Below are 144,179 nucleotides of genomic sequence, written 5' to 3'. Positions count from 1 at the left end.
GAAAAAATGAGAGAGAGTGAAAGAATGAGAAAGAGAGAGAAAGAATGAGAGAGAGATAGCCTGATGGGTTTTTGATACTTCAAGCCTCAGTGGCCAATATCCTCAGAAAATTACAAGCTGATAAGGAATTAGTTGAAGAACAATACCTTTTGCGTCATTTTCAACCTTCTGTATCTCCATGGAATACCCCATTTTTTTTATCAGAAAGATGCATTTTCAATTAAAAGTACCTTCCTTGAAATTTTGATCTCATTTTTGGTACAAAGGACTCATAATCTAATTTTTTAAAAGAATCATATTTCCAAGTGGTGGTGGCAAACACCTTTAACCCCAGCACTCGAAAAGCAGAGACAGGTGAATTTCTAAGTTCGAGGCCAACCTGGTCTACAGGGTGATTTCCAGAACAACATGGCTACACAGAGAAACACTGTCTTGAAAACTCAAAGAGAGAGAGAGAGAGAGAGAGAGAGAGAGAGAGAGAGAGAGAGAGAGAGAGAGAGAGAGAGAGTTTCTATACAGAGAAAAAATATGAAAGGTTTTCAAACTGACTTTCATTTTCCAAGTATGGGAAGAACCCTAGAGTTAGTAACAAAGAACACAGAACACAACACATAGCAGACAAAAGTACAAAGCACACTCAAATAGAAAGAATGGCATCAAAATAGTGAATGTGAGTACCTTTTTAATGGAGCACAAACACTCTCCCATTCTCCATGAGAACCCAATAAAATCCCTGTTGTCTCCAAAGACTTTGAGTAGGAATTCATCCAGTATCCTTTCTCTTCTATTTCGTTAGAGCTGACTCAAACCTGCAAGGTCCAGGACAGAAAAAATAGACTCCCTTATCTAATTTGGTATGTGTGTTTCCAGGTAGTGTTACAGATCCTAACATGCTTAGACCACTAAAATAGAGCACATCTATTCTACGACAGTTACGGAAGGCAACATTGTAAAAATCAAGGGGCTGGCTAGTTTTCCTAGTTGCTGGCACTGTGGTTGCCAACCTGTAGGTTGCTAGTCCTTGTGACAAATTTCACAGGAGTTGTCTAAGACTATCTGTATGTCAGAAATGTATGTTACAATTCATATCAGTAGGACATTTCAGTTATGAAGCAGCAAAAAATAGTTTTACGGTTGGGGCACCACACAGCATAAGGAAGTATATATATGAAGGAACCGCAGTATTAAAAAGGTGGAGAACCACTCTATTGAACTTTGAAAACCGAAGCATGGTGTGCCTCCCAGACTGTCTTTGACATGAGTTTGAGATATACTTCTGACTCTGATCTTCTTGTTACCTTTTGTTTCTTGTGATCATATGGGGTTAACCTAGAAAGTATATTCAAATGCACTATGTGAGAGCATGTTCAGAATTCATTTTGTGAAGCAATGTGCTCTAGTATATTTAGGACAGAGCTGTCTTTGGGACCAGTCCTCTTCTGTATGCCTGTGTGTCATTCATTTTCTCTTTATTTGTTTATTGTTTTTTGTTTTTTCGAGGCAGGGATTCTCTGTTTAGCCCTGGTTGTCATGGAATTCAATCTGGAGATCAGGCTGGCCTTGAACTCATAAATTTGCCTGCCCCTGCCTCTGCCTACCAAGAGCAGGGATAAAAGGTATGCACCACTACACTGTCTTATTTATTATTCTGCTATTAACGTATTGTGTCTAGGTGGTTGTTTTCAATCTATTTTGTTTTATTTTATTTTATTTTATGAGGCATTTTCTTTATTTTCATTTCAAATGTTATCCCCTTCCCTGGTTTCCCCTCTGAAAACCCACTATGCCATCCCTCCTCTCAGTAATCAACAAAATACCCACTCCTACTTCCTAGTCCTGACATTCCCTTACACTGGGGTATAGAGCCTTCTCTTGAACAGGAGCTTCACCTCTCACTGGTGTCCAAATAGGCCATTCTCTGCTACATATGAAGCTGCAGCCATGGGCCCCGCCCTATGTACTCTTTGGTTGGTCTTTTTTTAATTGTATATTTTCTTTATATACATTTCAAATGATGTCCGTTTTCAGTTTCCCACCCTTCCAGAAACCCTCTATCCCATCCCCTCCACACTGTTTCATGAGGGTCTTCCTCCATCTGGATACCCATTCCCACATCGCATTGTGGTGGCTAGCAAGGTTACCTCTCTGTCTCCTCATCATTCTACAGCATATTGGTGATCCTGTGGATGATGGGGAAAAGAACACTGGATTCTGACCATTGCAGAGTACCATCCAGTACATCAATCTCAAGCCACACGTGGGTACATCTTCCTCAAAAGTATCTTGTCATGTTCATAGCAGCTAGTTGGCTATTTGTGTACCTGGGCCAAGATTGAGGTGTCTGCTACCTGCACAAGCACTTCCCACTACACTTTGGGGATCATCTGTGCCAGGAAGTCAGGGTTGAACTCCACAGGGTTTTTGAGGATTTAAGTGGCCTGCAGGCTCAGACAGAACACTTGCATGCCCACACCCCACACATGTGAGTTTAGCAGGTTGTAGATTAGCAGTTTCACACTGTCACATTGGAGTTCTTGACAGGACTTATTTTTTTCATCATTAATTTAGTTATCTATTTACAATTTAAATGATAACTTCCTTCACAGTTTCCCATCAACAAATCCCCATTCCAATCCCCCTCTCCTCCCTTCTCTTTTGAAAAAGATTAGTTTGTGTGATTCTTCCACATCACACTCCATCACTGAGTGAAATCAGGGCAGGAACCCATGTAGGATTATAGGCAGGGTACATGGAGCAAGGCTGCTTATTGGCTTGTTTCTCAACACAGTTTTCTCAGCTTTTCTACTTACAAAATTTAAAAATGCCTTTTAACTTTTATTTTAATAACATATATGTATATATAAAAATGTTTTGTTTGCGTGAATGTCTGTGGGCCTTTTTTGTCCAGGGTTCACAGAGTCCATAAGAGGGAGCTTGGTCCCTTGATATTGGAGCTTCATGAGGCTGTGAGCTGCCACCTGAGTTCTGTGATTCAAATCCTGACCTTCTAAGAGAGCAGCCAGTTCTCTTAAACACTGACTCATTTTTCAAACACTACCCTCATGTTGCTTTCTTATATATTTTATCACCATCTTTGCAGAGATAGCACCACTCACTGAGTACTGGATCCTCTCCCATCAACTGTTAATCAGCTGTCTCATGTGAGACTATGCCAGGGCCTAGCAAACACAGACGTGGATACTCACAGTCAGCTATTATAAGGATCACAGGGCTCCCAATGGAGGACTAGAGAAAGTACACAAGAAGCTAAAGGATTCTGCAACCCTACAGATGGAACCACATTATTAAATTATCAGTACCACGGAGCTCTGGACTCTAGCTACATTTGTATCAAAAGGTGACCTAGTCAGCCATCACTGAAAGAGAGGCCCATTGGACAACCAAACTTTATATGCCCCAGTACAGGGCAACGCCAGAGCCAAAAAATAAATTGGAATTGGTGGGTAGGGAACTGGGGAGGAGGGTATGGGGAACTTTTGGTGTAGCATTGGAAATGTAATTGAGGAAAATACGTAATAAAAATATTTTTTTAAAAAAGAAGGATTGAAGTATCAAAAAAAAAAAAAAAACAAAAACAAAAACAAAACAAAAAAAACAAAAAAACAAAAAAAGGGAAAATATCCAACAGTCAAATCACACCCAGAACGACACAAATGGAATGTTTTCACCTATGTATGGAGTTAGCTTGTAAGGTTTATATATGTTTGTTTTTCATTTAGGGTAACAGAGATGAGCTATCTAGTAAGGAACCATAAAGAAGGAGGAGCTCTTCCAAGGAAGGGGAAGTAGAATATAGTGGTATAAAGGAATGAAGAAGACACTAAAATAGGAGGGTTAAATGTGGAGGGAAATATCAGGCCAAGCATCTGAGACTAGAAAGGTCATAAAACACTAAGTGAAAATCTGCCATCATAAATTTTGTTAAATAACCACAGCAGTAAAATGACTTCTCATGAATCCTAATGGCTCCACCCATATGTTAGTATATATGCCTCAGCCTTCATCAGAGGTGAGTTTCCTACAAAACTGGTAATAATCACAGAAAGACACAACTGGACAATGCACAGAGAGTGAGAGACTCAGAGAATTAAAGATTAAAGAGGATGCCTTTATCGAGCTCTCTCCTTCAAGAATCAGGAATCTATATAAAGAAAAATCAGAAAAATAATCCTGACCATAGGTAGAGATAATGGATAGTATCAATGAATTGTATCATGGGTATTCCATGTTTTTTTTTTGCCTAATATACACTTAAGAATGAGTGCATATTATGTGTGTTCTTGTTTTTGGGTGATGTTCTATAGGTATCTGTTAAATTCATTTGGCCCATAACTTCTGTTAGTTTCACTGTGTCTCTGAGTTCGATGGTAGGAGGATAAACAGGGAGATGGATACTTTCAGGTCACATAAGATGGAAAATTTAAAGAAAAATTTCTAAGAAAACAAATAAACATGGCTATAGCCTCATCTAATGTAGACAGATCCAATTTGAGGTTCCCTCTTCCCAGGTGACTTTAGCTTCATGTTAAGAAGGCAAACACTTACTAGCACACACAGGTTAACATAAAAGCATTTACAGCCATGTATAAAAACATCACACAAATGAACTAAGATATTATGTGGACGTTCCATGGCATAAATTTCAGAAAGACATAATTTTTTTACAGTTTATCTCAGCTTTAAAGTGTAAATCCTCAAAGGAGGGCCATGGTCCAGTGCTGTTCTCAATAGACAGCTCCTGATTTTCTAGACTCACCTCTTATATTAATCTGTGAAGTCACCTCACAATTTCACATTTCTTCTGCACAGCATTAGAGATGCCAATTAAAACTAGACTTTGGAAGTATATTAATAAGTTGGCCTTATCTTCATATTCCCTGCCCTTAATCATGGGAAACTCGCCCAGACTAGATGTCTCAGCCATTCTCACTGACAGTTTTCCTGATAAATAGGTGTTTGAGAGAAAGAAATTATTTTAAGACCCAACCAGTTTAGTTTATCAGGATATTTGAAATGAAGCTGGCATCATTTGGCACAAAAAATAAAGAGAGTCTCCTGTTTTGTGGAGAACTGAGAGAGAATTAGGGACTGGGGCCAGGAGGGTAAGTGACTATCCTTAAGGAGAGTCAGTCCAGACCTGGAGGCTGGGTCTGACAGCATGCAGAGGAGTGCAGTTCAATTCCCAGCAGCTTCCTGGAAGGAGCACTGTTTCTCTTCAAAATGTGACAGGGATGGCACCCACAAGGGGGCAGAATGCAGTGGTGTTCTAGACTTCTTTTGAGCCATCATGGTACTGATTACCACTCTTTCACTTGCTATTACAGATGAGCAAACTCAATAGGGTGACAAGTAAGATCTGCTGACACCAGAATCTCTAATTGCAAAACCCTTACAGGGAATGCCAGCTTCCCTCCATGCTTGGAATAAAAAGAAAGGATTGAGCTCACAGGACTAAGCATCCTCTGACTAGCTTTTAGAGAAGAGGCTGCACTGAAGTCCAAAATTGAGACTTTGGTGTTTACTGAGAGTTTAAAAGCTAAGAACCTGTAACATTTGCTCTGTGGTACTGAAAAATATTGTTATGAAAAGTGTAGGAGAAAATAAAGATGAACATGTAGCTTAAGGAGCACCATTACCCTGATAGAACATCAGGCACCTGACATTCATTTAATACACTGAAATACCCTCCAAATCCCAAAAAAACCCTCCTCAAGTGTACATTACAAGTTTCTGCTCCGGCTCATAAGATACAAGTCTTCAAGAAAACACAATATGGCACTAGTCAGAAAAAAAAAGTCATTTATTGATCAACTTGCCTTATTGACAAAAAATATCAGCAATGGGTTGACGTTGCTTAGCACCTACATAAATTTGGAGTAAATAGAAATAAAATTTCAGTAACAGATCAGGAGTACAATAAAAACATTATAATGTTACAGTAATATGGAGAGAAATAACTAGTGTTAAAGAATTCAAAACCCTGTCTAAGCTAGAGATGTGACTCGATGGTAGTGTTTGATTTACATACATGCTAAACCCACCACCAGAAAAGAAAAACAAAACAGACACCAAAAAAAAGATACTCACAATTCAGTTTATCTGTTTGTTGTGAGTAAATCCACAGCAAATATGAATGGTTAACAACACAGGAAGGTATTAATCACAGGAAGTCACACACACTCACCCTCATGCACACACACACACACACACACACACAAGGAAAAAGAACACAGAAGAAAAAAGAACAGTCCAGTCAGGAAGCTATTGAAGAGAGTCCTTTAAAACTTATGATAAAGAAGATAAAGTGTATTTCTTCACAATTGGTGGTTTCTGGTGGACAGTAATTAAGGATTCATTTTTATAGTTGGTGTTTGATATTTTCTAGGATCTTCTTTTTATAACCCCTAACGCTAGATAGAACAGAAATAAGGGTATATTAGAGAGAGGAATTAGAAAATCTCTGAATTTAATTTTTTTCCTTGTTCTTCTCCTTTAATTATGGCTACTAACAAACCACAACCAACTTGTGTAACCAACCACCAACCACCAGACTAAAAGTACAAGTTTTGACAATTAATCTTGTGCAAAGTTAATGCAGCAGGAGTTCTTCACTAATGGATGTTGTGAGTATGTAAATATAGTATTCCACCAAAGACTTACTAACTCTGATTTCTATACTTCTTGCATTCAGCTGTTTACTATTTTAATATTAGTCATACCTGTTCTATGCAGTGCCATGTGTGTTGATGAAAATAATTTTCATCTCGGGAACACAAATGAAATGCAAATATTGTGTGTAAATCTCTGTTAGTGTTGCTTCATGAACATGATTTATCCATGGAGTTACAGTACTAATGCTCTGTGCATTCAGTATACTGTGTCTGTGATGATAAAGAGTCTCACCGTCGATAACACACACACACACAGGTCACACTCAGATCCTTCTGCAGCATAGCTTTAATCCATCTCAAGAGAAAGATGATTAGCTTTTGGGCGAGGAGGCTTAGAACACAGGAAACTCGGTCCTTAAATAGACCACAAGAAGTGTTAGAGACATATTTCACCCTAAGGGCTGCTCACTATCAGCCCATATGACGCCACAGAACAGGAAGGGCACAAAGAATGGAAAAATACCCCAGCACATACATAGACTATTTCTTTACCAGTTAGAACAACGGATGTCAGCGCCATCTTGTAATGGAGATTGAAAGGGCAGCTCCTCACAGTATACATTCAGTGTACATAGCTAGATATTCCTATTTAGTATTTTATGATATACTATACATAACATACAGTGTATACTTAGAAGATGAATCCAGTACAGGATTTTTAAAAAGTTGTGTGAGAACTTTGTGATAATATATATATATATATATATATATATATATATATATCTTAATAGACTTGGCTGAGTTTCTGGAGCCATTTATGTGTTCTTTTCCAATGAATCATAATTTCCTTTTATTCTGTGACTGGGAGAGACAGACTTATTATAAGAAAGAAAACCATTAGCCTGGGATCTCTCCTATTATAAGTATTCCTTGGGTCTGGGTGGCCAATCAGACAGAAACCATGTCTTGGTATACTGGTTGTAATCTGAGAAATTTGTTGCAACCAATCACTCCATCTCTCAGGACACTTGAGTTAATGTAACTTCCTAAAATGTCTAAAAATTAGAAAGACACACACTAGGTACATGCACACCACACATTCTGACTCTGTCTCTGATTCTGAATCTCCCTTTGACTGTCCCTGTGACTCTGCCTGTTCTTCCTTTTCTCCTTCTTCATTCTCTATCTCAGCCTGTTTCTCAACCTCTGCATCTGTGTCTGCCTGTGTTTCTTCCTTTTCCTCTTCTTTTGCTTGTGCAGCTGCCTATTCATTAGTGCTGAGATATCATGCAGAATAATGTAGTTTTAGAACTGATCTACTGTGGAATTTGTTTTACCTCAACACTAGGTGCCTGTCTACCTACTACTAAAACCATTTAATTGAATTTGAATCTTCAATATAATCAGAGATGTATCCAAATTCATAGGGCAACAATTGCTATGTAACTGTCTGATGCTCATCGGTCACTGCACTGTTTTGAACAAAGAGTTTTTTAGTCAGAAGTTTAAGCACAGGCAGATAACATTATTGCAAGCATACAGTCTTGTCTTGATTTCAATGAGGTAAAAATTGGGACCCAAATCTACCAAATGATGTAATGGATTCTTTCTGTTTTCAACTTTCAGGTTTTAAACTGTGTTATCTATGGAAGTCTGGACAACACCTTAATCAGAGCTGGTAAGTGGAGACAGGAACTGAAGCAAAGACTATGGAAGAACTCTGGCTTACTCTCCTCCAGGTCATTGGGATGTGGGGTCCTAGGTGGTGTAAAACAGAAAAGAAAGAAAAAATAAGTATCAAATATATCAAAATTTTTGACCTACATCCACATTTTGAGGTCCTCTCCTAATAGTATGTGTGATCATTTGGAAATCAAGTTTTATATGGCAATTGGTAAACTGTAGAATTTTCATTATTTCTATTTTATGAATGTTTTACCTGAAGGGGTGTGTCTGCTGCCTGTGCACTAAACTGGACCGTGTAGAGATCAGAAGTTAGATAGTATTAGATCCCCTGAAACAGCACTTACCTGTGGCTGTGACAAACAAGATGGGCCCTGGTAATTGAATCCTGGAACCTGTGCACAGGGGCCAATGATCTTATACTCTAAGCCATGAGCGAAAAATGGTGTAGGAATACAATCTTTCTCAAAAGTTCCAAATTCATCTAAGAGTAAATTAATTCTTATAAGGCTCTCTTAAAAAATCACCACCACTACAGCAAGAAAAAAATAGATAAAGAGAGAGAAATCTGAATAGGATGTTTGTGATCTGTGGTGAATTCTGACCAAGAGTAAGCTAATACACTATATAAAGCTGTACTGAGAAGCATTAAGAAGGCAGGTATCTCACTCTGAACAGGGCTAAGGTTGTTTCGACTTTATTGGCTTTATTCTTCTGGAGATTCTTGTCAGGAATTGCGAGCATTTACCAGACCACAACAGGAAACCTTCCATATGTCTCCTTTGGTGTCTGGGCATAGGATATGTGAGATGCATCAAGACTGATTAAAGGTCATGTTCCCTAGATGTGAAACTGTTTCCAGGAATACGATGATATACAAAAGGTCAGCTCCAGAATACATAGCATCAGGTCTTTCTTGGCCAATTAAAATTGGAGCCAAAATCTCAAGAGACAATGTATGTATTGGACAGACTTGCTGCTATCACACAGGTCGTGGCTTCAATTTCTAGCAATTACATTGTGACTGTTTCTCTGTCTCTCTATCTGTCTCTCTGTCTCTCTGTCTCTCTGCCTCTCTCTCTTTCCTTCTAACTTTCCCACTCTCTGTATTGCTATCTCTCTGTATCTCAGTCTCAGTCTGTGTTTCTCTCTTTCCCTCTCACTCCCTGCCCCCCCCCTTTCTTTCTCATCCTCCCTGTAATTCCAGCAGCATATGCTGCTGTATCCTCTTCTGTCCTCTGATGTATTACATATATGAAGTGTCCATGCAAACTGTAATGTTAGCAAACAACCATATCTGCCTTCGCAGATTGAAAAAATAAATAAAAAAATAATGTCTAGATTAGGAGTCTCAATCATCTGTGAAAGATAGGAGAGAGTGATCACTGCGTGTCACCTCATTTAGAAACAGAGTACCCAAGGAATAGAGCCTACTCCCCACACCCATGGAATGAACACCACATGCAAGAGGAGGGATTTTGGAAGAGGAACTCATTCCTGGTCTTTCCAAGAGGAGTGTTTTGGTGGGTGAGCACATCAACAGAACAGAGTTCTCACAGCATGTAATTGCCCCCTCCCACCAGAAACCAAAGTCACCTTGGTGGGACCAGGAGCAGTTCACCTGCCTCTTCAGGTTGCTTTTGTTTAACTGCCTTTGGAGACAACAGTTGGAGCTGCTGCTACCTGCTGGAAAGTTGGCTTCTAATGGGACAATTCATTGGTCTGTAGAATTCAAACAATTTTGGACCCTATGAAAGTAATGGATTGTCCAAATGCTCCCGGACTGAGAATCTTAGGGAAGCTCTAGGTTTTTTCTTAATCTGTAATGTCATTTAGATATTAGAGCAAGCCGAGATGATTTGCTCCTTCTCTTAGGCAATCAGATTTTATTCTGGAAGACAACCGTTGTGAGCCTTGAGAGGGTTTGCTGGAGGAGAAGGGATATTGACAGTGCTCTACCCAACCTGCAAGGAACACAGCTAGACCTTGTTCCCTCTGATGCATAGAAGTGTCTGATGGTATTAGATGGGATTCTTGATGAGGACAGAATCTGAGGAAAGGTTCCTGGTAGAGAAATGAAGTGCAGTTATACAACCTAGAAAGTATATACCATTGATCATTGTGAGCCTGAAACAGAAAGCACCCAAGCATTGGACCTAATGTATGATTGGTGAAACAGATTGAAGAGATTTTGTTTGTTTTGAATTCTCTGTATAGGTATGGATACATTGTCTCATGGGAAGGGGGAGTGTGGATTCCCTGAGGTTACTAAAATAGAAGAAGTTGTAAACAGCCAATGGAAATGTGGCAAGTCCAAGTGTATGCTGTGCATGAGCTGCCAGTGTTCAGAAATGCTGAGCCATCACTTCAGATTCAATAAGATATTTAAAGAAGAAAACCAGAAGAAAAAACTTAAGGGGACTGTTGTGAATTTTAATGAGACATTTTTAATTATTTTTACTGATTTATATAACATATGCCAAATGGTGTGTCCAGTCTTTTAAACATGGCTTGATTGTCCCTTTCAAAGTATCTTGATTATTACTCCCAGAGACAGGATTTACAATCTGTACATTCAAATTCTTATTTGTACTTTCCAATTCCTCCCTGTTTCTTTTTTTTTTTTTTCCTCTGGAACTGGATATTTCTGTATAGTCCTAGATTTCTGTGCTTTCCTGTGCAGATCAGCAGAGAATTCATCTCTACCTGGTTTTGATTCCCATATCCTGAGATTAAAGTCCTTTCTAAGCAGATCTCAACACCTTTTTTTTAAATTTTCTGTCTCACAGTTCTTGAAGAATAGATGGGGGAGCAGAGAAAATTTCACCCCAAAAAATTGGCAATTAGTGGCTGCAGGTGTGAGGGCCAGTTTTCTTCATAGATTTGGCTCCTCAGAGGCTGCCCATGTTCCAGTGGATGTGTTTCCCTAACCCCACATATGTAGTCAGCACTAAATTCACTCAGTGGTCTTTATTAAAATGTGCATGGAATTAAAGCTAAAAGTGATACAGGAGAAATGGAGAGCAATTCAAGGAGGAGAAGATGGGGATGGATTTACTCAAACTCATTATGTTTATGTACAAAGTTCTTCAGCAAAACATTTAAAACTAAGTAAGTAAGTAAATAAGTAAATAAGTAAGTAATAAGCAAGCAAGCAAGTAAGTAAAAAATAAATATATGAGTAAATAAACAAATATATTTTTATGCAATATCACGTGCAATAGGCATGAAAGTGTGTGTGTGTGTGTGTGTGTGTCTTTGTGTGTGTGTGCAGACATGCATACAGGAGTGTTTGCAGGTATGTAGCAGTTTGATGATTAGAATATCCTTGGCCCATGGGAAGTGGCACTATTAGCAGATGTGGCCTTGATCATTGTGTAGGCTGGCTTTTATCTAGTGCTCAAACTCTGCCCAGTGATGAAGAGAGATGCTTTTCCTTGCTGCTTTGGCCACAAGCTTCCTCCTGTATGCTTTCAGATTAAGATATAGAAAACTTCTTTCCTTCTACATCACCCCTTCTACCTGGATGTTGCCATGCTTCCCACCATGATAATAATGTACTGACCTGACCCTCTAAAACTGTAAAACAACCTCTATTAAATTTTCCTTTATAAGAGTTGCCTGAGTCATGGTGTCTCTTCACAGCAATGAAACCCTATCAAACATAGGCAGAATCTTAGCCTGATTTTTAATGTTTTCAAGATGATTACAGCCAACATGCAAGCTCAAAGTAAAGATGATGAAGGAGTCTTATTTTCACATTGTTTCTTTATGTTTGAATGAAAGCTGGGGATTGGAAGAATTGGAGAGTGATGGAAAGGAGAAAGTAAGAATGCAAAGACCTGTTGGGCTCCTGCCACTTGCTTTTGCATTCAATATTTCAAATTTTAAAACAACAACCAACAACAATAACAAACAATGACAGGACGCCCATATAACTGACTGAGAGAGAAGAAACCAAAGGACATGACCTACTTGTACCTCACTTTCCAGCTAATGTCTGGTGTATTGAGCCGATGGATTTTGCTGTCAAACCCTGATGATTAATTCCTAGATTGGGTCCACTAACACAATGATGAATGAAACTGTGGCCAATACGGACAGACTATTGTTTTTTTATCCTGTACAATCAAACCAGTAGGAAAATAACAAGCACAACTCACATATATGTATATTTGTTTTTTCACACTTACAATTGGAATTGTTACTATATATCCCGGTTCTTTGCATTTTATCTCCATTAGTGTGTTGTTTTCACTCTTTACTTGCTGCATAGAAAACTGCTTCGTTTACACTATGTTTCATTTAGGGTGCACAATGGAAGCTAAAGACTAACTCCATCCATTACAAAGCAGGGCTCTCTGTCCTTTTTCCTGAATTGAAATGAAACTATTTTCAAAAAGTATTTTACACATGCCTGGTTCAGTTTCATTAAGATTGGGTGTGAAATTTTCCCACAGTCTCAGGTGTCTCAAACTAGTGGAACAGTCTAGCAAGTTTGTGGAACATTTGGGACTGTTCCCTAGCAGAAATAGGTTACTTTGGCATAATTGAGGGCGCTGGCTATTTCTGACCTAACTCTTGGCTGCTTATTCCACAAAAGTGTAAGAAGGCCCCATGCTGGCCCTCAATGAAACAGATCAACATTTTGTTTCCTGCCATGCTGTCCCAGTCATGACAGTTTGTCCCCGGTGAGTGTGTGCTCTAAATATCTCTTCTTGGACATTGATTGTATCAGGAGTTTTGACCCCTTGATATAAAAATAATTATTGTAATTGTAATCTCTGCTTGTGTGTTTTGTGACATATAGAAGGCTGTCAATTTTGCCTACATGAATTTTTAATGTGTGTTTTTTTCTTTCATATTTAAAATTGTTCTCAATTTTCATAAGAGTTTCAGCACAACCTTCACATTTAGGGACACAATCTTCCAAATGGCTACTCCTCTGGATCTCAGTAAATGAGAATATTCCATAGCTTCATGGCCTGAGTGAGAATTGTCAATTGTTTCTATTTCCATTTTTAGATTATGGATGGTTTTGTTCTGCTCCTTCACCTGTTTGATTGTGTTTTCCTGAATCTATTTAACAGATTTTTGTGTATCCTCTTTAAGGACTTCTGCATGTTTATCTGTGTTCTCCTGCATTTCGTTAAGAGAGTTACTAATGTCCTTCTTAAAGTCCTTCATCATCACTATGAGAAGTGACTTTAGATCCATGTCTTACTTTTAGGGTGTGTTGGGGTTCCACTTGATATGGTGCAAGTGTTGGGTGCTGATTATTCCAAATAACTTTGGTTTCTCTTGCTTATTAACTTATCCTTGCCTCTCACCATCTGGATATCTCAAGTGCTACATGCCCTGGCTACATCAGACTGTCCTTCCTGTGATATTGGTTGTGTCATAACTCTTCAAAGTCTAGCTGTCTCTGTGATCCTGTTATTACGGTATACTGTGATTATGAGATGTTGGGTGTGTCTGACATCCTGGGAGTCAAGCTGCCCTTGGAACCTTGAGATCCTGGTGTGACTAAGCTCCTAGGATCCTGGGATCCTCTGACCCTGGCCATATTAGATCTTCAGGTAGTGGAGCTTCCTCTGGGTGTTATGGGGCTGGCTGCTGAGTTTGCATCCAAGGACTGCTCAGGGCCCTGTCCCAAACAGAATGGATGCAATCCATACCACTGGTCTGGTGGAGTTCCTGCATGCCTGTGTCTTTCTGGTACCCTCTACTCCAGGTGTTGGGGAATGATGTTGTGTCTTCCTCTTGTCTGATCATCGGATCCTATGAATGTTAGATGATTGGCAGTGGAGTTGCCTCCGGGTGTTATAAGGCTAGCTACAGAGTTTGCATGCAAGGTCTACTCAAGGTTTTGGCTCCAGAAATAAAATATTTTTTAAATGATGTTTCTTGTAAACTTACCTGTCTCCAAAAGTACCTGAAATATTTTTACAGGGATTGATTTAATCTCATAAATTGATTAAGGAAAAATGACATCTTGATGATTTTGATATATCCTAACAGGAAAAAAATAATGGACATCTCCCACTAAGTAAAAAATATTTCGGAAGCCAGGTGGTGGTGGCACACACCTTTTATCTCAGTTTTTGGAAGGCAGAGGTAGGCAAATCTCAGTTTGAGGACATTCTAGTCTACAAAGTAAGTTTCAGAATTGCCATATATATTAATAATAATAATAAAATAAATGAAAAACACAGTATTGAAAAGGAATGATAATTTTAAATTATGTACATATGTGCCACATGTCCCTGTGTACATATGTGAATACACTTAAGTTGTTTTTTTCAATTAGATGTTTTCTTCATTTAGATTTCATATGCTATCCCAAAATTCCCCTGTATGTTCCCCCAACCCTTCCCCTTACCCACTCACTCTCATGTCGTAGGCCTGGCATTCCCCTGTTCGAGAGCATCAATAATAATGGGAACATAGAGAAGCGGCTGAGCCTGGAAACCAGAGAGGGGGCTAATCATGGCACTCAGTTTGCAGTTTAGTTTGTTTCAAGAAACAAATATACTTTCTATCAATGAGGTTTGTAAATGAACAGGAAATATTTTCATCTCTCAGACTGGAAGATGTTTATTTTATAGTGTTTATAGATATTTTGGGACTATTTTATTATAAGCAATTAAAGCCAGGTAAGTTTTTACATACCTGTAATGGTACTAGCATGGAATGCTGAACCTCAACACTCTAGACCTTCCTGGAGAATACAAAACATACTAACTGCCTATCTCAAAAATCAAATGAAATGAAATAAAATTAAACCAATGTACCTTTGGTATTTGTATATCATCCCTTTGGAAACTAATAAGATAATGAATCAAAAAAATAAACTTCAATTATTTTATTAGTCATAAACATAATTAGAAATGATAAGAAGGTTAAAAAATCAATACAGATAGGGGAAGGGAGAGACCTGGGTGGGAAATGGGACAAGAAGGAGAATAGAGGAATTTTATCAGGTACTGTGGTTGTGGGAAACAGGACTGAATTGATGAAGACCAGCGAAAAGAATGGAAACAGGCAACTTTGTGAAGGAGGAAATGAGAAAACGGTCTAGAGTATACCAGAGACCTGGGATGTGAGAGACTCTCAGGAATTAAAAAAAAAAAAAAAAAAAAAAAAAAAAAAAAAACATTAGATGAAATGCCCTCCAGTGGGGAGAGTGGAATTGTAGAGTTCTCCTCCCAGCAATCCTCTCCTGTATGTGTGTTGGAGGCCTCATATCATCAGGTGCATTCTGTCTCTTTGTTGGGCCACAATTTCAGACATCTTGGGGGAACACTTCAATTGAGACAGGTATCCTACCACAGGGATGCCCTCTTCTTTAATATCTTTGACCTCATTAATTCAACAACAGGGGTCAGATGCTTCAATCCATTGATTGGGTGAAAATATCTGCATCTGAATCATAAAGCTGCTATTTGGGTCACTAGGAATATTTCTTAAACTTGTTGCAGTGGGTATAATAGCTAATAAATAAAAAAAAATCTCTAAAAATATATATTGTATATTGTAACAGAAATAAAATGTTGGTTCTAAGGCCCCTGTTTGCATTCAGTTCAAGATACAGGCATTAATCTGTGTTTCTCTGTGTTTCTTATAATGATTCTGGGTAACTGAAATAAGCAAAGCTAAACCAAACCAAACCAAAAGAAACAACCGTGTCTATACATTGTCTTTTCTTCTACTGATTCACAAGTTGTTAAAGTCCATGCTCTTGGATGTAACTACAGTTTGGAATTGTCCTCCCCCTACTCTGACTCAGAATAACAGTTTGCATGAGCTCAGATACCTTACTTTGTAATCTGAGTGCATGTGTGATTTAGATATTAGTTGATTGCTAAGAGAAAGCACAAACTGTGTAGGAAAGTGAATGAATGTTGCAGATGACATGCCAATATCATCCCCTTTGTAGGAGAGAATATTAGAGAATCTTTATTCATACTAAGTGTTAGAGGAATATATATATTGAGAGAGAGAGAGAGAAAGAGAGAGAGAGAGATATTTCATCACATAGAATAGAATATTGTAGAGCACTGATATCAATTTTAGTACTTATATTATATATTGCTTTTGCAGAAGACCTGCTTGCAGTACACAGCCTCTGTATGTTTCTGAATTCAGATACTTGTAATATTAATGCTAGGATGACTGTACTTATGAAGAAATAATGAGCAGGTGAAACAGTGAGATGCAGATGTATGCAAACAACCAATGGACAGAATCTGCAGAACCATTGGTTTAATTTGAGAAAGACTGAAGGAGGCTGACAGGACCAGTTGTCTCAAATACTATGGACCTAGAATTCTCCCAAATGCTAGACAACCAAACAGGCAGCATATATGAACTATCAGAAGGTCTCTAAAACATACACAGAAAAAAATCTGCTTGATCTCTATTCAATCAGAAATGATGTACCAAATTCTCAACAAACTAGAGACATCAAGGTGTTTAGAGATCCGGTAGGATGGGGACTTGCCCTTGGAGACAGGGGATGGGCAGTAGATATGGGATGTGGAACAGTAGGAAGGTGGACAATGAATGAACTAATTAATAAAAAATAATAGTGCCACATAATCAGGTCCCCTATACTCTAATTCTGCAATCGGAATCCAAGAAAACTCACATGTTCCCATAATAACATACTCAAAATAATTAAATATATATAACTGAAATGTCATGATTTTCAACGTTATTTTACAAAGAAATTCACTGGAACAAAGATTTTCTTTGGTTGAACTCATTTACATGCATTTGCTCTCCTAGTGTACCGAAAATATAGGTTATTCTCCATATAAATGGCCAAAAATATACTAACATAGCTTTCATCTGGATACACTCCAAATTTATCTTTCATTAGAATGTAATCTGGATTCATTTGGACATAAATTAAATTTATATTTAAAATTCATTTAGTTGGTGTAAGGTGGAGGTAAGGTAAAATATCAGGGTCATGTTGGTTTTCATTTATCTACTGATATGATCATTGATTTCAATAAACAATACCCTGCTGGGGGCTGAGAAGATGGCTCAGTGGAGTTCATGTATTCTCAGCACCTCTGTAAAATTCCAGGCATGTCTATTCATATCTGCAACACTGTGGGGTGGAGACAGGTAGATATCCCAATAGTGTATTGGACAGTCAAACTAGTCAAAATGGTGAGAGGGTTTCACTCTAAGAGAGCAAGTGTTGAAGATATTCTACTCATTACTGAACATATGTGTATGTGTGACATCAGACTTGGGAACAGACACTGCACTCATATACAGACACTAATCACCCTACCATACCACCCATAAAACCTTGAGTTCTGCAGATCTATAACCCATGTGTCTCTAAGTATGAAATACGAAGTTTTATATTCTCATTGTCTTGTTAATTCTGTTTTCTGTCAAATGCTAGAAGCTAAACCAATGTATTCTCAGACTCTGGATGGTACGTCATAACTTTTGGTCTTTCTGGAATAGCAACCAACTATCAGCAGAGACACTTTTCAATTTACCCTGGCTTACAGGTTCAGAAATTCAGTCCATTATCATCAAGGTAGGAATATGGCAGGATCCTGGCAGGCACGTGCATTTGGAGCTGAGAGTTCTACATCTTCATCTGAAGGGTGCTAGGAAATGATTAGCTTTCAGGCAGCTAGGCAGAGGGCATTAAAGTCCATGTTCACAAAGATAAATTTCTTTCAACAAGGCCAAACTTACTTCAACAAGGTTATTAGCTCCCAGTAGTGCCACTCCCTAGGCCAAGAATAGTCAAAATATCAAATGTGTTTTTGAATGTTTGTGTTTGTGTTAGTTTGGGTTTTATTGCCATGAAGAGTCTCCAGGATCACAGTAACTCTTGAACACTTTGTAACTTGTTTTCAGAGGTTTACTCCATTATTATCATGACTGGAAATATGGAAGCATTCTGACAGACACAATGCTAGAGAAGGAGCTGAGAGTTTTACATCTTGATACACAGGTAGAAGATGGAGACTGTGTGTCACACTGGGGACAGCTTAAGCATAACGGACCTCAAAGTCCACAAGCACAGTATTACATTTCCTCCAAAAAGGCCACATCTACTCCAACAGGGTCACACATACTTCAACAAGGCCACACCTCCTAACAGTGCCACTCCTACTGGCACTATTTGTTCAGGATCTTTAAAAGTATTCTTAAAACTTTTCAATGGACAAAAGGTAACTTTAATGAAATAAACACAGAACGATTGAAAAAATTAACTGGAATATGGATGGTTACTGTTCTAATGATGTGAGACATCATGACCACACCAAATTATAAGATGAAATATTTAATTGTGGTCTTACAGTTTCAGAAGGCGACTCCAGGACATCATGGTAAACACCATGGCAACACGCAGGCACACATGTGTAGAGCAGTAGCTGAGAGCTCACAAGCAATACTACAGACAACAAACAGAGACAGAGAAAGACAGAGAATGAAAGAGAGAGAGAGAGCGACAGAGATAGAGACAGAGACAGAGACAAAGAGACAGAGACAGAGAGAATGAGGAGAGAGTAAGAATGAGAGAGAGAGAGCCTGATGGATTTTTGATATTTCAAAGAATAGTGACAAATCTCCTTTAATAAAAATACAAATCCTAATTCTTTCTTAACATCTCACCACCTGGAAAACTAACACCTTTGAATATTTGAGCTTCTGTGGGCCACAATTTTTCAAACAACTAAAGTATGTAAAGGAAAATGAAATCTAGTAATAAGTGTCCATGTCACTTTGTAGTATATCTTATATCATTACTTGTCTTTTCTCAGAGGTAAGGGTTATTTGAATAACAAGAGACTAATCAGTCATCACTATCACATAAGCCAAACGCATCCTAACCCTGCCAGATTTCTACTTGAATAATCACATTGACATTACTTATTTGTACGGAAACATAGCCCTTCTCCCTGATTTAGTTAAAAGTGTGGGACCTGTTGATGTGCAATTAATTTTGTTCACAATGGGACAAAACAGAAGCCTACAGCATTGACTGTATTGTTCCTGAGAGCTGAAGATTTCACTTCCATTTAATACAATGTTATAAATATGATTTTAACACAAGCCTAAAATCTCAAAAAAGCTTTGTTTTCATATTTTCATTATTTACAGATCATTCTATGCTATATAAAGGAACATAGAGGAGGAAATCTGTTTGGAGTCACTGACACACACACTTAACTGAGGTTTCCTTTGCACAGTAAGAAGATATACCCATCATCTATATCTTGGGAGTTTGCTCCAGGAACTATAATGATATAAAGTCCTCAGGTTTCTAGTCTAAAACAACATTGCTTTTGAATATAAGCTATGCAAAATAACCTCTTGCATATTTTAATCATATTTATGTGAGTCTGCATAGAGAACTGTACAGGTAAGTTCAGAGGCTAGGGAAGGGTATAGTGTGATCTACTCTTTTCCTACATAACTTATCCCCTTGTGACTGGGTTTCTTGCTGAGCTGGCTTTCAGGAAGCCACAGTCATCTTCCTATCTCTGCCCCTCCCAAAATCATAAGCACAGGTGTTGTAGGTGAATGTTTGAACACACACATGGCATTGTCTCTGGGCCATATCCCCTGATCCTTCTTTATTTTAAATAATCTCTGAATTACTTTTGCACTTAATGTAATGTAAGTGCTATAAAATGAGTTGCTATTTAGGAGATTGAAATATAAGTGGTCTGTATATGTTCAGTAAAGACATTGTATATTAAGAACTACATTAATTAATTCCTTGAGAACTTCATACAATTTTTTTGATGGAATTCACTTTCCAATTCTCTTGATAACTCCTCCCAGACTAAAACCAGACCCATTCCCACCTTAATCCTCCTCCCAAGTTCAAGTCTACTTTTCTCCCCTTTGATACAACCCAATTCAAATCAATTGTGTTGCCCCTGAACTCTTGGACATGCGGAAACCAGTAGAGCATGGCAAAACTATCACATACAAAAGCCTTACCTTTGATGAAAACTGATTCTCCATCCTTCATCAATAGTCCATATATTCGCAGATGGGGATGATGGATAGTGATACCATACCACTTAGGGATGCAAGGCAGACTGGCCTGATTTTGTGCAGATAGAGACATACAGTGTCTCAGTGACCTCTCTGCCTTACAAGATTTCTACCATCTCTTCCGTGAGAGTTCCTAAGACAAAGCTCCTCTACTGCTTGCCTCTTTCTGTGAGTATGTGTGTATGTACAAATATGTCTATATTATACATGTCTCATTTTACATGCAAGTCAACACATAGTGTTGTTTGCAATCAACTACTGGCACTATTTAACACTAGGCAATATGCCTTGAGGCAGATATGGTGGACTCCGTAACAGACAGAACGTAGAGATGGCTAGAAATCATCCCAATTTGTTGTAGTATAGGTGCAATTTACACTTTTGACCTACATTTCTGTGTTCACCCTATGGTTTTAAGATGCAGAGATGGGGGACAAAGACCCTTAAATTGCATTGCAATTTCGCTCTTCTTGAACTCACATTTATAAAAGCTCCTGGAGGTGCTGATGCTGTTTACCTGGACATTTTCCTTTTGGAACTGCTTGATAGAGATACCCTTAAAGAGACAGATAGATCCTATCACTTTGTGTAGCATAAAGAATGCTGTGGTGAAATGGGTTTGAAATGTCTGTCCTGGGTCTTTGATGAAGGTTTTGGTCCGAAGTACAATGTTCATAGGTAGAACTATATACTCAATCTGAAAAGTGATTGGACCCTGAGGCCTTTAATCTATGCGTTGATTAATGGGTGTGAATGGAAGGGGTGAGAAACTTGTAAAGGAACATGGTCATTGGGAACATGTCTTGGAAGGTGTTTATTGTATTTGGTTGCTTCCTGTGTTGATGTTTACTGTCTGCCAATAAGTTGGACAATTGTGTTCATTCATGCCCCTTTCATACTCTTGTGACCATGGACCTGTTTTCCTTGTTGCTAGGCATCTTGTAACAGTGATGAAAATGATTGACATGAATATGACTCATTAGTGATACTAAACTCTCTGGTCCAGAGGAACCATGGCTTAATTCTTTAAGTTTTTTTTTTCTAGAAATTTCATGCTAACAGTAGACCCAAAGTTACCAAAAAGTTGTATCTGGAATATTCAGACAGTGTATCTGTTGTTTTAGAATTAAAGAACTTTGCAGCTTCCCACACTGATCCTCCCTCTGCCTTCAGTACTGTATTTTAATAGATTGCAATATCATATGAAGAAGCAGAAAATGAGGGGAAAATGGAATGGAAGTGAAAATGTGTTAGAATCATTAAATTATACACTTAAAGAAATCAATTGACTTTTTAGTATACAAAGGAAACTTCAAAAAAGCACTGAAAAGGCTTGGCCAACTGTGCAGCTGCTCATGGGAGTTGGTATTTGTCATATCTCCTGTGATGTATTTATTAATAGTAGTGGTTTTATTACAGATGAATAAGACACCAATATATGCATGAAGGGATAACACTGAGTTGCCCCAGGAGAAAGAAATCAGGTAAAATTCATTGGATCTATTGATGAGGAGATTTTTTTTTCTCATAGCTGAGTTGGCAGAAAATTGGACAGATTGGGTTGTACCCCAGTAAGTGTAACACACAGTAGAATGTGGGGGGTTGTGTGGCTATAGGACATATTCACATCATTTCACCTATTATTGAGTATCAATGCTGATGAAAGAAGTTATCCTTCACTTATGCCATGCATGGAAGTGGGTCTATGAAGGGGCAGAGAGGAGGAAATGCTGTTCAGTAATGTTTGGGTAGGTTGTGGAGTCAGTAAAATATTCCTGTGATGGGACTTTATTTTTTCCCAATCTTGACAATCAACGGATACCTGATCAGAGAGAGCAATTGAAGATCTGTCTCTATTCACTTGGTTATTAGGTAAGTCTATAGGATATTTTCTTGGGTAATGATTGATGTGGGAGGGCCCCCCACTGTGGCTAAGCTCAACAGTAGTCATTTTAATTGGGAGCCTTTTAGACTGTACTAAAATAATAAAAGCTGATCAAGCCATAGAAAATTGGTAGTTTGAATAAGAAAGTTCTCTATAGACACATATATATGAATACTTAGTCACTGGGAAGTGGCAGTGAGTTTAAAGATTAGAAGGAATAAGAGAATGTGTGTCTTTATTGGAGGAAGTGGGTGTGTCAACAAGGATGGGTTTGAGTTTTCAAGAAGCCAAAGCAATGGCAGAATCTCTCTCTTTGCTTAAGGATCAATAGTTCTCTATTGCTCCAGTGTTGGGGTCCCTCCCTTGGTGAATGACCAAACTTCTGAATATGTAAGCAAGCCTCTAGTTAAATGTTTTGTTTTCTAATAGTTGCCTTATCCATGGTATCTCTTCACATCAATAAAAGAGTGACTAAGACATTGGCAAGCCAATAAGCAGTTTTTTGCTGTTACTGATACAACTTCCTGTTTTGTCTTCCTCGGTGATAGACTATAACCCTTCTATTTCCAAGTAATTTTTGATTGTAGTATTCTACATAGTGAGAAAGAAGCAAACTAGAACATTTACATCTCAGGTAGGTACACGAGTATATCTTACCTTTAAATAAAATAAAATGTCTACACATTATTATTTGTGGTATTAAGATAAGTGGCATTGGCACTGTTAGACATTTTTCTGATGAATGTCTTACTATGTTTATTGTTGTAAGGATCCACCATGTCCAAAGAGCAAATTCCATAGCAAAGGTTTTATTCAGCTTATACTTCCACATTGTTGTTAATTATCAAAGAAGTTGGGAAAGAAACTGAAACAACAAAGGATCCTGGAGCCAGGAGCTTATTCAGAGGCTATGGTGTGGTGATGCTTATTGTCTTGCTCCTCTAGTCTTGCTTAGCTTGCTTTCTTAAAGAACCCAGGACTACTAATACAAGGATGTCAACACCCACAATGGAGTGGGTGCTCTCCCACCAATTATGAAATTTCCTAACAGCTGGATCTTGTGGAGGCATCTTCTCAACTGAGGCTCCTCCTCTTTGAAGAACCTAGATCTTGTCAATTGTTATGAAACCAGTGTGGCATTCTAAATGTATTATGTCTATGAGGAGGTGTGGCCTTGTAGGAATAGGTCGGGCCTTGCTGGAGGAAGCATATCATTTTGGGGCTTTAAAGCTCTACCAGTGTGGAAGAGACCCTCCCTGCATACAGAATACATAGTTTTTCCTGGAAGCATTTGGATGAAGATGCATAATTCTAAACTTCCTCTCCACCACCATGTCTGCCTAGACAGTGCCATATTTTCTGCCTTGATGATCGTGGAGTAAATCTCTGAACGTGTAATGAAATGTAGAAAAGCCCTAATGAAATGTTGTCTCTTATGAGTGGCCTTTGACATGGTGTCTTTTCACAGCAACTAATCCCTAAGAGAATCAGTTACTGCAGAAACTATCCCAGATATTAAAATTAATCAACAATAGAGATTATTATCAAATGCTGAAGCATACAAACTTATTCTAGAGAGGAAAATTGTAATGACTGAGTCCATGGCATTCCTGCCTCAAAAAAGAAAAAAAAAAAAAAAACAAAACCTCTCAGAGTATAGATGGAACCCAGGCAGACCTCCATGAAGTACACGGGCTCCTCAGGAAGTGACCCACACAGTGGGCAAACTCATAACATTTGAAACCCATGTCAACTGGCGTACAAAAGAGATAAGCATATATGCATTGGTTACACTTTCAGTGTTTTCTGAGAATGAGGTCACATATAAGTAAAAGACTAGAATTTCCAGGCTATAGACAGGCTGAAGTTATACATAGGTATGTAGGGGGTCATGTGTTTAGAGGAGAGCTAGGTGGAACAGGCCACTGTGGGGCTTTTTATGGTTATCTGGGGATCTCATTGGAGACCTGCAAAAGATCACAGGATTCATCACAGGGAAAGAGTGCTCACGGAAGGAACTCAGGATCCATTCCAACCCAAAATTATCTCACAGCATATTCATTTTCTGTTTTACTTTACTTTTGGAACTGATTACACAAAATCAAGGTTTCTGTGATGATTTAGGGAGTCTCATAAATATAAACATTCACTAGTCTAGATTGCCTGTGTAAAAATGGAAACACACACACACTCACAAACGCACACACACACACACACACACACACACACACACACACACACACACACACCCATCTGTAATGACAGGCTGGCTATTTGTTAAGAAAACAAAGAAGCCAATGTGGATATGGCCCATGTTTGACTATTTCCTTAAAATTTCTCTTCTTTCTGTGTCTCCAGCTTAACATTTTGAGAACTCCAACTTAGAATTCATTTGTCTCTCAGTGTCCTCTACTCTTTGTGTGTCCCTTATTACTTTTAATGGTCACCATCAATTAGAACTTTCTTATCTTCAATCTGGTCTGTTTTATGCATGTGAATTTTGGATTTCTTAAAAAAGATATCTTTGTGGGATTAGAGAGATGAATCAATGGTAGCAAGCACTTTTGCACCACAAGAAAAATGGATTTGGTTTCTTGATTTCATATCCAATGGCAAATAATCACCTTTAATGGCAGCTCCAGAGGACCTGACAACGCATGTCTCTGTGTTCACCTGTACTCAAAAGCACATGCCATATCCCCACCCACATAAGTAAAGATAATAAATCTTAAAATGTGAGACAGGTTTCTTTAAGTGTCATTATTCAAAGAAAACCTGATTTTCTCTGATTTCTGAGTCTATTTCAATCAGTTTTCTGGGTTTCACCTTGTGCAACAAGGCCACATTTCTTTTAAATTTCCCACTTTCCCAAAATTTTTGTTTCTCCTTCAGTCTTTACATCAGAGGTTCTACCTATGTCCTGTCCTTCTCCCCTACTTCCTAAACATCCATCTTTTTCTGCCATCCCTGCTCCTCCAAGTTCCATCTCCATTTCCTTATTCTTCATGCAGACCAGAGAAGCTGTTCATTTTAGCATGTATGATTTTAGGTGTATGTACTGTTCACCGCCTGAAATGAAACTTTCATCTTCATTTGATGGTCCTTCCACTGTAGGCCATCTCTTCCAGCAAATTGTTCACTCACAGCATGTCATGTCACACATTTACATTTTTAGAACAAAATACATTTTATTGGCAAAGATACTGGGATTGTCAAAGACCCTTATATAGCTAACACAGGAAAAAAAAAACTTTTTTTTTCTTCCAGTCCTATATGTTTACATTTCTGTACTTTATGATTTTTCAACTTCAAGAATCTTTGGCACCATAGTATAGACATAGATATGGATGTCACCATGAAACTTGATAAAGAACACGGAAGGATTGTCTAGAACTTGGTAAACAACCTTTCCGAACTTTATAGAACCATCTTTTCTGGTGTACTGCACCCAGTTACCTATCAACACATCACTGTCACCTCCTGATCTCTCCTCAGCCGAAGGAGTGTCTGGAATCATGTGGAGGTTACCTTCCTTGTAGTCATCCAGGAGCTGATAAGCATAGAGAGCTGGATCCTTCTTGTAGGTAATGTAAAACAAATCCTTCATGATTGGCACCTGGGCTAGCACCACCCCCCTCCAGTTGACCTCAGAGCCATCTTTCCCCTCAAATTTTTGTTGTACCGCTCTGCCAACCAGGGCTCTGGCAAGGTGGGCATCCCTCACCTGAGGAAATACTACTATGGGAGGCAAAGCCTTAAGGTTTAAAATCCTGTCATCACTGTAGAGCTCCTGTCCATAGATGCTGTCAATTCCATCATACTTCACCAAGTAAAGAGAAGGGTTTGTTGGCAGTTGACCTAGAACTATGGCCTTCCATTGGGTGACAGGCTCATTACCTTCCTTCCAACAATGAGAAATTCTGCAGCCGACAATATTCCTCAGGGTGTTGGAAGAAGACTTCCTCCTCCTCTTCTTCATGACGGAGGACATGCTAAGCCTCTTCAAAGGTATTTTCTTCTACATGGCTGTAGCCTTGCTGTTGTATACCATACCAAACCCAGGCAGATGTCTTGTGGCTATCATTCTGTGTTCAAATATACTTGCCCATTGCCTTGGATTGAAGATATTGCCTGTTTAAACCAGACACAATGCTGTTGCTACTGTCATATATATGAGTTACTAAAAGGCAATGGGTGTAGGGTTGGAGAGAATGCTGGACCAAGGCTCTTCTCTAATGGAAATTTTGAGCAGGTCAAGAAGGCTATGATAAACATGTTTGGGCTTCTAAACTTAATTTGATCAAAATAAGTAGATCATAATCTAGCTATGGTGGCACACTCATTTAATCCCAGCTTTTAGAAGGCAGGGTCAGGCAGATTTCTGACTTAGAGACCAGCCTGGTCTACAAAGTGAGTTCCAGGGCAGCCAGTGGTAGACAAAGGAAAAATGTCTGCAAATCAGCTACAACATTAACAACTAAAACAAAAAACCAACAAAAACAAAACAAAACAAACAAAAAACAAAAAAGAAAAACAAACAAAACAAAACAAAACAAACAATCAAATCAGAAGTTAATAGGAGATGGCAGTAACCCAAGTCTTTAATCCTAGTACTCAAGAGGCAGAGGGAGGCAAAACTTAGTGAGATAAAGGCTAGTCTATTCTACAAAGTGATTTTCCTAACAGTCAAAGCTACACACAAACACACTCAAAGTAAAATTAAACACCCATCCAAAGAAAAAACAAACAAACAAAACAACAACAACAACAACAACAAACAAATAAATAAGGGAAACAAGGAAATTATCAAAGGGAAATTAACAAGTAATTCTCCACAGCTCAGAATAACATACTCAGATGAATATGTCTTCAGCCCTGAGCTAATTTGCCTCTTCTGAGGAACATCTCCTTGCATGTCTATGTCAATGTGGAAGTTGGTATGCCTTTTACCCAAAATGATCAAGGAGAGAACAGAATAAAGAAAATGAGCCAGAGTTGTTACCTACCCTCTCTTGTACCTGCAAGCTGTCAAATAGGTGGCAATATTCACAAATATCCCAGGGACACAGCACAACACTGGCCTTCTGTATTGTGTTACCTGACCCAGACTCAGGATTATTTGGTGATTATATGCCACTGCAACTCCGGCCTCAACAAGTCCAGGCAATATCAGCCATTTTTTTTTTAAGATTTCTTTTATTATTGTATCTAAATACACTGTAGCTGTCCTCAGACATTCCAGAAGAGGGTTTCAGATCTCATTAGTATGGTTGTGAGCCACCATGTGGTTGCTGGGATTTGAACTCATGACCTCTGGAAGAGCAGTCAGTGCTCCTAACTGCTGAGCCATCGCTCCAGGCCCAATATCAGCCATTTAGAAGTAACATTTTCTAAAATACATACGGACAAAGAAGAGCTTTGGCATTTTGATGGAATTTTGAAGGAGATATCGTTAGCAAGGATAATAAATTCAGGAGATCAACTAAACTGGATCAGCCATGCCCCTGGCCCCAAACATGGGAGAATTTAGAATGTACAGTTACTCAGTGTGGGAGGGAAAACTTTCAGCTTTCTATAGCTATGATGGTCCCAGTTACTTCATAAATGTACTTACCCAAAGAAAATGACTTAGTCGTCAAGATTCTGTCTATTGATACAGACCAGGGCACAAAAGCTTGAGGAACAAGTTGGGGTTCAGGAGCGGGCCTGCCTTTCACACACCACTGGGAAAATAGTGGACACACCTTCTAGGGATTCTAGTGTCTCTAAGTGGAATAGATGTGCAATCTATGACCAGTGCTCTGTGACATCACCTAGTTCAGCTTGCATCATAGACCCCACTCATGCTGGTTCCTTCCCTAATTACACTCAGAAACATTAACCATCTAGGCTTTACCTTTTCATATGGCCTCCTTGAAATCCAAAATGAAATCCCTGCAGAAATGTCCTGATGACCTGAGTCACATTCTGCCCAAGTAAATCACTCTTGTATTGTTTTTATTTTTTTGGTGGTTGGGTTTCTGTTTATTTGTTTGTTGATTGCTTTGTTTTGCTTTTGTTATTATTTTCCTCCTGTGAAAGCCTTCAGTTTCTGATTCACCAACATCCTTGGTGGTTATTTTCCCTGTTCCAAACTTTCCCTGGTTATCTTTCAACTGTTCTTAGTGTCAGAAATGGTGCCAGACTCTTTGAGGCAGCACACTGGATAGCACATCAAAACTCTGTTTATGAAAACCAAAGTTAGAGCAATTACTATTTTATTCAAACAAAGCAGAAATTTTACAGTGTTAAGTACCTTGTATTGAAGCCAGTTGCAACCTTGAATCATGGATTCTTTGTAAAATGAGAAGACAATCTAGCTCTTGGTCCTGCCTTCAAAGTTGTGATAAAGTTAAACAAACCCAATATCAACAAGTCATGTTTTAAAGGCCTTTAAATTTTTTCAGTATTTCTGGTTACAAGTAATTTCATAGATTAAATGCAGTAAAACAGGGTGAAATATATTTGATAATTTTACTTTTGAAATATGGGTAGACAAAATATTGAACGCTGGTAAGTATGGAATTTACTTACAAATTAGCGGGCACTTTAATTTTTCATGCCATATAGATCTTCAGTTCTTCCAGAAACATCAATTTCTGGCCCTTCCACGGTCACCACCACGCTTTGTATATCCTTTTCATAGATGATGACACTACCCATAGTGGGCTAGACCCTTCAACAACAGCCATCCAAGAAAGATCCTTCCTTAAAGGTGTGGCAACTGGCCAATGTGATGGAGGCAGTTCTTTATCTGAGGTTCTATATTCCCAGGTTGAGTTAACTAAAAAAAAAAAAAAAAAACAAGAAAGACCATTTCACATCCATATCATAAATGTTGATTGCCTTACTCTGTATAATTAACACGCAATGGATTAATACTAGATGTCAACCACTTGATGAATGGCTTAAAACATGAGAGAGACTGAGAGAGAGTGACAGAGAGAGAGAGAGAAAGAGAGAGAAAAATAGAGAGAGAAAGAGAGAGAGAGAGAGAATGAGAGAGAGTTTTTGATATTTCAATGGTTGTTTGATATTTCAAGCCCAGTGCCAAATCACTTTTAATGAAAACACAAATCCTAATTCTTTCTAAACGTCCCACCACCTGGAATACTAACTCCTTTGAATATTTGATCTTCTGTGAGCCACAATTATTCAAACTAATAAAGTATGTAAAAGAAATTGTAATCAAGTAATAATTTTCCATGCCACTTCTTGGAATATTTTATATCATTACTTTTCTTTTCTTAGAGGTTAGGGTTATTTGCATAACAAGAGACTAATCAGTCATCATTGTCACATCAGCCAAAGGCATCCTAACCCTGCCACATTTCTACTTGATTAATCACTTTGGCATTACTTATTTGTATGGAAACATATCCCTTCATCCTGATTTAGTTAAAAGTGTGGGAACTGTCGATTTGCAATTAATTTTTTTCATAATGGGACAAAACAGAAGCCTACAGGATTCACTGTATTTCTCCTGGGAGCTGAAGATTTCTGTTCCATTCAATAAAATGTTATAAATATTATTTTAACACAAGCCTAAATTCGTGAAAAAGTTTTGTTTTCATATTTTAATTATTTACAGGTCGTTCTGTGCCATATAAAGGAAGGTAGAGAAGGAAAGGTGTTTTGGAGTCACTGACACACACATTTAACTGAGGTCTCTTTGCATAGTAACAAGATATACCCATCCACTATATCTGGGGAGTTTGCTTCAGGAACTCTAATGATATAAAGTCCTCAGGACTCTAGGCTAAGATAACAAAACACTGCATATAAGCTATGCAAGATAAGCTCTTGTATATTTTAATTATATTCATGTGTTTCTGCACACAGATCTGTACAGGTAAGTTCAGAGGCTAGGGAAGGGCATAGTATGATTTGCTCCTTCACTCCCTAATTTATCTGCTTTTGATAGGGTTTCCTGCTGAGCTAATAGTGAGGCTGGCTTTCAGGAAGTCATATTCATCTTCCTGTCTCTGCCCCTCTAAAAATCCTAAGCACTGGTGTTGTAAGTAAATGAACACACACATGAATTTGCCCCTGGGCCATCACCTCTGATCCTTCTTTATTTTAAATAATCTCTGGATTACTTTTGCCCTTAATGTAATGAAACTGCTATACAAGGGTTTGTTATTTAGGAGATGGAAATATAAGTCGTCTGTATAGGTTCAGTACAGATATTGTATATTAAGAACTACATTCATTAATAACTTGAGAAATTCATATAATATATTTTGATGGAATTTACTTTCCAGTTCTCTTAATAACTCCTCCCGAACCAAAACCAGATCCATTTCCACCTAAATCCTCTTTCCAAATTCATGTCTCCTTTTCTCCCTTTTGATAAAACCCATTCAAATCAATTGTGTTGCCCATAAAATCTTGGATATGGGGCTACCAGTAGTGCCTGGCCAACCTATAACCTTCAAAGGGCATACCTTTGATGAAAACTGACTCTCCATCTTTCATTAACTGTCCATACCTTCTCAAATGGGGATGATGGATAGTGAGAACCTACAACTCATTGATGGAAGGCAGACTGGCCTGATTTTGTGCAGATAGAGACATACAGTTTCTCAATGAAATCTCTGCCTTACAAGATTTCCACTATCTCTTCATTGAGGGATCCTAAGACTCAGCTCCTCTACTTCTTGCCTCTTTCTGTGAGTATGTGTACGTGTACAAGTGTATCTATATTATAGATGTCTCATTTTACATGCAAGTCAACACATAGTGGTTTTTGCAATAAACAGCTGGCATTATTTCACATTAGGCAATATGCCTTGATGTAGATGGTGGGACTAAATACCACACTGAAACTGGAGATGGCTAGAAATCATCACAGTTGTTTGTAGTATAGGTGAAATTTACACTTTTGACCTAAACTTCTGGGTCCACCCTATGGCTTTAAGATGGATGGATAGGGGATCAAGACCCTTAACTTGCATTGCATTTTCCTTCTTCTTGAACGCATATTAAAAAAAAAAAAAAAAAGCTCATGGTGGTGATGATTCTGTTGGCCTGGACGTTCTGCTTTTGTAACTGCTAGACAGAGATACCCTTAAAGAGACTGATAGATCCTATCACATTTTGTAACATAAAGAATTCTGTGGTGAAATGGGTTTGCAATGTCAGTCGTGGGTCTTTGATGAAGATTTTGTTCCGAAGTACAATGTTCAAAGGTAGAACAATATATACAATCTGAAAAGTGATTGGACCCTGAGGGCTTTAATCAATGAGTTAATTGATTGATGGGTGTGCATGGAAGGGGTGAGGCACTTGTAAAGGAACATGGTCATTGGGAACATGTCTTGGAAGGTATTTATTGTCTTTGGTCGCTTCCTGTGTTGATGCTTACTGGCTGCTAATAAGTTGGACAACTGTGCTCCTTGATGCCTCTTTCATACTCTTGTGACCATGGACCTGTTTTCCTTGCTGCTAAGGCACATTGTAACAGTGATGAAAATGATTTACATGAATGTTTTTCACTAGTGATACTGACTTGTCTGGTCCAGAGTAACCATGGTTTAATTCTTTAAGCTTTTTTCTGGAAGAATCATGCTAACATTAGACACAAAGTTACCAAGCAGTTGTACCTGGAAGATTCTGGCAGTGTATCTGTTGTCTGAGAAATAAAGAAATTTGCTGCTTCACACACTGGTCCTTTCACTGTATTCACTACTATATTTTAATAGATTGCAATATCATATGAAGTAGCAGAAAATGATGGGAAAATGGAACGGAGGTGAAAATGTGTTAAAATCATTAAATTACACACTTAAAAATAAAGGAATCAATGGATTTTTTAGTATAGAAAGGATACTTCAAAAAAGCTGCTGAAAAGGCTTGGCCAACTCATGGGAGATGGTATTTGTCATACCTCCTGTGATGTAGCTGTTAATAGTAGTGGGTTTATTACAGATGAATCAGACACTAATATAAGCATTAAGGGATAACTCTCAGTTGCCTCAGGAGAAAGAAATCAGGTAAAATTCATTGGATTTCCTGATGAGGATTTTTTTTGTCATAGCTTTGGTGGCAGGATATTGGACAGATTAGCAAGTCCCCCAATAAGTGTAACACACAGTAGAATGTGGGGGTTGTGAGGCTATAGGAAATATTCAGTTCATGTCACATATTATTGAGTATCCTTGCTGATGGAGGTAGTCACCCTTCACTTATGTCATAAATGGAAGTGTGTCTATGCAGGGGCAGAATGCAATAGATGGTGTTGAGTAATGTTTGTGTAGGTTATGGAGTAAGTTAAACATTACTGTGATGGAACATTATTTTTTTCCCATCTTGACAATCTACAGTTACCTGAGAAGAGAGAACAATTGAACATCTGTCTCCAATCACTTAGTCATTAGGTAAGTCTATGGGTTATTTTCTAGTCTAATGATTGATGTGGGAGGGCCCATCACTGTGGCTAAGCTCATAAGTAGTCCTTAATAAATGGGAGCCCTTTAGGTTATATTTAAAAAAAAATAGCTGATCGAGCAATGGGAAAAGTGGTGGTTTGAATAATAAATCCCCTATAGACACATATATATGAATATTTCATTACCAGGAAGTGGCAGTGAGTTTAAAGATTAGAAGGAATACGAGAAGGTGTGGCTTCATTGGAGGATAGGTGTGTCAACAAGGATGAGTTTGAGTTTTCAAGAAGCCAATACAATGGCGGAATCTCTCTCTTTGCCTAAGGATCAATAGTTATCTATTGCTCCAGTGATGGGGTACCTCCCGTGATGATTGACCAATCTTCTGAAAATGTAACAAAGCCTCCAATTAAATGCTTTGTTTTCTAATAGTTGCCATAACGATGGTCAGGTGATTATGTTAGCCTCTATCATCAGACTTCGGAGACTAGTTTTCTCCTGAGTTTGAGTGTTCAGAGTACTCTCTGCAGGCAAGATCTCCTCTTGCAGAGAAGGGTCCCAGATATCTGGTGTTCGAACCTTCCTCCTGGCAGATGTTGTAATCCACTCACTAGAGGTACTAAGATCCCATGGAGAGTCCTGTGGGGACCTTTGGGGTGTCCACAGACTCTGCCCCCAAGGTGCCCAGTGCTGTAATGGATTGGAAGGGACTTGTGACCCTGGTCAGGCCGGTTTATCTGCTTCCCTAATGAATGCAGTCTCAGGTCCTGCATGATAGGATTGGAGCAGAAGTGGTTTTCCATTCACAAAGGTCTTAAGATCTCGTGGATGTTTCTGTGAGGACCTTGGGGCTGTCCTCAGACTCCTTCCAACAAGTTGGCCAGGTGCTGGCACAGACCAGAGGGACTTGTGACCATTGTCAGGCCAGTTTTTCTGCTTCCCTAATTAATGCAGTCTCAGAACCTGTGAGATTGGATTGGAGCAGAGGATGTGTTCCGTTCACCAGAGGTCTTATGATCCCATTTAGTGTTTTTTGGGGACCTTAAGCGTGTCTGCAGACTCAGAGCACAATATACCCTGGTGCTGACTTGTCACTCTCTCTCTTATGGTACACTTTCTCTGACTCCTTAAACAGATGTTGTAAAGATAATGTTTTCGGACTCTCTAGACGCTGTAACCTTTTCCTAATGTCAGAAGAATACTGCCCAATGGAAGCCATGACACCTGTCACCTGCTGGCACGCCGAAGTAGGGTCAAAGGTAGTGTAACACTTCTATACCTTTCAGAGGTATTCTAAAAACACTGCTGGGGGCTCCTTTTTTTCTTGTAGGATCTCTCTTACCTTGGCCAAATTGGTGGGGCACCTGCCAGCTCCTTTCAGTTCTATTATCAGAGCCCAGCTGAAAATTGTCAATTGCTCCATATGGTCAGTCCTGTCAGGACATGTCAGAGGGAAGGCTGCATCCATTTCATTCAGAAGTTTTATTGGTAGTCAATTGGCCCCCAGCATGCTCTTTCTTTCCTCTCAGAATCCTCTCCTTCTCCTCTGTGGTGAAAGAATCAGTAGCTGCTGACAGTCATCCCAAGTAGGCTGAAGAGAGAATATGAGAGATTCCATTAGATTAGCAGGCTAGAGGGGTTTTCAAAGAAGGGAGGTGTGATTAGCCTTCCAGTTATAGAGTTCAGAGGAGGAAAAGGGCCATTACTGAAGGGTCAGCAGTTGTCTGGGGCCTGCTGGAGGAGGGTCATAAGTACATAAAGGCAGTGCAATGGTTGAATCTGGTCACTCTGGGCTTCGAGCTCGCTGGCCTTGGGCTTTAGCAACTGGTCCCTCCCCAAATATCTAGTGGCACCCTGTTGAGAGTTCTTGGAGGGAACCAGTTGGGAATATGGGGGTGGGGTGCTATGCCATTTTTGAGGTTCTTCTAACTCTGGATAGATCTTGGGAGAAACCGAGGGCTGCAGTTTAACCTGTGCCAGTTTTAACTTTTTTTTTTCACCTCTGGGTGGCAGAGGGCCAGGACTGGGGAGCCTGGATTATTCTTTTTAACCCAAGGCTTTAAACAGGATGGGAGAGGGGGGATCCTGTGCTAAATTTTTCTAGATGAGAATGTATGGCACGTAATCTGGCTGAGACCCTGGTCCCCTCTGTAAAACAACTTTAAGAGCTGAAAACAGAACCAAACAAAGAGTGCCCTCTAGTGGCCAACTATCATCAAAGCTGGCCATTCTGTAGATCAGAAAGTTCTCTAAAATCGATTTCAGACATCCACAGAGAGAATGTGAGTGTTAGTCTTAATTTCAGTCGAGTGATCAAGGGTCAGTCCAAGGGGCATGATAATAGTCGGTCCCATCATCAGAGTCACATACATGGAAAAAAAAACATATACACAAAAAAGATTACAATAACCAAGACCAGGCCCCAATAAGATGGCCAAGAAAGCACACACTCACTTGGCACCCAGTAACAGAAACAGACAGCCGAGTGAGCACACTCTCACTTGGCACACTGATAGGAGATCTCCAGGTATCCCTAGAACTCCCTCAGAACTCCAGGGATGTCCCAAAGGGTGGCAGCCGGTTTCTCCTGACATGTCTGTCAGTAACCCTTTTCCATCTGAAAAAGGGAGTTCGTTGCTCTCACGAGCATTTACAACTGCAAACGGAGAATAGTGAATTCAAACAGAGCTGGCACAAATAAATAGAGACAAAGATAGAGGAAAGTTATAGAAAAAGATAGAGACAAAGATACAGACAAAGATAGAATCCTACCTCCAAGCAGGGTCTCTGAGAATTGGGGTAGGCCACAAATCATGGTGGAGAAGCCCCCAAATGTAAGACCTCAGAAGCTGGGCCTCCTCTCAAGTCCTGGGATGAGCTGGCCAGCACCCCAATGACCCAAGAGAAAACCACAACTGATGCAAACTGCAAGAGTTTTTACTATTAGCTGGCTGAGGACAAAGTCACTCTGCCTAGCAGGGCAGGGGAGTTTGACACCGAGCTGTGACAGTAAGGGGCTTTTAGCAGCTAGCTGGGGAATTGGGAGGAGTTGGGAGGAGAGTTGGGTGGAGTTGGGAAATGTGGGCAAGGGAGTTCTTCTCTTCCTGATGTTCTTGGTGAAATTTACAAGGCAGGAGTGGGGCGTGAGTCCTTTCTAAATTTTTATCTCCTTGTCCTTGGCACAGGAAGGCAGGCATCTCTGGTTGAAAAGTATAGAAACAAAAAGCCTTTTTGCTGGCTATAGAGAACAAAGAGCTTCTTCCTAGCTGTATTTTCAGAGATCAGGGAAAACAAGCTTGGAAACGTCTAGGGGATTTACCTTCCTGCGAGATACACTTTAAGTTGGAGTCTCACCATAGGACATTTTTTCTACCACACAAAAAACTTTACACAGAAAATTATTTTAATTATTTTTAATGAATATATAATATTTGACTTGAACCATATGTCATAACCATATAAAATACATGGTAGAATTCCAAAAAAAACTTGTAATATTTACTTTAAACAATTCATACATTTACACCTCACAGCACTTCTTCATAACTGTACTACCATTGCTGAGATCCTTCTTCTTCCCAAATGGTCCTTCTATTATTTTTATAATGGTTCTCCTTTTCTTTGTGTGTATATCTGGGAACATCCATGCAGGTGGTTGTATTGTACTAGTTGCTATGTTTTTGTGATCACAAGGTCTAAAGGACCACAATCTGGTCTTGAACTACACATATAAGAGCATCTGACCCTGAATTACTCTTTTTCCTGAATCTACTTCTCCAGTCAAGGGATCACAAACACCACTTTTGAAGTACTCTATTGAAATGGGAAAAAATTGAAAATATTACACCGTATCTTCATCTGTTTCTACCTGAGGTGATATATTCTCATCTTTGTCAAATGCTGGTCTCTGTACTATATGGGCAACAGAAAATGGAAACATAATATGCTATATTAGTAAAAGGGAATAAAGTATTAATGATTTGAATTTCTCAGGAAATACTGCCCAGGTGAATTTTTGAAACAGCTTTTAGAAATGACATAATTACGTACATGAAATCCAGTATAGGCATAGATAAGAAGTAAGGTTTCCAAATTATAGGGCTAGTGAATATTTTTACCAATATTATAGAAAAAAAATCCCTAACTTAAAGAAAGATATGCTCATGAATAAACAAGGAGACTACAGAACGCCAAATTATTTGGACCGGAAAAAAATAATTTCTGCCATCATATAATAGTCAAAACACCAAATGCACAAAACAAAGAAAGAATATTAAAAGCAGTAAGGGAAAATGGTCAAGTAATATATAAAGCAAGATCTATCAGGATTACACATAACTTCTCCCCTGAGACTATGAAAGGAGAAAATCTAGGGCTGAAGTCATACAGAATGTAAGAGAGCAGAAATGCCAGCCAAGACATGAAGCAAAACTCTTTTAACATAGCTTGGGAAAACAAGGTATTCTGTGACAAAACAATATTTACACAATATCTTCCAATGCATCCAGCACATCAAACGATAATAAAGGGAAAATTTCAATATAAAGAGGGAAATTACACTCGAGAAAAAAGAAGAAATTAAAGGTGAAGGAAACCTAAAAGAAGATAGCTACATGAACAAAATTCCAACTCTAATAACAAAAATAACAGGAAGCAACAAGGACTTTTCTTAGGATCTCTTAATATCAGTGGACTCAGTTCACCAGTAAAAAGGCATAGAATAAAAAAATGGATGTGTAAGCAATATTCAGCATACCAAAAACAAACACCAAGGACAAAGTCAGAAATTACCTCAGACTAAAAGGCTGGAAAAGAACTTTCCAAGCAAATGATCCGAAGAAATAAGGTGGAGCAGCCATTCTAATATCAAATAAAATTGACTTTCAACCAAAAGTTATTAAAATAGGCAAGGCGGGAAACGTCATATTCATTAAAGTTAATATTTACCAAGATGGACTCCCAAATCTAAACATATATACTCAAATGCAATGACATCCACATTCATAAAAGAAACTTTAGTAAAGCTCAAAACTCACATTGTACCACACACAATAATATTGGAAGACTTCAACACCCCTCCCTCATTAATGGACAGATCCTGGAAACTAAAACTAAAAAGATACATGGTGAAACTTGCAGAATTTAAGAAGCAAATACGTTTAGGTGATATCTATAGAACATTTTATCCTAAAACAAACGAATGTCCCTTCTTCTCAGGACTTCACGATGCCTTCTCCAAAATTGACCATACACTCAGTCACATAACATGCCTCAACAGATATAAAATTATTGAAATAATTTTCTGCTTCCTATCAGATCACCACAGACTAACTTCAACAATAATATAAATAATTGAAAACGCACATACACGTGGAATGTGTACAACAATCTAGTCAGTGACAAAACAGTCAAGGAAGAAATATAGAACTAAATTAAAGACTTTTCAGAGTTTAATGAAAATGTAGCTACAACATACTGCAAGTTATGGAACACAATGAAAATAGCCCTAAGAGGAACACTCATAGCTCTCTCTGAATGCCTCTAAAAAAAAACCGGAGAGAGGATATAGGAGTAGGTTGACATCACACCTTAACACTATAGAACAAAAAGAAGCAAATTCACCCAAAAGGAGTTGAAGTCAGGAAATAATCAAACTCAGTGCTAAAATCAACCAAGTGGAAACAAAGGAACAATACAAAAATAATCAAACAAACTGGGAGCTTTTTCTTTGAAAAAATCAACAAGATAGATAAACCATTAGACAGACTAAATAAAGAACACAAGGACAGCATCCAATTTAGCAAAATCAGAAATGAAAAGGGAGAAATAACACCAGAAATTTAGTAAATTTTAAATATCATCAGATCCTACTATTCAAGGCTGTACTCAACAAAACTTGAAAGTCTGGATAAAATGGACACTTATCTAGACAGATATCAGGTACCAAATTCAAATCAGGATCAGAGAAACCCTGCAATTACTTCTACCACTGTGAGGAGCCGCCCTCACGGTCACCAATACAAGATGGTGCTGACAACACCATTGTCAACATTGCTCATGGTGAGTACGCTCAGGTGTCAGGGTATCGTTCCATTACCTGAGCCCTGCCACTCCAATGGCGTCATCAGGCTGATGGTGGGCAGACAATTCCGGTGATTCACGTCTCCAACCGTATTTCTAACCATACTTTGCAACCTATATAAGGGAGGGGTTTTCTGCTCTCTGGGTCTCCTGTCTTGAAGCTGTTCATCTATCTCTGGAGATGTATTAAAGCTTTACTGCAGAAAGATCTGAGTGTCCTGCATGTGTTCTTGCTGGCGAGATGGTAGCGCAGGTCATCCGGTGCCATAAAGCCAGGATCAACATCGCTGGCATTGAGGAGAACCCCTGGAAATGGGGTGGATTCAGAACTGCAGGGAAAAGGTAAGTTTGGAGAGGTATGTCTCATCGGGACCCTCTTATCCCTATTGATTTCGGTCTTAATCTAGATGCACCCTAGGAAGGGGCAGTAGAAGCTCTAGTCTTGGTTGCCCTGGCCCTCATTCTGTTTCTTATTCTGTCCATCGAGGCTGGTGCTGAAATTTGAGGTCCATCGAGGCTGGTGCTGAAAAATGAGGTGTTTTCAGTCCGACGTAGATAAGTGGCAGCACTGAGGTATCTTCTAAGCCTTCTGTAGACAAGGGAACAGAGCACTGTGTTTACTTTCGCTTTGCTTAAGGAGTACTATAAATGGGGTGTAGATCGGAGCAGGGACTCACTCTATCATGGCCTCCTCACAGTCAGTGATCACTGCATTACAGGCAGGTTGCCTCCAGTACACTGCAGAACTTTGTTAAGGAAGTGGATCGCATTTCTCCCTGGTATTCTTGTTCGGGGTCTCTAGCTGTAGCCTTATGTAGTAAGCTAGGAAGTGACCTTGACCTTAAGCATGAAGAGGGAGACTTACGCCTGGGCACCAAGGCATTTGCAAGCTGATATAAAACTGTCTAGAGGATGAAACCTGCCAAACAGCCAATGTGGAGGGACAGGGAATACTAGAAGAGGTTCAGGACAGTATGTCAGAAACCTAACAGAATGAGAGAATGGGAGCTCGAAAAAAGAAAGACATGTCTAAGAAAAAGGGCCCTCCCAGGGATTCAGAAGGAAGGGGAGAGAGAAAAGAGGGCAGTAACACTGATCCTCTACTAAGAAAAAGCCACACATGTAATTCAACTTTGCCTTGAAGCTTGGAGTACTTGGGGACAAACCAAATTTCTTAGAACAGATAATGGACTGGCCTACACCTCTCAAAATTTTCAACAATTCTGTCTACAGAGGAATGTAACTTATTTAACTGGTTTGCCATACAGGGACAAGACATTGTGGAACGTTCCCACCACACTGTTAAAACTTACCTTATCAAAAAGAAAGGGTGAGTCGATGAGGCTCTTACCCTTAACACTTAGAGTGGACATCTCCATGGTACTCTTTACTCTTAATTTTTTGAATATTGATGAGCAAGGCCACACTGCAACTGATCGTCACTGTTCAGAACCAAACAGATCTAGAGAAATTATCAAATGGAAAGTTGTCTTAACTGGAAAATGTAGAGGCCTGCATCCTATTTTAATAAGATCCAAAGGAGTTATTTGTGTCTTTCCACAGGAAGAAGACAATCCCCTTTGGGTTCCAGAATGCCTCATCTGAAGGATCTCCCTTTCAGAAGATGTGGACAAAAGAGGGAATTCTGGAAACAACGATGGATAATGACCCTTCTACTGGAGATCATGGTTCCTAGTATATCGGGGGAATTGTGTTGGGGTATTATGTCTAGCATTCTGTTCATGCCTGTCATGCTCAGTGCACAAGTTTTTCCACATTTCTTTACTACTAATAGGGAGCTGGGACTTGCCTTTTTACCATTAGATGGACAAATTCAGGTTCTGATGGAAAACAGAACTTCTCCCTCAAAGGAAGCCTGTGCTTTGTAATGATCTCTGAATTGAAAGACCAACACCAGTGTATATCCTTCTAAAGTCAATCAGTGGCCTGGTTGAAAGCAGCTGCTTGGGGAACCCACTCTGAAATATTAGCCAATGCCTTGATAATCCAAGGCTGGAGGCCTAGTCATAAATCCAGGAAAGCACTGCCCCAGCAACCCAGAATGGCACCCTTTTGTAAAGGAAGATCCTCGGAGGACTCCATGCTTCCTTGGACTGGGTGCCAGGCCAGAAAAACCTTTTGGGTGGTTGAAGGATTTTTTTTTCCTTTTCCCCACATGTAAGTGTAGAGATTAATGAAATCCTTGCTGGACATGATTTTAACTTCATGGATTCTGATCGGGCAGATGCTAACCCTTTTGATCAATGGTTACTTTGGGGGGTTAATGAGAGCTGTACCGATCTTTCACCTATGGCCATGATTGAAGGTGGATATAGTGAAAAGGGCCAAATGGGTTTTGAGTGGTAGGGCACTTTGAGTGCTGGTTTGGGGTCATTCGATCACTCCTCCTCTAATACTAAATATAAAGCATTTAAAAGGGTGAATTATACTGTCACCCCGGTTTGTGTTTGGCCCCCTTTCTGTGGGTGGTAAGTAATAAAAGTTTAAATAATAATCAATTAGAGTTAGATTGCTTGCTTAATTAAAGTTTCTATACCCTGTGTTGGGATGCTACTAAGTATCCCTTTGCTTTGGTTACTCATGTGCCTAGATTTGTTCCAGTTCCTGTGGAAGCCTCTAGAATTTAAGCTTTTTTAGAGAAAAGAGTGATTTTGGAATCTCTGCTATTATAGTTGGCTTGGTAGGAATAGCAGCAATAGCTGCCTCTGTCACTGTTTCGGCCCTTGCCTTGTCTGCTACGGTTCAGACAACGCAAACTATAAAATGACCTTTCGGCAAGAGTGACATTGGCCCTGAACAGCCAGACCATGGCCAACTCCCAGATACAGAGAGGCCTCATGTTGGTAAACCAACGGATCGATCTGGTCCAAGAGCAGGTGTATATTCTTTGGCAAATGCCTCAGCTGGGTTGCAAACATAAGCTGCCTAGCGTCTGTATCACCTTACTACAATTTCAGAATTTTACAAGAGCAGCTAACCTGTAAAAGGCTTTGTCTTGTTATTTGTTACAGAATTGGACCATAGAATTTGAACAGACACTCCGGGAGCTGAGGATCACCATCTTATAAGTCGATTCGACATGTCTTGACCTGTAATTGATGGAAGGATTTTCTACCTGGATTTCTGCAGCATTCTCCTACTTCAAGCAATGGGTGGGGGTGGTTTGTTTGGAGTGGCTGTGTACAGTGGAGTACTGCTCCTACTATGGATGATCTGCAAACTTAAATCCCAAACAAGGAGGGACAGGATGGTAGTAACCCAGGCACTTGTTGCTTTGGAGCAGGGTGTTTCCCCCAATATATGAATATCGATGATGCTCAAGCAATAAGGTTGCTGGACATCCAGCTCCACAAAACCCTGAGGTGAGTCTTGCTGCATGGGTTGGAGCGGGTGTGCTTTAACAGCCCAGGAGAGTTTTGGGGCTAAGCACTGCACTGGAATGGCGTTGTGGTGTAATTTGAGCTTCTTTCTGGGAGATATGTCATCTTTCAAGAAGGTTGAGTGTCCTAGTGTCCTTCCCCCAGGAAAAACGACAGGGGAGCTGACCAAGACCCCTCTGGGTGACGAGCCTGGGAGGAGGTTTTGTGTAAGGCCCCTATGCTTGCACACTCGGAATTTGACCTCTATCTCCACTCTCCATACTGTGTGGCCTGTTGCTTCTAACATAAAAAAAAGGGTGAGATGTGAGGAGCCGTCCTCACGGCCACCATTACAAGATGGTGCTCACAACACCATTGTCACTATTGCTCGTGGTGAGTGTGCACAGGCATCGGGGTATCTTTCCATTACCTGAGCCCTGTCTCTCCAATGGCATCATCAGTCTGATGGTGGGCAGACAATTCCGGTGGTGCACGTCTCCATCCATACTTCTAACTGTCTTCACAGCCTATATAAGGGAGGGGTTTTCTGCTCTCTGGGTCTCTTGTCCTGAAGCTGATCATCTATCTCTCGAGATGCCTTAAAGCTTTACTGCAGAAGGATCCGAGTGTCCTGTGGGCATTCTTTCTGGCAAGACTGTAGTGTGGGTCATAACACCCCTAAAGAATTAGAAGCAATCGTTAATAGTCTCCCAACCAAAAATAAGCCCAGGGTCTGATGGGTTTAGTTCAGAATTCTATCAGATATTCATGGAGACCTAATACCAATACTCCTCAAACTATTATGCAAAATTAAAAGAGAAGGAACACTATTTAATATGTTCTATGAAGCAAGATTACAACTATACAAAACCTAATGGAGAAAGGAAACTTTATTCCAATTTCCATTATGAATATCGATGCAAAAATACTAAATAAAATCCTTTCAAAACGCGTCCGAGAATACATCAAAAGGATAAACCATCATGACCTAGTTGGCCTCCTTCTTATGATTCAGGGAGAGTTTAATATCGAAAATCCATCAATTAAATCCATTATAGAAAACAAAAACAAAAACAAAAACAAAACAAAAAAACTCAAGTACAAAAACCCCATGATTATTCGATTAGATGCTGAGCAAATAGTTGGATAAATACAATGGCCATTCATAATAAGTCCAGGAAAGACCAGGAATTCAAGGCATACACCTAAAAAAAAAATAAAAAGAAGGAGAAGAAAAGAAAAGAAAAGAAAAGAAAAGAAAAGAAAAGAAGGCCCAGGATTTAACTTTAATCTAAATGGTCAGAAACCAGAAGGAATCCCACTAAAATCTGGGACTGGACAAGGCTGCCCACTTTCTCCCTACCTATTTAATAGAGTACTTGAAATACTAGCCAGAGCAATTACACAAAAAAACAAAACAAAACAAAACAAAACAAAACAACAACAACAACAAAAAAAACAAAACAAAACAAAACGAAAACAGATGAATACAAATTGGAAAGGAAGAAGTCAAAATTTCTCTATTTCCAGAAGTTATGATAGCATGTATCTATGACCCCAAAAATTACAACAGAGAAAACCTAATCCTGATACACATTTTCAGCTTAGGAGCTGAATTTAGAATAAATTTAAACATAACAGTGGAATTTCTCTGCAGAAAAGACACATAGTATGAGAAAGAAATTAGGAAAAAACGTGCTTCATAGTAGTCACAAATAATATAAAATTCCTTGGTGTGACTCTGAGAAAGTGAAATATATGTATGATAAACACTTCAAGATTCTTCAAGAAAGAAATCAAAGAAGATCTCTGAAGATGGTAAAATCTCCCATGCTAATGATTTGGCAGGATTAATATAGTAAAAATGGCTATCTTTCAAAAAGCAATCTGATATGCATTGCAATCACCATCAAAACTCCAACTCATTTCTTCACTGAGTTAGAAAGGGCAATTTGCAAATTCATCTTGAAAAAAAAAAAAACCTACTATATCCAAAACTATACTCAACAATAGAAGAATGTCTTTTGTAATCACCATGCCTGACCTCAAGCTGTACTACAGAGCAATTATGATAAAAACTTCATGGTACAGGAATAGTGTTAGACAGGTAGATAAATGGAACAGAACTGAAGACAGAGAAATGAACCCAAACTCATGTGGTCACATGATCTTTTACAAAGGAGATAAAACCACCCAGTGGAAAGAAAATGGCATTTTCAAAAAATGGTGCTGGCTCAACTGGCAGTTAGCATATTGAGGAAAGCAAATTGATCTGTTCTCATCTCCTTGTACAATGCTCAAGTCTAATTGGATCAAGGAACTGCACATAAAACCAGAGACACTGAAACTTATAGAGGAGAAAGTGTGGAAGAGCCTCGAAGACAAGGTTAAATGGGGAATATTCCTGAACAAAACAGCAATGGCTGTTATTATAAGATTAAAAATAGACAAATGGGACCTCAAAAATTGCAAAACTTCTGTAAGGCAAGGGGCACTATCATTAGAACAAATCGGGGAAAAAGTCTTTATCAATGCTAAATCAGATAAGGGACTAATATTCAATATATACAAAGAACTCAAGAAGCTGGATTCCAGAAAATCAGATAACACTATTTTAAAAAATGGGGACGGTTCTAAACAAAGAATTCTAAATTAAGAAAAACTGAATGGCTGAGAAGCACCTCATAAATGTTCAAAATCCTTAATCATCAGGGAACAGAAAGTCAAAATAACCCTAAGATTCCACCTCACAGAGTCAGAATGGCTAAGATCTAAAACTCAGATGACAATAGTTGCTGGTGGGTATGTGATGAAGTAGGAACACTCCTCCATTGCTTGTGGAATTGCAAGTTGGTACTACCACTCTGGAAAGCAGATGGGGTTTCCTCAGAAAAGTGGTAATAGTTCTACTGAAGATCCAGCAATAGTCCTCCTTGGCATATATCCAGAAGATATTCCAACTTGTAATAAGGATACATGCATCACTATGTTCATAGCATCCTTATTTATAATAGCAAGAAGCTGAAAATAAACCTGATGCCTGTCTTCAGAGGAATGAATACAGAAAATATAGTACATTTACATAATGAAATACTACATCACTATTAAAATCAATGAATTCATGAAATTCTTAGACAAATGGATGGATCTGGATGATATGTTCCTAAGTGAGATAACTCAATCACAAAAGAAAGCACATGATATATACTCACTGATAAGTGGATATTATCCTTGAAGCTCAGAAAAAAACAAGGTAAAATTTGCAAAACCCATGAAACTCAACAAGAAGGAAGACCAACGTGTGGATATGTCGTTCCTTCTCAGAATTGGGAACAAAAGATCCATGGAAAGAGTTACAGAGAAAAAGTTTGGAACTAAGACTGAAGGAATCCAGACACTGCTTCATTCTGTGATCCATACCATAAACAACTACCAAACCCAGATACTGTTGAACAGCCAAACAAGAGCTTAGGGACAGGAGACTGATATAGTTGTCTCCTGAGATGATCTGCCATTTCCTGACAAATACAGAAGTGGATGCTCAAAGAAATCCATTGGACTGAGCACAGGGTCCCTAATTATGGAGCTAGAGAAAGTACACAAGGAACATTCTATGAGGAAAAACAACTAACAAGTACTCCCAGAGTTCCCTGAGATTAAATCTCCAATCAAAGTAAACATAAGTTGTGACTTATGCCTACAGCTGCATATGTAGCAGAGGATGGACTAGTATGTCATCAATGGGAGGAGAGACACTTGTTCTTGTAAAGTTCCTATGACCAAGTTTTGGGAATGCCTGGGCCAGGAATTGGGAGTAAGTGTGTTGGAAAGCAGGGATAGAGGGGAGAGGACTGGGATTTTTGGAGGGGAAAACAGAAAAGGGAATAACATTTGAAATGTAAAAAAAAGAAAAAAAGAAAATAAATAATAAAAAAAAGAATGAAATAAATTATTTGTAATGTTCTTGAAATAAATTCAAGTTTTGCAAACATATTATTGGAACAATTTTCAGGTATTTTCCGGTGGCAAAATCATAAAAAGTTATTTTTTATCAACATATTGTGACTACAATGTCAAGAGTAGTTATATGTGTTGCTAAAACTCGGGTATAGGAATATATAGATATAGATAGATAGGTAAAATTTCAAATGAACTATATAAAATCTCTGAGAAAAGACTTCTTCCATTTCAGGTGACTAGGTAAAAGTCTAGTGAACTGCACAACACACAATTAATACCCAACACTGAATATGCAGTAACCTTCCGAAAGAGACTCCTCCGAAATATTTATGTCATCTTCTTCATCATCAAAGTCCAAAAGTAATAAGTAATCTTCCTTTGGAATCACCATTATTTTCTTAAGAGCCATTCTTCTCTTAAAAACTATAATGTCTTCTTAGTTAAAAAAAAAGGAAAAATAAATAAATATGATCTTCCTCCTTCATTTAACCCTCAGAAGCCGTAGGAAATGCAGATCGGGAGGTTTTTCCTCACATAGTGGCCTCTTGCGAATGAGATTTCCTTCCAGTCACACATCCTTTAACAGTCCAATAACCCTAATCAGAGCTGGTTATCTCTTCCAGGTCATTCAGAAGTGAACTCCTTCACAACCGCACCTTTCCTTGCTTGTCTGCTCAATGGGAAAAACAAACAAACACACAAACAAACAAACAAACAAACAAAAACAAAAACAAAAACAAAAACAAAAAACAAAACAAAAATAAAACAAATAAAAAACAAAACAATAACAAAAATAAAAAACAAAACAAAATCAAACAAACAAACAAATAAATAAATAAATAAAACGTTATCAGGAGAGACCCACATGTCTCTGAGGACCCTTTGTGATGCCAGATGGAGAAAACAGGTCTTATCCAGGGATTTCACCCTTTGGCTGAATATACCCTGTGTATGCTGTCATGGAGTACCAGGCACCATTGATTAGAAGGGAGGTCTCAGGAGGTGGAAATGAGCTACCATCTTTAAGACAAATGATTTCCAGTTTCTAGGTTGATAAGCATTTGCAGACTTGAAAAAACATGAACAAATGTGTAACATGAAAGTACTGGAAATGGCACTACTAATTTCAACTGTAATATTTTTTGTTATTTATTTATGTGCATAAAAATTAAAATGTGTGTACTTTTTCTGTATGTACATACCCACAACAGAACAGTCCATGCTGTCCTAATAGATCAGAAGAGAACATCCAGATTCCCTACAATCCCTGGTAAACTCCCACCTCCACCTTCCTAGTACTGAGCTTGATTACAAGAGTGTGCTAGGATGTGCAGGCCCTCTCTCCCTCACTTATGTGCTTGGATGCCCAGCCCCTTTTTCTCCCTTATGTGCTAGAGTGCTCAGGACCTCTCTCTCACCTATGTGCTATGCCCTCTCTCACTTCTGTGCTAGTCTGCTCATGCCCTCTCTCTCACTTATGCCTCTATAGCCTACAGAGGCTAAAAGAGAGCAGTGATTCTCTAAAACTGTAGCTGTGCATAAATTGTAAGCCACTATGTGGGTGCATTGTGCCAGGTCCTCTTCATAGAACAGGTGCTTTTTGTTTGTTTGTTTGTTTGTTTGTTTATTTTTTGAGAGAGGGTTTCTCTGTGTAGACCTGGCTGTCTTGGAACACACTCTGTATACCAAGCTGGTCTCAGACTCAGACATTCTTGGCCTCTGCCAACCAAGTGATAGGATTAAAGACATAAAGCACCACTGCCCAAACAACAGTTGCTCTTATCAGCTAATTTTCCACTTTTCAACTAATCTAGTGTGTACTTCATGTATCTTTAGGGCATTTCTCCCATTTACTTTCAAGGTGGAGGGTGTTTCCACCAGAACAGGGACCCAAAGTGGGATCCGTGGCACCATGGCATGGGTGTTTATTGTTACATGCCAACATTGAGAAATCCATCAAGAATCATTGGAACAGACTTCAAATGAATCACGTGAAAGAATATAAACAAGAAAGGGGGTAAACACAGACTGGGGGAGATGTATAATTAATCTGGTTTACCAAAATTTTATTGAACCCAGTGATCTCTACTCTGATATTAGTATGTCCATAAGAGTCCTGGGAGGCATCATGTATTCCCCAGTGCTGAGCAAATCTTGAGATGACAGTAAAAGAAGCCTTTACAACTGCTCCTCCCTGGATAAAAATCAAAGGATTGAAATCTGTACAATTGCCATTGACTCCTCAAAGCACCCACTTGTGAAAGGAATGCATTCTAAAGTCCTGAATGAAAAATCTCTTTTTCATAAAAAATTCATTCTTTGGGTCATCTGTCATGTTGGAAGAAAAGGAAAATGTTTTACTCTGATCTGCCGAACAAGTGATGGAGGATCGACAATCAGACCAAGGCAGGATCAGACCTTCATCTTCCAAGACACAATGAGGGGCTATTTTTGGTTGGTGGGGACGTTCTTTGTCTGAAAAGTTAGGTGGTACAAATGTACCATTAACCCAAATTGCATCCTGCCAAAAGGTCCGATTTGTAAAGGTTATATCTACATTAGAAGTATCTTAGGTTGTGCTCACCCAAACTCCTCGGTGCTCATTAAACCTCCCTAAAGCTCAGGCTGGGAGGTTGATACAATGTCCTTGTCCATTAATTTGAAAACATAAAAAACCCTGTTCTAGTAAGGAGTGATTTTCTCCTAATGATAATAACGAGTTGGATCATAGGGTAAATATGGCAAATCTACTGTTTATTAGTAGTAAAGAATTTTGGAAAAACTATAGTATCATGGCGAACTGACATTGGTTTAGGGAAAGTCGAGAGAATAGCACATATCTGTTCACCCATTATACTAGGAACCTGAGACAAGTTCAGCATTGTCAGGATCAGGAACAGTCCTCAGGAGGTCAGCATTTTTGCACCATCCTTGATGAATATCCTGCTGGTGAGTCAATCCGGCAGCAAAAATGGGTTGTCTTCACTCTGTGGAAAAACACAAACAGCTCCCCGGGATCTGATTAAGATAGGATCCGGGCCTTTCCAGAGACTAGTTAAAACATCCTTCCGTTTGACCATTTCTTTTGGTCTATCAGGGTCTGAGCTATGTCGCTCAGCTGCAGAACGTCCCTGCTCGTCAAGATTCAAAAAATTAAGTGTAAAGAGTGACATAGATACTGCTACTCTTGGCACTGAGGGCAGAGTCTCATCAACTCCCCCTTTTTGTTTTATAAGATAAGACTTGAGTGTGTGGTGGGCACATTCCACAATGCCTTGTCCTTGAGGATTATAAGGAAGGCCAGTCAAGTGAGTGACATCCATTTAATGACAAAATTGTTGAAATTTAGTAGAAGTATATGCTACTCCATTAAACGTTTTAAGAATTGTGGCCTTGCCCCAGCACTCCACACTTCTAGGCAGTGCTGTATAACATGAGAGGCTTTTTCCCCTATTAAAGGTGTGGCAAACATTACAGCATTGCAGGTGTCAAAGGAAACATGTAAGTACTGATTTCTCCCAAAGGAGGAAATATGAGTGTCATCCATTTGCCAGACTTGTAATGGCCTGATGCCTCGAGGGTTTACCCCTACATGAGGTGTAGGCAAAAATTGACAACTACCTATGCACATAAGGCAGAGGTTCACTAGGACACTGAAGCCAACAATCCCGAGGCCGAGCAGCAAGCTGGCTTTCACCAGTCGTTCTTGGACTTTTTCTGCACTGAGTAGCTTGCATTTTATCTTGCAGGTACCTTTCTTCCTTATAATGAACTGCTTCCTCCTCCAAGTCCGTTTCTTCAGAGGAGCTAAGCCCTTCATCAGATTCTGAGCTACTAAGAGCTAGCTGCTTAAACTCATCTAGTGGCACGTAGAGGCTCCTTTCCTTATGTGCCTCTCCACCTGGATCTCCCTTCTTCTCTCCCTTTCCATCCCTTTTCTAATCTCTCCCAAGGCATTCTTTTCTTTTTATATCTTTTCCTCGGGATCAAGGCCCATGAAAAGGCCTAAATGACCCTAAGCAAGCATACCATGGTGCCACATGGTCTATCTCCCTGACAAATCCCTCTAAGGTATTAGTGGCACATTTTAGGCCACACTGCTTCAGGACTGAGTGTAAGGCCACTATTATAGAATGCAAGATTCTCATACTGCCGCTGTACAGGCCTGACTGTGACTGAAAATGGACGCTGTCCAGGCACTGTCCAGTCCTGACCGTGACTGAAACTGGTCGCTGTCCAGGCGCTATCCAGGCCTGACCGTGACTAAGAACCAGTCAGCAGTGGAAGCAGTGGAAGAAAAACGAAACTGAAAGGAAAAGTGCAATCGCTGTGCAAACAATCAAAAGGGTGTCTAACTCTGGAGAAATTTCAAAACTGTATGTACCTTACAGAGCCTTTCATCCCGCAGTTCTGATTCCGCCCCGCGAACAAGGGATCTTCCTTGCACTGGTGTGATGGTATAAAGTTCCCGGGTTCCTCGGTGCCACTTATTGCATCCCACTCGACCAGCAAGAAAGAAGTAACAAACCGGAATCTTCTGTGGCAAAAGATTTATTGCTTACTTATCAGGAAGACCATGATCCGGGAAAATGGCGCCAACAGCATGACGTTTCAGCACCTGATGTGACGTGACAGCTCCTGATTCGTTGCTTGCCCATCACCCCACTATTATGCCCCGAGAATGGGCAGTGACTAGGAGTGAGTTCACTCTTGCACCTGCGTACAAGGCTTGTTTACTATTTAGGCACAGGGGAGGCCAGCACCATCTTATAATGGCGATTGCTCGTGGCATGCACGGCTCTTCTCAGTGATTGCTTGCGGCATGCACACGATTGCTCAGGGCATGGCACTACACAGCCGTCTATATAAAAATGAAAATGTAATTAAGGATAAAAGTGATACAGGAGAAATGGGTAACAATTCAAGGAGGAGAAGATAGGGATGAATTTGCTAAAACTCATTTATGTGTATGTAGAAAGTTCTTACCCAACAAATTTAAAACAAAGTAAGTAAGTAAGTAAGTAAGTAAGTAAGTAAGTAAGTAAGTAAGTAAGTAAGTAAGTAAGTAAGTAGGTAAGTAAGTAAGTAAATAAATAGACAAATATATATGTATGCACGTGCATATCCGATTGGTGTGTGTGTGTGTGTGTGTGTGTGTGTGTGTGTGTGTGTATGTTCATATAAGCTTGTAGGTATGTCGCACCTGTGACTAGAGGAATGCAATCATGCAGTATCTTTCTTTATGTCCTATGATGCAGTGTGTTGATTAGAATATCTTTTGCCCATAGTATGTGGCATTATTACAAGGTGTTGGCTTGTTAGAGGAAGTGTATCATTGTGTAGGCTTGCTTTTGTGTAGTGCTCAATCTCTGCTAAGAGACAAAAATCAATCCTCTTCCTTGCTACCTGTGGCCACAAGCTTCCTTCTGGTAGCCTTCAGACTAAGATATAGACCACTTAGTTCCTTCCCCAGCACCTCCTCTACCGGGGTGCTGCCATGCTTCCTACAAAGATAATAATGTACTGACCCTCTGAAACTGTAAGACAACATCATTTAAATTTTCCTTATAAGAGTTGCCTGAGTCATGATGTCTCCTCACATCAATGAAACCCTATGGAACATAGGCAGTATGTTAGACTGATTTTTAATGCTTACAAGATAATTGCAACCAGCCTGCAAGCACAAAGTAAAGATGATGAATGAGTTGCTGTATTTTTTGCTCCATCTACCCAAGGGACTTCAGACACTCCCAGATATGCTGGATTGCACCTGAATCTTACTACATCACTAGAGGTGTCCCCATCATCTTTGAGATCTGAGCAAGGAACTGTGGGACCTTTCTCATCTAAAGCAACTAAATCTAAGGAAACAACTGTAGGGTTTTCTGCATCTGCTCAGGGTACTAGGGGGTATTCCTTATCTGCACAAGCCACAGTAGGAAAGCCAATGTCTGCAAAGCAGTCTGTGGGAACTTTGCCTCCCACTCCAGGACCTTTAGGGTCCACCCAAATCACTCGGATCTGATCAGAAGCCTCTGGGAATTTCTTCCTCTTCACCAGGAACTCTAGGCTCTTCTTCTTCCATAGAGCCTTCTGGACATTGCCTTTCTGACCAAGCGTCTTTAAATCTGTCCACAACTAGGCAAGGGAGTGTACAAACTGTGCCGTCTTCTCCAAAGACTGTGCAACATCCAACTTATTGCCAGAAATGTATGAGATTTTCTCCCCTTTCTGAACCTTCTGGACAAAGATCCCCAGCTTCCTTAAGGGATATTGGGCCGTTACTACCTAGCCAGAAATCTCAAAAATCCTTTTCATATTCACCAGCAGATGGGAAACACTCACCATCTGTACTAGGATCTCAGGACCATTCTCTATCTAGTAAAAACTCTCAAGGATATGTGCTATCCTCTCAAAAGTGTAAGGACTATTCCACAGCTGCAGAGGGGATTTTGCCTGTGCAAAGTTCTTTGTCATCCACACGAATGAATCTAGAACCTTCCGTAGATTCCACAGGGATATTGGTCATGGGAAAATGTAAACACACAGAGACTACCTCGGGCCCTTTGCCTCTAGTGAGGGAGAATACTGAATCTTCTACATATTCTTTTCCTACTCTTGGACCTTTGCCACCATCACCTCGAGAACCTGGTACACATTCATCTTTTACTCAAGGAGGTGCAGAAACATTCCCATCTAGTCCCGGGAACCTAGCACATTTGCAATCATCCCAGGGGCCTCTGACACATTCCATCTCAGCCCAGGCAATGACTCATATCTCTGGATCTGCTGAAGGGGCTCTACTGCATTCAGCTCCTTCCCCAGCAGTTTCAGAAACAAATGAATATTCTCCTTCTACCTGAGGGACTTCAGACACTTCCAGATGTGCTGAACTGCACCTGGATCATACTACATTATTACAGGTGTCACCATCATCTTTGAGATCTGAGCAAGGATCTCTGGGACCTTGCATACCTGAAGGGACTAAATCTAAGGAAACAACTGTAGGGTTTTATGCATCTGCTCAGGGCACTAGGGGTCATTCCTTATTGGCACAAGCCAAAACAGGAAAGTCCATGTCTGCAAGGTAGACAGTGGGAACTTTGCCTCCCACTCCAGGACCTTTAGGGTCCACCCAAATCACTCGGGTGGTCTCAGAGTCTTTTCCATCTGATCAGAAGCCTCTGGGAATTTCTTCCTCTTTACCAGGAACTCTAAGCTCTTCATCTTCCATAGAGGCTTCTGGAAATTCCCTTTCTGACCAAGGGTCTCTAAAACTGTCCACAACTAAGCAAGGGAGTGTAAAAACTGTGCCATTTTCTCCAAAGACTGTGCAACATCCAACTTATTGCCAGAAAGGTATGAGATTTTCTCCCCCTTCTGAACATTCTAGACAAAGATCCCAACTTTCCTCAAGGGACTTTGGGACATTACTACCTAGCCAGAAATCTCAAAAATCCATTCCATATTCACCAGCATATGTAACACATTCACCATCTGTACTAGGTTCTCAGGAGCATCCTCTATGTAGTAAAGACTCTCAAGGATATGTGCTAACCTCTCAAAAGTGTAAGGACTTTTCCACAGCTGAAGAGGGGACTTTTTCTGTGCTAAGTTCTTTGTCATCCACCCGAAGGAAAATAGAACCTTCGGCAGATTCCTCAGGGATATTGGGCTTGGGGCAATGTAATCACACAGAGACTACCTCGGGCCCTTTGCCTCTAGTGAGGGAGAATACAGAATCTTCTACATCTGCTTTGTCTACTCTAGGACCTTTGCCACCATCACCTCGAGAACCTGGTACACATTCATCTTTTACTCAAGGAGGTGCAGAAACATTCCCATCTGGTCCTGGGACCCTAGCACATTTGCAGTCAGCCCAGGGGCCTCTGACACTTTCAAGCTCAGCCCAGGCAATGACCCATATTCTGGATATGCTGAAGGGGCTCTACTGCATTCAACTCCTTCCCCAACAGTTTCAGAAACAAATGAATGTTCTCCATCTACCCAAGGGACTTCAGACACTTTCAGATGTGCTGGACTGCTCCTGGATCTTACTACATCACTACAGTTGTCACCATCATCTTTGAGATCTGAGCAAGGAACTCTAGGACTTTTTTCAACTGAAAAATGCCATCTAGACGTGACTAAATCTAAAGAAACAACTCTAGGGTCTTCCACATCTGCTCAGGGTACTGAGGGGATTTTTTTATCTGCAGAAACCACAGTAGGAAAGTCCCTGTCTGCAAAGGAGACTATGGGAGCTTTGCTTCCCACTCCAGGACATCTGGGGTCTACCCAAAATACTCAGGTGCGACCAGAATCTGTGTCATCTGAGCAGATGTCTCTGGGAATTTGTTAATCTTCACAAGGAACCCTAGGTTCTTCATCTTTCCAAGAGGCTTTCGGACATTTCTGTTTTTCCCAAGGGTATCTAAAAGCCCAATTTTAAACAGGGGAATACACAAAGTGTTTCATTTGCTCAAGATACTTTGCATCCTCCAACTTCTTGTCAGACAGAAGTAGGATTTTCTCCAACTGCCCATCATTTTGCACAAAGATCCCCAGTTTTCCCAAGGGACACTCGAACTTTCCTACCTAGCCAGAAATCTCAAGAAACCTTTTATCCTACACCATCAGTACTGGGTGTTCAGGAGCATCTTGTATCTACTCCAGAGGTTCTAGAAGCTTTGTCATCTTTTCAAAAGCACAAGAAATTTTCCAGGGCACAAGAGGGAACTTTGCTCATGCAAAGTTCTTTTTTCCCCAAACAAAGAAATCGAGAAAATTCAACAGATGCCACAGGGATATTTGCACAATATGAAGAGTCACACAGTGCTTTAGGCCTTTTTCCACAAGTGAGGCAGGCTGTAGCATCTTCTCAGTCTACTTCAGCAAATCTAGGAACATTGCCACCATCATTGCCAACACCTGGTAGACATTCCTGTTCTGACCAAGGAGGTGCAAAGACTTTCCCATTTGGTCAAGGGTATCTAGCACTTTTGCAATCTGCCCAGGGGCCTCTGAAACTTTCTATCTCAGCCCAGGCAATGATGAATACATCACAATGCTATGAATGTTCTCATAATCCTCTGGGTCTTTCATCCTCAGAACAAAGGACTCCAGGATCTTCTGATTCTGCTCAAGGAGGTGTGAGTCCCAGTCTCTGCACAAGGGGACCATACATCTGTCCACATGTCCACAAAGGTCTACCCAACATTCTACATCTTCCAAAAGGTTTTCAAGTCCTTCTTTACATACACAAGGTATAGGAACTCACTCCACATCTACACACTACACAGTAGCAGACTCACCATCTTTACCAGTGTGTCAGGGATATAACCACCCTGCTCAAAATACAGCAAGGATTTTGAGATCTGACCAGGGATCTCTGAGGATTTCAGCAAATACACAGGCTCTGTAGAAACATTGCTGCCTCCCCAGGGGGCTCTAGGATATTCATCATTTGCATGAGGAGCACAAAAATTTTCAACAGCTACCCCAGGACATGTGATATCTAATGACTCACCTCTGGAACTTGCAATTTCTGCCCAACTTAGTTCCTCACTTTCTTCCCTAAGCCTTTTGGATCTTCCCTTTCCACAGAAGAGCCTTTAGACCTCTCTAAACCTACAGAGGGACCTTTAACTTCATTCCAGGGACCAAATGAGTCTTTGAATTCTCTACAAGGGGTTCAACAAACAGATCCATCTACTTCAGATCCTTCAGGATCTATGCATTCTTCCAAAGGACCCATGGTAATTTCTTTATCTGATCGAGGAACACTAGGATCTATATCATCTGCCCTAGAGCCTTTGACATTGTCCCTATCTGCTCAAGGGAATCCAGGACATTTGTTATCTGTTCAAGAAGCTGGAGGCCCTTGGCTGTCTTTATAGGGGAACCTGGAAGGTTGTACCTGTACACATGGCAATCCAGGAATATCCAATGCTTCATCACGAGCTTTGGAAATTTCAGCATCTACCATAGTGAGTCCAGGACCTTCTCCATCTGTCCAATTGGATTTGAAAGAGTAACATTCTGTCTTAATGTCTTGGAGACCTTCCATGTCTGCCCAAGGTGTACTAGAAACATCAATATCTTCCCAAGGGCTTACAGAAACTTCTTTGTTACCTCAAGAGCCTCCAGGACACTGGTTGGAAAAGGAGGCTTTAGGATATTTACCATCCAATCCTGAAGATCTTGGACTTTCTGATTCTTCCCAGGACACACTAGAAATATGGGCATGTATGCAAAATAGTACAGAAATACCATCTGTCACCCAAGAGGTCATAGAATCTTTGTCAGCCACACAAGATTCTCCCAAATTACCAGTTCCTTCACCACTTAGTCCAGAGACAGAAGAACCTCTGACATATACACAATCCATTTCTAAGAGTTCAAAATCTGTGCCAGGGACTCCAGAAGCTTTGGCATCTGTGTTAGGGTCTCTGTGTCTTTTGAAACCCAATGAAGGTGCTCTGGGCCCTTTAGTATCTGAACAAGGGATCCTGAGAACACCAGCATTTCCCCAGGAAAGTCTAGAACTTTCTCAACCTGCATAGGGGCCTCTAAAACCTGTGACATCTCACCAAGAAACCATGGATACTTCCTTTTCAACAGAGTTTCAGGGACAGTCCCTTTGTGCAGAAGGGGACATTATGCCTACCCCTCCTCATGAAGATGGATGGAGAAATTTCTCTTATCTCAAAAAGAACCCTAGACGTTTGAAATCTAACCAAAGGATATTGAAACATGTCCCAATTCCTGAAAGGGATATCAGATACTGCCTTTCAGAACTTGATGCCTTAAAATGTATCTCTTCTGCCGTAAGTAGCCTCACATCTTCCAAGTATGCAGAAAAGGAATCCAGTCCTACCTCTACTCCTCAAAGGAGCATCTCCCCCTTAAAATCATCTCAATTGAGTTTCAGATCTAGTATTCTTTGTAAAAAAGGTCTCAGTCATTCTCCTCCTCCAGGAGATTGCCCCACACCTTCTAAATTGAGGAAAACAAGACCAAGCCCTTCCTCTGTAGATCAAGAGGGCCTGAAATATGTGTGCTCAAAACATGCGGGTTGGAAACACTGCCATTCTTCCAAATTTGGGTAAGAGTTTGCAAATTTAAGAAAGAGTTGTAAAGCTTAAAACTATGACTAACAAACTTTGCCACATCTGATTCTGCTAAAGGAGCCTGCAGATGCTCACCATCTCATGAGGTGGGCCTCAGAAGTCCCCTACCAAGCCAAGGCATTCACAGACCATCTAAGTCTACTGAAACCCCATCAGAAAAAGCCCCTTCAGACCAATGGGACACCAAAGCTTCCAATTCAGAGCATAAGGTTGACAAGCCATCCTCCATCCTTACAGAAGAGTGCATGCGAACCACTCTTTCTCATGAATACAGCCTCAGGAATCCCACCTTCCTCATGAGATTCCCAGACACGCTACTTCTACCAAGAGAAAACAGAGGAAAGCCTCTGTTACCCAAGGAGCCCTGCAAGCTTCCCCTACAGATCAAGAATGCATTGATTCATCTCCAGATGGAGACAGTCCCCATAGAGGTGTGCAACACTCATCATCACCCCAAGAGGATATCAGCCATTCTTTTTCTACTAAGGAGGACTCAAAACATATTCCTAATGTCCAAGAGGGAGAGAAAACTTCCAGAAGTGCCAAACAGGAGCCCATAGCTTTTGTGCCTATCCTATGGGCATTCATACCACCAAAAGGGAGTACCACATTCCCTTTTGGAACATTCCCTGTTATGCGAAGATATGACAAACATACAATATCTCAAGCAGAGGATGTGGTACCTGCTCTCTCCTGTCCTCGGAGAGACCCATCATTACAATATAAATTTGGGTTCCCCCTTTGTGACCATTCTGTCCTAGGAGGCCACAAATATACACATCATTTGAAAATCAATCTCAACAGGATCGCACTGCAAAAGGGGAGTTGTAGTTCTTTCCTCTTCCCTAAAGGATGTGTCGGACCTTCTGAATCAGACCAATGTGGACTCAGACTTTCCAGTTCTCACCAAAGGGACACTGGCTTTGTGATCCCTGTTTCAGAAAGGCTCAGAATTCTTCAGGCTGAAATAGGTGGCCCCTCAAATGCTCCATCTAAGAAACTGGGCCTCACTGGTACTTTTTATGACAAAAGAGATATCGAAAATGGTCTAGGAGGCTTACTACTTACTCCTTGCTTCTGACTTCCTCCTTCTGCCCAGGGACTCACCAGAGCTTCCCAGCCTGCCAAACGGAACCTGTAAGGCAGTCCATCTCAAGAGGGTGGCCTGGGCCCTACTCTCTCTTACTCTGGCATTTTCAGTTCTTTTTTGATACAGAAGCTGCCCTCATATTTTCCCTTTCTATGCCCCTTATGAACAACATGAATTTAGAACTTTTTCTTTTCATCAACTGTCTATCAAACTTACAATTTCCACTCCTAGCTGCCTCAGATGCACATTGAAGCCTCATCTATGCCCCTGTGACTAAAAGCAGGACAAGAATCCCCTTTCTGATTAAGATTAGATCACAATTGTATCCAGAAGAATGTGCTATATAATTTTCACCTCATGGAGAGTATTATGTGATTCTTCTGAACATTGAGGACCTAGACCTACCTACTAGATCTGATCTAGTCCATGAAAATTCCACTCCCTTGATCTAAGGTGCACCAAGTGCTTCTTATTCTGATCCTCTGACCTAATTACCCCTTTCCAAGGATCAGGACCCGGGTTCCTGAAGTCTCAGAGCTTAAGAGTAGCCAGCACGTTAATGAACCAAAGACATAGACATTAAGCTGACCAGCAAAAATGAGAAAGCCTTGCCATTTTTAGAAGTAGGCAGCAGAATTATCAGGAGAACTAGCTGGGAAATGTCTCCTAGCACACTGGAGATTGATTAAGCTGTTGCATGGCCTGCATGATTTGCGTGTTCTAGGTTCCCAGGACGTCTCAATCATGAAATATTCAGGCCTTCTCTCCTCTCCATATCGACCCTTGATCTTGTACAGATACAATAGTCTTTGGCATTTCTACTTTCCCCAACATGGTGTGAACCTTTCTGCCTCTAAAGGATGGCATCCTTTATAGATTGTTTGTGGATACATCAACATTATCACTCTGTCACTGGGTCCTCCAAGTCCTGTTTCTGACACACAAACCTCAGAATTATCCCTTCAGCACCAAAAAGACTCACACTCTCCCCCCATTCTTGAAGTGGAGCTTAAATCACTCTCAGTGGCTCAAGGAGTCATCAGGTACACTTTGTCTAAATTAGGAATTCAAAAACACTCCAGGCATTCTTCTCTGGTAAGGTTCAGACCTACAGCTTAAGAACCACAGATCTTCTAAACTACTGTATGGACCAAGGGAACTTCTGATATGCCCATTCTGAACCAGGGATCCTCAGATCATCCCCAATAGCCTAAGTGACCTTCATCTTACCTGTCTAGAACCAATGTGCTGGGGCTGGAGAGATGGCTCAGCAGTTAAAAGCACTGACTTCTCTTCCACAGGTCCTGAGTTCAATTCTCAGCAATCACTTGTTGTACCACAACCATCTGTCATGGGACCTGATGCCACCTTATGGTGTGTCTGAAGACAATGACAGTATACCCACATACATGAAATAGAACCTATGTGACTCACAACTTACACCAATAACTCAAGGGGGATTCAGATGTAACCCCCGAAATCAAATATGTTAGAAACTCCCGAGTATTGAAGGCAGCATTATCATATGAGAACCAGAAACCTCAGAATTTCGTTAATTTCCCTCAGAATTACCACTTCAGAACAAAGGTGTCACATAGGTCCTCAATAACTGAAGATGCCCTGATACATATGACATGATAAGCAAAGGACTTATCAACAGACCCCAACAACATTTTAAGAAAGCCACAAAGTTGGCTCTTTTACTATCAGCATTCAATAGCATTGATGAAGTTACAATGGGGACTCAGATGTACCCTTCTAGACCCAGGATAATTTATACCTCCAGCATAAATATCAACTCCATCACGTAAGGCCCCCTCGATGTAAAGTATCCCATAACTTCAAGGGGGCTGACACCCAGTTGGTTTATCTTTTGAAGAGCACCTAAACCTTGCTTCCTCTAACCATAGTATCCCCTGACATTATGTGTATGCCAAAGGGGTCAGCTGACCTTGAGTAAAACGCTTTATTCTTCCTCCTTCTGCACTGGAAGGGTCTGAGACATGCCTCTCTGATGAAGCAAGGTATAGAACTGACCTTGTGAGTGAGAAGTTTTTCTCAAATATTCAGGCTCAGCTCTAGTGTGCTTCAGGCTGAATCCTTGGTACCAAGAATACGCAAGAGCTTCAGTCTTTGTTCATGGTGGAATCAGGTCTACCACTCAACTAAGAGCTTCTCCCTCAGACATTATTGGTTAGGGAATACACTTTTGACCACCAAAAACAAACAAACAAACAAAACAAACCTCACAGAACTCCAGAGTCAAGTCCCATGGCCAATGTATAAAAACCTCAGCCTGGATCCAAGGCTCTCTTTAAGCTGGTCATCAGAAAGGTAACTGTACACTACACCCACACCTGTGTGCTTTGTTGTAAGTTTAATAGGCAACAAATCCAGGGACTTTGAACCAACTTGTCAGAAGAAACCTCAGATTGCTGTCAAATCTTCATGTAGTCCTAAGAGATAAGAATTTTTTAGAGTTCTCTGAAGATGTGGAGGCCTGGAGTGCCTGGAACAAACTCCTCTACAGAAGGTGAACAGGGCAACTCCCCTACTGTCCAACAGGGTTGAGGGACTTTCTACTTTCCAAACCTATAGTATTTTCCTTCCTGTGATGATCAAGGTCATAAAATGTACACCTTTGATGCAATGGGCAATCATAAAAATCCCTTCCGTTCAGGAACCCATGGGATATTTTACCTCTGACCAAGGAGAATTGCTCCCTCTGCTCAAAGTTCACAGAAATCAAGAGGAGGAGGCCAATCCTGGAACCTTATGCCACTTTCTTGAGTATAGTCACATGACATTGTGTGAAATCATCATTATAACTCAGTTCTGGTTGGTTGAACATAATTCTTAGGAGGCAATCATGCTGAGGATACAATCCGAAGCTTTTCATGAATCATGGTATCTATATTTGGTGCCTTGCTAATTCAGCTAAGGATATGGATACCCCAGGCTGTGAAGAACTGTCAGAAGTTGTGGCCATGCTAGACCTCATGAGCTAAGGTAAGCAATTTAATTTTTGCTCAAAATATTATGGGGAATTTTATACTCCGATCATCTCTCCTGTTACAAGGATATCAGCAACTCCTTTCTCCCCAGGGCTACTCATTCTTTCTACCTTTACTTAAGGAGGCATCACATATTCCTACTGAAGCAAAGGGAGCCTCAGATCATACCAGTTTGTCCGAAGCAGGCTTGGACATTCATTTAGGTCGAGGAATCCCACAGAGCTTGCTGATATTATGGACTGAAACTTAGATGTTTTTCCTAATGTTTCTGAGACTTTTCCTTCAGTTCAAGGTAAACTCTAGGTTCAAAAAGGTTTCAATGAAGAATCTTTGACATAGATACTCTGTCAAGGAAGAATCTTTCATTTTATCTTTGAATTAGGGAAAAATAGAATCACCCTTATATTTGACCGGAGATTAATACAAATTCTGCTGCTTATGGAGCCTACAGAAAAGCCACTGACATGAAAAACTCAAGCCAATGTTCTTTTTTTTTCTTTTTTTTTTCCTCAAGGAAACTTTAAATCAACTTCTCTTGACTATGCTTACCTCAGAAAATCCACTTTTATCCATAGAACCATGAGGTCTATTCCTCTAGGAGGTCCTAAAGTTTCCCTTCAGACCTGGATGGCCAGGCATGCTCAAATAAAAGAAGGGATGCCAAACACTCTGAAATGATGTCCTGGGACATGACAGTAATTATATGAACTCTAATCTAATTTTTAATTTTAAGCCTGTCACTTGAAATGGATCAATTCCATTTTGGTGCCTATGCCTGGGATGCTGCTGTACAGCTTATGGAGAACATAGAGCTAGAGTTTACCAAACAATTTGAAAGAAAACTGCTCTGATTGTTGGCAAGCAAAACTCAAAGTCTCAGAACACGTGGGTATTCTGGACTATGAGGACATTTGCACTTGATAAGTTATTTTTGACATCTTCCAATTCCCAAGGTAAACTTTTGTCTGAGGGATTCTGTGACCTTCCTTCTCTTCCTTATCCACCCAACACGTTCTCTTTCTCATAAATGTCATTCAAATATATGAAGTATATATGTGAATGTATACTTCAAAGTAGTTTTATACCTAGCTGGTCAGCCATATTTCCAAAAGTGACTCCTTCTGTAAACAATGTACCCTAGACCATTCTGGTTTGAGGTCCCATAGTCCAAGTTACAAATCAGAGCAAAGTACCTGTGCCATCTGCCTTTAGGCAAGTCAATAGAAATGTAATAACTTCATTAATTCTGCCTAGACCTGGATAGATGAATAAAGTCAAAGAAGTATACTAGCCAGCAACAGTCATTGAAAGCCTTTGGAAGAAAAAAAAATATATATTGCTGCCATGTCTCTCATGAATGAACACAAACTATGAAAATAAAAACACTGAATAAGAATTGGAAACTTATGATCATGCCTGGAAACATTCTCCACTCTATAAGGTACCAGGGACCTTTACCTTTGACAGAGGTGTATATGGCAATTTCACATTCTGCCTCAAGAGGAGTCTGCCCACCTCTTTCAGGAGGGCCTTCGAGATTTCCTTTTTTACATGGGGCCCACATTTCCCCATGGTAACTCATTTTTTTCTCACTACACTGAATAGAATGTCAGAACTCTCCTAGGGCTAACATTGCCTTAGACCCTATTGGTCAAATGTCGCCTAAAACATGTATTATGCTTTATAAGGAATATTCCTAATCCTACCAAGTAGCTTTGAATCATTTTTCCTTAAAGGGATGTCAGACCATAAAAGACTTATACCACTCATTCTACATAAAAGAGAATCTAACATTCCCTGTCTTCCCAGTAGGAATCTGGGCCTATTGTCTACTTCAATTCACCAAGTGGATTTTAGAACTTCAGTTTCTACAAAGGGGGTCCTGGGAAATCAAAGACTATTGAAAGGGCTCTCAGAACTAGCTCCTGTGTCAAAGGGGCATTTCATACACCTACTCTCTGTACTAGGACACTTCAGGTCCATCTGTGCAATTATTGAACCACCAGAGATTCTCTTCTGGCTGTGCCTCGCAAATACCCCTATTAACTAAGTTTGCTTTAAACATATCCATACAATACATACACGACCAATGACACCTCACATTTTCTATCCTTTTAGATCATAGGACGGAAAATAGAAATCTGAAATTGGCTCTCATATCCTGTGCCTCAAAAATGGTCATCAAAATGCACCATTCCTATCTCTTATTCACAGATGTGTGCAGCTGAACACAGCCTCGAGGAAACATCAATGCTTGCATAACTACTTATGCTGGGAGATTGTTGTGACCACTGACTGGACTCTCAAAGATGTTACACAGGGTATGCATATGGGGGAAATACTTGGAAGCTAGTGAGGCAGAGTCTGAACATTCCTCCAGTACCCAATGAAGCCTAGAAACTTACCCTGTTGACCATGGGTGAACTGGATATTTCTGACCTGCAAAATATGACTGGGGACCTCTACTTTAGGAACTAAGACATTCACGATTTCTTCTCTGTTGAAGGTGGTCTTGGAACTTACCATTCTGAGAAGAGGTTCTCATAACTCCTATGTTCCACAGATTCCTCTCACACTCCTTGTTTTTTGAAGTAGCCAAGAGAACTAACCTGGGTGAGGCTGAGTGAGGTTCAGTCTTTTCCTTCCCTCAAAATATGGCCTTGGATCTTGTCCATTTCTGCAAGGGAGGGGGGCATTAACCACTGTGTTTGACCAAAGGAAGGTCACACTATTCTTTATTCCTAAAATGCCATTAGATATGCTCTTTTGAATAATAATGCATGGTGCCTTGTATCCTCAAGCATTCACTTATGACTTTGAACTATATCAAATGTATATTCTCTAATAAATAAGATTCAAGCCTTTCCCTTTTATAAGGATGACAGGGGAAATATATTGTTTTTCTCTGGTTTGTGGTTCCAGGTCATATATATATATATATAAGTATTGACTGGATCCTATGTTATGCTTTGCAATCCAATTGAATTGTTGTTGCCTATATATGTACATATTAAGACAAACTGAAGGTGGCAACCTAGCCAGGGACAGACATCCAGGCTGTTTGAAAAGGCTTGGAATGTTATCTGAACTCCCCCAGACTAAACACAGGATGTGGAACTTTTACCAACTAAGGAAGATTTGGAAGCTGAAGAGCAGTGGAGGGACTTCCTTTACTGATCAAGGTAAAAGGGACATTCATACATAACAGGATGTTGCATGGCACTTACCCCCTCTCCAAGGTTTTTCTAATGCATGCCATTGTACCAACCAGGTCTCATTATTTTCTCTTACTCCTAAGTGCCCAGTACTTCCTCTCTTCCCAAGTTACCTCAGTTCTTTGTTTTGTTTTGATTTTCACTGAAGAGAATGTCAGACATTCCTCCTATGACTAAGCCTCCTGCAGACCTTCTCTATTTGCCCAAGATTGTCTAAAGTACTCATTTAGTAGAAATACGCTCAAACTTTCAGTTTCGTTGAATGTGGGACTCAGTCATTTCTCTTGTGACAAAAGATGTCCCAAACCACTGCCTGCCAAATACAAAAGTGGATGCTCACAGTCATCCATTGGACAGAGCATAAGGTCCTCAATGAAGGAGCCAGAGAAATACCCAGGGACATGAAGGGGACTGAAGCCCCATAGAAGGAACATCAATATGAACTAACTAGTACCCCTCCCCCAGAGCTCCTTGGAACTATGCCACCAATCAAAGAAAACACATGGTGGAACTTGTGGCTCTAACCACAAGTGTAGCATAGGATGGCCTAGGAGTTCATCAATGGGAAGAGAGGACCTTGGTCCTGTGAAGGCTCTATTCCCCATTATAGGCAAATGCCAGGGCCAGGAAGCAGGAGTAGGTAGGTTGGGGAGCGGGGTGAGGGAGAAGGCATAGGAAATTTTCAGAAGGCAATCTAGGAAAGTAGATAATATTTGAAATGTAATTAAAGAAAATATCTAATAAAAAAAAAGATGCCCCAGACTAAGTAAGCTTTATGCCATTCCCACAAAAAAAGTAGAATGATGTCCACTCACATGCAGTTCATTGTAGTACAAAAGGGGGCTATAATTACCTCCTTCAACCTCAAGGAACATAGACATCTAATTTCTTGCCAAGGGTGTATGTGTCATGGAGCAATGATGACAGAGACCTCAGGTTTGGATCCTATGGCCAAGAGGGTCTCATTTATTATACCTATAGTCATAGGAGTTTCAGATATAGCCTCTTGGGATGCCCAAGAGTATTCATTTCAAGGGCACCTTAAACTTGACTTAAACTCATATTACCTCAGTGCCACTCTCTATAGAAAGATTGCAAGGCAAACACAATTGCAACTTCTCAGTGGGCTCTCACATGTTTCTGAGTGTAGGGCAGAGGGCAGAACATAGAAAGAAAACTAATATGCATGTGATCTTCCTAGAGTTAGGTGTCAGAAGTGGTGTGTTCCTGTCTCTCAGTTATAGATAGGTACAGACAAATACAACCTCAGGTCAGACAACCACTCTCCCTGTTGGAAGAGTGTGCTGATTGTTCCTTGTATTCTTCCCAACAGTATATACAATATATGGATAATGGAAGGTGGGGAGACTAGATGGAAGCAAACTATGCACTACCATTCTGTTCTCCCTCTACCCAAGATAAACTAGATTTTTCCCTTTTGCACAATGTGGTGACTTGATCCTGCTACTTGGTTAATCATGGCCTGAAACTAACTAACTTACTCTCTCTCTCTCTCTCTCTCTCTCTCTCTCTCTCTCTCTCTCTCTCTCTCTCTCTCTCTCTCTCTCTCTCTCTCTCTCCCTTCCTTCCTTCCTTTCTTTCTTTTTCTTTCGTTCTCTCTCTCTTTCTTACTTTCTTTCTTTCTTACTTTCTTCCCTCCCTCCTTCCTTCCTTTCTTTCTTTCTTTCTTTCTTTCTTTCTTTCTTTCTTTCTTTCTTTCTTTCTTTCTTTCTTTCTTTCTTTCTTTCTTTCTTTCTTTCTTTCTTTCTTTCTTTCTTTCTTTTTTTCTCTCTCTCTTGCTTTCTGTCTCTTTCTTTCTATCTCTCTCTCTCTCTCTACCTCCTTCATTCTCTTTCTCTCCTTCTTTCTTTCTCTTTCTTTCTTTCTCTTTCTTTCTTTCTTTCATTCTTTCTTTCTTCCTTCCTTCCTTTCTTCCCTCCTAAATTTCTTTCTCTTCTTTCCTTCTTCCTTCCTTCCTTCCTTCCTTCCTTCCTTCCTTCCTTCCTTCCTTCATTCCTTTGTTCCTTTCTTTTTTAAGTATTTATTTATTTATTATATATACAGTGTTCTCTATGCATGTGTGCCTGCACATTAGAAGATGGCACTGGATACCATTACAGATGTTTGTGAACTCAGGAGCCCTGGGAGAGCCGTCAGTGTTCTTAACCACTGAATCATCTCTCCAGCCCCAGGTTCTTTCTTTTTAAGCAAAATAGATCCGGAAGGTCATAGAAGTTGTAGGTATGAACACATGCTACTCAACCTGTTTTCAAGGTATCTCATACCATCACCTTTGGATGAAGGGTCATCAGAATTTCACTTGGGATAGGTGGCCTTCATGACCTACTGCTGTTACCAACAATACCCAAAACCTTCCATTTCTGCCCAAGGTCAGTTATAATTATGACTGTAGTTTACTATTGGAATCTCAGAATTTTCATTTTTCCCAAGGGTACCAAAATTCAGGTATCCTAAGAGCATCCTTACATACATATGAGCCTCAAATATAACACTCCAATCATGAGCTTTAGATCATTTCCCTCCAACGATGGTCTCTAGGAAATTATACTTCACTTAATTCTGCCCTGCATTAACAGAGCCTGAAACTTAGGTCATCTATCCTTCGTACCATCCTTCATGCAAACACCCATATAACTGATGATAAGCTTCAAGAGTGCTTAGAGACTTACAGTCATGCCTGGTGCATAATACTTGTATTGCTGCCAGGCTTACCAAGGTGTATGTGAAGATGGGAATCTTCTAAGTTGTGAAGCAGTCCTACCTCTCCTGCTTAAGGTAGGCTAGGCCACTTCCTTAACCCTAAAGAGGTTGGGGACATTAAGCAGACTCTAATTCTGCTTTAATCTTCTACTCCTAAACATCAATACTTAGACCACTAATTTGTGTCCATTATATATCAAATGCACCCTCTGTATACATGAGGGTCCAATATCTGTCTTGTAAGCCTGACAGGCCTGAGATCATCTCTACCTGCCCCAGGCCCCAAACTTCACTTCCAGTCCAAAAGGTCTTCAATAATTACCCTCTCTGATCAGAAAGAATTCCAAACTATTCTCTATCTGATGGAGGGCAAAAATTTCCATTTAACTGTGTCTCACATCGAACTCCTCATTTGAAAGGGGCACCAGAATGACTCTTTTTGTTCCAGTGGTTCTCAAATTCACATCCTCTGTCGAAGAGGTCTATAAATGTCATCCAGTCATACCAGGGCTTCAGTGCCTCTCCCTCTCCCTATGGGAGCCTCAGACACACCACATCTAGTCATAAATATTTCCTCTTCTCCCTGTCTCTATTGGGCAACAAAGCCTTCTCGAATGCCCGTATTGGACTGAAATATTTCCTTTTTTTTTCAGTGGTGGACAAATACCTACACTCTCTTGTAAAGTGTAAATAGATCTTGTCTTATTGACTATGTGTGCCTGCTATATTACAACTGTCTAAGATTACTTCCAAACTTCTTCCTGTTACAAATATTCGGAGACATTCCTCCATTCAAGAAAAGTGGCCTTGCTCTTATGTCATCTGACTAAAGGTTTCATAGACCAAAAATAACCATCCAACCTGTTGGAATACTGAAACAATTGCTGCCTGCTTTCCACACACTACATAAAATATGTGGATATCCTAAATTCTACAAAAAAAGATTTGTAAGCAAATCAAGCAATACTGGGACTCCCTCTTCTCCAGAAGGTATTTGCATTTTCACTAATGTTAAATGGTATTTCTTATTTATTGAAAATAGCCAGAGATTTTACCCTTCTTACAAGTAGGTTTAGAATTTCACACTTGCAAAGTGTCACAGAAATGCTGCTTATGACCAGAATGCTTCAACTTCCTTATTCTCATGAAGTTTGCCACATTACCTCTTTGATGAAGGGCACAACCATTCTACTTCTGTGCAAAACTGCCCAAGCTCCTCCCCTATCTTCCTTTAGGAATATTTAGACATTCACAACAGAGAGTGCTCCAACCTGTGTAGAGCACAGTGTGTTTGAGGAAATCCCCCAGATTCTCCATCTTCCCAGTGTATGTCCTACCTATAACTTCTAATTTCCGTGGTCTGGGAAGCACTGTTCTGACCTAAGAGATTTCTGAACACTCTGGACTGAAATCCCAAACAGAAGAGTATCAAGGTAAGGGTAAATCAGTTTACTATCTTTGTTTTGTTACTTTAGACAGAGACATCCTGGCCTCCATGCAGAGGAATGTGTGGATAGACATATATTTAAGGAAGACACTAAACCAGAAAATACTACATTACACCCTCTTAAAAGACTTCTAAGATTGTTGTCATGCCTACCACTGACATTCAGATGATGTGTATTCTTGATTGTGATTTCATGTTTGGAGCTGATGAAGGAGTAAGTACCTGGAATGTCCTAGAATTCTCAAGGTATCAATCAGTGTTCAATTTCTGATCAATAGTGCTGCAGACATAGGAATAACAGGATAAAACTATTCTATACAATCCTATGAAGCTCCTATAACCATCCTCCTATTTTAGAGAATCTTAGATCTATCACCAATCCTGAGACGGGAAGAAACAATTCTTCTCCTGCACATAGGGATACTGCATATGTCTCTCCTTGCCCAAAGTATTCCAATTACTGTCTTTTTACTGAATTTGCTTTTAGACTATACCTGAAATATTCCACTTTTCACCAAAAGATCTACCAGCCCTCCCTGTTCTAATAGAGAGCTACCGTCCACCAATATCCAAAGGGTTCTCAGACATTCTAAATATGCCCCTGTGGGAGTAAACTTACTAAGTCTATTTAATTGGGCCTCAGATCCTTCTGCTTTGACCAAAAAGTTTTCAATCTACTGACTCTGAGTTACCAGGGGCCTCAGAACTCATTTTCCCCAAGTGGTCATCAAATATGCTTTTCTGACTAATAATGACCTTGCAATGTTCTCCTCTGATGGAGACACTTAGTCACCCCCTCCTCTAATTTTAACTCCCAAATGGACCTCCAGACCACCCAAGCTTAAATTACCTGAGCCGAACATTAAGAAGTACAGCCCAGAACAAAAGCTCATTTCCTCAATGCAGAAACTAAAATGATGTACTCCTCACGATTCATACCTAGACCCAGGAGAAGAACATATGCCTGAGAAGAAGAACTAGTGTGGAACTGTCAGCCAGGTTTTTGGTGAGTGCTCAGACTGCTTCCTGATCCGGCACCACATTTACTACAGTGGACAGATGCTCTAGTCTCTGATGAGGAGTTGCTAGCTGTAAGGAAGTACCTGGAATGGGCTCCACTGCATGAGGTAGGCTGAGTCTTTGAGTTCACGTCAAGGAAAGAACATGCAAATTTAAACTCTACCCAACCAAACATACTAGTTTACCTGTACAAAGGGGTTTTAGATTTCCAAATTCTCACAAAGATGCCCTCGTGTATTTCCCCTCTGACCATTGGGGTCCTATCTATTTTTCATGGCTCACAGGGTCTCATTTCTTCCCAATGTCCATTACCCAATCACCTCTGACCACTAGCCATACATCTCTGATTAGTGTTTGGGATGTTCTCGGTATGACAATAAGGCCAACAGTAGTGCCTACATGCCATTTTTGAATAATTGGATCTTAAATTCCACCTCTATCCAAGGGTACTTCAGAAAGACCTTTCTCATTACATGGGGTCTCTATAGTAGCATCTTTATTCAACAGGCCTCTGGTTGTACCTTCTGGCCAAGCAGTTCTTACATTTCACTTAAAGAGATGCCACATTTACGCAATGTAGACAAAAAGGATTTGAGCATTCTCATACTCATCAATATAACATTCCTCCCCTCAGGTTTGAAGTCTCCAGAGCAGCAAGGAGAGTGGGGAGTAGAACTCATCATCTTTAAGTCACTCATCACCGATGGATTGTTCCCAACCTTAGTATACAGACATGGATGGTTGAACACAAACTTGTCAGACTGACAATGCAATAGACATCTACTAAAGTCCTTGGAACCATGTTCAGAGTGCTGCACATCCTCCTGAAGATGCCACGGATGACATGGTTCCTTGTGATTGTTGTTCTCTTCTTGTTGTTGCAGTTTTCTTTTAACTTTTGAAGAGGATACATTATTAGTCTGTTGCTATGTTAGTCATCTCCTGGCATTAGAAACCAACATGCCACTGCTTAAATGTTTTACATTTCCTACTCTTTTTGGAAAGCACAATGTATGCACATCATTTTTTCCTATTGTTTCAAAGACATACCACTATGTAATTCAACTTTACAATTGTAATCATTTTGACCAATATTCACATGAATATAAATTTTATGTGTAAACTTCTTCCTGTGCTGTGTTATTTTCCACCAGGTGACAGTTTCATTTCAGGTCATTTGGAAGATCGTTCCTTACTATGTGTCTTTAAAAGATATATTTTGGAGCTGAGGGGTATGACTGAATATCTTCAGCACAATAAATACCTTCTGTAACGTTACTATCTAGTGGATTATAAGTATCAGGTTGTACACGGTAATAACTAAAATAATGGACAAGTTTGAGAAAGATTTTAGGGTGTAATCTCTCATAATATACACAAAAAAGAAAATCCTAGATATTAATCAAATCTATGCACACCAAATGAACATTGTGAGTTTTGTGGATTTGTTTTTATATGTCTTTGTAGTTCGAATGTCCAACCTTTATGTCTTAATTGAGGATTGTAAACAATGCTCAGGGTGTGTGTGTGTGAGTTAAAGGGCACCATGTCTTTAGTGTTTAGATTAATAACACATATCATTATCTGTCTATCCATCATCTATATATGTATGTATGTATGTATGTATGTATGTATGTATATATGTATGAAGTAATGATTGAATGTATTTATATAGATATGTATGCAACTATTTCTCTATCATCTACCAATCACTCTTTCTCTTTCTATTTCTCTCACCCTCTTTCTCTGTTTATCTCTTATGCATGAATATATGTATGCATGTAGCTAGGTAGGTGTGGTAGTTTTAATGTAATTGGTTCCCATCGGCCCATAGGCTGTATTCGGATGAGTAACCTTGTTGGACTAGGTGTTTCCTTGTTGGAGGAAGGGTGTCACTGGAAGAGGTGGGTGGTCTCATACATGTTCAAGTTATGCCCAGTAGGGTTCTGTGTGTTTGCTGTCTGTTTGCCTTTCCAAGAGTAGCTGTGATAGAGTGTTCAATGATTCAAGGAGGGGATGTTGGTTAGATGGCATATAAAGCAGGCAAGACACATTTACATACATGGTAGAAGAAGCAAGCTTTAAGAAGCACAAACAATCACACACACACACACACACACACACACACACACACACACACACACACACACACACACACATTTGTTGGACAGTGCAAAGCTTCAACCACTTTCCATATATACTCACATTTGGTGGATGGAACAAAGCACCAACTTTATTTTTCTCACACTGCTTATATATCTCTGCACAATCTTTCAATAAGTATAAAATTTATACTGGTTACTTTCTATTTTCTTCTAGTGAATAATTATGAGAATATATAAGGAAAAGAATCTTCTCACTATACTTTTATGATGAGCTATTTATAAATTATGTTTATAAATATCCAATATTATCCCCAAGAACCAACACACATTTCTAACTAAAAAACTTGTTATAGATTAACAAGTTGTAAGCAAGTAAGGTATTTTTTTCAGCCAGTTTCTCTTACTGGTAGACTGAAATTTGCTGTTATACATAAAGGATTAGTTTTTATCTATCTCAAAAATTAATCCTTCAAAAATCTTAAAAGAATCACAAAACTAAACTTTTATGTAAAAACCTATCATCCCTTTCTACTTTGAATCCTCAGGGTGCACATTTGTTCATTAACCATGTTTTTCTTAAATCATATCAGGAATTAGAGGGAGGAAATAGGTACAAAGAAATAATAATCATCTGAACACCAGCCTGACTTTTGAAAAAAAAAAAAAAGGCATGCTTTTCGTAGTAATTCTTTCCAAGATCGTGGTTGAAGTATTAATCTGCATCAGCTGCAATCCTTGAGAAAGTTAGATCTAACTAACACTGTTGGTGGCAATGATATTGCCCAGTGAGGGGCTGGAACCCCCCTTAAATTTTCATACAATCCATAGATTATGAGGGATGTGATGTGAGGGCAGCAAGTAGAGAGAAACTCTACAACAGCATGAGTGGTAACAGAGTGGTACCAGCTTTTAAGTGTTTAAGAGTCGTAAGAGCTTTTAAGTGGTTCACCTCACCAAGAATCCATTAAAGCCAAGTATTTTGGAGGTAAAATGTACATTCCTGGGAGCCCCTCTGCCATGCTTAATATTCTAGTAAAATTAAAAATAATATTAATTTCTCATTTAATAGACCCTGCTTACAGTCCCCCCAAATTTTACTCCCCACGGTTCTTTCACTAACTCCCATCCTCTCCAGTTCCTCCACCTTTCGGTCATCATTCATCAAATACTTCTCTTTCAAATATCTCTTCCTGCATTTCCTTATTCAACCCCATCTCCCTCCACTATGCCACCTGATCTTCTCTTTCTTGTCCACCTTTGTCCACTAATAAAATCCATTCTATATCCCCATACCATGGGCATCAATGTATGCACCCAAGTCCTTCCTCTATACCTAACTTCACTGGATCTACAGATTGTAGACAGGCCATCACATATGTAATGTAGAATGTGTTAATCTTTGTATTGCTGTCACCAAAAACTATAACCCAAGCACAAGTTGGGGAGGGTAGGACTTATTTGGTTTACACTTCTTCATTGCTATTCATCATCTGAAGACAGACAGAACAGGAACTGAAATGGGCCAGGTACCTAGAGGCAGGAGCTAATACAGAGACCATGGATGGGTACTGCTGCCACGCACACCAGTCGAGTCAGCTTGACAGGCCGAGAGGCCTGGAAGCACTCATGAGGCAAAGAGTTTCATGGAAGCTCACCTTCTGGAGTTTTGGCCTTCTCATTAACCCATATACTCATCCCCTATTCCCGCGTTAGTCTGGTGTATGGATCCACATGCTCTCTTTTAGTGTTATCTTATTATAAGTTCTTTTTAAGATTGAATTCTGATATAGCTAAGCTTTTGCCAGTGTTCCAATATCCTAGAAAGTCCTTGAGCTGACCATGGGCTTAGAATTCAGTAAGAATGTTGTCTATTCAGTGGCATTCACAATTGCCTCTGGTATTATACTACCACTTTGAATAAAAGCTAAGTCACTGCCCTACACAAGAATTTATCATCATCTAGGATGAAGGAAGTTTGAGACCTAAGGAGGAAGCAGAGTACATACTTAGAACTATAGATAGCTGAGTTCCACCCATATACACGTATTTACAATTGCCTAGGGGGAAGGTGGTCTATACAATAGACTAAAATAGGAACTATAGCAAGGGCACGAAGCCCTTGACCCTGACTTCTAAGATTATGTGGATATTTGGTGGAGCTCTTTTTGATCCCAGTTGTTAACAGTGAATTTTATCCCAGGTGTTTCCTGTGAGAACTTCTGAGTTTGTATTCCTCCGTTTTCTGTAAGAATCCAGTAACCTCTTTGTACCTTGCTTGTGTGTCACCCAACTTTCCTATTCTCTTCTGTATAAAAAGTTTGATGCTCAATTTGACACATTACATTCAGATTCTACACAACCTCTCCTCTGTGTATCTGTCTATCATTTCATCCAACGCTTTGCCCACCTGTGACTAGAGATCCGTTCCACGCAGACAAAGGGGCCCAGAGTGTCTGCAGCATTCTGCTTAGTTTTTAGTTCCCCATGGTTTCATGCTTTCTCATAGACAACTCAGAACCACAAGCACATGGATGGCAGTATCAACAATTGGCAGAAATCCTACCCATCAATCATTAATTAAGAAACTGCCCTGCAGTCCTGCCTGCACAGACCAATCTTATGGAGACATTTTCTCAATTGAGATTCCCTACTCTCAGGGGACTTTACTTTGTGACAAGTTGACAAAAAACTATCCAGCCCAGTCAATATCAACATATAAATCAACACATAGCATATTTATCTTCCTGGGACTGGGATACGTTATTCAGGTTATGTTTTTGTTTTTAGTTTTTTTTTTTTATTTTTTTCTGTTTCCATCCATTTCATAACAGCTGAGTAATGTTCCATTGTATAAATATAACATATATGTTATACATTCTTCAGTTTATGGACATGTAGGTTGTTTCCAGTTGCAGACAATTATGAATACAGCAGCAATTAATATGGTTGAGCAAGTGTGCTTCTAGGAGGAAGAAGCACTTTGCGAAACTTTCTGACCTATCAGGTGTCTGTTGTTATGTCCCCCCATTTAATATCTGATTTTGCTAATTTGGATATTATCTTTTCTATTTTAGTTAACTTGAATAATAGTTTGTTGATCTTAGTGATCTTGTCAAAGAACCAATATTTGTTCCAAAAATTATTTGTATTTTTCTTTCTATTTTATTTTTTTTCCACCCTGAGTTTTACTATTTCCTGCCACCACATCTTTTGGGTGTCATTTCTTCTTTGTGTTTGAGATCTTTAGGATGTGCTGTTAACGTGCTAATATAAGGTTTTGCTAATATTTTTTAACTCATTTTTATTAGATATTTTTCTTCATTTACATTTCAAATGCTATCCTGAAAGTTTCCTATACCTTCCCCTACCCTGCTTGCCAACTCACCCACTCCTGCTTCCTGGCCCTGGCATTCCCCTGTACTTGGGTATATTATCTTCACAAGACCAAGTGACTCTCCTCTCTTTGATGGCTGACTAGGCCATCCTCTGCCACATATGCAACTAGATACATAGTTCAGGGGGTTACTGGTTTGTTCATAATGTTGATCCTCCTTTAAGGTTGCAGACCCTTTAGCTCCTTGGGTACTTTCTCTAGATTCCACATTAAGGGCCTTGTGTACCATCCAATAGATGACTGTGAGTATCCAGTTCTGTATTTGCCAGGAACTGGCATAGCCTCACAAGAGATAGCTATTCCAGTGTCCTGTCAAAAAATTTTGCTGGCATATGCAATATTGTCTGGGTTTGGTGGTTGTCTATGGGATGCATCACCAGGTGGAGCAGTCTCTGGATGGTCCTTTCTTTTTTCTCACCTCCAAAATGTCTCTGTAACTCCTTCCATGGGTATTTTGTTCCCCATTATAAGAACCAATGAAGTATCCACACTTTGGTCTTCCTTCATCTCGAGTTTCATGCGTTTTGCAAATTGTATCTTGAGTAGTCTGTTTGGGGGCTAATATCGGCTTATAAGTTAGTACATATCATATGTGTTCTTTTGTGATTGGATTACCATATTCAGGATGATATCCTCCAGATACATGCTTTTGCCTAAGAAATTCATAAGTTCATTGTTTTTAACTGCTGAATAGTACTCCATTGTTTAAATGTACCAGAATTTCTGTATCCATTCTGTATCATATATTCTTCTGTTGAGCAACATCTGAGTTCTTTCGAGCAAATGGCTATTATAAATAATGCTGGTGACTGCTTCCAATTCTAAGAAGGGGCAAAGTGTCCACAATTTGGTCTTCATTCTTTAGTTTCATGTGTTTTGCAAATTGTATCTTATATCTCAGGTATGCTAAGTTTCCGGGCTAATATCCACTTATCAGTGTGTAAATATCATTTGAGTTCTTTTGTGATTGTGTTACCTCACTCAGGATGATGCCCTCCACATCCATCCATTTGCCTAGGAATTTCATAAATTCATTTTTTAATAGCTGAGTAGTACTCCACTGTGTAAATGTACCACATTTTTTGTATCCATTCCAATGTTGAGGGGCATCTGAGTTATTTCCAGCCTCTGGCTATTATAAATAAGGCTGTTATGAACATAGTGGAGCAGGATTCCTTCTTGCTGGTTGGGACATCTTCTGGATATATGCCCAGGAGAGGTATTGTGGGATCCTCTAGTAGTACCATGTCCAATTTTCTGAGGAACCGCCAGACTGTTACAGAGACAAAGTTTGGAGCTGAGACAAAAGGATGGACCATCTAGAGACTGACATGTCCAGAGATCCATCCCATAATTAGCCTCCAAACGATGAAAACGTTGCATAAACTAGCAAGATTTTGCTGAAAAGACCCGGATATAGCTGTCTCTTGTGAGACAAGGCTGGGGCATAGCAAATACTTAAGTAGATGCTGAAAGTCAGCTATTGGATGGAGCACAGGATTCTCAATGGAAGAGCTTGAGAAAGTATCCAAGGAGCTAAAGAGATCTGCAATGCTGTAGGTCCAATAACATTATGAACTAACCAGTACCCCGGAGCTCTTGACTGCATATGTATCAAAAGATGGCCTAGTAGGCCATCACTGGAAAGAGAGGCCCGTTGGACATGCAAACTTTATATGCCACAGTACAGGGGAATGCCAGAGACAAAAAATGGAAATGCGTGGTTAGGGAAGTGGGGGGTACAGTATGGGGGACTTTCTAAATGTACATTCTAAATGTAATTGAGGAAAATACGTAATAATAAAAAATATTAACAAAATAAATAAATAAGGCTGGTATGAACATCATAGAGAATGAATCCTTATTACACATCGGAACATCTTCTGAGTATTTGCCCAGGAGAAGTGTTGCTGGATCTTCTGGTAGTACTATGTCAATTTTCTGAAGAAGCACAAGACTGGTCCAGGTCCCTGCCAAGTGTATTCTGCAAAGGCCCCAGACATCCGGCCACTTTCCGTACCAGAGTAAAGGGGGTCCGCCTGGTGCAGAAGTGCTTTGCCTGAGCATCAGCAACAGACATCTTGGTTCTAGGACCCCACCGGGTGTATTCTGCACAGGTGAGAGTACGGAATACAGAAGCCAAAAGCTTCTGGGAGAGGTGGGAGCCACAGAGCTTCTAAGGCAGCCCACTTTTCGGGCCCCAGACAACTGGCAAATGTCCAGGCCAGAGGAAAGGGGTCTGACCAGTGCGGGAGCGCTTTGATGGAGCATTGGCGGCAGCAGATATCTTGGTTCCGGGACCCAGCCGAGAGTATTCTGCACAGGCTTCAGACATCTGGCCACTTTCCCAGCCAGAGGAAAGGGGTCTGCCCAGTGCAGGAGTGCTTTGCCTGAGCATCAGCTGCAGACATCTTGGTTCCAGGACTCCACAGAGTGTATTCTGGACGTGTGAGAGTGTAGAATACAGAAGCTAACACCTTCTGGGACAGGCCAAAGCAACTCAGCTTCAGGACAGGTCCTGTTTTGGGCCTTCTTCTTCGGCCAGGAGGGAGGTCTTTAGGCCATATATCTGTGCACCTTTCCCGTGAGAGGAGAGCTTGCCTGCAGAGAGTGCTCTGACAACTGAAACTCAGAGGAGAGATGTAGTCTAACAGGTCTGCTGATAGAGGCTAACACAATCACCTGAGGAACAAGCTCTAACCAGAGAAAACTATAACAACTAGCTCCAGAGATTACCAGATGGCCAAAGGCAAATGTAAGAATTGTACTTACAGAAATCAAGAACACAGCACTCCCACTCCACCTAGTCATGTGCACCCCAACAAAACCGAAAAGCTAGACCCGGATTTAAAAGCATATCTCATGAAGATGGTAGAAGACATCAAGAAGGACTTTAATAATTCACTTAAAGAAATACAGGAGAACACTGCTAAAGTGTTACAAGTCCTTAAAGAAAAACAGGAAAACACAACCAAACAGGTAGAATTCCTTAAAGAAAAACAGGAAAACACATCCGAACAGGTGATGGAAATGAACAAAACCATACTAGACCTAAAAATGGAAGTAGACACAATAATAAAACCCAAAGTGAGGCAACGCTGGAGATAGAAACCCTAGGAAAGATATCTGGAACCATAGATGCAAGCATCAGCAACAGAATACAAGTGATGGAAGAGAGAATGTCAGGTGTAGAAGATTCCATAGAGAACATCAGCACAACAATCAAAGAAAATGCAAAATGCAAAAGGATCCTAACTCAAAACATCCAGGAAATACAGGACACAATGAGAAGACCAAACCTACAGATAATAGGAGTTGATGAGAATGAAGATTTTCAACTTAAAGGGGCAGCAAATATCTTCAAAATAATTATAGAAGAAAACTTTTCAAACCTAAAGAAAGAGATGCCCATGAACATAAAAAAAGCCTACAGAACTCCAAATAGACTTGACCAGAAAAGAAATTCCTCCCAACACATAATAATCAGAAAAACACATTCACTAAAAAAAGATAGAACATTATAAGCAGTAAGGGAGAATGGTCAAGTAACATATAAAGGCAGGCCTATCAGAATTACACCAGACTTTTCACCAGAGACTAGGAAAGCCAGAAGAGCCTGAACAGATGTTATACAGACACTAAGAGAACTCAAATGCCAACCCAGGCTACTATTCCTGGCCAAAATCTCAATAACCATAGGTGGAGAAAACGATGTATTCTATTTCTCCTTCCCTGTGTAATTTGTTGACAACTTTCTGAAGTATTATAACTATCTATCCTAAAATTAACGTTTTTTTGTTTCACATTATTAATCAGTAGTTTGAAATACGAACTTATTATGGCACTACCCAATGCAGGTAGAAAATATTCATAATTATTTTTTTAAACAATATTGTGTATTTATGTTTAGGTAGTCATGAAATTATTAAGACAAAGTATTCTGTCCTCGTTCTAAAATCAGTTCTAGGTAACAGTAAAATAGTTCCTATGATCTAGAAGTAAACACAAAAAAATAGACAACAGGAATATATTACTTTAAACCTAGATGATATATATGTACACAGTATATTTCAAATGAGTCACTAATCTTGTTGTCAGGGATCACAGATGTGTAATATGCTTGATTAATTTTTCTGCTAGTAGCATAAACAGAACATTCTGCCACTATATAACAGCAAGCCCTAAGAATTAAATTTCAAGATTGTTTATAACTTTATTTATTCATGTTCTATTACTCGAGTATGTGGTTTCTTCAGAAAGTTTTGTAGTATCAAGTTTTGGACTGTAACCAAGAGTAATGCCACTTAAATGTAATATTTTAAATAAACTTCCTAAAATGTGACATTCCGTATGGAATAACAGACATAATCCTATACTCATGCTTACCTAAACTTGTAATCTCTAATGTTTCCTCCTACTACTATGTTGCATGTGTTCTGTCATTCCCTCCTTCCCTAAAGGCTTCATCCTTTCTTCCATGCCATGTGCCACTTTGGGGTTCCTTATCTCCACAGATACTTCAAGTTAAACAAAAAATCTAATAGTTGAAGCTAGAACAAATGTGATTACAGACACGTAGCATTTCTCTTTATAGGCCTGACTTAACGCATTTATTATATAGTATTTTCAAATTCCATATACTCTCTAGCAAATTTAGTTACAGCTGATTGCATCTCCTTTTTTGAAAACAAAATCAACAAAAATGACTGAGCAAGTATCAATAGATAACCATGCTATCTTTTCTACACTCAAGTGTGATATAGGTGAGTCACCAGTTAGTTCTATTTTTAGATATTTTTAGCAAATTCCACACTGATTTTATCCTGGATGTACCAACTTAAGCACCCACCAGCAGTACAGCTGTACTTTATTCCCACATCGCTAATGCTTCTTGACTTTTGTTTTCCTGATTGTACTCATTCTTTAAGGGATGAGCTAGAATTTAAGTTTGGAGAAAAAAAGAGCACCAGAAAATTTTTTGTGGGAGCCATAGCTAGTGTTGAAAGATATAAGGAGTAATGTAATAAAGGGAATTGTTTCCTCGAGGTGAGTATCCACCAAGCTAATCCTGCAACTTGTGCAAAGAAATGTCCCAAGGATTGATCTGTTTATAGCAGAAAAACAACATATCAAATTTATGAAAAAATATTCAAGGAAGCAGGCAGGTTCTATCTAAAGCAGGCAAAAGAACTTGGCAACATCCACCATGTAGTTCTTTCATCAGATTAATGAAGGATACAGAAGGAAAAGAGCCATGGAGTCTTCCTACGTGGTTATGGAAAGCCACTGAGGGCATCCAGGTTGCAGCGAAGTCCCTGCATAGATGCCTAGAGAGGCTTTTAGTGAAGGTATGAAAGGGAAGCCTATATTGTGATATAGCAATCAGGATGTAAGAAGGTCCACAGCTGTGCGATATCTCTCAAAGAAAGCTACACACAAAGAATGGAACCATTCCAAGACAGAGAAATATATTGTAGTCATGAAACTAGATAGGAAGAGCTTTTTAAGCCACAATGTACATAAATTTAGGATTTGGGGTTTGTCTAGCTAGATTTGATCTTGATTTTCCCAATATTTCCTGTTTATGTTTCTTTTCCTCTTATTTTGAATGAGAATGTATAATCATGTCAGTGTACTTTGAAAGTAAACAATGCTTTGAATTTGATTTTATATGGTGTTACAATTAAGAAATTGTAATCTATTCTAAAAGATAAAATATGATTGTAGTTGTATATGGAATTTTATCTCATGTTAAGCATGATTCTGCCCTGAAAATTCATATACTTTATTTGCAGTTGTATATTGGATATAGGATACTATGCTAGGCATAACTATTGCTTTCCTTTGGAAATTAATATAATATAAGGAGATATGATTGTATGTCTTATTGACAAGAGGTATACTTATGATGGCTAGTCTTGGTTGTAACCCTGATAATATTAGGAATTCACTAAAACTCTGGGAATTTGGGGCACCTGTGAGGAATTTTTTTTCCTGATTTGATTATGTGAAATAGGAAGACCAACCCCAAATGTAGATCGTTTGTTCTGTTGTAGAAACAACTCTAAAATATAAATTTCATTGATGTCAGTTTTTTAATAAAAGTGTGTAGCTAGGACTAAATTCTAGTAGTTACAATCAAGATAGTTTTTATGATCCTACACTGTTTCTGTCTTTTATTACAGTGTTTCCTGAACACTGAGGTGGAGATTTGATGGTGACCTCCCTTGTAGGACTGAATGTTAGAAGGTCCCTCAGGCTTTGCATATTATCTGGCTGGTAGATTAGAAAGGAGATGGTTACAAGCAAAATTGGATGGATGAGCTGTTAGGCATTCCAAAGAGCAAATGGTGCTTGACTAACCTCGTAAGCTATCTCCCTCTATTCTCTGGGACTGGTTGTTGCTAGTCTATTTCTGTTTGTCCTTATATATCAGATTGATATTTCCCAAGTGTTGTTCCTCCATGCCCAGAACCCTTATTTTTAGTCTTATACCTGAACAAGCTTCCTTTCATTTTCAGCTGATCTGCTCAGGTTTCAGTATTAGAGAGCATCTCAGCAGAGCTTGCAGCTCTATAACCCTGCCACTCCCACTGCTGCTGCTTTCCAACTAGCATTTCTGGACCCATCACGTGTTCACCTGCAACTTTACTCCAAGATGATTTGGCGGGAATCAGGTCCCTACCTCTGCTTCATAAATGAGTTTCAGAAATAGTAAAATTGAGCTTTGTTCAGAATTTTGCCTTAGCTACATCTTTCTCTTCTCTGCCTAGCTCCCTGTTCTCTTCCAGGTTTCCAAGATTCCTTTCCAGATTAGAACCCAGACATGTGAGCCGCTGGCCAGACACAACACATTTGAATTGGTACTTGTGTGTGAATTACACATCTACATGCTCCTGAGGCTGTCAGGAGTATAATCTGTTTCACACTCAGCAACACTGAGTCTAGGAGGCTAAAGGCAAGCTAATGGCTAACAGAAAGAAGGTATTGAAACAAAGTTGCAGAGTGTTGAGTCCTGAAACAATGAAAGGCAGAGATGACCCTGCCTTAAGTGCTTCTCTCTCTGACAGGCAAATGCCAAACAGAAGTCAATTTATTTCTTGATCTCTTGAGGTTCTATGCCCCTTCAGGGTTCTCATTCTCTAAGCTCTGCATGCATGCCCGACATGACTAGGTCATGTTATGTCTTCTGCTGATCAGAGGAAAGATTTGTCCTGCTTTAGAGCCCGGCCCCAGGAAGTTAGAACCCAATAAAAGCAGACCTAATGATTTATATGAACTCAGGCTGTGTCCTTTATTATCATAGCACAAGGAATGCTAAAATATGGATAGTTATGGTGAATTTGATCCTGGCTCATTGCCACAAGACTCTAGGTGTCTGTGTAAAGGTTTCTCTTGGCTGCATGAGCTTTGCCAATTTAGATATCTGAAGCCTTATGTCATGGACCTTGGCCCACAAAAATCCTGATTTCTTTTCTCCAGTTTTTTCCAGCATGAATCCTAGATACTGCTGAAATATTACTTCTGAGTCTGACATTGAGCAAAATTTTGTGTATGAGATCTTACAAGAGAGCTTTATACAATGCCCAAGTCTGCCTTCAAGATAAACAAGCCAGTTCAGAACTACCTTTACTGGGATGCTCCATATTCTCTACCCAGAAATCACTGTATTTTCCCCAGGACCACTTTTTCTTTTCTCAGCTTGAAGTCTAGATTACTTCTGCCTCTCTCTGATTTCTATGCTCCCCATTCTCTCTCCCATGTAGATGCTTCAGGGATGAATCATCTCTATAGAAAGGGACTGACTGGTTTAAGAGAAGTTCAAGTTGCTACAACAGTAGTGGTATCAGAGTGGATGACCAGAACTCTCCAGGTTACAACAGACTATTCATAGAAGGGACTGTAGATATCGTGGTGAATTGTGGAGAGCCGGTACGTGCTGCAAGCAATTACGTGCGTGCCGCCAGTAATCTCTGAGAAGAGCCATGTGTGCCGTGAGCAATCAACATTATAAGATGGTGCGGGCCTCCACTGTGCCTAACTAGTAAACAAGCCTTGTACGCAGGTGCGAGAGTGAATTCACTCCTAGTCACTCCCATTCTCGGGGTGTAATAGTGGGGTGATGGGCAAGCAATGAATCAGGAGCTGTCATGCCATATCAGGTGCTGAAACGTCTCGCTGCTGGTTATAAAAGCAGTGCCATTTTCCCGGATCGGGATCTTCCTGAGAAGAAAGCAATAAAGCTCTTGCTGAGGAAGATTCTGGTTTGTTGCATCTTTCTTGCTGGTCGAGCTGGACGCGATAAGTGGTGCCAAAACCCGGGAACTGTAATCACACCAGCGCAAGGAAGATCCCTCATTCACGGGGCAGAATCAGAACTGTGGGACAAAAGTCTCTACAAGGTACGTACAATCTTGAAATTTCTCCAGAGTTAGAAGCCCTTTTGATTGTTTGCATGGCGATTACACTTTTCCTTTTGGTTTCGTTTTGTTTCCACCACTGGAACTGTTGACTGGTTCTTAGTCACAGTCAGGCCTGGACAGCACCTGGACAGCAACCAATTTCAGGCCCGGTCAAGCCTGGACAGCGGCAGTATGGGAATCTCCCATTCTATAGTAGTGTGCCTACGCTCAGTCCTGAAGCAGTGTGGCCTAAAAATCGCCACTAAGACCTAAGAGGGATTTGTCAGAGAGATAGACCGTGTTGCACCATGGTATGCTTGCTCATTGTCATTAACTGTCGCCTCTTGGGACAAACTGAAAGGAGATCTAGTTAGGGAACAACAGAAAGGCAAACTTAAAGGAGGGATTATGCCGCTATGAAATTGGTGAAATCGTGTTTAACAGATGAGGATTGTCAGCAAATGGTAGAAGCGGGGCAGAAAGTTCTGGACGAAATTCAAGAAAGTCTATCAGAGGTAGAGCGGGGAGAGAGAGGAAAAATAGAGAGGAAACAAAGTGCACTGAAGAATTTAGGCCTTTCCATGAGCCTTGAGACCGAGGAAAAGAGAATGTCAGGGAAAATACCTGGGGAGAGATTAGAAAAAAGGATGGAAAGGGAGAGAAGAAGGGAGATCGAGCTGGAGAGGCACATAAGGAAAGAAGCCTCTACCCACCACTAGATGAGTTTAAGCAGCTAGCTGTCAGTAGCTCAGAATCAGATAAGGAACTTATTCCTATGAGGAAACAGACTTAGAGAAGAAAGCGACAGGTTGTGAGGGAGAAAGATACCAGTCAGATGAAAGACAAGTTAATCAGTTACAGAATAACATGAAAGCAGCTAGAGACAAATGTCAAATCATTGTGCGGTCTTCAGGGTTCTAGTGCACCTCCGCCTTATGTGCAGAGGCACCATTCTGAGCCTTATGTGCAGAGGTATCATTCAGACTCATTTATACCAAAAGAGGAACAGAGGAAGATACAACAGGCATTTCCAGTTTTTGAAAGAGCTGAGGGAGGGCGTGTTCACGCTCCAGTAGAATATATACAGATTAAGGAGCTTGCAGAAACAGTCCGTGTTATGGAGTCAGAGCTAATTTCACTGTAGCACAAGTTGAAAGGCTTGCAACTCACACTATGACTCCTGGTGATTGCCAGACTGTAGTAAAAGCTGCAGCCCCCAGTATGGGGATGTATCTTGAATGGAAAGCTTTGTGGCAGGACTCCTGTCAGACGCAGGCAAGGGCCAATGCCACCATGGAAGGAAACCAAAGGACATGGACATTTGAATTGCTTACAGGTCAGGGACAGCATGCTGCTAACCAAACAGATTATCATTGGGGAGCATACGCCCAGATCTCAGCTGCCACTGTTAAGGCATGGAAGGCACTCTCTAAGAAGGGAGAGGCAAGTGGGCATTTGACCAAGATCACTCAGGGCTCCCAGGAGTCGTACTCAGATTTTGTGGCTAGAATGACAGAGGCAGCACGAGAATATTTTGAGATACAAAAGCAGCTATGCCTTTAATTGGACAGTTGATATATGAACAGGCTACCCAGGAATGCAGGGCGGCTATTACACCTGGAAAAAGCAAGGGACTGCAGGACTGGTCGAAGGTTTGCCGTGAACTTGGGGGGCCACTCACTAATGCAGGTTTAGCAGCTGCCATTCTACAAGTGCAAAAATGCACTGACATGGCTGAGCTCAAACTCTGCTATAATCGTGGCAAACCGGGACACTTAAAAAAGGACTGTAGAGCCCTTGTTAAAAGGAGAGCACCAGGATTGTGCACTAAGTGTGGAAAATGATATCATTGGACTAGCGCTTGTCGTTCAATCAGGGACATTCGAGGCAGGCTCCTGCAGCCAGGATTCCCTCAAGCAGTAGATAATGACACAATTTCAAAAAACCAGTACAGGGCCCTCAGGTCTCAGGGCCCGAAAACATATGGGACCTCGACAGGCGAAAGGTGGACCCCACAGTCCGCAGGGCAACACCCAATTCATGCTGATCCCTCAAATGGGAGTGCAGCCTATTCCTACTAACTATAAAGGACCTCTGCCATCTGGGAGTGTCGGCCTAATATTGGGCAGGGCTTCCCTTACACTACAAGGTCTTATTGTTCACCCTGGAGATGTAGATCAAGATTATGAAGGGGGACTTCAAGTTCTCTGTTCCTGTCCTCAGGGTGTCGTTTCTATTTCACAAGGAGATAGAATAGCTCAGTTAGTAATTCAGCCAAGCCTACATGGCTGTTTTCCCTCTTCTGGTGTCCCTCAAGCTACCAGAGGGATTGGTTCTATTGGAAATGATTCGGCTTATTTAATAATGCCTTTAGATTCCAGGCCTTCTTTAGAGTTAGTTATAGAAGGGAAACAATTTAAGGGGATTTTAGACACAGCAGCAGACAAAAGTATTATTTCTTCTCACTGGTGGCCGAAAACTTGGCCAGTTATTCAGTCATCACATTCTTTGCAAGGTTTCGGTTATCAGTCCTGTCCCACTATTAGTTCCCGTTCTTTGAGCTGGACAGCGCCTGAAGGTCAAATGGGACGATTCACTCCTTATGTCTTACCACTCCCAGTAAATCTCTGGGGGAAAGACATCTTACAGGCACTAGGACTGACCTTAACTAATGCATGCTCGCCACAAGCTGTTTGAATGATTAAGAAAATATGCTATAAAGAAGGAAGGGGATTAGGAAAAGGAGAGCAGGGTAAACTTGAACATATCCCTCAAAAAGGTAATAATGGGAGACAAGGTTTGGATTTTTTCTAGAGACAGCTGTTGAGGGTTCCATGCCCATTCCATGGCTTACAGAGGAAGTTGTATGGGTTCCCCAATGGCCTCTCTCCTCTGAAAAATTAGAAGCAGCCACAAAACTAATTTCTGAACAGCTACACTTGGGTCATTTAGAGCCTTCTACCTCACCCTGGAATACACCTATTTTCGTAATTAAGAAAAAAATCTGGCAAATGGCGCTTATTACATGATCTTAGAGCAATTAATGCGCAAATGCATCTGTTTGGACCAGTTCAGCAAGGGCTACCATTACTTTCTGCCTTACCCAAAAATTGGGAAATTATAATCCTAGACATTAAAAATTGCTTTTTCTCTATACCTTTATGCCCTCAAGATAAGCAAAGATTTGCATTTACGATCCCAGCCATTAATTACTTAGAGCCAGATCAAAGATACCAATGGAAGGTCCTACCTCAGAGGATGGCGAATAGCCCCACCATGTGTCAACTGTATGTACAATTGGCACTTAAGTCAGTTAGAGAACATTTTCCATCATTACAGGTGATAATTTATATGGATTACATTTTGATTTGCCATAAAAATTCAGAGTTATTGCAAGATGCATACCTTATATTAATAAAAACGTTAGGGCAATGGGGATTGCAGGTGGCCACCGAAAAGGTGCAAGTTGCTCGAATGGGAGCCTTCCTAGGGTCACTTATTTATCCTGACAAAATTGTTCTTCAAAAATTAGAGATTCGCAAAGATCAACTACATACCTTGAATGATTTTCAAAAATTGTTAGGAGATATTAATTGGCTGAGACCCTTTTTGAAAATTCCATCAGCAGAATTAAAGCCCTTATTTGACATATTAGAGGGAGATACCCATATCTCCTCCCACAGAGCACTTACCCCAGCTGCATGTCAAGCTTTACAAATTGTAGAAAAGGCCCTACAAGATGCTCAATTACAACGCATTGACGAGTCAAAGTCATTTGAATTGTGCATATTAAAAACTGCACAGTTACCAACAGTGGTCTTATGGCAAAATGGGCCCTTGTTGTGGGTCCATCCTAATGCTTCCCCTGCAAAAATCATTGAGTGGTATCCTAATGCAGTTGCTCAACTTGCACTTAGGGGGATAAAAGCAGCCATTACTTATTTCGGGTAAGAACCTTATATAGTAAGTGTACCTTATACTTCTGCTCAAGTTCAAACCCTGGCAGCAACAACCAACGATTGGGCAGTCTTGGTTGCCTCCTATTCAGGACAAATTGATAACCATTATCCAAAACATACAATTTTACAATTTGCCTTAAGCCAAGCTATAGTGTTTCCAATAATAACAGTCAAACACCCACTTCCGGATGGGGTAGTAGTGTATACAGATGGATCCAAATCTGGTATAGGTGCATATGTAGTAAATGGCCAAGTAACATCTAAACAATATAATGATTCATCACCCCATGTTGTAGAGTGTTTGGTAGTTCTAGAAGTCCTTGAAACTTTCCTGGGACCGCTCAATATTGTATCTGATTCCTTATATGTGTTCAATGCAGTTAATATGCTTGAAGTTGCAGGCTTAATTAAACCAACTAGTAAGCTTGCTCACATTTTGCAAAAGATTCAGTCAGCCTTGTTATACAGAAGACATCCTGTCTATATTACTCATGTTTGAGCTCATTCTGGCCTTCCTGGCCTCATGTCTCATGGAAATGACTTAGCAGACAAAGCCACTAGAATCGTGGCTGCTGCTTTGTCCTCACAGGCAGAGGCTGCAAGAGAATTTCATGAATGCTTTCATGTGACACCTGAGACATTACACCACCGTTTTACTTTAACCAGGAAAGAATCTCGTGACATTGTCACCCAATGTCAAAACTGTTGTCAATTTTTACCTACTCCTCATGTAGGGGTAAATCCTCGTGGCGTCAGGACATTACAGGTCTGGCAAATGGATGTCAGTCATATTTCCTCCTTTGGGAGAAATCAATATTTACATGTTTCTATTGACACCTGCTCTGGTGTAATATTTGCCACACCTTTAACAGGTAAAAAGCCTCTCATGTTATACAGCACTGCCTAGAAGCGTGGAGTGTGTGGGGCAAGCCCACAATTCTAAAAACGGATAATGGGCCAGCATATAAATCTACTTAATTTCAACAATTTTGTCATCAAATGGATGTCACTCATTTGACTGGCCTTCCTTATAATACTCAAGGACAAGGCATTGTGGAACATGCCCACCCCAAACTCAAATCTTATAAAACAGAAAGGGGGAGTTGATGAGACTCTGCCCTCAGTGCCAAGAGTAGCAGTATCTATGGCACTCTTTACACTTAATTTTTTGAATCTCGACGAGCAGGGACACTCTGCAGCTGAGCGACATAGCTCAGACCCTGATAGACCAAAAGAAATGGTCAAAGGGAAGGATGTTTTAACTGGTCAGTGGAAAGGCCCGGATCCTATCTTAATCAGATCCTGGGGAGCTGTTTGTGTTTTTTCACAGAGTGAAGACAACCCATTTTGGCTGCCGGAATGACTCATCCCCAGGATATTCATCAAGGATGGTGCAGAAGATGCTGACCTCCCGAGGACTGTTCCTGATCCTGACAATGCTGAACTTGTCTCAGGTTCCTAGTATAATGGGCCAGCAGAGATGGGCTATTCTCTCAACTTTCCCTAAACCAATGCCAGTTCGCTATGATGCTATAGTTTTTCCAAAATTCTTTACTACTGATAAAACAGTGGATTTGCCATATTTACCCTATGATCCCAACCCGAGCACCATTAGGAGAAAATCGCACTTTACTAGAACAGGGTTCTTTATGTTTTTGAATTAATGGACCAGGAAATTGTATCAACCTCACAGCCCAAGCTTTGGGGAAGTTTAATGAGCATAGAGGAGGTTGCGTGAGCACAACCCAAGATACTTCCAATGTAGAGATAACCTTTACAAATCGGACCTTTTGGCACGAGGTAAATTGGGTTAATGGTACATTTCTACCACCTAACTTTTCAGACAAAAAACGTCCACACCAACCAAAAATAGCCCCTCATTGTAGTTTGGAAGATGAAGGGCTGATCCTGCCTTGGTCTGATTGTCAATCCTCCATCACTCATTGGGCAGATCAGAGTAAAACCTTTTCCTTTTCTCCCAACATGATAGATAACCCAGAGAAGGAATTTGTTATGAAAAAGGGACTTTTCATACAGGACATTAGAATGCATCCCTTTCACAAGTGGGTGCTTTGTGGAGTCAATGGCAGTTGTACAGAACTCAATCCTTTGATCTTTATCCAGGGAGGAGCAGTTGGAAAGGCTTCTTTTACTGGCATCTCAAGATTTGCTCAGTATTGGGGAATACATGATGCCTCCCTGGACTCTTATGGATATAGTAATACCAGTGCAGAGATCACTGGGTTTAATAAAACTTTGGTAAACCAGATTAATTATCCATCTACCACAGTCTGTGTTTACCCCGCTTTCTTGTTTATTCTTTCAAATGATTCATTTGAAATCTGTTCCAATGATAATTGTTGGATTTCTCAATGTTGGGATGTAACAAAGAACACCCGTGCCATGGTGGCACGGATCCCACGTTGGATCCCTGTTCTGGTGGATACACCCTCCATCTTATCTATGTTTTGAAAAAAGAGAGATTTTGGCATTACTGCTGCCGTGATCATAGCAATTTCAGCCAGTGCAGCTGCTGCTACAGCTGCAGGGTATGCTATGTTTAGTGCGGTTCAATCAGGCACAAAATTAAATCAGCTTTCAGCAGATCTGGCTGATGCCATCACTGTCCAAACTTCTGCTAGTACCAAGTTAAAGGGAGGGCTGATGACTTTGAATCAGTGCCTTGACCTGGCGGAAGAACAGATAGGTGTTCTATACCAGATGGCCCAGTTGGGTTGTGAAAGAAAACTGGAAGCTCTGTGCATTACCAGTGTCCAATATGAAATTTTACTTATGCAGCTAATTTGTCTAGACAGGTTTCTTTATATCTTGCAGGAAACTGGTCTGAAAGATTCGATGAGACCCTTGAGGTCCTTAGAGCAGCCGTTCTAAAGATCAACTCAACACGAGTGGACCTGTCATTGACAGAGGTCCTCTCCTCCTGGATTTCATCTGCCTTTTCTTATTTTAAGGAATGGTTGGGGGTAGGTTTATTTGGCGTTGCCACCTGCTGTGGACTTGTGGTCATGCTCTGGTTGGTTTGCAAGCTCAGAACCCAACAAACACGTGACAAGGTTTTGATAACCCAAGCACTTGCTGCCATCAAGCAAGGGGCCTTCCCTGAAATCTGGCTATCTATGCTCAAAAATTAATTGACATTGGTGGCTGTCCTCTTTTATAGAGTTCGCCCTAGTTTATTTAGTAGTTAATGTCACATAGCACTGTGGTATCCAGGGACGGGCAACTTTCCTCATGCACAGATCAACCTAAGACACGGGGCCCGGTGGCGATAGGGTTACCCTATGACAGGAAAGGCTGTGACATTGGAGGAATGACCTAAGACAGGAGCCACAGTGGATGGGCAAAGTTACACAGGCCTAGACCAGCCTCAAGTTTTATTAAATAAAAAGGGGAAGATGTGGAGAGCAGGTACGTACTGCGAGCAATCTCGTGCATGCCACCAGTAATCTCTGAGGAGAGCCGTGTGTGCCGCGAGCAATCGCCATTATAAGATGGCGCGGGCCTCCACTGTGGCTAACTAGTAAAGAAGCCTTGTACGAAGGTGCGAGAGTGAATTCACTCCTAGTCACTCCCATTCTCGGGGTGAAATAGTCAGGTGATGGGCAAGCAATGAATCAGGAGCTGTCATGCCATATCAGGTGCTGAAATGTCACGCTGCAGGTTATAAAAGCAGCGCCATTTTCCCGGTTCAGGATCTTCCTGATAAGCAAGCAATAAAGCTCTTACTGTGGAAGATTCTAGTTTGTTGTATCTTTCTTGCCGGTCGAGCAGGACGCAATAGTGAATAGCTTTTACCTCCCTGCTGTTGCTCTCCTAGTACTGACCAGAAACTGAGGTGCCATTTCCAGCAGACTGTGCTAGGACATAGTCATAGAACACATCTTTCTTCGAAAGCAGCTTCTAGGCTTCATTGGAAAACCTTAAATCTGTGAATATTGGGAACAGAGTCTGTACATAGCTCAGTTGACAGAGTGACTGCCTAGCATTTAGGATGCCTAGGACTCAGTGATTAGTGCTGTCTTTACTTTATTGCCTTTAGTGGGTCTACTTATTATATTGTAATACACTTGGGATCATAGAAAGGGATATCATGATGACCTAAGACCAAGACTGTCAATGATGTTGGTTAGAGTCTTCTCTTGTATCCTCAGGCTAAAGAGACCTGATACCAGAGTGACTCACATTACTGAGAAACTCAAGTTTCTATTTCATTTCTTTTTAAGGCCTCTTAATTCAAAGAGTCATTGCCATTACAAGGTGTAACCATCACACACTTTATCTCTTTTATCTAGGTGATTTCCCAGTGTTCTTTACTTGGTTCATCAGCTCTAGGATTCAATGCAAAATAGCAACAAATAGTATTAAAATCTTGGATAGAACAGATATATAACAGTAATTACTTTGCCTGAATATATTAGTACAAAATCTGACATAACTGAACAAATGGAAACTAGGCTTGTGTCATGGATTAGAGGGCCTAGATCTTTTTCACAGCAGGTTATGCACCCTTTAGGATCCTCTGTAGAAACAATGAGGTACAATGGTCACTGATCATTCTTAACAGAGAGGCCCTTCTCTACAGGTAACAGATTCCTAGATCCACATTAAGTTGATTCCTGCTAAGACGGTCTATAGTGTATGACCATGTTAAATTCATGCAGGAAGCTACTGAAAAACAAAGCATTGTTCCAATCAGCAACAGACAAGACACAGAGCTCTGAGTATACAGCCAAGGGGAAATTTAAGTCATAGGGGTTAGGCTAATATTCTCTGATCTAAATTGTTCTGATGATGTCTTAATAGCTATGTATCTTAGTACCTGAAAACTGTTTACCTACATTCATTTGCTTATTCATGATTGGAATATATATTGTACGCTTTCTCATTTCGTGGTATGTTAAATTTGGAACTTGGTATAAAACTGTTAATAATCCGAATGTGCAGTATTCAATTGCATTATATATGCCTTAAACACCATGAGAAGGAAGGAAATGAATATAATAAATCTTTTTTTTTTTGCCATGTAATACAAACTTATTCAGAAAACCTACTGAAAGACCCCCGTGGGGAGTCCCTTCTCGGGCAAGCGCGCACCCAGTAGGACACTGAGACCGAACTCACTGTAATTATACAAGGCTTTAATGGCATACAAACACACAAACAACAAAGGTTCACTCAAGCCAGAATGCTGAGGACGAAACTCATGCACCGCGCAGGGGGCAGGGGAGTTCAACCCCAGCCCAAACTTTTTACAGGCTTATAAAGGCAAAAACCACAAACCAAAAACAGGGGAGCCAAAAGAATTTGCGCCATTACACATAATTGGCTTATTTAAATGGCGGCAGAATGATTAAAAATTAGCAGGGTAATATGTACCTGCTAAAATGGAGAAAGACACAAGGGCTTGGGACTTCTCGAGGTCAGCAGGACACCTGGTCAATGTATGATTTATGGGGTCTATAGGGAGGTGCCATCCTGCCAGATGGCCATTTGGTCCGCCCTGATAGCAGTGGCTAGTTCCTGCATTCTCTTTTTAATCTTTTATGGCCGGAAATTCTTAGCTACAGGGTGAGTATGGCTGTGCCTGGACCCGCCTGGGTCTATTCTTCAGCCCTGAATTTCTTGAACTTACATACCACAATGCTATAAGACCCAAAATTATAAGTTTTTGCTGTTCATTACCCACTTCTTTTAGTGGATAGCTCTAATCTTAGAACGACCTTTCTTCTTGTTGATATTGCTGTCTGAGGACCATGACTTGTATGGTGTTTATTTTATCTTTAACAAAAGCAACCAGCTTATTTAAAATACATGGCCCAAAAGAAAGCAGGAGGAAAAAAATAATCAGAGGGCCTGCCAGGGTGGAATCAGTGTCGTAAAACAGGGAGACCTGTTAAACCAATTTTCATACCATCCTTAATACGCTTCTCTTTCTTTGCTTCATTTTTCTAACCTTTCTCTGAGCTTAGCCATGGAGTCCCTGATAAGACCAGAATGGTCTACATAAAAACAACACTCTTCTTTTAGTGCGGCACAGAGTCCACCTTCTTTGAGAAAAAGTAGATCTAGCCCCCTCCTGTTCTGTAGCGAGGTCAAAGATTCTTCAAGTTTGGTGATGGACTGTTCTAGTGCTCCTAGGTCTGCATCCATAGCGGTTGTGCAATTCATGAAAATAGTGGGGGGTCTGTATCAAGGCAGTTGTGCCTGTGCCGACCCCAGCTGCTGTTCCTAGACCCAAAAGCACTGCTAAGGTCATGGTAATGGGTTCCCTTTTATACCGGGTCCAGTGGTTGAATCCATTGACAAAAAACTGTCATCATGATACAGAAGCCTAGGAACCCTCTGAACTAAACGACAATAATCTTTAGAAGTATTAAAAACAGAAGTAAATACACAGGGAGTGAGTCCAGTGTTGCAAGCCCATACTGTGACTAATGGAGGGACTAAGTACTGACCTCTATTACTGGAAGACTGGAGATGATGAGTCTGATTACAGAGTTACCGTTTGTCATGTGGGACTTGTTCCAGGCAAAGTCCATTTCCCGAGACAGCTGCTAATGTTAGTTTTCTGTTTTCTCCCCAAGGACACTGAGAATTGTCCTCAGCCTTATTGTATGTCTTGACTTGAGCAACTCCCTCATAATATGGGGGATTGGAGGCATAACACAGCCAACAAGACTTAGTGATGTTGGGATTGGTACAATTGCGTACCAAAAAGCCCCCTGTACCATACTAAACAGACGGTTTTCAGTATCTGGGGGAGTAGGGGCAATGTAAGTTTCAGGTCTGAGGAAGGGGTATAGACTTCTGTTGGAATAGCTGGACCAACTAGGGTATGTCCGGGAAAAGTAGGTCTGGGAAGGGGCATTGGAGGTTTTTTAACAAGAACGGGGGTAGGTCCTACTGCCTGGGTTGGGGGACACTTCATCTTTAGCCGTATCTTAAATGTGAATCCAGGGCCCGTCCCTGTCACATAAAATGTTAGGCCCCACAGTCTTCTCTTTATCCAATCTTTTTTGTCTCTTTTGCTTTTTGAGTAAAAGTGATGTTTAAGGAATCATGGCCCTTATTTCATCTGGATACTATAATAATATCAAGCTAGAGGAAGGGTCCCAATGAGTGGTACCAGTGGTTTCACATCTCCACTGACTACAGAAGTTGCCCTCTATTCCCCCACACCAGCGAGCCTCTTTTTTATTTGCCCTATCCCTGGGACAGACATAAAAGGGCTCCTGACAAAGTCTCCTCTGTTGAGACCTGCTACTACAGCCTGGTATATCTGCAATGTACTTTCCTTGGGAACTTAACCCCTGGTGATATGGCTGCTTGTGATAAATTACCTCATCTTGGGGCACCGTTTCATGTGACTCTTCAGGGATATCCCAGGCATCTAATCCATCTATCAGGGCACAGATTTCAGGAAACAGAGGGGGACACCATGTATAAGGGGGGGGGGCTTTGAAGTACTCCATACAGTATCTCCAGCTTGAGAGATGGCCTCCCATGTCAGGGTCATAAGAGTGTGAGGATTATTACCCAAGGTTGGTGTACAGCGAAGGCACAGTTTAAGAGAATTATCAGTAGCGGCCACTGTCCAATTTTCTCTGAGGTCGTCTTCATCCTGGTTGGATGCCTTTTTTTTATGTGGGATGCGTGGATCCAGGCAGCGATCCTGTCTACCTTTGCTACCTTGGCGCTGGTCAGCAGCACTAGATAAGGTCCCTTCCACCATGGCTCAAGCATGCCAGCTCGATGTTGTCAGACCAGAACTGAGTCCCCGACCTGGAACCTGTGGGGCACTGCACTGCTCCCTGGTGTGTAGGCTTCTTTAATCTGGTCCCAGATCTGTGTTCTGACAACTTCTACGGCCTTTAAATGGGTAAACAGAGAAGAGGGTGAGGAAGAGTCAACACTGGAATTCAATATCCCATCAGACTCGGTCAAGGGGGGTGGTCCCCCATGTAGAATTTCATAAGGAGTAATGCCGAAACACCCAGGTGTGTTTCGGGCCCTAAGGAGCACAAAGGGAAGGAGGGTCACCCAGTCTTTACCACTGGTCTCAAAAGCTAATTTAGTTAGGGTTTCTTTGAGAGTCCTGTTCATTCCTTCTACCTCTACTGATCTCTGGGGTTTATAAGCACAATATAACTTCCAATTGTTCCCCAAATGTGTGGCTAATTCCTGACTTACCTGGGCAACAAATGCGGGCCCATTTTCCAAGCATATTACACTGGGGATCCCAAACCAGGGTAGGATCTCTTAAACGATCTTCTTGGTCACCACCTGAGCAGTTTCAGACTTGGTGGGGAAGGCTTCTACCCATCCCGAGAAAGTGTCTATGAAAACTAGTAACTATTTATTACCATATTTTCCTGGTTTGATCTCAGTGAAGTCTACTTCCCAGTAAACTCCAGGTCTATCCCCCAGTTGTCGTTTTCCTTGTTCATTAAAGGGGCCTGCAGCATTAATTAGGGAACACACTTGCAGGATTTAGTTACTTGTTCGTCTAGTAGCCTGAGCACATAATAGTTTGAGGACTGGATTAAATCACACAATTTCTTTGCTCCCAGATGTGTCAGGGGATGGATGCGTTTTACATATGCCTTTCCTTCTCTATAGGGCAAAATAATTTTTCCTTCTTTTGTTCTTGCTATCCCATGGTAGCTAAATCCTTTGGACTTCCCTTGTTCTTCAAGATCTTCAATCATCTCATAATCTTTGGAGGTGTATTCAAAACTGATCTCTGGGGTCCATTTTGGTTCTTCTATACTCTCTACAGGCAGCGCAGGGATGCCTTGTACCACCTGTTTGGCCACCCAACCTGCCATCTGATTTCCCTGGGCTACAGCACCTTGCCCCTTTTGATGGCCAAGGCAGAGGATGATGGCCACTTTCTTGGGCATGTGTATAGCCTCTAGGAGGGCCAAGATTTCTTCTTTATTTTTGATTTCCTTGCCTGCCGAAGTAAGTAGCCCCCTTTGTCTATAGATGGCCCCATGAATGTGGGCTGTGGCAAAAGCATAGTGGCTGTCAGTGTAAATATTGATTGCCTTACCTTCTGCCAGCCGCAGAGCTTTAGTTAGCGTCAGGAGCTCAGCCTTCTGAGCCGAAGTTCCTTCTGGAAGTTAACTTGCCCAAATTACATGTTTTCTGTCAACCACTGCCTCTCCTGCTCTTTATTTTCCCTCCACCACAAAGCTTCTACCATCTGTGTACCAGTCAGGCACACCTGGCCAAGTTCGGTCAGTCAGATCCTTTTCGATCCAGTTTCTTCAGCCAGGATATCAGCACATTGGTGTACCTAGGTAGAGGCATCCGTCTTGAGGAGGAGGGTGGTAGGATTGTGGATGGCAGGTAGGGCAAAAGTCACTCGGTCATTTAGCAACAGGATCTGGTAGTGGGTCATCCGGGCATTTGTCATCCAATGGTCAGGGGGCTGTCATACAATACTCTTTAACGCATGGGGAGTGATTACACTCACATGCTGACCTAGAGTAAGCTTGCCAGTATCTTTAACAAGTAGGGCTACTGCAGCGATGGCTTTTAGGCAGGAGGGCCATTCACTGGCAACTGGGTCCAATTTTTTAGACAGGTAGGCCACTGGCCTCTTCCAGGGCCCCAGAGTCTGAGTCAGGACTCTGCGGGCTACTCCAGCTGGCTCATCAACGTATATGGTGAAAGGCTTAGTCAAATCTGGCAGGGCCAAAGCCTGGGCTGCAAGCAGAGCAGCCTTTGTGCTGTTAAAGGCTTTTTGGTGTTCTTCTGTCCAGGTGAACGGGACTTTTTCTTTAGTGAGTGGGTACAGAGGTGCCGCCAACATTGTGGACCCTGGTATTCAGAGTCTACAAAAGCCTGCCGTTCCCAGAAACTCACGTACTTGTCACAGAGTGGTGGGGGTTGGGATCTGCATCACAGTCTTCTTTCGAGCTTCGGAGAACCACTGCTTTCCTTCTCGGAGGGAGTATCCTAGGTAGGTCAAGTCCATATGGCATAGCTGAGCTTTCTTAGGAGTACACCAATTCACTTTTTTCATTTAGAAGCTTCTTGATCCTGTCAAGGCACAGTTCCTGGGTTGAAGCTGCAAGGATTAAATCATCTCCATACTCCAGGAGAGATTTTGGAGGTTCTGTTCCCTAAAGGGCATAAGGTTGTGGTGGACCACTTCATCAAAAAAAGTGGGTGAATTTTTGAACCTCTGTCGCAGCCTAGTCAAAATTAGCTGACCCGTATATCCTCCTTCAGGGACTCACCACTCAAAAGCACACAGAAGTTGACTGTTCAGGTGTAATCTGAGACAGAAAAAGGCATCTTTCAAATCCAGGACAGTGTACCAGGACCGTTCAGGTGGTAAGGAACTCAGCAAGTTGTGAGGGTTGGGCACAGTTGAGTGAATGTCCTGTACCCGGTTATTGACTTTTCTTAAGTCCTGAACAGGCACATAGTCATTTGTCCCAGGTTTACACACTGGCAGGAAGGGGGTATTCCAATGGGACTGGCACGGGACCAATATACCCTGTTATAGCAGTCTCTGGATATGTGGTCGAATGCTGTTTTTAGCCCCTTGACTCATGGGGTATTGCCTGACTGAAATGGGTTTGGCAGCCATTTTTAGCTCGACTATGTTGGGTGGCACTTGCCTAGCTAATTCCATCCCAGCCTGCTCTGCCCAAACCTCTGGAAAACCTGTCAATCGTTCTTTAAAGGGTAAAGTCTCAGACTTCTGTTCGTGGAGGTGATATTTTTCTTCTAAATTTAAAACTAAGCATGCCACTGGATTCTTCTTCCATGATACCTCAGGTCCGTCAGAAGTAAACTGGACTTGTGCTTTCAATTTTTTACAAAGGTCCCAGCCTAGCAGGGGTGCTGGGCACTCAGGTATCACAAGAAAAGAATGTGTCACTTTATTTTTTCCTATGTCTAAAATCCTTTTGGTTGTCCAGGGATAAAGCTTGCTACCAGTGGCTCCCATAACTAAAATCTTCTTTGATCCTAATTGTCCTAAAGGTTCAGTCAAGACTGAATATTCAGCTCCTGTGTCTATTAGAAAATTAACGGGGGTCCCCTCCACAGAGTGAGTTACCCTAGGCTTGGGGAGGGGGACCGAGCCCCGACTTCCCTTGTCTTCTTCAAGGGCAGATACTTTGGGGCCCCTCTGCTTCTTTTTTGGGCAGTCTCTGGCCCAATATTCTTTTTTCTTGCAGTATGTGCAGTGGTCTTTCTCAAGTGGAGGTCTCTGTTCTCCTGGGGGTTTTCTTGCCCTGTTGCGCAGGTACCCTGACTGACCCTTCTCTGAACTTTCTCCACCTACCACTGCGGCCAAAATCTTAGTCAAGTTCCTATCCTGCTGGCGTTCATGCCGGTTTTCTCTTTCCTCTACCTCTTTCTCTTCTCTCTCTTGCTTTTCTTCCTCAGTCTATCTCTTGTGGTACACTTTCTCAGCTTCTTTTACTAAATCTTGCAGAGTATAATCTTGGAGACCCTCTAACCTCTGTAACTTTCTCATAATATCAGAGTCAGACTGACCAATGAAATCTATGGCTACAGCTGCATGCTGTCCCTCCTAAGAGGGATCAAATGGGGCTATCTCCTATAAGACTCCATTAGTCGTGCTAAGAAAACGGAGGGCAGCTCCATTGAACCCTGAAGGACTTCTCTTACCTTGGCCAAATTGGTGGGTCACCATGCAGCCCGCTCTATCCCTGCCACTAGAGTCCATCAGTAGACTGTGAGACGCTCCCTATCTTTCACAGTATTGAACTCTAAGGCAGAAAGGGCCAAGGGGAAAGCTGCATTTATAAGGTTGGGGAGATTAGTGGGGGTCCCATCTGGTCCTGGGACGTTTTTTTCTGGCTTCTAGCAGGATCCTCTCTCTCTCTTCAGTTCTAAAGGGGACCTGCAAAAGTTGCTGGCAGTCATCCCAAGTGGGCTGGTAGGAGAACATTAGGAACTCAAGGAGTCCTGTTAAGCCTGAGGGATTCTATGAGAAAGAGGAGTGATTAGTTATACATATCTGTTATACATATCTGCCAACATATCTATCAATTAAAATGGCCAGTACTGCAATGGGACTAACTGCCCCGGGGCATGGGCAGGTCCTCCTACATAAGCTCTTAAAGGCAAAGCAACAGTGGAATCTGGTTTAGATTCACTTCCCTCTGAACTATGGACTTCGCAGCTAGGAGTCCCTCCCAACGGTCCTGTCACAGAGGCCACCCTGGGGTCTGCTGGGGTGGGCAGCTGTGAGGGATCAGGATTAGAAGTTCTTTGGGGGTAAGGGGGTGGGAAGGAGTCAATGAAAAAGGCATCATCAATTTCAGGATAGATCCTCAGGGGGGCCGATGGAACGTGCTCTGGCAGACCCGCATGCATCATTTTCGGTTTCATGGCTACTGCCACCATCGCTGCCTCAGCTCCGGAAGTCCAGGAACCCAGTCAGGGTGGCAGATTTTGTACCAGATCCTGCCACACAATTATATAAGGTACCGGATCAGGATGCCCTCCTGCAGTCTGAAAAATAACTTGACACCTAGAATAACAGGCAGGCTAAAATTTCCCTGCGAAGGCCAGCCCACACCAAAAGCTGGCCATTTAGAGGAGCAAAAAGTTTGCCAAGGTCCCTTCTTGACATCAAAGAAAAGATTGTTGGCCCTAGTCATAACGTCTGTTCAATGGTTCTGAGTAAGTGTTAGTGGGGTCGTCACAGTCTTTCCCATGTTAAGCTCTGTCACACACATGTTAAAAACGATTACAAAGGCTACAAGACTCAAAAGCAAAACCAGTCGCCTACTCTGTGTCAACCAGAGTTCCTGAAAAGAATCAGACGGCCTAGGAACAGGTCTCAGAAACAGATCGTCAAGGAGAAAATTTATCCCTGACTTTTCCCGAGGAGGTTCACTAGGCATCCCTGGCCCTCCCCCTGACTTCCCTGAAAGTCTCCCAGGGCGAACAAATGGTGGACACCTAGACACATCTGTCCTTATCCACTTTGCTCTCCCTTCGAAGCACTGTCTCATAAGAGAGTTTGCAAAACTGAAACTGTGATCTCACAAGATTTTCAGACAGAATATAGAGACAAAACCAAGACAAGATAGAGGGCCTTACCTCCAAGTGGGTCTAGGACCCCTGGGTGGTCACACATCTCCCAGCCGATCCACCACATGAAAGACCCCTTCAGTGAGTCCCTCTTCAGGGAGGTACGCACCCAGTAGGACACTGAGGCGGAACTCGCTGTAACTATACAAGCTTTAATCTCACACAAACACACAAACAAAAAAGGAGCGCCCAAGCCAGCATGGTGGGGTCGAATCTCATGCACTGCGCAGGGGGCAGGGAAGTTCAACCCCGGCCCAAACTTTTTACAGGCATATAAAGGCAAAAACCACAAACCAAAAACAGGGGAGCCAAAAGAATTTGGGCCATTACACATGATAGGCTTATTTAAATGTTGGCGGGATGATTACAAATTAACAGGGTAATATGTGCATGCTAAGGTGTAGGGAGGCACAAGGGCTTGGGACTTCTCGAGGTCAGCAGGACACCTGGTCAATGTATGATTTATGGGGATCTATAGGGAGGTGCCATCCTGCCAGATGGCCATTTGGTCCGCCCTGATAGCAGTGGCTAGTTCCTGCATTCTCTTTTTTATCTTTTATGGCTGGACATTCTTAGCTACAGAGTGGGTTTGGCTGTGCCTGGACCCGCCTTGGTCTATTCTTCAGCCCTGAATTTCTTGAACTTACATACCACAATGCTATGAGGCGCAAAATTATAAGTTTTTGCTCTTCACTACAACATCCAAGATTTTACCTCTTAATCAGATCTCTAACATTTTAGCTCCAAGTTACTTTGGGTTTTGCAATTTTCACAGGGTGTCTGACAATCTCAAACACTACAGCCTGCTGCTGTTCTTCAACAATTTTCTGACTGGCAACCAAGCTCCTGCTGTTTCTATCAAAGTATGTCCCACCCATTCCTCTTGTTCAAAAGTGCGGCTGGACAGGCATTCTCAGGCCAAGGAGACCTCAGTAAACTTTATCTGAACATTCAGGTGCTCTCAGGCACTCCTTTGTTGAAGCATGCCCAGGCTTTGAAAAAAAAAAAAACAGCCCAGTGGATAAAATCATTTCATTTGTACCTGGCTGTCCACTTTGAACAAATGAGCAATAATTCTGTTTTTGTGAAATATAACAGGTAATGAATATTTTAGTTTCAGTCAGTGGAAACTAACGGCTGTTCCCATTAACACTTTCACACCAATTAACATTTTTCTTCAGGGTTCCTTTAACATTTTCGATTTCCACAGTATTCACACCAGGATGAATACTGAGACATTAAGACCAGGGACATCATTAGAAGAAAGGTAAACAAATCTCTCTCAACATATGTCCTTTCACAATGGAAACAGACCAGACCATGGGGATGCACAACTCTGAATAGTTTATAAAGGGCCCTGTAGATATCTGTTATTGTATATTGAGGGGTGTGTTTAAGTGGAAAAAACTTACAGCTGTCATTTGAGAATAACACATATAAACCTCAAGTGTTTTTTTTTTTTTTAATGAGAAATGTTGACAATTACGGTTCTTATACATAGGGAATATCTGGATTAAGAACTAGTCCTTACCCAGACTTCACACTTCCTCTGACCCTGACTCTGTACCTTCCAGGCTAAGAATAATCTTGATGGCCTGATTTCCCCAGTAACAGGCTATCCAGCAGAAAAGAACAACAAACTTCTCAAGATTCAACCAGTATACTAAGACATGGTTCATGTCTAATTGTTTACACAGACAGGCAGAATACAGTACCACTACCAAGATTTGGGAATAAGAAGCCAGTGTCTATGATAATCAAAGAAACCTTCTGCAGCATCATGATCAGGAGCAGTGGAAACTGCAAGCTTTGTGGCTGCAGTGGTGAATAATTCCTCACCTGACAGCTCATCCCAGATTTATCACACTAACCTCACAGGCCACTGTGAAAGAATACAAACACTTTGGATGTGGACAGCTTAAGGCAGAATGCTACCCAACAGGATGCCTTACATAGGCTCTATATGGTAAGGTTGCTACAGAAAGTTAGAAGTGTCTGAAGGCATTACTTGGGAACTGTGATGAGGACATCTTCTAAAGAAGTATTGTGAGACAGAAAATTTTAAAAAATGTTGATGTCTGCTTAGAAAGGGGTTTAATCTCAGGATTTGGTGATAAAATCCAGTAGATTTGAATTCAGGACTGAACTGCACAAGAAGGTCCAGAATTGCTAGGACTATACAGAAAAATCCATTTCCAGATAAGTTAAACAGAAAAAAAGGAGAGGAATGAAATGAAAAAGAAGAATGTCAGTGTCCTGATGTTAAATCCTGTATTCGTTAGCAATAATCAACAAACTTTGAAAGGAATAATGCAACAACGTGAAAAAAAATGGACACACCATTTGAAATATCTTACATAAATCAGTAAAAAAAACATTAAAAATATCTCACTAAAAATGGCAATATTTGCAGGGTGTTGGTGGTGCACAGCTTTAATCCCAGCACTTGGGAGGCAGACGTAGGCAGATTTCTGAGTACAAGGCCAGCATGGTCTACAGAGTGAGTTCCAGGACAGCCAGGGGCATATAGAGAATTCCTGTCTCGAAAAAATCCAAAAATCAGACCATACACACAAATAAGAAAACAAACAAACAAACAAACAAAAACAAAAAACAAAACACACACACAACACACACAAAACAGAAATACAACAACATAAGGCAATATTCCCTTTCCGTTTTGTCTTGTGGTTTTCTTTTTTAAATGTGTTATTGCATCTCAGAGATGCCTCCTCCTTTATAAATACTGACATCACAAACACATCATAGATATGAACTTGCATCATCGCCACAGGTGTTTTACAACTCCTACTTCAGTGACACAAGGGACTCCACACACATACTCCTTCCATAGAGTAAATGTATCCAATATCATACAGATTATTCAAAACAATGGAAATATCTTCAAATTATCTCAACACTTATGCCCAGTGATCGGGTGTCTCAGCTTGAGGCTCCCAATGATCAATTGTTTATAAGTACTAGCTTGTAAAACTGTAAATGAGTTGTCTATCTGGAACCCTTTATAAGATCCTGTCCTCAGCAAGGATCCTGTTCAAAGCCATTAGCCACTTTTTTTTTAATGTGCACATTTAATGGGATAAAGTAATGAGACTTTTCCTAATTGTAGAAACGACCTCGTCTCTTTATTTTCCCACACATTTTTTATTACATATGTTCTTCTTTTACCTTTCAAATGCTATCCCAAAAGTCCCCTATACCTCCTGCCCCCTGCTCACCTACCCACTCACTCCCACTTCTTGGCCTTGGCATTCCCCTGAACTGTGGAATATAAATTTTGCTAGACCAAGGGCCTCTCTTCCCAATGATAGCCGACTAGGCAATCTTCTGATACATATGCAGCTAGAGGAACAAGTTCTGTGGGTACTGGTTAGTTCATATTGTTGTTCAGCCTATAGGGTTGCAGACCCCTTCAGTTTTTGGGTACTTTCTTTAGCTCCTATATTGGGGGCCCTGTATTCCATCCTATAGATGACTGTGAGCACCCACTTCAGTATTTGCAAGGCACACTATTTCATACACCAGCAAGATTTTACTTAAGGGACGCTGATATAGTTGTCTCCTGTGGTGTTTTGCCCTCAGTCACTTCTATGCTTCATAAGAAACAAAGCTCTAGTTGTGTGCCATGCAGATCGTGTAGAGGGCTGTCAATATCCCCTCTCCTCCAGCAAAGCCTCACAAACAGTCACAACGATTGTCTTCCAGGACAACTTTGAGTGCCTAAGATAAGGATCAAAGCACCTCTGCTTGCTCCAATGTCTAAATGTCACTGTAGATTAAGAAATTCCCTAGCAAGACCCTAAGATTCACAGTCCAGGACCATTTCACCAACCCATTACTTTTCTAGGGTCCAAACTTGTTGCAATTCTACAGACCTATACATTGTACCTTAGAGCCCTTCTCAAGAGCAGGCAGCAACTGCTCCAACTGCTTTCTCCAAATGCAGCTAAACAGAAACAACCTGCAGAGGCAGGTGATTTGCTCCTGGTTCCACCAAGGTGACTTTGCCTTTGTGTGGGGTGGTGGTGGGAGTTTACCTGCTGTGAGACCATTTTCCTGTAGTTGTGCTCATCCACCAAAGCACTTGGAAAGACAAGGAAAGTGTTCCTCATTCAAAATCCCTCCTCCTGACTGTGGTGTTTGTGTTTCTAAGGAGTGGTAAATTGGATCTATTTGGGGGGTTCTTTGTGTCTTTGTGAGTCCACACACAGTGATTCCTCTCTCCTATACTACCTTTCCCAGAAAAATTATTATCATAGTCTACACATCATTTCTTTTATTTTATAAACTTTGATGCTGGGTATGGTTGTTTGTGTACATGCCATTTTGCTTGGACACTTCATGTGTAAAATACCTGCAGAGGCAAGAAGACTGCTGCTGGAAATGGAGGAAGTGAGAAAGAGAAAGGAAGAGGGGGACTATTAATACATTTTAAAGCTTTCTAGTTAAATCCGCTCTTCAAGATAAACAATTGAAAGTGTAATTAGTCGCTGGCCTTGTTATATTAATACTGACTATAACAGTAAAGCATTTGAAATGTTTGTAAACAATTTATTAATTTATCTAATACAGGGTAATGTGGAACTTTAAAAAACTCTTCTTTTTAAAAAAACAAAGGACAAGATAAATTATATCCCCATGCACATTATTTAAATCACACTTTAAGAACTTTGAAATTTGGATGTCAAAGAACTTAAAAATGCCTGATAATATCTTAAATAGGAGACATAATCATGTCTAGGTCAAATGAAAAAAAATCTACTTATTGGTATATGGCTTGATCCTAAGTAGCTACTTTATTGGGAAAGGGACAAGAATAGGTTCTCTTCACAGAATGCTGCAGATATATGAACGCTAATTTTTGTGACACACTAACAGGTGTGTTTGCTTAGTGCCCTGACTGTAGTGACAAGAAAGCTGAATTGGGTATATGTTTTTGACCTACCTTTGTTTATCATTTTCCCAGTTTGGACAAGCTAAGATGCTTTACTTCAAGGTTTTTAAGAATTATGGGATATAGAACAGTAGAGACTGTGTAATCTGATTTAGAAAGATTAGTCTCAAGATAGAGTTATAGTGATTCATCTTCTAACTTCACTGTGACCAGGTATCCTAATTCAATATTGGACTGGTCTATTAATAATTCCAGTATTAGAAGAATTAGGGAAGATAGCTAAAATCTTAATTAGCTAGCAAATTTAATTTGGAGCACAGCCTCCACTCCCAGAGAGGCTGCAGCCTTTCTGCAATTCTCAAAGCCACCTCCCCACACCAGAATCTCTAAGACTAAGCTTGATCATTGCTAATTTGCAACTGAATGGGGTACCTGGACTTCTCCAAAGAAACTTTCATACTCTTGCTTATCACTGTCCCAACTTTGTTTCTCAAGCAGGTCATCCAAGTCCTTCAGCCTGACTGTAGCAGATGTACAGCCTTGCCTCCAACAGTGAAGGTGGCAGTTATTGATCTTCATTCTAGTACATATTATGACTTTGGTCTGAATTGGGAATAAGGTGTGATAATGAGGACTGGACATTCAATGACAGACATCCAGATCTCAGAACCATACCAATCTAAGACAGAGGTACATGCCAAAATCCATGACTATTGATAACACAACACAGAGCCATGTTTTGTGTGATATATAACACAAACTAGTTGCACGTAGCATCCATAATGGAATTTGATGCTTCAGGAAGATCTAAGATTTCCTAAGGGAGGTGTGGCCTGCAGTCACCATAACTCCCAGGCAAGACTATAGAGCATAAATACATTTTATGCCTCAGTTTAGCACTTTTTAAAATATTATTACCGGGGGGGGGGGAGTATAACCTCCTCCAACCTATGCAGGTTCAGACCTTATGCCATTGAGGCATGGCGACCTGCAGTGCAGCTCCTCAGCTAGTTTCCTTTGATGTGAAACTACCTGCCATCTGCCATGAGGCCAAATTGGTTCTCCAAGATTTTCTGTAGTTAACTGCAATCTGTGAATTTGGTGACTTAGTGCTAACAGGCTGTGCTGACAACTTGGTATCAGGAAAGCAAGAAACTTGGCATGGCAGAGAATGGGTTTCCCCCTTTATAAGTGAAAACTTTTATTAAATATTTGAGCCTAGATCAGAAAATTGTCTTGGCTCCATTTTTCTCTCACCTATATAGTTCCCCTCTCTTTTCAGCCTCTGTTTGCCTCCCAGGTGAAACACAGTTCAAGTTAGGTAAGGCCTGGTTTCCAACAGTTTTGGTCCTGATCTTTATCACATTGAACACAAGACAGAATTTTACACTAACACTAAAGATATCTGCCTGTGCTTAAAATTCTGATTACAAAACACTTCCTTTAGAAGAGTGGAGTGGTTGATGAACACCAGACACTTACTTAGCAATAGTTGGCCTATGAATTTTGAATAAATTTCTTATTATGTGGAAGATTCAAATTGAATTAAATAGCTTTACAACAAGCTAGGAAGGAAGTAGACATGAAGGAAAAAAAATTCTAGAGTAGATCAGTACTAAAACTGAAATAATCTGAGGGTTATCTGTGTGCTAGTGGGGAGGCTAGAGGGAGAGGGAGCTGGAGAGGGAGAGGGACAGGGACAGGGACAGGGAGAGGGACAGGGGCAGGGACAGGGACAGGGACAGGGACAGGGACAGGGACAGGAACAGGGACAGGGAGAGAGACAGGGACATGGAGAGGGACTGGGACAGGGACAGGGACATGGACAAGGAAAGGGGGAAGAAGGAGGAGGCAGAGGTAGAGCAGAGGCGGAAATGGAGGTGGAGGTGGAGGCAGTGGCAGACTGAGGACCTAGAATTGCAAGTCAAAGAAAGGAGTGTAATTGAGGCATTGTCTCCATAACAACTGAAAGCAACATAACCTAAGGGCATCTGTCAATTTCCTGGACAACTATTCACAAAGCTAATCTTTCAAATTCCAACCAAAATTTTCATAGAATGAGAGGATTGGGATTTCGAAATCAGGTGAACATATTTCTTATTATTCATTAGTATTTTTTACTTAAACTAGCAAAATATATGTATTCATTTTTTTAATTTCTAATATATTTCATTATTATTATTATTATTATTATTATCATTATTTTTGTTATTTTTATTACTAAAAATCAGTTTTTCAGTACAGTTCTTATTTTCCTCCTGGTTCAATTTGGTTAGAATAGTCTCTAATTTTCTCTCATTGATTAAATAGGTTGTAACTACTTTTGCTTTTATGTTGTGAATATAAGTTATGATTGTTAAAAGCCTGTTAAATATACATGATATTTTCTAAAGCAAAAATTCATGTATGTTAAAACTGTATTTAAAATCTATTTGTAATATTAACCATGGTAGAAGCAAAAAATAATCTCAAACAAAGTCCTGTATGAAAGAAAGAAGTGACCAGTTCCTCATTAGGCAGTGACCATTCCATCTCCACAGGAGAATATGCAGTGTAACTGTGGCTTCATAGAATGAATTCTGTATTGTTCCTTCTGTTTCTAATTTGTGGAACACTTTCATGAGAATTGGTATTAGTTCTTCTTTGATGGTCTGATAGAATTCTGCACTACAGCCATCTAGTCCCAGGGTTGTTTTGGTGGGAGATTATCATGATTGGTTCTATTTCTTAAGGTGTTAAGGTGCTGTTTAGATGGTTTATCTTATGGATTTGGTATATGTCTAGATAATTGCATATTTCACTCATCTTTCGCAGCGTTTTTTTTAATTATTCATTACTTAACTATGAAGTTTATTCATTTCAAGTTTTTTTTTTCCAGGCTGCATTCCATGGAATATCTTTGGCTGAACTGGAATTTGCTCTATAGACGAGACTGACAAGGAATTTAGAGATTTTCCTGCCTCAGCATAATAAGTCCTGGGATTAAATGTGTGTTTGCCCCCATTCCCTGGCACCTAGGAATTAATTTTGAAGACTACTTACATACCTTCATATAGTTCAAACATTATAATATTACAAAATGGAAGCGTATCACAGTGATTCCTGCTTTTAACCAGAGGACTATGGGTCTTATATCATATCTCTTTTGACTTCTAAGAAAGCCATACATACATAGCCAATTTGAGGCCAGCCAGTGCTAATCAATACAATTTGGCCAAAATGGAAAGAAAAAAAAAAACCACAAAGTGAAAGTGCCTTTCTTATTTTAAGAATGGGCTACATTATAATAACAAACACACTCAATCACATTCAGACTCACAGAAACAGACAGACACACACAGAAACACACACAGACACAATCAGACAGAAACAGAGTGAGACAGAGAGAGAGAGAGAGAGAGAGAGAGAGAGAGAGAGAGAGAGAGAGAGAGAGAGAGAGAGAGAGAGAGAGAGAGAGATCCACAGTGTTGGTGTTGGGAATCATAGCCACCTCCTATTTGGTAGCAGCAACTTTGTGTAACAAATAAGTCATCTTTTTAGATATTGGCTCTAATTTTGAATTGGCCAAGAAAAACCTGATACTATGCAGTCTGGAGCTGACATTTGGATTTCATAGGATCCCTGAAAATGGTTTCTGAGCAAGAGAACATAAAGTTTAATCATTCCTGGTGCATCTCACATATCTTCTGCCCAGTCTCCAATTGAGACACACAGAATTTACTGTTGGGGATTTGATAAAGGGGGTTTATTTTTGACAGGAAGCCCCTGAAGGATTACACAAATACAGTTGAAACAACCTTAGTACATGTCAGAGTGTGGTACCTCCCTTCTTTATGCTTCTCAGTGCAGCTTCATTTAGTGTGTTCATTTAGTCCTGGTCAGAACACACAACAGAGCAGAAACAAACATTCTTTTCAATTTTTACACACCTTCTAATTTTTTCTTGTTTTTGTTGTGTATCTTGACAGACCCTTGCAAGCATTAATTTATTCTTAGATGAATTTGGACATTTTGAGTAATGTTCTCTTCCTACACCTTCCTTCTCTCTCCAGAAATGTGGAGAACTTTACATGACTCAGAGTATAAGATCATTGGAAGCTCTTGCAGAGGGTCTGGGATTCAATTCCCAGTGATCATCCTGTGTGTCACAGCCACATGTAAGTCCTGTTCCAGGGGACCTGATACAAGCTAACTTAGGACCTCCATGTAATCCAGGAATGTTCACATCCAACAAATACACTCCTTCAGGTAAAAATGTCCATCCAATAGAAATAATGAAAAGTATGCTGTTTACCAATTGTCATGTAGAACTTGATTTCCAAATGAACACAAATATTATCAAGAGCAGACTTTAAAGTATGCATGTAGGTCAACCATTGTGATATGTTTGGTACTTATTTTTTCTTTCTTTTCTGTTTTGCATCCCCTAGGACCTCGCATACCTATGACTTGGAGGAAAGTAATCCAGAGTTCTTCCATAGTCTCTGCTTCAGTTTCTGCCTCTACTTACCAGCTCTGAATCAAGTTCTGTCCTGACTTTCCTAGGTCATGCAATTTACAAGCTGAGACTTGTAAACAGAAAGAAACCATTACCTCCTTTTGTAGTTTTGGCCCCCGATCTTTATCACATTGAAATCAAGACAGGCTTGCATACTTACACTTATGCTATCTGCCTGTGCTTAAACTACTGGTTACAAACAGTTTGTTCAGAACAGTGGAGTGACTGTTCAATGCCAGACAGTTACCTAGACATTGTTGCCCTATGAATTTGGGTTACATCTCTCATTATACTGAAGATTCAAATTCAATCAAATAGTTTTAGTACAAGGTAGAGAGGCAACTTAATGTTCATAGAAAACCAATTCCACAGTAGATCAATTCTAAAACTAAACTAACCTGTATGTTATCTCAGCACTAATAAGTAGCAGTGGGACAATCAAAGGCATAGGAAGGTGCAGAGGCAGAGGTTCAGATACAGGCTGAGGTAGAGAATGTAGAGGCAGAAAAAGAAGGAGAGGCAGAGTCACAAGGACAGTCATAGGAAGATTCAGAATCAGAGAATGAGTCAGAATTTGTGGTGTGCATGTACCTGGTGTGTGTCTTTGTAATTCTTGGACATTTTTGGAAGTTACATTAATTCAAGTCCTGAGAGGTGGGGTGATTGGTTACGACAAAGCTATCAGATTGCAACAAGTATACCAAGACATGGTTTCTGTCTAATTGGCCACCCAGACATTTATATACTTATAGGAGTACTTATAAAAGGAGAGATTCCAAGATAATGGCTTTCTTTCTACTGATAAGCCTGCCTCCCCGAGTCTCAGCATAAACGTTAATTATGATTCATTAGAAAAGAGCACACACAAGACTGCAGAATCTCAGCCAATACTATTGAGAACACTTTTTTTTTTAAATCACAAAGCCCTCACACAACATTTTAAAAATCCTTTACTGGATTCATCTTCTAAGTATACACTATATGTTATATTTAGTGTATCATAAAATACTAAAGTGGAGTATCTACTTATGCACGCTGAAAGTGTACTTCAAACAGAAAGCATTAATACTGTTACTCCATAGATGAAACATGTTTATGAAGTAACACTAAGGGAGATTTACACACAATATTTGCATTTCATATGAGGTCCCCAGATGAAACTTAATTGCATCAAAACACATGGCACAGCATGGAATAGGTATGACTAATATTAAAATAGTGAACAGCTGAATGCAGGAAGTATGGAATACAGAGTTACTAAGTTTGGTGGAATACTATATTTACATACAACATACATTAGTGAAAAACTCCTGCTGCATTACTTTGCACAAGATTGAGTGTCAAAGCTAGTACATTTTGTCTGGTGTTTGGTGGTTGGTTAAGCAAGTTGCTTGTGGTTTTTTCATATCCATAGTTAAAGAAAAAGCACTAGGAAAAAAATTAGATTCAGAGATTTTCTAATTCCTCTCTCTACCTTTATTTCTGTCCTATCTAGTGTTTTGGAGTATAAAAAGAAGAACCTATAAAATATCAAACACAAGCTCTAAAAATGAATCTTCCTTGCCCTCCACCAGAAATCATCAACTGTGAAGAAATACACTTCATCTTCTTTATCATAAATTTTAAAGGACTCTCTTCAATAGCTTCTTGACTGGACTGTTTCTTTTTACTTTTGTGTGTGTGTGTGTGTGTGTGTGTGTGTGTGTGTGTGTGTGTGTGTGTGTGCCTTGCTGTGCATAATTCCTTCCTGTGTTGCTATCCATTCATGTTTGTGGATTTACTCACAACAAAGCAGATACAGTGCATTGGAGTATCTTTTGCTTTTTTTGCTTGTTTGTTTGTTTGTTTGTTTGTTTTTGTTTTGTTTTGTATTGTTTTGTTTTTTTTAATTTTCTGGTGGTGGGGAGTGCATCTATGCTTTTTGTTGGGAGCTATTACTGCAATGCTATTGTCCTGATCTCTGAATTGGGTCTCTCCACCTCCCCCGCCCCCTTAAGAAAAGAGGGTCAAAAGCAGGCCACAGACTCACTGCTCTGAGAACAATTACAGATTGTTCCAACCCTAAGTCAGTGCTGGATGTCCTGACCTAAAGATGTACCCTGATAACGCCAAGTTCCTGCTTCCACCAGTAGTCGCCAAAAGAAAAATTTCCGCTGCCCCTTCCTTCCTGCTGAGAAGTACTTCCTCTCCCCCCCTCACCCTGCTGCCCCATCCCTCCTGCTGAGGTGCATTGCTTCTGCCCCATTTCTCCTGCTGAAAGGCACTTCCCCTTTTGCTTGTGCATTTAAACCTTGGTCATGGCTAATACATTGGGGTCCTGATGTAATTCAGAACATTTCCATATCTTTGTTCGCACAATATCCTCATCTCTCTCTACACCCCATTTATTTCTTAGGAGAAAGTCCTCTCGAGACCCTCGAATAACTGGACCTGCTGGACGGGTCAGCTTTTGAAGTTACAAATCAAATACTACCATTGAGTGACAAATCTACCTTAGACAGGGTTTTGAATACTTTAACAGAAAGTGTTTCTCTCTTTATTAATAAGAAATTATAATCTTGTTTTTCTTGTACTCCTGAACTGTTACAGAACTTTTAGGTCCATTTATACCAATTTTATGCAGAAACTAAGCAATGTCAACCCATGGCTGACATTTTTTTATTGATAATGCAATTTGATCAATACATGAGTTCTTGTTTCTGCCTTGTGTCTGATTGTGTTTTCTTGAAGACTTGTATCTTATGGGCTATAACAAAAACTTGTAATGCTTGTAATGTACAGTTGAGGAGGGTGGTCTGGAGACTCGGGGGGTATTTCTGTGTATAGAATGAATGCCAAGTGCCTGGTGTTAAATCAGGGAAATGTTGCTCCTTAGGCTACATGCTCACCGTTTTGTGTTCATACATTTGGGGACAATATTTTTCAGTACCACAGAGCAAACGTTACAGGTACTTACTTTTTAAACTGTCAGTAATCACCAAATCTGAAATCTGGGCCTTGGACCACGCTGTTCTCTCAAACCTAGTCAGAAAATGCTTAGCGATATGAGCCCAATCCTTGCTTTTTATCCTTAGAGTGGAGGAAAACTGGTCTTTCCTGTAAGGGTTTTGCAATTAGAGATTCTGGTGTCAGCAGAGCGTACATGACCCCTATTGAGGTTGATCATTTGTAATAGCAAGGGAAATGTGGGAGGATCATTACCCTGATGGCTCAAATTAAGTCTAGAACACACTGCATTCTTCCCCCTTGTGGGTGCCATCCCTGTCACATTTTGAAGAGAAACAGTGCTCCTCCAGGAAGCTGGAGGAAATTGGCCTGTATTCCTTTGGATGCTGTTAGACCCAGCCTCTAGGTCTGGACTGACTATCATTAAGGCCCCTGTCCCTGCTGTTCTCTCAGTTCTCCACAAAACAAGAGACTCTCTTTAGCTTTTGTGCTGAGTGATGTCAGCCCTGCTTCTCATATACTGATTAACTAGGCTATTTGGGCCTTAGAAGAATGTCTTTTTCTCAACTATCTATTTACCAGGTAAACTGTCAGTGAGAATGGTGAGACATCTATTCTTGGCAAGGTTACCATAATTAAGGGCAGGGAATATGAAGATAATGCAGACTTATTGATATAATCCCAAAGTCTAGATTTAATTGACACTCTAATGACTTGCACAAGAAACATGAGATTGTGGGTTGACTTCAAAGTGTAACATATGAGGTCCATATAGAAAATCAGGAGATGACTGTTGAGAACAGCACTGGGCTTTAAAGAATTTGTTCTACCATGACTTTCCCAATATTTCACCATCTTAATAAGTATGTTGTGAAGGCAGGAGATGGTGTAAGAGTGTTCTCATCAGCATCTAGGTCCCATGGATGCTTGTACACTCTGTCACTTCAAGATATCTATGGCACAGTGGTACCTGATTAACGAAGAAGCCTTTGTAGTGCCACAGAGCAGCAAATAGTGGCCTAGAAGCAGGAAGTAGGAAGGTTGACCATGGCCCTCCTTTTAGGATTTACACTTTAAAGCTGAGACACACTGTAAAACACACATGTTTCTGACATTTAGCCCATGGAATGTACAGAGAATATCTCGGTCGATTGGTATGATGGTTTTAGACATGACTGAAAATGCTTTTATGTTAATCTGAGTGTGCTAGTAATCTTATGCCAACTTGTGAAAATCTAGAGTCACCTACGAAGAGGAAACATCAAATAGGATCTCCCTACATTAGATGGGTCTATAGGCATGCTTTTTGGATTAAAAAAAGTATATATTAATTTAATTTTTTTCATGTAATATGGGTTGAACAAATTCTTTCCCTACTTTATATCCCTACCATTCAACTCAGAGACACTGTGAAACTTATAGAAGTCATGGACCAAATGGATTTAACAGATACATTTGGAACATCTCTCCCTAAGACAAGAACACACATGGTATGCACTCACTGCTACGTGGATATTAGACAAAGAACACGGAATACCCATGATATTATACAGTAAATATCTGCACCGAAGCTGTACCCATACTGTATTCATATCATCACGAATCAGTATGCACAGTTCTCAGTACTGTGCATCTCCTAAAGGAGTATTGCCAACAGCAGATTTAGCAAGGCCTCAACAAGAATTATACCACTGGTAACAACACAATTTGTGGCTTTTAGGCTATATTAGGAGCTGGAGGTCATCCTCCTCATCTCTGTTATTCCCACAGCCTGAGGAAATTAGGGGAGCTTGCAATAACAGCAAGGATGGAGAACCAGAGACCAGCAAAGGGACTAAGACCATCTATCAGAATAAAAACCAATCTCTTCTAATATTTGAAATATCTGCCTTCCTAGCCCTTCTAATAAACCTATTTTTCAAATCAGACCTAAAGCCAAAATGCATGGTAGAATGTCTTTAGAATGAAAATAGCAGTTGCCACCTTAAGCCTTTGTTTGCAGGGATGCACTCCCCCTGCAGTCTGATTGGAGGATGTTGAATGACCTGCTTAAGAAAAAGAGACCCAGACAATGAGAAAGTAGCAATGCAAAGCTTCTTTTGGGGAAGTCCAGATACATTATTCAGTTGCAAATTGCAAAGCTCTGAGAGTAGCAAGAAAACAGCTTTTCTGGGAGGCTGAGTCCCCAACTAAATTCTATGCAAAAGAGGAATTTTAGTTCTCAGAGTGATACTTATAAGAAGATTCAGGATCTGTGTTCAGCTAACAAATTAATCTCTTGGGCAGCCTCTGTGCTCCATCTTCACATGAAAAAACGCAAACCGAGCTCCTTCCCCAGATTCGAATCGGATCTGGACCCTTACATTCCTTAGTTAGTGTGTCCTTTCATTTTATCAATGCATAAGAATTAGAAGTAACTGGATGCCAGTGGTGATCTGCTGCAGACTGACCTTTAATATCAGTTTGTAAAAAATTTAGATCAAATAAAGTAAAGGCAAGATGCGCCTTTGGTGACCTTGGGGGATATAACTGCCACTGTTTTGTCATAAAAGGCCAATTCTTTAAGGTCTGAGGAGCACATTGAACTATTCCGTTTCCATGGGCTTATAAGGAATTCAAGTTTTATGTTTGATTCCAAATTCCTTACAGAATGAAATAAAATTTTTACTAGAATAGGATAGCCCATTATCTGTTTTGATATGTTTAGGCAATCCTATTGCATTAAATGCTTGTGGGCAATGATCAATTACGTTTTTAGAAACCTTTCCTTTATGGAGAGAAGCAGAAAAAAAGCAAAAAGAAATCCTGAACAAGTATCGATACAAACATGTTCATATTTTAGTTTTCCAAATTCTGCATAATGGGTTATATCCATTTGCCAAATATGATTAGACATAAGGCCTCTAGAATTGACTTATAAATGTGGCACTGGAGATAATGAAATACATTTAGGACATTGCTTTACAATCATTTCGCTTGTTCTTTAGTGATCTTATGTCTTGTGTGTGTGTGTGTGTGTGTGTGTGTGTGTGTTTGTGGGTATGTTATTAAAATAAAAGTTAAAAAAAAAAGCTTTCAAATTTTGTAAGAAAAAAAGCTGAGAAAACTGTGCTGAGAAAGCAATCCAATAAGCAGCCTTTCTCCATGTACCCTGCCTATACTCCTACATGTGTCCTGTCTTGATTTCACTCAGTGATGGAGTGCAATATAGAAATATAATACAAACTAAGCCTTTTTTCAAAGGGAAGGGAGGAGATGGTGGATGGGTTGGGGATTTGTTGAATGGAAAATGGGAAAGGAGCTATCATTTAAAATATAAATAAATCCCAAAATTAATGAAAGACAATATGTCCTATGCAGAAATCCAAAATGACAACATAAAACTGCTCACATACTATCTCCTAAGCTCAAATGTGTAAGGCTTGGACATGCATGACTTCCATCTGTGCCTGCAGGCCACTGAAATCCGCATCAACTATGTGGATATCTACCCTGACTTCCTGGCACAGATGCTCCCCAAAATGAAGTGGGCAGTGATTATGCAGGGAGCAGTCACCTCAATCTTGGCTGAGGTACTTAAAGATCCAACTGAAAGCTATTAACAGGACGACACGTTTTTTAGGAAGATGTACCCACATGTGGCTTGAGATTGATGTATTGGATGGTACCCTGCAGTTCTCAGAATCTGGACATCTTTTCCCTATAAGCTGCAGGATCCCCAATATGGTGTTGAATGATAAGGATACAGAGATATAAACTTGTTAGCCACCACACTGTGAGGTGGGAGAGGGTGCACAGGTGAAGGAACACCCTCATTGAAGCAGGGGGACAGAGGATGTGATAGGGGGTTTCTGGATGAGTGGGAAACTGGGAAAGAATACAACATTTGAAATGTAAGTTAAAATATATGTAATTAAAAAAAAAAAGACCAACCAAATAATGCAAAGTGAGGGGCCCATCGCTGCCACCGAATATGTAGCAAATGATGGACTAGATGGACACAGTGAGAGGAGGGGATCCTGGTCCTGAGAGACTCTATACCTCAGCGTAAGGGAATGGCAGGACAGAGAAGCAGGAATGCTTAGGTTGGTCAGTAGGAGGAGGAGGGACATGTTATTGGGTTTTTAGAGGGGAAAACTTGAAATGGGATAACATTTAAAATGTCAATATAGAAAATATCTAATAAAATAAAATAATAAAATAAACAACATTGGGAACATTAAGTTAATAGCAGAATAAAAAAAATCAAAGAAGCTGGGTTTGGTGTTGCAAGCCTTTATTCCCTGGACTTGGTAGGAAGAGGCAGGCAAATTTATGAGTTCAAGGCCAGCCAGGTTTTCAGAATGAGTTCTACAACAGCCAGGCCTACACAGAGAAAACCTGCCTCAAAAAAAAAATAAAATAAAATAAGAAAGAAAGATAGTAAGAAAGAAAGAAAGAAAGAAAGAAAGAAAGAAAGAAAGAAAGAAAGGAAGGAAGGAAGGAAGGAAGGAAGGAAGGAAGGAAGGAAGGAAGGAAGGAAGGAAGGAAGAAAGAAAGAAAGAAAGAAAGAAAGAAAGAAAGAAAGAAAGAAAGAAAGAAAGAAAGAAAGAAAGAAAGAAAGAAAGAGCAAAGCACCAAAGCACTCATGTGCATGCACTGGTTCCAAAGACAGCCCTTTCCAAATGATACAACAGCACATGTTTTCACAAAATGGATTCTGAACATGTCCTCAGATTTGTCCTTTGACTATACTATCTAGGTTATTCCCCTCATGGTGACAAGAAACAAAAGGAAGCAAGATATTAGTCTGAAGCAGATATCAGACTGATGCCAAGACCAGCCTATGACTCCATTATGCTTTCTGTTTTCAAGCATCCAGAGAGTGGTTCTCAACCTTTCTAATGCTACAGTTCCTTCATATATATTCTTCCTCATGCTTGGTGAGCCCTTACATAGAATTATTTTTTTCCTACTTCATAACTATAATTTCCTACTGTTATAAATCCTAACATAAATACCTGACATAAAGATAGTCCTAGACAACTCCCATGAAAGTGTCACAAGGACTTAGAACTTATAGGTTGCCATTCACAGTGCCAGGAAATACTAGTAAGACTAGCCAGCTCCTTGATTTTTACAATTTCTGCCTTCCAGAACTGTACTAGGATAGATGTGATCTATTTTAGTTGTCTAATCATGTGATCATCTGGAGTTGTCTAAGACTATCTTTATGTCAGGTATGTATGTTAGGATTTATAACAGTAGGAAATTATAGTTTTGAAGTAGGAAAAAATAATTTAATGTAGGGGTTCACCAAGCATAAGGAAGAATATATATGAAGGAACTTGGAAACACACATACCCAAGAGGATGATGGAGTCTATTTTTCCTGTCCTGGAATCTTAGCAGGGATGAGTCAGCTCTAATGAAATAGATGAGAAAGGTTACTGGATGAATTCCTACTCAAAGTCATTGGAGACAACAGCAAATCTGTTTTGTCCGAATGGAGAATGGATGAGGATTTGTGCTCCATTAAAAAGGTCAATAAATTGACTAATTTGATTCCTGCCTGTATATTTGTGTGTGCTTTGTACTTTTTTCTGCTTTGTGTTGTGCTCTGTGTTCTTGATTATTAACTCTAGGGTCCTTACTATACTTGCAAAATGAAATATTTCTCAGTTGGAAAAGCTCTCATTTTTTTCCTCTGTATACAATATGATTCTTTAAAAAATAAGTTTTTGTTTCCTTTGTACTAATAGTAAGATCAAAATTTCTGGGAAGACACTTTTCATTGAAAATACAGTTTTTCATTCAATAGATTCAGATTACTGTCCCCCCAAATCCTTCTACAACCTCTCCACTTCTCGACCCACCCAAATTCACACTTTTTCTTTCTCCCTTTATTAAAATACAAACAGGCATCTAAATAATAATGATACTATTAATGATACTAATAACAATAATAATGAAGATTAAGATACAAAATAAACAAATGAACCAGAACAGAACAAAGCAAACATAATAAAAAAGAGGCAAAGAAAAAGCACAAGAAATATACATGTAGACACAGAGACATATATGTTCACAAACACTCAGAAATCCCATAAAAACAAAAAAAACTGCAAACCATAATATATAAACAAAGGACCCTTAAGGTATTCTTTAAAGAACCCTGCCAATACCTTATTATATAAAGGACCTCCAAGATTATTATCCAGTTTGATTTTCATTTGCCAGGCAATGCTGAACTAGAGACTTAGATTTAAGCATGGTTTGCATACCCAGTGATACCCTAGTGGAAATTTGAATGTTTTCCTTTCCAAGCTACAAACTAGAAATAACTTCTGAGATAAAGATAGTGGCATGCACGCCCTTCCCTCTCATTGCTTGGGCTCATTCTATCTCAGACCTTGCAGGCGCTGTGCATACAGATACTGCTACAGACACTTTTAGTTCAATGCAACTGATAGTAGAAGGCCTTGGGTGAGAGTTTTAACCACTTCGACCTATGGGAGTGATAGGATGATAAGAAATATCAATGGCTCATTTATACTTGGTTGCTTCATTTTCTATACTCATGCTGGTTTGCAGCATGACCACCTTCATAGTCTCTGTGGGTTTTGACATGATGAATGAACAGGCAATCTTCAGAGGATGTAAAGAATTAAAGCTCAAGGAATGTATGAGGTGGCCCACTAGCCACTCAAGTAAGGTTACTAGCCACTCAAGACCGCGTACCTGAACTTCATCTCTGAAATAATATACATGGTAGAAGAAGAGGATTGTCTCTTCCACAATGTCCTGCAATCTCTACACATGTGCAGTGGTTTGTGCACAGTTACACACATATGTACTTAATCAAACACATGTACCCATAATGTAAGTACATTAAAATGTATAAAATCATATAAAAACAAATAGACCTTCTACTGGAAGTTTCAGAGAGACTACATTTATAGGATTTGGAGCTTGTTTGTTTCCTACAAACCTCCCATGCAGAAGGGAGGTTTTACATCTACTTTCGCTCGACTAAGACTTCGCTTGAAGCACTTGCCTGGGATTCCTGTAGATTTGGTTTTTCTCGCCACATATGAAGAAATCTCTGTGTATTCTGAGTGCCCTAGATGCTGCTGAACTGAAAAATGCACATGCAACACAGACTTCCCACAATTGCTGAAGGCAGGCCCTCCTTTCTTTCTTTTACTGTAGAAGTAACTTTTCCATTTTCTAAACAACAGACAGTAGTAGTTTCCTTCCTAACACAAATGTCTCTGGTTTAGTTAAATAGATTTATTAGCTTCAAATCAGACAATACCATGCAAGTTCATTTTCAGAAGGGTTAAGTGGAATTGAATTTGTGTTGTGTATTACTAACTGAGAGGCCAATTTATAACCACAGAGCACTTTGAGTTGAGTGGAAATAATATTTTTACAATTATAAAATGCATAAAATTCCGTACCAAATTTTTATCAAACTTGCTTTATATGTAAGATAAACCAAAAATTAACAGACAACTACCAAACAGTTAAAGCATACAACATGGCAATAAATTAAACGAAAATGCTTATTTAGAAGTGGGAGAAGATAAGCTTTTATGGAATCTGTTTAATTGTATAAGAAAGAGAAACATCACTTTTCTTCACATGCTCAGAATTTAAGAGGGGGAAAAGATCCATGTGATAATCCAGTTCTATGTACACAAAATTAAGCAAGATCCTCATAATTAATGTGTGAGTACACAATGCCTGACTCAAATTCTATCATAGACGCTCAAGTCCTGTCACTGCAGGCTCATCAGTCTCACTGTATTATTGTTATTATTATTATTATTATTATTATTATTATTATTATTATTATTATTATTATTTATTAATTGCTGTTGTTTTTCTTTTTGTTATAATTACATAATTTAAATTTAAAATTTATTAAATTTCAGTAGATGATATTCAAGAAATGTTTAAAACTTTTAATATTGACCAGGGACAAATGACTCTGCACTAAAAAACTAGATCTCATTCCCCATATTATTATCTGTTAACAGTGTGCACAAGAAGACCTGAGACCTACCAAAGTTGTCCTTTAGTTCCTCATTTTGCTCACATCAGCATCTGTAAACCATTGCCAAGTTCAGAGGCTAAGAATCTGCATAGTATCTTTCACAGACCAAGTCCTCATCGATGACAGAAACTGTGGCTATGTACTGTGTTTATACTTTATTCCTCATGATGAAGGAAGAGCTGAAAGCAAGAAACTGATGCTCTAAAGGGCTTACCAAGAAACTTCCCTGGACAATATTGGTATGAATTAGTACAATTTGACTAAAAGAGCAATTTGTCCACCAGGCTTGGAAGATGTAGAAAATGTAAAAATATTAAAGAGAAAAATGTAAAGCTGTACTTTTAATATAGTTAAAACACCCATGGAAGGAGTTACAGAGACAAAATTTTGAGCTGTAACGAAAAGATGGAGCATCTAGTGATTGCCATATCCAGGGATACATCCCATAATCAGCTTCCAAACGCTGACACCATTGCATACACTAGCAAGATTTTGCTGAAAGGATCCAGATATAGCTGTCTCTTGTGAGACTATGCTGAGGCCTAGCAAACACAGAAGTGGATGCTCACAGTTACCTATTGGAATGGGTCAAACGGCCACCAATGCAGGAGCTAGAGAAAGTACCCAAGGGGCTAAAGGGAACTGCAACCCTATAGGTGGAACAACAATATGAACTAATCAGTACCCCAGAGCTCTTGTCTCTAGCTGCATATGTATCAAAAGATGGCCTAGTGAGCCATCACAGGAAAGAGAGGCCCTTTGGACTTGCAAACTTTATATGCTCCAGTACAGGGGGACGCCAGGGCCAAAAACGGGGAGTGGGTGGGTAGGGAAGTGGGGGGATGGGTATGGGCAACTTTTGGGATAGCATTGGAAATGTAAACGAGGAAAATACCTAATTAATTAAAAGAGAAATAAAAAAGAGTTTATGGTTAATGAGGGTAAATTTTTGTTAAGATTTGTTCACATAGCCTATCTTCCACTTAGCTCTATTTCCATAGCCAATGGAATGAAATTCTGCCAGGCCTTGTCTATCATCAATATCAGTGGATGTGCAACTACAATAGCCAAAACTAGAAGTTATCATGGAAGATCTCTTTTCTGAAGAAAAATTGAGGAAGAGTGGATTGGGGTAGCAGAAGTGGAGGAGAAGTCAGGGAGCAGAGAAGAGAAGGAATGCTAGGTTTGGGATGTTGATTGATTAACTAATTTAAAAAAATCAGCTCCAGGACAGTTTATTTTCTGGTGTTAGAGAAAACTCATCTCAACAATTATTATTAAGGAGAATTTTATTATCTGAGATCCTACAGTGAATTTGTATTGGTGTTTGTGTCTGTGTCTGTGTGTCTTGGTGTGTGAACCTACTATGTTGCTTAAAGTAGCTAGCAAAATATAATTTGTCTTTCATGAACTCACAAGCCAGGATTCACTTCTCTGACTACATGGCCATCTTAAGAAGTATCCTCCTGACCAAGCAGTTTTTATTTCAACATAAACCTGGGATTCAATCTACCCTGCTTCTAATTGGGACCAAATGTATAAGCCACATGTCTTTCTCTGCCAGACTACTAGTGGATGAGACCCTCGAGTATCAGATGCATACCATGTTGGAGAGGGTACATAAGCTCCCATGCACTGACCTTATCAATAAATTAATGCTCAAACTTTTCTATAGAGAAAACTGCTATACTCATTTAAAATTAAGAAATCACAAATTGTACATCCCTTTAGGCACAGGAGTGGTATGCAATCATTTAAAAATTCCAGTGTGTGTAATAAAAGCCAAAATAATCAAAGTCACTTTACTGCTCTCTTTTACTTCCACAGAGATGGATAACTAGTATGGACAGTGAGATCTGTAAGTGGACTTCAAATGCTTACAAGTTTCTTAGGTTTGTGTTGGCTTTCAGGTCTTCTTGTGTTCCCCAAGCTTCCATGAAAATAGACAATGTCAAGGGAGAGACTGAAGTGACAACTACCATGGTAACACTGAAGGAAGACACAGTCTTGTGTTCTTGTTCATAAATTTACCTGAATCTTTGTTTTGGTATTGTATGACAGTCAACATTATAGCCACTGAATCTATGCCATGAATATTAATTCTTTCTGACTTCAAGTGCCCTAATAGCATTTTACATCTCTTCTGAGAAAAGTGAAGAATTAAATCATAGTCCATGGTACCTGAAACCAGAGGATAGTGTCTAAGAAAACATTGCTATGGACACAGATGTCAAACAAAAACATAGGTTGGATACAAATGTCAAACAAATACTCATTTCTTTTATTCCTAATACAAAAAAAAATGTGTGGATAACACAGATAATGAAAGACAGTGGGAAGCAACTTATTATTCTATTTTATCTTTTTTTTTATATGAAACATAACTCTGCCAAATTTTCTAGATTTTAAACATTCTTTACATTCTGTCCCTGCAATATGCTAATTTTCCTTAGCTTGGCAATTCTGTCTGAGTTTTTTGACTAAGTGAGGGTGCATGTGTGTGTGTGTGTGTGTGTGTGATATGTATTCAGGGTCCAAAGAGACCAGAAAGACCAGAAGACCTAGAGATACAAGTAAGTTTTGATTCTTGTTTTCTGACACGTTCTGGTGTCTTAGAAGCCTTGATTGTCTGTTAAACATTTTCTCACACAGGTTACATGTATAGGGATGGTCAGCAATGTGGGTCAGCTGGTGCTTAATGAGGTGACATTTCTGAAGGAATGGCCTCCCACATTCAATACAGTTAAACAGGATTCTCTCCTGTATAAAATCATTGATGTTCAACTAAATTTGTATTATGATTAAAGGTTTCTGGCACCAGGAACACTGATGTAGTTTTATTTCTTAGTGAGTCAGATAATGTATTTTAAAATCTGAACGGTGTTTTTCTGCGTGTGAGGGTGCATGTGTGTGTGTGTGTGTGTGTGTGTGTGTGTGTGTGTGTGTGATATGTATTCAGGGTCTAAAGAGACCGGAAGACCTAGAGATACAAGTAAGTTTTTATTCTTGTTTTTTTGATCTTTTGTTTTTTTTTTTTGTTTTGTTTTGTTTTGTTTTGTTTTCTAGACAAAGTTTGTTTGTTTACCCCTGGCTTTCCCAAAACTCACTCTGTAGATCATGGTGGCCTCAAACTCAGAAATTCGCCTGCCTATGCCCCCAACCCCCAAATGCTGAGATTGAAGACCTGTTCCCTCACTGCCTGGCATTAGACAGTTTTTTTGTTAAACTATATTTGGTGCTATAAACAGAACGGGAAGTTTAACATGTACTGTTCAAGAATTGAGCCATCTCTTTCTTCACAATGCAAAGAATAACAAGAATGAATAAAGTAGAAAAAATATTGTGTAATAGATATGAGGGCTTATCTATAATTGTTTAAGAGTTAAATAATAACAACAAAAAGTCAAACAGCTCAGTCTGGACATATGTATACAAATTGCGAAGTAACTTTCAACAAAATACACAAGCAATTCAATGAAGGAAGGCTATAAATGTCAATAAATTATGGGGAGCCAATTGGACAATGTGATGAGTGTTCTTGGTTTTGAACTTTACTGCATCAAGAATTAATTAAAATCCAACTGACTGAGCAAGACGTTAAAGGATTTTTTTTCTTAATACTTTGAAATGGCAAGCTCCATTTTGAATCTGAATCTTTCAAGTGGGAAAAGTCACCTTAAACCTGGCACACACTTATATAAATGTTCTGCAACCTATATGAAAGACGTGGAAGAAGAAAGTTTGTTTTCTTTGCCTGTTTGCCCTCATTGGGAAGCCCATTCCTTCACTGTCAATACAGGCCATTTTCAGTATTCCATAATACACTGGAGACTACCTGAGACAATCCACCTCATTGACTGAATAACTATTATGTTCTTAGAATATCAGTTGGTAGACAGCTATTGTTGGATCACACCCTGTAATTCACTTTAAAGTCTATTTAAACTACATTTAAAGTATATTATATAACAAAATATTATAAATGATAAAATATATTACATATAAAATAAATTATATATAATATATACACCATAGTTTTATAACATTATGCATATATGTAATTTGTGCTGTATGTTTTGTTTCACTCGAGAGCAGTGACACATAATAGGTAAAAGAGTAAGCCTCACACTCAATCTCAACTTCATACTGTATGTAAAATAATTCACAAGGGCATGGACTTAATGTAAGAACAAAATAAAAGATTTAGGAAAATTGGAGTATATGTATGATTAATAGAGTTAAGAGTTCTAGATTTCATGGAAGAAATATTCATTCTAAGAGAAATAATTGATCCTCACTAAAATTAAGAACTTTCACACTGAGCTGGATGATGGTGGTGGGTGATGTTTTAAACCCAGAACTTGGGAGCCAAAGGCAGGTGAGTTTGTGGTAAACCTGCTGTACAGATTGATCTTGAAGACAGCCAGGGTTATGCAGAGAAATTGTATCTTTAAAAAACAAAGAAAACAAATAACCCAAAAAAAAATAACATAGAAATTTTTTTTTTCTGTAGCAGTTCCTGCTTCAACAGTGAAGAAGCAATCTAAATCTAAATCAATTATAACCCAAAAGGTAATATCTCCCAGGGTGTATTTTTCACCATTACAGTCCAGGTTACACAATGTATACACAAAGGAAATGAGTTATAGTTAATCAGTTAACCTAGACAGGTGGTTAGCTTGTAGATGACCAGCATTACAACACTGTAGAGTGTCTTCTTCGATGGGTTAGCATAGCCCATTCTTTCTCAGATAAATGCATTTGTATATCGTCAAATATTAACATTCCTGAAGAAGAGAAAGGACTTGAATTTAATACTGAGGCAGAAGCAGTTGTTGTACCTGTCTGTGAATCATGGCAGGCTGCATGCTGCATGCTGAGGAAATTATCAGTAAGGAATTTAGGTAGAGAAACTGAGGTGACCAGCGGTAGGCAAGTGGCCCAGATAATTGGTTGTAAAATATCCAGTTTCCACTCTGACCCTGACAAGTCTAGTCGCCTGGAGATCAGTAAGGTTGAATGTACCAGAGAACACTAGTTGTCTTAGCAGCAGGAAAAATCTAAAATGAGACTGGCTGAATTCAAAAGGGAAATGTTAAAATAAAACAATAACAAAAAGCAATCTGACTTTCTCCAGCCCCTCTATGGTCCAGTAGCCTCCTTGGCTATTTAACACCAACAAACACTAGTAAACACTAGTGTTGGGCAGATTTGTGTGTTGCTGTAAAGCTGCCTTGATCATTTGCTTTCTTGGGTGTTATCCTTCATGAAGTTATTTCTCTCTTTTCCTTCTCTGTAAAATATATAAGACTAAGCTTAAAAGCATTTTCTGAAGTGATACATGAGTCCCACCCTCTCTATATAAGATCTGGTTACCATGAGTCAGCCAAAATAAACTCTGCCTGACATTCTTAGGTATGATTCTGAAAGAGGTGTTTTCTGTTGTCACTGGGGTGTCACTTAGTTCCCCATTCACTAGCAGCACCTAGAACATGGCACTAGGGTACAAAGGCCAGTGGAAGTCCTCCTCTCTCAACTCATGGATGTATTTTCATAAAAAGATATTAATACCAGCATCTATTCCACCTCTAGAGAACATGAATGCTAGCCTAGGCTCCTATACCTAACAAAACTCTCAATCACCATAGACGGAGCAAACAATATATTCCACGACAAAGCCAATTTTACACATAATCTTTCCTTAAATCCACCCCTACAAAGAATAATAGGTGAAAAACAACAACACAAGGAGTGAAACTACACCATAGAAGAAACAAGAAAGTAATCTTACAACAAATCCACAAACACATGCTTCCACCTCTAAGAATAAAACTAATAGAAAGTAACAATCACTTTACCTTAATAAAAAAAAAAACTAAAACAATAAAGCAAAACCTAAAACCCTAAAAAACCAAAAAATTATTAAACAAACACTAAATGACCCAAAAAGCTATTTTTTTAATTCTTAATAAATATTTTTAAAACCATAAAATTCTATAAATAAGAAAACCCAAGAACTCTAAAAAGACCTTAAAAAATTATAAAACTGTTTCTTTCTGCACAAAATCAGGCCATTCTGTCTTCCATCACTGAATGGGGAGGGCTCACTATCCCTCATCACTATCTAATAAGGTATAGACAGTTGATGAGGGATGAACAGTCAGTTTTCATCAAAGGTATTGCCTTTGAAGGTGATAGATTGGCCATGCTCTAGTGGAAGCCAGATGTCCAAGAGTTTATGGGAAACACAAATGATTTTGAATGGGTTGTAACAAAAGAGAGAAGATAAGATATGAAGTTGGCAGGAGGAGTTAGGTGGGAATGGGCCGTATTTTGTTCTGGGAGGAGTTACTAAAAGGATTGGAAAGTAAATTACATCAAAATATTTGTATGCAATTCTCAAGGTATTAAGGAAAGTAGTTCTTAATATACCATGTGTGTACTGAACACATACAGACCACTTATATTGCCATCTTCTAAATAACAACTTCTTATACAGCAGTTTCATTACATTGAGAGCAAAAGTAATCCATAGGTTATTTAAAATAAAGAAGAATCTGGGGAGATGGCCCAGGGTTAAAGCCAAGTGTTTGGTCAAACTTTCACCTGCAACACTGGTGCTTAGGAATGGGAGTGGAAGAGACAGAAGGATGACTGAATGTCAGCCTCACTCCTAGTTCAGCAAGAAACCCTATCACGAGGGGAAAATTAGGGACTGAAGTAACAGAAAACAGTATACCCTTCCCAATCCTCTGCACTTACCTGTATATTTCGGTATGCATACACACATCAATATGATTACTGTATAAAAGAGGTTACTTTGCATAAATATAGGCAAAAGCAATGTTGTTTTAGCCTAGATACTTGAAGACTTTTATATCATTAGGGTCCTAGAGAAACTCTCCAGATATAGAGGATGGGTATATCTTCTTCCTGTGCAAAGGAAACCTCAGTTAAGTGTGTGTGTCAGTGACTCTAAACATCTTTCCTCCTCTAGATTTCTATTTATAACACACAATGGTCTGTAAATAATGAAAATATGAAAATAAGACTTTTGATTTGCATTTCCCTGATGATTAAAGATGTTGAACATTTTTTCAGGTGCTTCTTTGCCATTCGGTATTCCTCGGGGGAGAAATCTTTGTTCAGTTCTGAGGCCTATATTTTAATGGGGTTATTTGATTTTATGGAGTCTACCTTCGTGAGTTCTTTATATATATTGGATATTAGTCCCCTGTCCGATTTGGGATAGGTAAAGATCCTTTCCCAATCTGTTGGTGGTCTTTTTGTCTTATTGACTCAGAGCCACTAGTCAAATAAACTACACCCTATAAAATCAAATTTGCTTGGAAAACAATTTTCCAAGCAAATAGTCTGAAGAAACAAGCTGGAGTAGGCATTCTAATATCAGATAAAATCGACTTCCAACCCAAAGTTATCAAAAAAGACAAGGAGGGAGACTTCATACTCATCAAAGGTAAAAATCCTCCAAGAGGAACTCTCAATTCTGAATATCTACGCTCCAAATTCAAGGGCAGCCACATTCATTAAAGACACTTTAGTAAAGCGCAAAGCACACATTGCACCTCACACAATAATAGTGGGAGACTTCAACACACCACTTTCATCAATGGACAGATCGTGGAAACAGAAACTAAACAGGGACACAGTGAAACTAACAGAAGTTATGGAACAAGTAGACCTGACAGATATCTACAGAACATTTTATCCTATAACAAAAGGATATACCTTCTTCTCAGCACCTCATGGTATCTTCTCCAAATTTGACCACATAATTAGTCACAAAACAAGCCTCAACACATACAAAAATATTGAAATTGTCCCATGCATCCTATCAGACTACCAAGGACTAAGGCTGATCTTCAATAACAAAATAAATTATAGAAAGCCAACATTCACGTGGAAACTGAACAACACTCTTCTCAATGATATCTTGGTCAAGGAAGGAATAAAGAAAGTAATTAAAGACTTTTTAGAGTTTAATGAAAATGAAGCCACAACGTACCCAAACCTATGGGACAAAATGAAAGCATTTCTAAGAGGGAAACACATAGCTCTGAGTGCCTCCAAGAAGAAACGGGAGAGAGCACATACGAGCAGCTTGACAACACATCTAAAAGCTCTAGAAAAAAAGGAAGCAAATTCACCCAAGAGGAGTAGATGGCAGGAAATAATCAAACTCAGGGGTGAAATCAACCAAGTGGAATCAAGAAGAACTATTCAAAGAATTAACCAAACGAGGAGTTGGTTCTTTGAGAAAATCAACAAGATAGATAAACCTTTTCTAGACTCACTAGAGGGCACAGGAACAAAATCCTAATTAACAAAATCAGAAATGAAAAGGGAGACATAACAACAGATCCTGAAGAAATCCAAAACACCATCAGATCCTTCTACAAAAGGCTATACTCAAAAAAACTGGAAAACCTGGACGAAATGGACAAATTTCTGGACAGATACCAGGTACCAAAGTTGAATCAGGATCATGTTGACCATATAAACAGTCCCATATCCCCTAAAGAAATAGAAGCAGTTATTAATAGTCTCCCAGTCAAAAAAAGCCCAGGACCAGATGGGTTTAGTGCAGAGTTCTATCAGACCTTCAAAGAAGATCTAATTCCAGTTCTGCACAAACTATTTCACAAAATAGAAGTAGAAGTTACTCTACCCAACTCATTTTATGAAGCCACTATTACTCTGATACCTAAACCACAGAAAGATCCAACAAAGATAGAGAACTTCAGACCAATTTCTCTTATGATTATCGATGCAAAAATCCTCAATAAAATTCTCGCTAACCGAATCCAAGAACACATTAAAGCACTCATCCATCCTGACCAAGTAGGTTTTATTCCAGAGATGCACGGATGGTTTAATATACGAAAATCCATCAATGTAATCCATTATATAAACAAACTCAAAGACAAAAACCACATGATCATCTCATTAGATGCAGAAAAAGCATTTGGCAATATCCAACACCCATTCATGATAAAAGTCTTGGAAAGATCAGGAATTCAAGGCCCATACCTAAACATGATAAAAGCAATCTACAGCAAACCAGTAGCCAACATCAAAGTAAATGGAGAGAAGCTGGAAGCAATCCCACTAAAATCAGGGACTAGACAAGGCTGCCCACTTTCTCCCTACCTTTTCAACATAGTACTTGAAGTATTAGGCAGAACAATTCGACAACAAAAGGAGATCAAGGGGATACAAATTGGAAAAGAGGAAGTCAAAATATCACTTTTTCCAGATGATATTATAGTATATATAAGTGACACTAAAAATTCCACCAGAGAACACCTAAACCTGATAAACAGCTTCGGTGAAGTAGCTGGATATAAAATTAACTCAATCCAGTCAATGGCCTTTCTCTACACAAAGAATAAATAGGCTGAGAAAGAAGTTAGGGAAACAACACCCTTCTCTATAGTCACAAATAATATAAAATATCTCGGCGTGACTCTAACTAAGAAAGTGAATGATCTGTATGATAAAAACTTCAAGTCTCTGAAGAAAGAAATAAAAGAAGATCTCAGAAGATGGAAAGATCTCCCATGCTCATGGATTGGCAGGATCAACATTGTAAAAATGGCTATCTTGCCAAAAGCAATCTACAGATTCAATGCAATCCCCATCAAAATTCCAACTCAATTCTTCAACGGATTAGAAGGAGAAATTTGCAAATTCATCTGGAATAACAAAAAATCCTAGGATTGTAAAAACTCTTCTCAAGGATAACAGAACATCTGGTGGAATCACCATGCCTAACCTAAGCTTTACTACAGAGCAATTGTGATAAAAACTGCATGGTACTGGTATAGAGACAGACACGTAGACCAATGGAACAGAATTGAAGACCCAGAAATGAACCCACACACCTATGGTCACTTGATATTCGACAAGGGAGCTAAAACCTTGCAGTTGAAGAAAGACAGCATTTTCAACAATTGGTGCTGGCACAACTATTTGTAATCATGTAGAAGAATGCGAATCGATCCATGCTTATCTCCTTGTAATATGGTCAAATCTAAGTGGATCAAGGAACTTCACATAAAACCAGAGGCACTGAAATTTATAGAGGAGAAAGGGGGGAAAAGCCTTGAAGATATGGGCACAGGGGAAAAATTCCTGAACAGAACAGAAATGGCTTGTGCTGTAAGATCGAGAATTGACAAATGGGACCTAATGAAACTCCAAAAGTTTCTGCAAGGCAAAAGACACCATCAATAAAACAAAAAGACCACCAACAGATCGGGAAAGGATCTTTACCTATCCTAAATCAGATAGGGTACTAATATGCAACATATATAAAGAACTCAAGGTGAACTTCAGAAAATCAAATAACCCCCATACAAAAATGTGGCTCAGAACTGAACAAAGAATTCTCACCTGAAAATACCAAATGACAGAGAAGCACCTGAAAAAAAAAAATGTCCAACATCCTTAATCATCAGAGAATTGCAAATCAAAACAACCCTGAGATTCCACCTCACACCAGTCAGAATGGCTAAGATCAAAAATTCAGGTGACAGCAGATGCTGGCGTGGATGTGGAGAAAGAGGAACACTCCTCCATTGTTGGTGGGATGGCAGGCTTATACAACCACTCTGGAAATCAGTCTGGCAGTTCATCAGAAAATTGTACATAGTAATACCGGAGGATCCAGCAATACATCTCCTGGGCATATATCCAGAAGATACCCCAACTGGTAAGAAGGACACATGCTCCACTATGTTCATAGCATCCTTATTTATAATAGCCAGGGCTGGAAAGAACCCAGATGCCCCTCAACAGAGAAATGGATACAGAAAATATGGTACATCTACACAATGGAGTACTACTCAGCTATTAAAAAGAATGAATTTATGAAATTCCTAGCCAAATGGATGGACCTGGAATGCATCATCCTGAGTGAGGTAACACATTCACAAAGTAACTCACACAATATGTACTCACTGATAAGTGGATATTAACCCAAAACCTAGGATACCTAAGATATAAGATACAATTTTCTAAACACATGAAGCTCAAGAAAAATGAGGACTGAAGTGTGGACACTATACCCCTCCTTAGAAGTGGGAACAAAACTCCCTTGGAAGGAGTTACAGAAACAAAGTTTAGAGCTGAGATAAAAGGATGGACCATGTAGAGACTGCCATATCCAGGGATCCACCCCATAATCAGCATCCAAACTTTGACACCATTGCGTACACTAGCAAGATTTTATTGAAAGGACCCAGATGTACCTGTGACTTGTGAGACTATGCCGGGGCATAGCAAACACTGAAGAGGATGCCCACAGTCAGCTAATGGATGGATCACTGGGCTCCCAATGTAGGAGCTAGAGAAAGTACCCAAGGAGCTAAAGGGATCTGCAACCCTATAGGTGGAACAACATTATGAACTCAACAGTTCCCCGGAGCTCTTGACCCTATCTGCATATGTATCAAAAGATGGCCTAGTCGGCCATCACTGGAAAGAGAGGCTCATTGGACATGCAAACTTTATAAGCCCCAGTACAGGAAAACGCCAGGGCCAAAAAGGGGGAGTGGGTGTATAAGGGATTGGGGGTGGGTGGCTATGGGGGACTTTTGGTATAGCATTGGAAATGTAAATGAGCTAAATTTATAATAAAAATGAAAAAGAAAAAAAAAAAAAGAAGAGATGTATATGGCAAACAGTTACCGGGGACAGACTGTCATGATAAGGACAGCATTGGAGGAAAAAACAAGTTGATCTGTGGCATTGAGAGCCTGAATGGGCCCTTCTCACATTTGGTTGGATTTAGAAGCCAAGATTTAGTTCAGAACCACCCAGCTCCCTCCATCTTGTCCCAGTGATCTACTTCTGCTAGGGCACAGTCACAAAGATTCCACAAAATTTCTAGACAGTTTTCCCAGTTTGAGACAACTGAGAATGTGGGAGATATAACCCCCCCCAATCTTAATTAAACTAAGCCACACAAGTGCAAAATATTTTTGAAAACTATTTAATTGCAATTTTGTAAAGAGAACAGAGAGCTCTACTTGAAATGGACTGAATTAGTCTTTAGGTTCCATTGTGCACCCTAAATAAAATATAGTGTAAAAGAATCCATTTTCTATGTAGCAAGTGACGGCTGAAAACAACACAGTAATGGAGATAAAATGCAAAAAAAAAAAAAAATCGGATATATAGTAACAATTCAAACTGACAGTGTGAAAAACGATGTATTTATACATGTTAACTGTCCTTTTGACCACAGTGTCATTCATCATTGTGTTAGGGGATCCAATCTAGTGATTAATCATCAGGGTTTGACAGTAAAATCTTTAGGCTCAATACACCAGACATTAGCTGGAAAATGATTTACAAGAATGAAATGCCCTTTGGTGTCTTCTCTGTGAATCTGTTGTATGGATGCCTTGTCATTGGTTGTTTTAGTTGTTGGTGTTGTTTTAAAATAGAAATATTGAATGCAAAAGCAAGTGGCAGGAGCCCAAAAGGTCTTTGCATCCTCTCTTTCTCCTTCCCATAACTTTCTAATTTTCCCAATCCCCACATTCATTCAAAAATTCAGAAGTTCAAAAAATACAAAGACTCATTCATCATCTTTACTTTGTGCTTCCATGCTGGTTGCTATTATCTTGTAAGCATTAAAATTCAGGCTAACATACTGCCCATGTTCAATAGGGTTTCATTGATGTGAGAGATATCATGACTCAGGAAACTCTTATAGAGTCAGTACATTATTATATTGGTAGGAAGCATGGCAGCATCCAGGTAGAGGAGGTACTGAGGAAGTAACTAATTGGTCTATATCTTAGACTGAAGGCAACCAGGAGGAAGCTTGTGGCCACAGGTAGCAAGGAAGAGGATCGATTTTCGTCACTGGGCAGACATTGTGCACTACATAAAAGCAAGCCTACACAATGATACACTTCCTCAAACAAGCCATCACCTTGCAATAGTGCCACATCCCATGGGCAAAAGATATTCTAATAAACACACTGCATCATAGGAAAATGGCAGAGAGACATAAAGAAAGATACTGCATGATTGCATTCCTCTGGTCACAAGTGCTACATACCTACATGCTTATATGCACACACAAACACACACATACACACACAAACTCACACACACATGCCTATCTGATATGCATAATAATAATGTGCAGTCTAGGGTCCTGTGCGATTGGATTGGACCAGGCGCTGTGTTCCACTCACCAGAGGGCTTAGGATCCCATGGAGTATCCTGTATGGGTCCTTGCGGGTGTCCGAAGAATCCCCCGGGCCAGGGACCATGGTGTCCCTTGATCTACTTCTGTTGTCCAATTGCTCTGGCTAGGATTTCAAGTGCTATATTGAATAGATAGGAAGAAAGTGGGCAGCCTTGTCTAGTCCCTGATTTTAGTGGGATTGGTTTTAGTTTCTCTCCATTTAGTTTGATGTTGACTACTGTTTTGCTATATACTGCTTTTTTTATGTTTAAGTATGGGCCTTGAATTCCTGGTCTTTCCATGACTTTTATCATGAATGGGTGTTGGATTTCCTTAAATGATTTCTCAGCATCTAAGGAGATGATCATGTGGTTTTTGTTTTTGAGTTTGCTTATATATAGTGGATTATGTTGATGTGTTTCCTTATATTAAAGCATCCCTGCATCCCTGGGATGAAGCCTACTTGATCATTATTGATGATCTTTGTGATATGTTCTTCGATTCAGTTTGCATGGACTTTATTGAATATTTTTTGCATCGGTATTCAGAAGGGAAATTGGTCTGAAGTCCTCTATTTTGTTGGGACTTTATATGGTTTAGTTATCAGAGTAATTGTGGCTTCTATAGAATGAATTGAATAGAGTATGTTCTGTTTCTATTTTGTGAAATAGTCTGAGAACAGTTGGAATTAGTTCTTTTTTGAAGGTCTGATAGAACTCTACACTAAACCCATGTGGGTGTTCCTGGGCATTATTTGGTTGGGAGAGTATTAGTGACTGCTTCTAATTCTTTAGGGGATATGGGGCTGTTTAGATCTTTATTCTGATCTGTATTTAACTTTGGTACTTGATTTCTGTCTAGAAAATTGTCCATTTTGTCCAAGTTTTCCAGTTTTGTTTAGTATAGCCTTTTGTAGTAGGATGTGATGATGCCTAGGATTTCCTCAGGTTCTGGTCTTATGTCTCCCTTTTCATTTATGATTTTGTTAATTAGCATACTATCCCTGTGCACTCCAGTTCATCATTCTAAGGGTTTATCTATCTTGATACTATTTTCAAAGAACAGGCTCCTGGATTGTTTGATACTTTGAATAGTTCTTTTTGTGCCCACTTGTTTGATTCAAGCCCTGAGTTTGATGATTTTCTGCTATCTACTCACCCTTGTAAATTTGCCTCCTTTTGCTCTAGAGCTTTTAGGTGTGCTGTCAAGCTCTTAGTGTGTGCTCTCTCTGGTTTCTTTTTGGTCGCACTCAGAGCTTTTGGTTTTCTTTGTGGGACTACATTCATTGTGTCCCATAAGTTTGGGTATATTGTCCCTTCATTTTCATTAAACTCTAAAAAGTGTTTAATTTCTTCTTTATTTCTTCCTTGACCAAGTTATCATTGAGTAGAGGGTTGTTCAGCTTTCACGTGAATGTTGGCTTTCTCTTATTTATGTTGTTATTGAAGATCAGCCTTCGTCCATGGTGATGTGATAGGGTGTATGAGATACTTTCAATATTTTTGTTGAGTCCTGTTTTATGACTGATTGTGGTCTATTGTGGAGAAGGGACCATGAGGTGCTAAGAGGAAGTTATAACCTTTTGTTTTAGGGTAAAATGTTCTGTAGATATCTATCAAATTCATTTGTTTCATAAATTCTGTTATCTTCAATGTGTCTCTGTTTAGTTTCTATTTCCAGGATCTTTCTATTGATAAGAGCGGGTTGTTGAAATCTCCCACTATTATGGTGTGCAGTGCAATGAGTGATTTAAGTTTTACTAAAGTTTCGTTAATGAATGTGGATGCCTGTGCATTTGGAGCATAGATATTCAGAATTGAGGGTTCATCTTGGAAGAGTTTACCTTTCATGAGCCTTAACTGTCCCTTCTTGTCTTTTTTGATAACTTTGGGTTGGAAATTGATTTTATTCTATATTAGAATGGCTACTCCAGCTTATTTCTTCAGACCATTTGCTTGGAAATTTTTTTCCAGCCTTTTACTATGAGGTAGTATCTGGTTTTGTCCCTGAGGTGGGTTTCTTTTATGCAGCAAAATATTGTGTATTGTTTATATAGTCAGTCTGTTAGTCTATTTGTTTTTAATGGTGAATTGATTCCAGATTAAGGCAACTTCAGACCAACTTCTCTTATGTATATCAATGCAAAAATACTCAATAAAATTCTCCCCAAACTAAAAGGGCTATTAGGTCATTTTCTGATAGTCAAAACTACAATGAGAACTGCCAGTTTTCCAAGTGTCACTGGATAATTGCTCTTAGATAGTAACCAGACTTTCTCCTACTCAGAGCACATTCCAAGAGGTTGTATAACAATTAACCAAAGGTCATCAGAAGGGAACTAAAGATTTATTATAGGTTCTAGGGTAAAAGATAAAATATTGATTGGGTTTACCTATACAAAACTTCACTAATATCTTAGTTATTGTTTGATACCTTCAGTGAACTTGTTGATCTGAGACAGTTGATGAACTTTGTAGCATGTGGTCATGTATTCTGAAATATGTATAAGTGCTGAGGACAAAGAGACGAGGAAAATCAAGAGAGAAGTTTTTGTTTTTTCTTTTCTCCACTTAGACTTTTTTTTTTTATTTTTTTTTCCTTTTCCCCACTTAGAAGAATTTTTCCCTTTCCACACTTAGGATCTTTCTGCTTTTGCCCTTATATAACTTTCATAGGAAATTTTTTATAACTTAGTAATAACTTCTATAATGACTTCTCTAAATTCCTTCTCTTCCAGTGACATCTGGCTAGTAAGCTCAAAATTAGAGCCCAGTAATTCCTGCTGAGCTAGAAAAAAGTCTGCTTTCCTTAATCCTCCTCTGTTAGGCTACAGGTGTTAATCACCTAAGCCAGCCTACCCTCAGAAAGACAAAGTACTTTTTAGAAGTTATCATCAGCATTTCAGTACAATGAGAGAGCTAGAAAGCCCTGGGACACTTAGATTTAAAGCCATTGCCAGGGTTCTACTCTGTGACTCCACTGTTATCCTGCCTCAGAGCAATCCTGGCCCTCAAACTCTACTATAGAGCAAAAGTGATTAAAACAAAACAAAACAAAACAAAACAAAACAAAACAAAACAAACAAAACAAAACAAAACAAAACAAAACAAAACAAAAAAAAAACTACATGGTATTGATACAGAGACTGACAGATGGATCAGTGGACTAGAACAGAATAACCAGAAAGAAAACCACACATTTATGGATACTTGATATTTGACAAAGAAGCAAAATATATATGTATATATATATATGATGGAATAAAGAAAGGATTTTCAATAAATTGTGCGGTTCTAATTTGCAGTCTGTATGTTGAAAAAAAATCCATATTGATCACCTTGCACAAAGCTCAGTTTCAAGTTGAACACGATTATCAACATAAAATAAGATACACTGAATCTAATAGAAGATGAACTCATTGACACAGAGAGGGAAATGTCCTAAAAACCTCTCCCGTGATTCATGCTCTAAGATCAACAATTCATAAATGTGACCTCATGAAACTGGAAAGCTTCTGTAAGCAAAGCATATAGGCAATGAGACTAATCATCAACCTACAGACTGGAGAAAAAAATCTTAACTAACCTCCCATCCAATAAACGGCTAATATCCAAAATATATAAAGAACTCAAGAAACGAAATAAACCAATCAAATATGGGGTATATATCTAAATAGAGATGTCAAGTCAAAAGAGTCTAAAATGGCTAAGGAGCACTTAAAGATAATAATAGTGCCACTTAAAGATCATAATAGTGCCACATCCCATGGTCAAAAGATATTCTAATCAACACACTGCATCATAGAACATAAAGAAAGATAGTGCATGATTGCATTCCTCTAGTCACAGGTGCTACATACCTACACCCTTATATGCACACACACACACACACACACACACACACACACACACACACACACACACACACACGCCTATCGGATATGCATGTGCATACAAATATATTTTTTTTATTTATTTGCTTACATACTTACTTACTTACTTTGTTTTAAATTTGTTGGGTAAAAACATTCTGCATACATATAAATGAGTTTTAGCAAATCCATCCCTATCTTCTCCTCCTTGAATTGTTCCCCATTTCTCCTGTATCACTTTTATCCTTAATTACATTTTCATTTTTATATAGACAGCTGTGTAGTGCCATGTCCCAAGCAATCGCGTGCGTGCCACAAGCAATTGCTGAGAAGAGCTTGTGTGCCACGTGCAATCGCCATTATAAATCAGTATTTACATATTTCCATTGACACCTGCAATGGTGTAATGTTTGCCATACCTTTAACAGGGGAAAAAGCCTCTCATGTTATACAGCACTGCCTAGAAGAGTGGAGTGCTTTGGGCAAGCCCACAATTCTTAAAACGGATAACGGGGCAGCATATACTTCTACTAAATTTCAACAATTTTGTCATCAAATGGATGTCAGTCACTTGACTGGCCTTCCTTATAAACCTCAAGGACAAGGCATTGTGGAATGTGACCACCACACACTCAAGTCTTATCTTATAAAACAAAAAGGGAGAGTTGATGAGACTCTGCCCTCAGTGCCAAGAGTATTGGTATCTATGTCACTCTTTACACTTAATTTTTTGAATCACGACGAGCAGGGATGTTCTGCAGCGGAGCGACATAACTCAGACCCTGATAGACCAAAAGAAATGGTCAAACAGAAGGATGTTTTAACTGGTCTGTGGAAAGGCCCAGATCCTATCTTAATCAGATCCTGGGGAGCTGTTTGTGTTTTTCCACAGAGTGAAGATAACCCATTTTGGCTGCTGGAACGACTCACCCGCAGGATATTCATCAAGGATGGTGCAGAAGATGCTGACCTCCCCAGGACTGTTCCTGATCCTGACAATGCTGAACTTGTATCAGTTTTCTAGTATAACAGAGATGGGCTATTCTCTTGACTTTCCCTAAACCAATGTCAGTTCGTCATGATGCTATACTTTTTCCAAAATTCTTTACTACTAATAAAACAGTGGATTTGCCATATTTAACCTATGATCCCACTCGAGCACCATTAGGAGAAAATCACTCCTTACTAGAACAGGGGTCTTTATGTTTTCAAATTAATGGACCAGAAATTGTATCAACCTCACAGCCCGAGCTTTAGGGAAGTTTAATGAGCACCGAGGAGGTTGGGTGAGCACAACCCAAGATACTTCCAATGTAGATATAACCTTTATAAATCGGACCTTTTGGCAAGAGGCAATTTGGGTTAATGGTACAATTCTACAACCTAACTTTTCAGAAAAAGAACATCCCCACCAAACAAAAATAGCCCCTCATTGTATCTTGGAAGATGAAAGGCTGATCCTGTCTTGATCTGATTGTCGATCCTCCATCATTTGTTGGGCAGATCAGAGTAAAACTTTTTCCTTTTCTTCCAACATGACAGATGACCCAGAGAAGGAATTTGTTATGAAAAAGAGATTTGTCATACAGGACTTTAGAATGCATCCCTTTCACAAGTGGTTGCTTTGTGGAGTCAATGGCAGTTGTACAGAACTAAATCCTTTGAATTTTATCCAGGGAGGAACAGTTGTAAAGGCTTCTTTTACTGGCATCTCAAGATTTGCTCAGCATTGGGGAATATATGATGCCTCCCAGGACTCTTATGGACATACTAATATCAGTGTAGAGATCACTGGGTTCAATAAAACTTTGGTAAACCAGATTAATTATACATCTCCCCCAGTCTGTGTTTACCCCCCTTTCTTGTTTATATTCTTTCAAGTGATTCATTTGAAGTCTGTTCCAATGATTCTTGTTGGATTTCTCAATGTTGGGATGTAACAAAGAACACCCATGCCATGGTGGCACGGATCCCACTTTGGATCCCTGTTCCGGTGGAAACACCCTCCACCTTGAAAGTAAATGGGAGAAATGCAGTAAAGATACATGAAGTACACACTAGATTAGTTGAAAAATGGAAAAATTAGCTGATAAGAGCAACTGCTGTTTGGGCAGTGGTGGTTTATGCCTTTAATCCCATCACTTGGGTGGCAGAGGCCAAGAATTTGGGAGTCCGAGACCAGCTTGGTATACAGAGTGAGTTCCAGGACAGCCAGGTCTACACAGAGTAACCCTCTCTCAAAAAATAATAAAACAAACAAACAAACAAACAAACAAACAAAAAGCACCTTTTCTATGAAGAGGACCGGGCACAATGCTCCCACATAGTGGCTTACAATTTATGCACAGCCAAAGTTTTAGAGAATCACTGCTCTCTTTCAGCCTCTGTAGGCCATAGAGGCATAAGTGAGAGAATAGGCATGAGCACTCTAGCACATAAGGGAGAAAAAGGGGCTGGGCAGCCTAGCACATAATTGAGGGAGAGAGGGCCTGCACATCCTAGCACACTATTGTAAACAAGCTCAGTACTAGGAAGGTGGAGGTGGGAGTTTACCAGGGATTGTAGTGAATCTGGATGTTCTCTTCTGATCTATTAGGACAGCATGGAATCTTCTGTTGTGGGAATGTACATACAGAAAAAGTGCACACATTTTAATTTTTATGCACATAAATAAATAACAAAAAATATTACAGTTGAAATTAGTAGTGCCATTTCCAGTGCTTTCATATGTTACACATTTGTACATGTTTTTCAAGTCTGCAAATGCTTTTCAACCTAGAAATTCGAAATCATTTGTCTTAAAGATGGTAGCTATTTTCCACCTCCTGAGAACTCCCTTCCAATCAATGGTGCCTGGTACTCCATGACAGCATACACAGGGTATATTCAGCCAAACAGTGAAATCCCTGGATGAGACCTGTTTTCTCCATCTGGCATCACAAAGGCTCCTCAGAGTACTCCATCTGGGTCTCTCCTGATAACATTTTGTTTGTTTGTTTGTTTGATTGTTTGTTTCTTTTTGTTTTGTTTTGTTTTTCTTTTTCTTTTTGTTTTGTTTTTGTTTTTCTTTTTGTTTTTGTTTTGTTTTTATCTGTTTTGATTTTGATTTTTTTTGTTTTGTTTTGTTTTTTGTTTTCGTTTTTGTTTTGTTTTTTGCTTAGTTTTTTTGTTTGTTTGTTTGTTTTGTTTTGCTTTGTTTTTTGTTGTTGTTGTTTTTGTTTTTTGTTTTTGTTTTTGTTTTTTCATTGAGCAGCCAAGCAAGGAAGGGTTCAGTTGTGAAGGTGTTCACTTTTGAATGACCTGCTACTGATAACCAGCTCTGATCAGGGTAATTGGACTATTAACAGATGTGTGACTGGTGGGAAATCTCAGTCTCAGGAGGCCACTCTGTGAGGAAAAGCCTCCGGATCGGCATTTCCTATGGCTTCTGAGGGTAAAATGAAGGAGGAGGATCATATTCATTGCACAGGATTGAACAGGACAGGGGCTTAGAGGATTGAAAACCCTTGGAGGACACAAGCTTGGGGCCTAGGGAGAGGATCAGAGAGCCGGCTGCAGGACTGGGGGTCAGGGGATCAGGGTGCCATTGGTGAGGAGTCTTGGCGATTGTCCTATGTGCTGAAAGAGACCTTAGGGTTGAAATTGGCACTTGTCCTGTGTGTAGTCCAAAATCTATTAGAGACACACTGAGCATTCCTCTACCCTCACTGTCTTCTCTAGTGTGTATTTCTTTGGTAGAGACTGTATGGATACTACAGAAAGGGGAGTGGCATAGGAAGAATAAATGAAAAGAATAAGAGCAGACAATGCAGAAGATTCATAAGTCTTCTAAGATGGATTCTGACCACAGATCCTCCCCTCTCATTCCCCAAGTATTTCTATTAAAGACTTGCACCACGGAGATCAGCCTTTTCTCTCCGTTTTCCTTCTGTAGGATGGGTTCTTCGTTTGTAGCTCAGGCTGTCTTGGTTTGGGCTGGCCTTGGACTTACAATATCCAGATATTTGAAAACCAAGTCTTCCCCAAATCCCTGCTTTCTCCAATAGAAGGTCTTTCTGTGTGGGTGCTGGTGCTGTTGGGTGTTTATTGTAGAGGGAGCTTTGGGTCTTCTCAAATGAATATACAGTTACCATATTCATTATCTATCTTGATAGCAGTGTGAGTTTATTTAAAGACAGAGACACACTGATAAACAAAATTGCTAATGTTTTGTTTAAAAAGAATCTGTGGGAAATAGGAACAAGAATCAGATGACTCAGAAATTAAATGCAAATACATTTTCCTCATCGTCTTTGGGTAGTTAAGAAGTCTCACATATTCAAGGCTGGCCTTTTTCCCCTTATTTAAACTGGGATCTGACATATTGTTAACTCTGGTTCTAAAGGAGTTTTTTATAGAAGTAAGTTAAAGAAGATTTTAAAACAATGTTGTGAGGGAGAGGGACATAATAAATGGGACACATGGAGGAACTGGAAAGAGGAAGTGCATATAATTATTTCATTTTTGTTATTTTTAACTACTTAAATGATACCTTTGGATTCAGATTACTAAGATTTTTTTTCCTTGTTTTCCATTTTTTTTAACTAAGAAGACATTACAGTTTTTAAGAGAAGAATGGCTGTTAAGAAAATGATGGTGATTCCAAAGGAGATTACTTATTACTTTTGGACTTTGATGATGAAGAAGATGACATAAATATTTCGGAGGTGTCTCTTTTTGAAGGTTATTGCATATTCAGGGTTGGGTATTAATTGCGTGTCCTGCAGTTCACTAGACTTTTACCTAGTCAGCTGAATTGGAAGAAGTCTTTTCTAAGAGATTTTGTATAATTCATTTGAAATTTTACCTATATCTATATATTCCTATACCAGAGTTTTAGCAACTAATATATAACTATTCTTGGCACTGTAGTCACAATATGTTGATAAAAAATAACTTGTTATTATTTTGCCAACGGAAAATACCTGAACATTTTTCCAATGATATGTTTGTAAAACTTGAATTTATTTCAAGAATACTACGAATAATTTATTTCATTCTTTTTTTTATTATTTATTTTCTTTTTTCTTTTTTTTTTTTTACATTTCAAATGTTATTCCCTTTACTATTTTCCCCTCCAAAAATCCCAGTCCTCTCCCCTCTCGCCCTGCTCTCCTACACACCCACTCCCAATTCCTGGCCCAGGCATTCCCAAAATTTGGTCATAGGAACTTTACAAGAACAAGTGTCTCTCCTGCTATTGATGACTTACTAGTCCATCCTCTGCTACATATGCAACTTTTGAGGGAAAAGTTCTGTTTTCCATCAGAGCCTGAATTTGCCCATCTAATGGTAAAAAGTCAAGTTGAAGCTCCCTATCAGTAGTAAAGAAATGTGGAAACACTTGTGCACTGTGCATGACAGGCATGGGCAGAGGAAAGGTGGACATAATACCCCAACACAATTTCCCCTATATACTAGGAACCAGGATCTCCAGTAGAAGGGTCAGTAGCCTTCTTTGTTTCAGTATTCCCTCTTTTGTCCACATCGTCTGAAGGGGAGATCCTTTAGATGAGGCATCCCGGAACGCAAAGAGGATTGTCTTCTTCCTGTGGAAAGACACAAATAACTACCCTGGATCTTATTAAAATAGGATCCGGGCCTCTCCATTTTCCGGTTAAGATATCTTTCCATTTGATCATTTCTCTAGATCTGTTTGGTTCTGAACAGTGATGATCAGCCGCAGTGTGGCCTTGTTCATCAATATTCAAAAAATTAAGAGTAAAGAGTATCATGGAGATGGCCACTCTCAGTGTTAAGGGCAGGCCCTCATCGACTCACCCTTTTAGTTTGATAAGGTAGGTTATAAGAGTGTGGTGGGCATGTTCCACAATGCCTTGTCCCTGTATGGCAAACCAGTTAAATAAGATACATTCATCTGGAGACAGAACTGATGAAATTTTTGAGAGATGTAGGCCAGTCCATTAT

The sequence above is a fragment of the Mus musculus genome, chromosome Y, assembly GCF_000001635.26.
Source record: "Mus musculus strain C57BL/6J chromosome Y, GRCm38.p6 C57BL/6J".
NCBI lineage: Eukaryota > Metazoa > Chordata > Mammalia > Rodentia > Muridae > Mus > Mus musculus.
This window is presented reverse-complemented; position numbering follows the sequence as displayed.